This window comes from Necator americanus, chromosome II (genome assembly GCF_031761385.1).
Source record: "Necator americanus strain Aroian chromosome II, whole genome shotgun sequence".
NCBI lineage: Eukaryota > Metazoa > Nematoda > Chromadorea > Rhabditida > Ancylostomatidae > Necator > Necator americanus.
Window position 1 is genome coordinate 40,164,251 of NC_087372.1, and position 144,179 is coordinate 40,308,429.

Here is a 144,179-nt window from a genome sequence, read left to right on the forward strand (position 1 = left end):
AGTTATTCTAAAAAAAAAATTATTCTAAAAAGAAAATAAAGAATTTTTTCAATGGTTTTTAGTACTAAGTCGAATAGTCGCAGTGAGAGAATAATATTTTTCTCCAAGAAAATGTTCAATTGTCTTTTCACATAAATTATGAGGAAAATACGACTGTAAAAGTGTTCATTTCCAAAGATTTCTTCACTTAAAAAATATTGGAAAGTAAGAGATTCGATTTGTATGCTTTTGAAAGAAGATTTTGAACTTTTGCTTTTGAAAATTCTGGAAATGTACAGCAGGACTTATGTTGACCTAAGTAACCGCTTTGCATAAGCTGTAACTCGCACATTTTCTACATGTCATACAAGAGAAACAAATAAATAAAAAATAAATATGAATGAATTTAAAAAATAAAAATTAAATAAAAAATAAAAACAAATACTGTAGAAGGGAACAACGAGAGTTAATTGATTTGAGAGTGGAAAATTCCCAAAGAAATCAGTTAGACCGCTGGAAAATTTACCGCAAAGAGAAAGAAAGCGGAGTTTCTTCGACGATCGGTTCGATTGGAAATTCTCCGGAGTTCTTTCAACGCTTCTCCAGAGAATTCCCAATCTCCCAAGCAATACGGCAATAGGCAGTCGTTCGTTTTATAACTTCGGCAATAAACTGTTTGCTGCTGGACATCTGGAGCAATCCGAGCTCTGCAGCGAACACAATGCATATAAAAATTTTTGTTCTTTGGACTTTTGGAGTTTATAAAAAGAAAAAAAAATAGAAATAATGATTGACAATAAAAAAAAACAGGTAAGAGAAGAGTTCTGGTGCTGCTGTAGATGTTTTCATGTGCTGTACAGTACAGTAGCAAGTCAATACGTTTAATTTTTGAGGGAATCCTCCGGAAAAAAAATGTCATGTAAACAAGAATGTGAACAACCAGAAATTCAGGAAGACACACGCGGTGCTCAGCTCAGACAAAATGTACACAGGAAATATGTACGTATGTACGTGCGTACAAAAGCGCCATGGCGCCAACGAAGGGAGTGGGTGAGGCGCGCGCGCGCGAGCGCAAGAACCGGACAGCTTCGTATGTTGGCATGTGGTCGGTCGTTCAAACAGCTTTAGCTGTTGCCACGGGATCGAATCTGATGGAAGCAGCGGATTTTCTCCTTCAATTTCCTGGAAAAAATCGACTAAATGCTTAGTGTGAGGAGAAAATTAGAAGGTAAGAGGGAAATTGACTATAGGATTCCCTAATCTTTTGAAATTAGAAAGAACTATCGGATTCCTTAATCTTTTTTTTCTAATGATGGAAGAAAACAGATCGGAACTTTTCCAGAATATTAGATTGTCCCATAAACTTTTTTCCAAATTTTTTGCTTTCTATTTTTTTTTATTTGAATCAACAATAGTGAAGTGATTAGTCAATAATTATAGAATATTAAGTATTAATTATAGAATAATAATTGATAATAATAAGATAATAAGAATAAGATTAATACTAAACTATAGAATATTAAATAAAAATATTATATATTGATATTGGTAGTTTGTTGATTTTTTTTCCGGATTGGACACCGACCGGTTGCTGTGAATTAAAAGTTTAACGAGCATAGAAAGAAACTTGTGGGACAACCTACTAACTGGATAAGTACTGCACACTTATAAATAAACTTTCATTCGATTATTTCTTTTTGATTTTTTAAAATAAAAGCCATGTAACAGATGTTAGAATAAAAATAATAAAGTTTTATCCAAAATCAAAAGAAAAATTTCGGCATGTCTACATCTGTACAAGTATTTGTATTTAAATTTAATGCAATGTATAAGTGTAATTTAAGGTATATATGTATAAATTCGGTTTTGGTAAGCTCACCATATTAAAGGAATCCTTCACCTACTCGGAGTGAAATATTTCTTTTGTCCTCGGCCGCCCGTGGATTCGATGGATTCGAAGGAGGGTAAACGGCATACAATTTGCAGTAGAAATTCAAAAATCTCAATTTTTCCAGCTTAAAATTAGATGTGGATACTTTCTGAAGGAGTAGTTGAGGAAAAATCCACGATTGCAGCAGGATTTTCCGCAAAAAAGTCCTTGAAAAAAAAGAGCTGTTAATAAAACCAATTTTTTCAAATCGGTTGAGTGACTGTGGCTTTCTAGAGCAAAAAAAGAGTGCAAAAAAAATTTATAACAACTTTGACCTAGCTACTATTTTAATAATATCTAAGGGAATTGAGTTATGCTTCACAGAAATTCTGAGAACAGTAACCTTACAAGTTTATCGTTAGTACAGGTAGCACTTAGCTCTGAAATTGAATTTGAACGAAAGTGATCTTTGATTTTTGAATAGTTGTGGTGGCACGTAGAGAGGATAAATAATCAGAGAACAGAGATAACAGATCAATGCTACATTGATTTAGATCACAGAACTAGAGATGAATATGAGGAAGAGAGGACGAAAAATGAATGAATTTCTTTTTTTTTCCTACATTTTCACATGTTCACCGTCAAATCATCAAGTGCGGTTGCCGAAGCACAGAAAAACAACAAACAAACAAAAGACATTCGGGCAAACAGAAAAAAAAACATTCAGCAAACAGTGGAAATTTTTGAAGGACACATTTTTGACGAATGGCTAACTGTGATTTAGAACTAAAGAGGTCACGGAAGACTGGAAGCAGAGGGAGGCGGGGCGTGCGGAGAAGAAGTCAGAAGTCCACGGGGTCACGTGTTTTCATGGACTCGGGAAAAATCCAAGGGTTGGTGGAGATCTAGAAGAAGAAACCAGCATTCAATTCGTATTAGGACCTTTCAGGTTTCCAGTTACTAGATAAAGCTTATCTTGAGTGTGACAAGAGAAAATAAGAGTACGACATAGGGAATTTAAGACCAAATATTTCAAATTAATTATTTTTTATTTCTTTTTGGATTTTTTGTAATTGATTTTCACTCAGAGATCGCACAAAATTTGAATGCTTTGTGTTCCAATCACTGATATTTCAAAAATAAACGTCATTTCTCAGGTTCTACTTGTGTACGTCAGAAAAAAAACCAAACAAAATTTAATTATATTTGAGGTAACTGAGGTAACAGCACATAGAAATTCATAGAACAAGTTAACCATAAAAGTTAATGGTTAGTTTGTGACGTAGATAATTGCTTGGGTTAGATAATTACATCATTTATTTAGAAAAAAAGCTTTACGTGCCTCTCTTCCACACAATTTTCTGCTAGACAGAAAAAATCATGGAAAATTCAACGGGTGGGCAAGGAAAGCTGCTGAGAAATTACTTTTAACACAATGATAAAAATTATAAAAATGACAGATTAAGTGATAGATTAAATGATAGATTTTATTAAGATGATAGATACTAAAAAATGGGGAGGTTTTCTATGGAAAATATGAGACAGTGTAAAAGAAAACCGAAAAACACATTTTTCTAAGAACGTTCACGACCACCGTAATTTCAGCAGCGGATATTACGATTGCGTGAATGCGATGCGATGCGATCCGATGTTCGCCGATAATCCTACAACTGATGGTTTTCCTTACGTGCGCTGGAGAAGCAGAAAACCTGATCTGATCGTGGAGGAGCGAATCGCGGTTTTCGTGTGAAGTCGTCGCGACGATCGCGGCTGGCTTCCTTGAACAAAGAACAATGTGTCGAACACCACGCTAACAACTATGAATGACGGATCACGGGAAAATTACAGGACATGCGCGTGTGCGGGCGCGCGCGCTGATCCGCGATGACTGACTGACTGATTGAACGTTGGCGATGTGACGAGGCAACATTTCATTCGAATATTCAAACAAATAAGAATGAATGATTGGAAGAAGCGATTAGTAAACAAATAAATTGGTCAAAAAGTCGAAAACAACTCGAAAATTGGAAAAGGAAAAGAACTGAAGGAAAAGTGTGAAGTTTATTTCAGCTCAAATAAAATTATACGTAGCCAAATTCAATTTGGAGAATTTTAAGGACTTCTTCTTTGTGGCACAAAAAATTATGAGGAAAGGAAGTGAAAAAAGAAAACCGGGGAGCTTATTTCAGCTCAAATAAAATTATAGGTAGCCAAATTCAATTTAGTTTTTAATTTAATTTTTAATTTAATTTTAAGGACTTCATCCTTCTTTTGTTACTTTTAGCTGTGGTTTCTGGTTTGATGGAAGGCATTATCAACGATTCCTTTAAAGAAGTCCTGATGAAAAAAACCTCATTGTATCACTATTATTTACCGTATTTTTAGCGAAACTTTATTTTAACTGCTTCTTACAGCACTGCAACACCAAAAGTGGTCCTTAAATGCTGATTTTTGAAAGAAAAAAGGATGATGAGTAAAAAAAGGTAATGCATGAGAAGTTTTTGCTGCAGAAAAATCGTTCTGCTGGATTTTAAGCATTTTTTCGAGCTATGTAATGTTTTTAAGCGAATTATATGCAGAAGTACGGTAGTTTATAAATTGGATTTTATAACAGGATTCTAAGAATTACACATATTACCCAAGTAACATTTGAATTAGCTTAATCTATCTAAGGACGATGAGAAAAATAAGGAACGTGTGCGTTTCTCATATGCTTGATGACCATGAAAAGACAAAAAAAGAGCAGTTTCTGTGAATATAAGCCAACTAATCAAGGAAATACATAAATAGATAGGAAGAAAAACAAATCAGCTGAGATATACAAACGAAACAAATCGAGAAACACAAATGTGAATGTTCTTGTTGAAAAAAAAAACGCTAAGAAAGCGCTGTGAATGATGGATGGATTTCCGCGAATTCTTCCAGTTTTTCATACGAATATTCTGCTTAAGAAACGCTGAAAAAGCTGAAATCCTGCCTCATAAGCGTCTAGTTCTCTTCTATGCACTCGAACGGAAAAAAAAAAATTTCGGACAAGACAAGGCACTCAAACCTGACACTGGCAACCTGGCATTGCACCTATTCAATTTCTCAGAGTTTGCTGTAGAGTGAGCAAAAACTGCCTCAGTTATCGATGAGATCATAGATCCGTAGATCATGATCTTAGCGAACATAACGGAATTAAAAGTCATATTTTATAACAAAGAAAATTTTTCGAAAAAAAAAATCAACAATGAAATCGTACAATGTCGATGCTCTTCCCTTTCTTTAGATTCAGCTTCACCTCGATGAAGCCTCAAGGCTCGAAATTTTTCTCACTTCTTTTTCACTTTCGATTAAAAAAACTCCAGAAACTCCAGAACCATATCCTTAAAAATTTTCTTCGGTTACTGGAAAGGATGATTTATTTATAAACTTTAATAACTATCCTAACTTTAATAACTTTAATAACTCTGTATCCTCGATCGATATTCATTGGATGCGCTCGAAAGAAGGATCAACACTGTTTATGGGTTAGCCTCATAAATACTATAATTTTAACATTGTAATCATGTAATTTTACAAATTATAAAAAAGCTGTAAGAATACTTAAGTTTATTAATTTTATTGTTATTTATTTAAGCTTTTTTGCGGAACTATCCAGAATTTATTCTTATTAGCTCGCTTCCGCTTCGATCCAGTATATGGTAGAGGGATCGCGGCTTCGCTGGAGTTGCTGGATCGGATAAACTCTTATTCGACCAGAAATCTTAAACCATTTTGTCATCCGCTTACGCGCTTTACACATCCTCAAATGTTTATACTTTTTTAATCGCGTGGATCGTTAAAAAAACCGTCTACGACATCTTTAATGTGAAAACACTCCTATAGTGTTTTTGTATTAAAGATGCCGTAGAAAGGTTTTCAACGATTCAGGCGGAGATAAGCGAGTACGAGTTGAAGGCAGAGGAGATTTTAATGGATGGAGAATTATATAGCACTGGTATTTATATGATTTGTTTATGACATAGTTGGTTATTCATCAGAACTTTTCGAGAATTTCCTCGTGACGAATAATTTCACGAGGATTGAAACGTGAATATCACTAAACATTCACCAGTGTTCACGTGAAATAAAAACATTGAAAAAAAAATTGGTGGAAGTTGTAGTCGAGCGTTCGATGATTCGGCGACATTTCAGAATTTTTTTATGGCTCTGAAAAATTCTATCAACTGGCAACGTGACAAAAAAACTTGTAGTAACAACAAACTGATTAGTAAATAAAGCTTAGTACTGGTTAAAATATAACGCCTTAAGAAACTAACCCCTCACTCTAATAGATTCTTAAATGTAATGCTTCATTGATATAAAAAGCACAATTTTACAACCTACTAGAAGACTAAACTAGAAGATTTATAAGCGTTTAAATTTTTCACGCATAAAGAAAAAGATCTTTTAAAATTTGAAATATGTCAAGTTTTTTTGGTTTCACAATAGATCATCGGTCCTAACAGGAAAAATCAGTACCTTTTTCCTTAATCTACATTCTATTCTCTTGGACATCTCAGTTTTCGCAGCGCCAGGACTGATCTTTCTGATAACGGTTTTTTTTTTGGTTAGAATCGTACTGTAACCAAACTCTGTCTTCAAAGAGATGGGCAGAGCTTTTCGCAACCTCAACTTAGTTAATTTGGGCTAACACCACTTCTGAAACAGACGACAGAGTCACTGCAGCTTATGATGGACAAATAAAGTCATCATATGAAAAAAAGTTAAGGAAAGCCTGAAAGTTATGCCTTCTATAGATAGTTATTTGAATTTGATCCTTGTATGATATTTGTTGTTTATATATTTAATTTAGTTGGCGATGACTGGCGGTGCTGAAACGAAATTAAGCACTTAAACTCCTTGGGGTTTCTCTTATATGTAAATCTTGAGCACAACAGTTCAGGAACCTGGCTAAGACAGTGATATATGAGTGAAAAAACGCTTTAAAAAATCAGCAGCTAAAAAGAGCGCAGAGGCCTCGATTGAAAAAAAGACAACGGGAAATGAATACAGCTAGGGGTTCTGTCTTGGATCTATCGCGATCTAGGATGACGTAACGTTTCTCTATCGTGAAGATGTGGTATTAAGAGAAATAGTTAAGAGAAACTACGAAGACTCACATAGAACTAGAATTCAAAACTTCTTTGCTTTTGAAATGCACCTTATTTTGAATTGAGGCATGTGTATAAGATTTTTTTTTCAATTAATTTCCTGGCAAATGGTCCTTAACCAGGTAGCAGAAAAGAATCAGTTCCATTCGTTTTGTTGAATTTTTAATTTGTTTATATACATGCACTCTGTTCCAATCCTTTTCAGCTAAATAATTTATTGTTTCAAGAGAAAAAAAAAGAGCAGAAAGAAAGAACAAAGTGAAATAATCCGAGCAATGCGACAAATTAATCACCATGTTGAATCATCGCCTGTTCATCTGACGAGACCGTCAGTTATCATCAAAGAAATAAAATGGATTTAACATCACGAGTGTTATGATTATTTTTTGAAGTTTTTTTTGTATGTAACAGTAGTATTAACTTTTCAATATTCTCCAAGTCCTCTCTTCTTGAAACCTCGGCATTTGAGAGTATATTTGTGTTACATTAGCGCACGAGAAAGAAATATCTGCTAGGAAAGCATTGGAAGCATTCTGGATTTCCGTCAGGAATCCGTCCATGAATAACAAAAATGAGTGCTTATCAATTACCAATGACTTCTTGCCGTTCGTAACACTCTGTGAGCTATAAGATTGTTAAGATTTATAAGATTGCAGTTCCTTAACGTTATCCAGACACCAGTACTTAAGGATACTGCACAAGGCGTAGATCTCATTCGTCTGGAGTGACAATCTTTGAGAGCGCGATGGTTTACCAGAACCCCGCTAATCGGTGAAACTGGTCAGTTGTTTTCCTTTTGAAGGTCTTGCGTGGTGTACTTGGAACAATATTGGAGGCTTGGCGAGGAGAGAGGAAGAGTTTGATGGGTTTGATGCATAGTATCAAAGACTTCGAACCATTTTCAGGCCTTTGAAAAAGATGAGTTTGTCGAAACGTCAAGCCAATAAAAAAGTTTCACCTAAACCTCGTTGTCATAACAAGAAAACATAAATACACTTCAATATTGGTTTCATTAAAGAACAAAGGGTGAAAGAAACTCAACGTAGAAACAAAAACTACTCCAAAAAACTGTTTTAGGTGGTTTTACACCTCAAGACCTTTTTGTTAAGTTACTCTACGACTTCATTGTAAAGTTTGTGAAGGCGGATTTGTTTAGAATAACGGTCACATTCTCTGATCGGAAAGGATTATGACGGACTGAGGCAAATGTTCGCCGGAAACAAACAACACCGACATAGAACAACGATTGAAAGGAACTGGAGACGTCTAATAAGCGAGTGCAAGAAGATAGTTTACATAAACACATGTGTGGACGTGGAAATATGAAAGAGATTAAGAAAGAAAAGAGGAAGTCTAAAACAAAACTGCATATTTCCAAATTTTCCATCCATCAGCACCAAAAAGAAATCCCTCATAAATGAAGCTGAGAAAACACTTTATTAGTTTTATATTTTATATTTATATATTTAGTTTTATATTTTATAGTAGGCCGTGTATACGAATCTGATTGCTACCTGCACGCGGTGGACCCGCTTTAAAGGCATCACCCCCGGAATCTGAGGTGGTACGGATTTCAGGTGGAGTATTCGTATACGGGATCGTAGATTATGAAGAGGGGGTGATTCCGTCCATTTCCTCCTAATTCCCGCAAAAAACGGCCCGAAATATGCGGCGCGTGCACAGGGCTGGCGCGCTCCAATCGAACTCGTTGTAGAAAATAGCGCGCCGGATCGCTCGAAGCCGTATCGTCTGGGCCGTTTTTTACGGCAATTAGGAAGAACTGGACGGAATCATCCACTTCTCCACAATCTACGATCTCGTATACGAATATTCCACCTGAAATTCGTACCACCTCAGATTCGGGGGTGATGTCTTTAACTAAACGCAATCAGGCGCTCGACTGTGCGCACTGGGAACGTACGAGCTGTATGACCCGCACTGCTATATGGCTAAGGATTCTCATACATAGCAAAAAGGTGTCGTGGCCCGGCACGTCGTCAAAGCCCACAACCTGAAATGTGAACTGTCTGGAGGGGGCATGGAATCTTTGGGAACAACCATTCGTTTCGTCACGCTGAACTGCCGAACACTATCGAGTGAACTCCAAAAAGTCGCTCTATCCAGACTTCCGCGATATCTTTGTGTGTCTTTTGCTGCACTCCAGGAATCATTCGATCATTTTGGTGGCTGTGCCAGTGAGGTTTAGGCAGTTTTTTATTGGAACTTTTCCGCAATTTACAGTTATGGAGGTATTAGATTTGCTCCTACTGCTTTAAAAGTTGGTATTACTAAGCAATCAAATCACAGAACGATCAGAGCCGAACGCAGTTCTCTACAAGTACTTAGCCAGTATATTTGACTTCTGACTCAGTTTGTTTCCGATCTCCTTCATTCTTCATGGCCTCTCCAAACGAAGTGCTCCTATTCCCGTTCACATATATGTAAAGCGAAATTTGTTGAATGTTTATCACTGTCTTTGTTTTTGAGTTTATTTCACATATTTTTATGGAATTCTTTGAAATCCATGATGATATCTGAAAAGTAAGTAAGTCAGTGAGTAACTTCTTCTTTACCTTAATAAATTCTTCTTGAATTCTTTGAAATCCATGAAGATATCTAAAAAGTAAGTAAATAAGTAAATTCTTCTTGAATTCTTTGAAATCCATGAAGATATCTGAAAAGTAAGTAAGTAAATAAAATCATTTGGTATGAGTTACTTCTAAATCTGAATTGTACTGTATGTAGTCTATACATTATACATCTGTATGTCGTCTAGACATTATATTTATGTTCCAGTTCTCAAGGATTTAACTCAAATAGCACTCATGTTTTTGATACTATCACTCATGTCTTCGTCCTTGTTTCTGGATACGATTCTGTATAATTCTAGGCTTCATACTTTATAAATCACCATGAAATTATTATACATCTGCATTCTCCTTTGCTTATTCACGATATGCTCTACTGTATCCCTCCCATCCGCATACGGTGGCGACGAGAACTTGTCTCCAGAAAGGTAAGATATCCATACGGATGGGTCTCACATCCGTATGTTTCCACAACAACAACAAAAAAAAACGCATTTACCAATCATTTACCAGCCATGCAAGAATTCGACACAAAAGACAATTGGTATGGAGACGACGATGGAGATGGTGGAGAGGAGGATACGGAAGACGATGGGGAGGCTACGGTTGGAGACGACTTGGGGGACCTATTATTTGGGGATAAGTCTACGGAACCAATCTTCACTTACACGTGACACTTCGCTTATCCGCGACGAACTGGAAAACTGAAGAAAATTTTAGTTTTTTTGCGATCTATGTGCTTCATGTTGTGAATGAATTATGATTTTTCTGGTCTTCTCGGGCAAGTTTTGGTAACTGCAGTTTTCATTCTATACACTCCACATGATTTCTACCTAAAATGACTACGTTAGGGGAATAAACGCGGCTTTCATGCAGAAATTTTGAAAAATTAATGTTTATGGAACACTCTTATTCCATCACTGGAATGTAACACCATTTTCATTTATTGTTTGTCTGATTTGAAAATAGATTACTATTCAACTATTTTTATTTATTATTTTTTAGATTTTATCCGTAATTTTTAAAAAGCAGTTAGGTCAAACTCAAAACATTCATCATTGCTTGCCTTCGCATTGTCTGATTTGGGAATACCTTACTATTCAACTACTTTTATCTATTATTTTTTAAATTTTATCTGTAATTTTTTAAAAGTAGTCAAGTCAAATTAAAAACATTCATTATTGTTTACCTTCGCATTGTCTGATTCTTGGAATTACCTTACTATTCAATTATTTTTATTTATTACTTTTTAAATTTTAACTGTGATTTTTTAAAAGTAGTTAAGTCAAATTCAAAACATTTATCGTCCATATAGTTCAAAAAAAAATTATGCATAATATTTGCACATACCAATTAATTTTGAATTACACTACTTTATAGGCGTTTTGTGAAAAATAAGTAAATTTCTCTCATTGCAATGTTGAATTATAATACAATTTTGGACAAAATCGCCGATTAGAATCTAAAAATTTATAAACGCTCGTTTTGTAAACGTTCATAAGCGAGATGGCCTTCTAATATTGTATAACTAGCATCCATCACATCCTGAAGATCTCGGCTGCTCATCTCTGCAACAAGAAGAACCACTGTCACGTTCGTATATCCTTATAATTTCAAAATTCTTCTTCCTTCCACAACCATCAGATCCGCATCCGCTTGATGATGATGCATGATATTGATGGTGACTCCTGAAGTCATGTCCTCCACCTCCATCGCATCCTCTTTCTCCACAACCCGTACCTTTATGAGAACCATGCACACTACCCTGAATATACTTCTTGTTAATGGAAAATTCATTTTATATCAAGCGATCACTAGATGAGTTATTTTTTTTCTCTAGATATTTTATAAATATTGAAATATTTATTTTTCTTTATTTTATATTTCTCCTAAGACTAACATGCACTGGCCCCATGCATCCGCTGTGTCCACATCCTCTACCGCGATGTCCATGACGTTTGCTTCGTGGGTAAGAGATTCTGAAAAATCACCAAAAAAAAAAAACACCCTCACGCGGAGCGCGCTGTCTGAATGCAACGCTACTTAAAATACTTGTTCAAATATTGAGATTTCTGCACCGTGTTATGACCACTTAAAATAATCATTTGCCACTCATATGACGGTGCCTTTTCCAGAAAAAATTGCTCAAAGAATTCCTGCATGCACTCCTCTTAAAGAGTGTTTCAGGGTATTACCGTAGCGAGCTAAGATGTGAAGGGATAATTTCTGATTACAGAAATTCATAATGTAATATCGCGCAGAACAATCATGCAGATAGTTGCAAGTGTTTATTCATTTATTTATGCGATCTAGGTGCTTCACAATTAAAGACATCACACCACGAATCTGAGGTGGTACGGATTTCAGGTGTAGTATCCGTATACGGGATAGTAGATTATAGAGAGGGGATTGATTCCGTCCATTTCTTCCTAATTGCCGTAAAAAACGGCCCGGAAGAGGCGGCACGTGCACAAGGCTGGCGCGCTCCATTCGAACTCGTCGTAGAAAGTAACGCTCGAAACCGTGTCCTTCGGGCCGTTTTTTTACGGTAATTAGGAAGAAATGAACGGAATCACACACCTCTCCATAATCTACGATCCCGTATATGAATACTCCACCTGAAACCCGCACCACCCCAGATTCGTTCGGTGATGCTTTTAAGAAAACGTATTTAAAGGAAGCGAAGGAAGATTTTGAGAATTGTGTGCAGAAGCCACAGCGAAAGCGTAGAATTGGAGTGGTAGACACCGAAACCAGCACGGTTCCTCTCATTTTTTCCTAATCGCCACAAAGAAAAAAAAAACGGTGTGTGAACCGCTCTAGTTATTACTGTGTACACTAGAACGGGCCTCTATGTACACCCATGTACCTCTATGTAAATGTTCCTGGATGAAAATGTAGTTGGGGCGTGAGCACTCAATTGCGCTCTCCCTCCCTCCTCCAACTCTCAACTACACTTTACCCCGGTCCTGTCCCCTCAGCATCCTATTCATTGGTTCGCTTGAACAGGCCTGACAAAATTCATAACTGATCTTCGACTGCTTGCACTTGGATGCGGTGCGCATGCAAGAGTGGCGCGTTGCAACTGAAATCGTCGTGGAAAAAAAAAGACGGTTAGTGGAATATGAGCGAAACCACACTATATCCCGCAATCTACACTTAACTCCAACCCAAACTAAGCTTTTACTGTGGGTTCCGCAACACGTAAAAAAATGGTGACACGCCGGTTTTAGGAAGATTCTTCTTGACTGCTAAACTAAATCCACCAAGATCCTGACTAACTTTGTCGTTTCTCCTTTGTTATACGAACTTATGACAAACTCATTAGTAGGAAACATCCATACACAGACCAAAAGGACGATCACGTTCATTTCCTGAAATCATAGTAGATTTGTTGCAATCAAAGAAAAGTAAATACATAAACAAAAGGTGATTATGTTTCAATCGTGATGTGCGTTCGATTTGAGCATGAAAGAAGGTGTGTCATTCACGGGAAGAACAGAATTCACTGCGAACGCGTAGCGGTCGTCCGGACATACATGGCCGGCGACTATAGTAGAGTCAAAACGATATAAAGCACGGTGCAGTTGCGTAAGCGGTGGAACGTCGCGGATAGGACCCCTACTACCACGGTTCATTACTGCAATGGTACTTTCGCGATGGTCCCGCCACGATTCCAAACTTTAGCTCCACCGCGCCGCTTCAAACACAACCGCAACGTACCATGCTTCATGTCGTTTTGACCCGACTATACACATTGGTTGAACTGATTTTTAGTTACAATGAGGAGATAAGCAAGGAGCCATAGAATGTATTGAAGTAATGCATAGTTTAAGGAGGAAATAGCAAACCAACGCATGAAACTGCGCAGATTTTATAAAGTCCCATGATTACAGGTCCGTAAATATTAAAAAAAAACTGTTATTGACGAACTGGTTGCTCAGCTCATAAAGATGCAATTATATTCGATTGGCATAGAAATTGGTGCAACAGATTGGTTACGAAATGAATCAACATCCAGAATAAATGAATATAAATAACTCAGAAGTTTTAAATCTTGTGCTTTAAAAAATATTCGGATTACCTTTCTGCTGGAAGCTTCCACACGAGCATTTATGCCCTGAAGAATCCTGCTTCATCGAACAAACAGTAATATCGTCAAATAAATAATCCATGAATGGAATTCGCTGAGAAGAATTTGCTTTCGGTACCAGTTCTGCTACAAAGAGAATTATGAAATGAAAATTCTTCGAAGTCGGAGATGGTAATCCCTAAGAATAAGGTGTGAGGCATAATGTTATACGTGTGGGCTTAGGCAAACATTATTCAGATACTCACTAAATCAAAAATTGTAGATAGGCGACACTAGAATCGGAACAATATCATTTGTAAACAAAAGAAGAGATGAAATAATATAGAAGATTAAAGGCATCAACCCTCGAATCTGAGGTGGTACGGATTTTAGGTGGAGTATTTGTATGCGGGATCGTAGATTATGGAGAGATCGGTGATTCCGTGCATTTCTTGCTAATTGGCGTAAAAAACGGCCCAGAAAATGCGGCACGTACACACGGCTGGCGCGCTCCAATCGAACTCGTTTTGGAAAGTAGCGCGACGGAACGTTCGAGCGTATCTTCCGGGCCGTTTTTTAAGGCAATTAGGAAGAAATGGAAGGAATCATCCACCTCTCCATAATCTACTATCCCGTATACGAATACTCCACCTGAAATCCGTACCACCTCAGATTCGTGGGGTGATGCCTTTAAGTTGCTAGTGAGTAAGAGTAAGTTACATAATTAATGAAGATGTAATGAGTAAGAGGTTTACAGCCGAGGTAATAGTACGACAAACTTGGCTATAAGCGACCCCTGATGGTGGCTTGGTTGCATGTTTACATGCTTGTTTTTCCAAAATCTCATTTGTTTTTGCCGATGTTGAGATACATAGAAGCGGATCCTCTTGGAGTTCGGGGTCAGGAAACGTACGTGCCGTCCCTCCCTCCAGGTCAACAAATGGTTCGCATGATTATGTACATGCGACAACAAATGATGACAGAAAGTAAATCAAACTATTCCAGAATAAACTTCGGGAAAAAAGGAGGAAAGAAGTCGGATTCACAATCTCGGGTGTGAACTCAGGGCAAAATGAAATTGGGGGTTGGAGGCGGGAGGGACTGAGTGGCGCTCTTATTTCTGGACGCTCTATCTTACTTTTTGTCTAAGTAACTTTAAATTACATGTTATAGATCCTCTAATACTAATGCTTAAGTCTTAGGGCCCGATTGATTTAGCTATTTACTTCCAGAAGTAAGAACGTCACTGAGTGCCCCTCTTCCACCACATTTCGCCCTAAACGTATACGCAAGGAAACAAAGAACACACTGAACAAATAAAAACAACTAACCTTAGTTATTTCTGGAAGAAAGAGATGTAAACTAATTCTAGAAAATATTATTTTGGAGCGTAGCGGTTAGGAGCTTACTGGAACTGTTGCTGGCACCACCCATCGGTGCAGTTTGCGATGGTCCCATCTCGGTTCCAACTGCTTTGGCCTCCAGCGCCTTTTCGAGTGGGTACGCAATTACGTACGTGCTTCATTTTACGTTTTTACCCTACTATAAATACAGTATGGTTGTACAACCGACTAGAAAGTACATCTACTACTTCTGATGTATTGACGTCAAACAAAACGCACAGCCAAGTGCATCGAAAACTCCTCAGCTGCTCACTCGACCGTGACAGCAGCCAATGTCGTCTTCTAGGAGTCAGATGTAGTGACAATGATTAGTCTCGAGAGTGCTTACTCTTGTTTATTTATTTATCTATTTACTTATTCACATACACCAATAGTGCAGAAGAAAAGACGGGTAAAAAATGGAACACATTTTATCTAAGTAAGAATATCTTACGAGAAAAAAAAACTTACTCTTACAAATTTCATTAAAACCGGAGCCCAGATTATTCTCAGAGGAAGTTTATGAGAAATATCCAGTAAAAACTGAGTCATATAGCGCGGTCGCAGGTATTCATAGACGTTGCTCCCGAATGTTTTTTTTTCTTTTCTGCTGACGACATTTACAAATGGTTCGCGTAATCTCATGGAGCTCTTTTCGAACTTTTTTCTTTTCTTTTCGAGCTAGCACTTTCACTGTATCGAAAGAGGACCATATTTTGGTGCTTCTAGGAGACGATATTTGTGGATTTTTCAGTTGGTTCTCAGGCAATGTCTCACTATTCACCATGTTTAATTCATTCTAAGTAGAGTACGCGTTGTTAAAACGTCGAAATCCAATACATGCTTGGAAGATGTTTTTTTTTTCTTTCAAATTAGAGCAAGAATACTACGCCCAACATTTGGAAATTATCGATTACAATATTTCTACATTTCCTACAATTAAATGGCACAACTGGCTGCTACGATTCCGTGTTGTGTCCGTCGGAGAATAGTGTTTTTCGATTGTCCACTTTACATCCTTCACACATCCCAGCGGAACTCTCGTCGCAATCGCATCGCATCGCATCGCGTCGCACTTGCTGCCTGCCATTCACGTGCACCGCCGCAAACCTGGTCCGGTTTTCTTTCCATCGATGTGCTGTTTTTTCAGCGCAAATATTTATTCACTAACCGCTTCTTCTTCGAACAAATACGTTTTTTTCTCGTGAAGCTACAGATCTTTCCACTGATTACCGTCATTACGTTCATACTTTCATACTTGCTAATCATACCAACCTTTTTTTTTTTGTTTTTCATTTCTGATTCCTCCAATACTGGTGTTCGTTGTTTCATAGATTTGTTTTGTCTTCTTCTCCTGAGTTTATTCTTATCTGGGTTCTGTATTTTTCAATGTTTGCTCTTTCCTTTTTATTTCATAAGATTGTGTAGCAATATGTTCGTGATGTAGACTTCACTTGAAATGTGTGGTGCACTTACACACTCAGGGTGTGCGTGTGTGTGTGTGTGTGTGTGTGTTTAAATGACCTTCACCATATCAAGTTTGAATTGATTGACGCGACACACATTCCCCATTTTCAAGTTAAGTTTCTATTTTTTTTTTCTTTGTTTTTTTTTCTTTTTATACGAGTAGGAATTTTTCTCGCAGTTACATTTCGATCTGTTCTTTTAGTTTTTCTTCCTCCCCGCTTAACTCCTTCACTTCTTTCCATTGTTCGTTGAATATTTCTTGTTTGAATCAAATAAAAGGACGAATTCTAATTTCTTATAAAGAAAATATGGGCAATGATCGAATCGCATCCCGAGCGATTAGTTTTTTCTTTGCGTACATTTTTCTCCATGTTTAAAATGGTAAGTGCATATTGAAATAAGAATTGATTCTTTCAAAAACTTTTGGAAAACTGGGACCCAGTTGAAAATGCGATCCGCTTGAAAAAAGTTCGAGTTTTGGGGTGTTAAATTTAAAGCGCAGATTTTAAAGGTTTCGTAAGTTAATAGACTCTGGCTTCTTATGTCTTTATTTACAATTTGTTTATTTAAGGAGTATTATCCATGTACGTTGTTGCCATTCTGGGTTTGTACATATACTTCCAGCAGTGTGCATGTTTTTTTTTTGCCAGGAAAATTATGATGGTGATGATACTTTTTTAGTAATCTAAATCGTCTACTTTTTCTTTGAAGAACAAATAAATATAAATGGAATAAATAACTAATATAAATATGCTTCTCACGTACCACATTCACTACTCGTATAAGTCGCTGTTCCAATCAAATGATATTTCATTTCCGAGTTTGGTTACTGAGCGCTGAATCCTTGGCTTTCCATGGAATTGTCAACAAATTTAATTCATTGGTTTTCTTTTCCCCTCAAACCCAGCTGTTCTCATTATTCGAACGTTGAGAAGAGCGTTGACTACAACAAACAAAAGTTTGGTGGCAACACATATGGGGGGATTTTCTGAGCGCCACGTTTTTATTTCCGCCATTTTGCCCTCATCCATGCGAAAAACAACCATTTTACGAACGCCCACCGGAACTATTATTGATCCTAATGGATTTTCTGAATATTAAGATCTACGTAATCGTAATTCCCCCTATGTTTTTATTCGATGATGCAAAGCAATCGTTTCCATCCAGTTGTTTTCACAGAATGGACAGCCGATCGATCGTCCTCTTTTGTCTGTCGTCGTCAGCTCAGCTCGTTCTCGTATAGCAATTCTTTTTGGAGGAAGTTGAGTTTTTCTTTGTTTGACAGTTGGTCATATTTTGATATTTTCCTTCTTCTTCGAGTACTAAGTGTCTGGGTCAATCTTGAGATTTATGTGATAGCAAATTTTTGAAGTATGCAGGTTTTAATTTCCATTTTAATTTTTTTTCTTGAGACATAAAACGGAAGGACAAGGGTGTCCATAATGTAAAAAACACAAGATAAAATTCTGAGGTAGTGAAGAGGCAAATCGGAGAATAAAGGGCTGGCTATTACTAACGTCTTAAGAGTGGGCCGCTAAGTTCAGCTTCAATTCAAAATTGTAGACGCTTACGGAGGTCATTAGTGAATATCGTATATGGAAAACTCTTTCGTGATCCACTTTGTGAAAAACTAAGGAATTTTCAGGGAAAAAACTAGCTTCCGATCCCCCCTACCGCTCCATCCATTCCCTCTCGATGAGGTATCAGTTGGTTGTTCCCACGTTTAACTTGACACCGTATCCTGCATCGAAGGAAATCGTAAAAGGAATCTTCAATTTGAAAAAGATTCACTTCTCATTATTATTTAATAATTTTTTTTAAAATACCTACACAATAACCTGCAGGTGCCAGCCAATCCACCAAGTCAGTGTCTGTGTATCCTCAAGGAAAAACCCATTTATCGATCCCACAGGGGTGAAATCCCTGGTTGACCTGTCGCCGTTTCGAACCACTGGTTTCGAACTAATCGTGCAGACACTGCGAAACCTCTTATCATTCCTTGCAATTGCAAAACAATAGAGCTCAAGAAAAAATCACGTCATACCGAACACCGATCCGATGCACTACTTTTTTTTCCGACTTTTTTTTTCCTACGATGTTTTTTCTCCTTGGTTTTTTCGAGCTCATTGAAGGTGCTTATATTGAAGGAGTTCTTTTTTTCTCCATTATCCCTGTTTTAAATATGTTTTTATTCCTATTTTTATTCCGAATATTAAAAAACGAAAAAAAAGCGGATCTCTTGAAAGGATGAAAATTTTTGGAACTTAAACTGAGACATCAATTGTGCGTCATTGTCGCGCGCCGTCATGTCGAATGAAAAAATTTGCTTGTTTAACTGCAAAGACATTATGTGTAGTATTTACTTGTGGTTTGGTCCAGAAGAAAAATTACTGCACGTTGTAACATCTTGTATGAAAAATAATGAGAAGAGCTACGGAGCTACGTGTTAAAGTAGCCTCCACAGTCTCGGCTTAAGTGTTATGAATGTCGCCCTGAGGGTTTTTTTTCCTAGGTTTTTTTTTTCCTTTTGTCTTTTTCTTTTCTGTTCCGATTTTTGAACCCTTACCTATCTTTCGATTGGTACAAAGTCTTCTGCACTGATTTTTTTTCCAAAGAACTGTTGGACTTATACTGTTGGAACTTTCCTCGGGGAACATGATCGTAAATTTCCTCCGTTCTAAAAAAAAGAAGCAATTGAAGGGATAAACCTACGAGTGTGTGCCGAAACAATCTTTCCTCACACAGAAATTCGCTTCGAATAAAATTCCGAGCGAAGAGTACATTGTTTAAATTTCGAAGATTCGGTGATACGGAGAGAATTCTTTGTGTTTTTCGAACAAGTCTCGATCGATAGCAGCGCCATGAACTGTTACTGAGTGCCTACGAACGTCGTTACGTTACGTAATTCATGTTACCGGTCAAAAAATACGAATTAGCGTGAGCGTTCTATATTTAGCTTTAGTTTTCAACGTAACAATATTAGCACATAAATTATTCCGGAGTTCTCCTGATCAACTTATTTAGAAGAGCGTAGAATTATCAGTAACAAAGAGCGAATCACGCTCACTGGTTCGAAATATATCGAAATGAACTTTATGCTCATGTACATCCAACTATAATATCTAATTTAGGATTAAACGTTTTTCGTGCATCAGTGGTGCATTGCACCAAAAAAATCGAACCCAGTTTGCTTCTTGTTTTGGGCGGGATTCAGTCTCGCATTACAGTTGACCTTGCAACCAACGTTTTATCTTTTATGACGAAATTTCCGAGGTTTTAATTGAGCGAAGTTACACGTACGAGTCAGTTCTATGTGTGGATAACCCATTTTTAAAAGTGATAACAGTAAAATCCTTGTATTGTTCATCCTTTTGTCACCATTTCATTCACACATTCATTCGAACATTCATTCCTTCTCACGTGAAAGAAATGTCGATTCATGTCGGTGTAAGTCGGCGTTTATGTTTCGACACTCCTCGCTTTGATTAGTTTGCGTTTTTACACACACACATGTTTGCCTTGCTTTCGTGTCATTGTCCCGTTTTCTTGTTTGTTTGATGATTTCGTTCCCTCATTTGTATTTACCGGGCAATAATATGATTTTTGCATGAAATCCATGAAATGAAATGGATCATGACAACAGTTTACCTTTTTAGATGTTCGAGTTAGCATTCATCGCCGTTTGTGTACTGATCTTAGCGTATATCGCTTTAAAAGTTGCTAAGAGTGGATTCTTTAGCAATTTACAGGTGAGTTTTATTTTGTTGAAACTTTTATAGTGAAAATTTCTTGTTGTCGTACGTGATAGAATGTCCACGCTTAATTACATAGTTGTAAATTTTTCTGTACAACTACCGCGACATGACCCAGCTAGTGCTGTACCTTCGTTTTCTCATTCTCCTTTGTTAATGTTGAATGCATGTTTTCTAATCTCGTTGATAGTCATTAAATGGTGAAACCTATTTGGAATTGAAATGAAATGTCTTCAACTTGGTATCGACGACCCTTTTATAGCTGCCCATGCTGTTTCTTTCCTTACACACTCCCTTTTTCCTCAGCTAACTACGGACTGCATAATCCATCAGAATTAAAAGCTTATTTGGTTTATGCGAGACTTTAATTTTATGCGCGTGATGTTTTGGAAGGGCTCGGGTTTTGGAAGCTTCTAGAAATAAGGGCGCGGTTGGGAAAGCGCGCCCTTGTTTCTGTTTCTTTTTTCTATCTTTTTTTTTTCTCTTCGTAACTTTAGCTTACATGTCATAAATCCTTTAATGCTACTGCTACTAATGCTTCGGTTTTAGTGCCCCGACTGTAGTTGTTTACTTCCAGAAATGAGGGCGCGGTTGAGTGCCCTCTCCCCAACTACACTTTACCCCGAAATTACACTTCTCTGCGGTTTATTTTTCTTTTGTTGAGAATTTATTTGTTCTAGTCGTGATCTCCATTGCAATTTCAGCCTGTTGTAACGGAATCCCCTAGGTATCTAGGGAAGTCGCTTACTATTTATTACAAACACCATATTGGAGCATATTCTGGCGTTTGGACGTTGTTTAAGGAGGTTAGCCATAGCTGTTTCTGTTTCTTCTTCGTGTTAATTTTGATTTATTTGTTATTGAATTTAGTTCAATAGTGGTCGCTTTTTCTTTAGGTTCGTGAACTTTTACCAAGTGGTGCAACAACGTTTGGCATTTATTACGATAATCCGAAGGTTGGGGAAATTTGCTACTGTTTCTCCATGTTGAATTTGAATTTTCTTTTTATTATTATCGACCCACTTTCGATCTTACTTTGGTCTTGAGAAAAAAGTGGAGGATTCAGTTACAATCAAAGATTCTGGTTAAGTGATAGAATGGCTCTAGTAAATGGTTGGCAAGAGCGGCTTGAAATATGGAAAAATAGATCTTTGGGTTAACGATGTTTTATTAAAGAGCTAACTAGTGACACCTTGATTGCTTAGGACTTTCACTTTTCTCTTTCAGGAACGCGACGAACACTTGTTGCAGTCGGCTGTAGGTGTTATCTTTGGAGGTAAGTACCATTTTTTAAGATTTCTTTCATCACAAAAGAAGGATGATATTCTCTATTTGCTGTTTCCTTTTCTTCATTATGCGAGATGTAGAACCTCTCTACAAATCCCCTGCGTATCTTTTTTTTTTAGTTCTTTGTTCTCCTTTTGTAATACTCCTATTTCTTTCCGTTAAAAGAATGACCGTGGTCATCAGAATGATAACTTTAGAAGACGACAAATTGCTTTACACGGATAACTATGCCCAACAATTAACACGATGGGGCTACGAGAAGATGGTTTTGCCCAAAGTTTGTAACCTTTTTATTTCCACTGCTTACTTCATTACAGTCGGGTCAAAACGACCTGTCTTGTAGTGTAAATGCGTGATCAGTTGCTCTCGGAGTGATTGGTAGGATTCTCGCTCAGCTCCATTGTCCGATTGCACAATTGCACCGCAATTCAAGTCATTTTAATCACACTGTATTTTCCATGTTGTTCATTTTACACCGCTTTCACTCGTATTTATGTTTTAGATTGAACGTGCCGTAGAAGTCGCTCAGCCATATACAGGATCTCTATCCATTTTCGCTCTTATCTACCGAACGTACGGGATAATTAAACAGTTTATTGAGGTTCGTTTTGTTCATGATAAGAAATGCTTTGTTGTTTTTTTTTCTAATTTAGATAAACCCATTTCTTATTTCGAATCTGTAGTTAGATCTGATGCAGTTATTTTCTTATATGGACTTCAGGACAATCGCTTGGAAACGTCTATAGCTCTTGAATTCTACAGCAACGACGAAATATACGTATCATTTCCTCTTGATCACGTGAAGGAATTCGTTGTTCCAGAAGTAGGATTATTTTTCACTTTAGTTTGTAAAGTTTGGGGTTCTGTAAGTACTTGGCTGCACTTCAAGTATTTGTTTTCATTTGCAGCACTTATCACTGGAAGCTCTTGAATCGAAACTCGCCAGGAAAAAATTCGATTCTGATGAAGAGTCAAGCGAAAGCGAAACGGAGCAGGCGTCAGAACTTGAAATTCCGGAAGAAGGCGAGATCGAGGTTGGAGCAGCTGGTGATAAAAAGGATGATTAGTCGCGATTCTAGTAGTTTTATATGATATGATTCACGTTTTATTTTTGGATGCTAATATCAGACTGACATATAACATTTTTTTTTCAATTGGTTAGTTTGATCACGTGTGCCTTATCTGTTTGTTGTTTTTCCCCTCCTCCTACGTAATCTGCTTTCCATTGTTTTTTTACGGTTCTCAGTGAAGCTTTCCTTTTTCTGCCTACAATTTACTTTTGGATGATCATTGCATTTAAAATCACGTTAGGGGATTACATTTAAAAATATTTAAATTTAAACAATGATGTAAAGATCTAAAAATAGCTTCTGTAGAAACAACTTGTAGTTCTTTGTTTGTTAGTTTACAAAGATTCTGAAGACTTAGATAATGCCTTTAAAAACACTATTTACAACAGAAACACTAACACTTTGAAACTAGCCCTGCAGAACTTTGGGCAAAAAATCCATGGGTCAAATCCACTGCTTGTTCTAAATACTGACCATGATCCATGGAAAATAAAGGTCTATCAAATACATTTGAAGATTTGCTATTTAACAATCTCCATGTCTTGCTTTTCTTATTCAGAAGAAAAAATTTTAAAAAAAAACCTTGGTCTTCTAGAAGCACCTTATCAAATTGGTCGTTGGTCAGCGAACCGTTAAATATATTATACAGCATGAAGAAGAAAAAACCAGTCTGCTGTTGACGTACCTTTTTATGTGTTAGGAGACGAAAATTTCTAATCACTTTCACACAGATGCTGCCTGCATTAATTCCTGTATTTTCAGTAGATGTAATCCTTATGTGATTCCACGACGTTTCTGCTGACATACATTAGTGGTTTTTCAAAAGTAAAGTGGTCAAAACATTACACTATCCTCCTTTTTGAATATAGAGATAACTTTCGGGCCTATTTCCCTCGCAATGGCGCACCTTCTATTACAATCGCCACGTACTGGCACGAATATACAAAAAGTCAAGGAATCATTTATTTCAAAAAAATAAATCAGGTCTTCCCGCGAAAAACGTACACCGAGTTTCTCCCGAAATGTTATTCGGACGGTTATTAATCAGAATCTCTCAAACGTTTTCATAGTTCATTTCCCATAGTTCTTTTCACGACCTTTAAATGTATTTCCGGTCATTGATTGGAAAATCCTAAATTACAGTTTTGACTAGTAGGCAGTTTGTAATTTGGTTCAATAAAAGAAAGTCAAACACCTCAAGAACGAATTTCTCATCTCAAATATGTGTTTTGAAATGACTGAGAATTTTTTTAGCTGGTTTTGAGCCGTTGTCGTCGTGTATTCCCTCCCATGGTGGCTTCTATTACAAAGTTCCATTTCGTTCCCGGGAATTAGTGTTTTGCTTTCGCTTCTTTTCTAAGGAATGAGGTTTAGAATTTTTTCTTTCTTTCCTTCTTCTTTCCTTCTTCGCTTTCTCCTTCTTTTCTTCTTTTCTCTCATTCATTTGCTCACCCGTTTTCGGAGCACTTTGTTGGAAAACTAAGAAATTATTGCTTAGTATCTCCTCATTGAATATATTCTAATGATCTTCTATTTCCTTAAACTGCTTTCTTTCAAATTTTAATTTCTTTGCGCCAAAACTCAAATTGAGAAGCTCAACCTCGCAAAGAACATCTCGATTTTGCCGTAAACTATGTGCACGTGATCAAGAAGAATTAGGTTAAAAAAATGTGAATATTAATACAACAATTAAGTGTACTTAAAGTATATCGATATTAATATTAGTATAAGATAATATAACAAATAAATATACTTACTGATATTAATATTACTATAAGAGAATACTGTAAAAAACGCTATGAAGAATGTTGGATTATTAACTAATTGACAAGGGAATGTAGTAGTAAGGTTCATAAAGGGAGCCATGAAACTAGCGATGTTGGGATCACTTCACGAAAAAATAGGATTAGGGGTGTAGATCACGAGTGTGAGCAGAAATACGTCAATTTTCCTTAATTGTCCCGAAAATCGGCGTGGAAAATGGCTTTAGTGATCGGATTTCCGTACGAGGCACCTAGCAACGCGGTAGGTCTGCGTGCACAAGCGTACTCAGCGCATCAGCCAGCAAGTGGAAGAGGCGGCGTCAGCACCCAAGGCCTCTTCCCAGCCACGTTTTCTAAAGATACTTAGCGGGAATTGAGCGTAATTCAAAATCCACACCTCCTGTAACCTATGTTTTCTCGGAGAAATAGTCAATTTCGTGGTATGTTGGCCTTATAACCCAAATTCTTTTTCTTCTCCGTTGGCCCTTTAGTAGTTGGTCCTTCATAGCGCTCAGAAGTTCCGGGCAGAAGCCACTCGTCCTCAGTACAACGCAGGTAAAAGGACAAGTTTTTCGTAAATTCGTCTTCTCCGTACTTATTACTTATTCTACTCTGTGCTTATTTAAAAGTATTATTTATTATTATTATTTATTTAGAAAATTAAATTAATTAACTTAATAAAATAAAATTAATAAAATTTAATCAAAAATTAAGAATTAAAAATTTATTTTGTTATTTAAAAAAGATCATTAGGACATGGGGGAATATTTTTGAATCGTCGGCAAGTTGTAGAATATCGTAGGTTTCTAGACAAATGTTTCTTTTCAGTAAAAAGTTGAGAACAGCAAGTAAATGTTGCGAGAAAGGCAAAAATTTAAATAAAACAGCAAATAAAGGTATTATTGTGACGAGGTTTGAAAATGATATTATCAATGGCCAGGTGTGATTCTTACAAAATTTTCGTAAAAATGAAGAATTTTTCCCAGTTAGCCATGTGATGTGCCCATTGCAGTCTATTTTTTCCTTCTGTTGTTTTGATTTCCTTAGCTGCTTCTCGTGAAATCTAATAGTCCTTGCGTAAACAATTCGATTCAACTTGAGGAATGAGGCATTCTTCATCTGAATACTCGTTGCCAGGTTCCTGACTTTTTTCTTACTCAGTTTCTCCTGAAGAGTGTTCACAAAATAAATCTATTATGTTTATTTTTCTCAAAATCCTCTAAAAAAGGAAAGAATTTAATTATTTGGACGATGCTGGAGTGATGTACGAAGTATTGGTTATCAGGAAGAAAAATGATGTTCGGCAATTTTCACGGAAAAATCTTGAAAAACCTTTTTTTTGACTCCACCTCCTCCCTACTTGTAGTTCCTTTTGCTATTGTATTTTCTTCAACATCTTATTTACTTCAATTCTGAACGTCGAATGTGTAATCGCCATCCAGAAATTCCGATAATGTTAAATATTTGAGAAAACTATGATTCAGTTGGTGATTTATTCATAATTTAAGGGATCACAAAATTCCAAAATGTTCTTCGGCGCCTCTCTAGCCAGTAGGATTTGTAGTCTGTCAGCAGGCTGCATTATTTTCATTTGCAAGGAGGATGTCTCTGAAAATCGAATTATTTGGCATTATTTTTTTCTTGTTATTTATTTCTTGATATTTGTCATCTCATGGCTTTGAGGTCTGCCTTATTTTTGTTTAGATCCAAAATAATTTACATTGACTTCTGCCTTTTAAATTCATTAAAACATTTATTATTTCGTTTGTTCCTTCAACGCTGTAGCAATCCAAGATTTGATTTCATTGCAATTTTTCTTTATCACTTTGACAGCTTACTTCCGTTTTCGTTCTGGAAACATGAAAACAAAAAAAAAACCTATATACAATAACAACACCACATACAACAAAATAAAGCATTACATAATTTTTTTAACTCAGAAAGTCAGTTTCTGACGTAACTCCGCGTTAAAAGGAAATGAATGACTAAAAGTGTGTGATTTGTGGATACATGTCTGGTTTCTGACAGAATTTTTTGAAACTATTGGCAAGAACTTCGACTAGTCACCGATTGATTGCATTATTAGCTTGAAAATGTCGCAGGAAAATCATTTCTTTTTCAGGAAGATGATGAGAAATCGCGAAAAAAGGAGCTGTTCACTATGACTCAGTGATATTTGTGGAGCACAAACAGATGTTATGATAATGTGTTCGTTTAGAATCCTTAAAATCCATTTACGCTTATCTTTAATGGATGTGAGGGCGTTACGTTATGGAGTGGATATCAACAAACATTTATCGATTTTAAGGATTCGGAACGAACATATTGTCACAACTATGTACTGTGTGTGTTTCATAAACATCACTGAGTCATCATCCAGAGCCTTCTTTTTCCGATTATAATCATTTTTTGGGGGAAAAATGACTTTCTTGGTCATTTTCGAGTTAATGTTATTCGTTGGTGTTTAATTTGAGTTCTTTCCATTCGTTTAAAAAAAAATCGCCATTCACATATATTTATATTTACATGCGTAGACAAATCGAACATTTATTTCCTATAAAGGCATCGCCCCACGAATCTGACGTGATATGGATTTCGGATGGTCAAAGACTATACGGAATCGTAGACTGCAGAATTGGTTGGGATCCCGCTCATTTCTTCCTAATCGCCGTAAAGAACGGCCTGGAAGATGCGGCTTCCGGGGCGCTATTTTCTACAACGAATTCGAATGGAGCGCGCCAGCTTTGTGCACTCGTCGCATCTTCCGACCCGTTTTTTGCGGAAATTAGGAAGAAGTAGACGGAATCACCCTCTTCCCCACAATCTACGAATCTTATAGCCATAACTCACCTGAAATCCGTACCACCTCAGATTCGTGAGGTGATGCTTTTTAGTCATTATTTCGTTTTTCCTCTCCGAAAAACGTGGATTTGTAAAGGGCCCGTACCTGCTTTGTGACTCATTCAAACTCTATCTGACGCGACCTTCCTGCTTCCTAACCACTTCTATTGAACAATTTATTCGGAATCGAAGCTTATTTCCTGCAAAGGTTCCGTTCTACGCCTTGTTTACGTCCGCGAATCTGCGTGTTCCAAGCTTTCAAGTGTGTCCGTCACATCCATTGTCGTCGGGCTATTGTCAGTGTTTCCACGTAGAGTGTAGAAGTAGGAGAGAGCAGCTACGAATATAATTCCCAGACCTCCTCCTATTTACTGAGAACCCGCTACAAGCTTGTTTTTAGAGTAAAAAAAAATTATTTTTCTTGCTTCGGGACAAATCATTGGCTCGTGTGGTCGGTAACGAGGTGGAGTCGCTCGTATTTTATCCTCCATAATAGATAATCCTCCATAATTCCCGAAAACTTCTTTAAGCTCTTTTCCTAACTCTCTCGCTCATGTTTCACTCACTCATTTCTCTTTCGTTTTCTCTCTTTCATTTTATTTCACTCATACGATGAAATCCAAGAGGAATATTGCTGAATTCGTCTTCTATCCTAAGAAAATCCATTACCCTGTGAGGGTTTGATCGATTTTTCCGTTAAAAGAATAACAGAACTGATTAGTAGCTACATTTGTATGGACGTTTTCTAATCAGTTTAGAAAGTTCCAGCCTTGAAAAACTGTTTTTTTTTTAAATTGACTCATTCAGATCTATTATTTAATCAATATCAATCATAAAAACCTATAACTGGATTAGTCATTCAAGTATTTGTACTGGTGGAATTCTTTGGACTGAACTTTAGCAGGTGCAGCTACAACCTATGATTCACAATGTTGTGCACCTGTTCATTTGGTTGTCAAGTTTTCTAAGTAAATTATCGGAGTCATTATTTATTTTTCATCTGCGGCGTTGTTGATTACTTTTTCTCGTTCTCTGTTCTTTGTTCTTTAAACTGTAATTGCAAATTACTAATTCTGTGGACCTCTACAACGGTTTCTCGCTCCAAAATGGTCCCAAAGTCGCTCGCAAAGTCACCTCCACCCTTCACAGTGGCGTGGAGTATGACTCTGAACGTCCTCCTTCAGGATCTCCCAAGCTGAAAAGGAGTTCGACACATCCGAATTTGCGACTTCTCGGAATCGGAAGCCTGGCTAAGAGTAAATCATTGCTAAGATTCACCACCGTCTGAGCAAGATATCGCAAGGTGGATTCCTGATCCATATATAGGTTCGGGGACGGTCTGTGGTGGAAGCTATGGATGTGAGACTCACTATCGTTTTTTTAAATCTCTTACTTACTTACTTATTTTGAAGCAACTCTCTTCGATTTATTTCTAAAAATATCCAGATTGTCGAAATTCATTTCCAAAAAACGATATATAACAGCAAAGAACCATTTGGATTCCGGCCTCATTTGTGGCTTTGGGGGCGGACTTACACCCGAACTAAAAAAAGGTTAAGAAATAGCTGGAAATCCACTCTTTTCCAATGGATAACATGTAAAATAGATAAAACTAAGTTATTTTTATTATTTTGTACAGCATTGTGATTATGATGAGTGTAAAAAATGCAAAGTGTAAAAATTAAAATTCTAGTTTTGTAAGATATCATAGTTATGATGAGATGGTAGGGAAACTTGTTCTTTCTCATTTTATATTATTTCTTAGATCTTTCACTAGATTTATTCTTATTTCACCGGATCAATTGTGGAATCTTTTCTTGGATGTGATGAAGGGATATATAATTAAGGCCGAATGCAAATATAAATGTTTTTTTTTTTTTGGAGAATGAATTTTGAATATGGCGTGTCATGAAATTAATGATGTTGGGATCTCTCCAGGAAAAGGATTAGTTTTTCTAGCGAACATTTAAAATGTTTTTAAATATTCATTTAAAATAGGGGTAATGGATAGCCTGCTGAGAGAATCAGAGCGTGTACGAAGATGGCCAGGCTTTTTCAGGACGACCAGGCTTTTATAAGGAGGTTTTACAGGCTCCTAACCCACACCTCGAACCTGATATTGACCATGCTAGGACCCAATAACGTCAAATTCATGGTATCTGCTGCCTTTAATCAGGGATTTTTTTTTTATGGAAGAAAGATCGATAGGGTTATCTAGTAGTAGTTTTCTTTCTCCAGATCGTCATAGTTTAAGAAATTAAGGAAGAAGAGAAAAATTCAGGAAAAGGTACGATGTGCGGGACATCTGCGAGCATACCATCGTTTTTACAAAGTTTATGCGTGCAGTAACTCTGTTCCTCAAAAAGCTAATGTCAGGTTGCCACCACATAATTTCGAGAAGATTTCCACTTTTTGATATTTTTATATTTTTCAAAATTCAACATCAAAGGTATTCCAATCAATATGTACTCTGATCACCAAAATCACAATCGATTATATTCGTCTATCGATTAATTGAGTAGATTCTTGACTAGACCTCCTTCTTTAGACCTGAATTTAAGAGCGGCGTGTTGAAAAAAAAACACCTAAAAATAGTCCAGCAGTAAAAGTGCCCTCGAGGCATGTCTTACCTTACCAACGGCGCAGTTGGCGTGAGGTTCCCAGTTTTTTTTTCCCCTGGCGCGGCTACACGGTCGATGGTGCGAAACTGCGCTAGTTCCGACAAAGCCTTCTATCCCTTCAGGACCGAAAATTGGTATCAGACTTCCGACTTGTCTGGAAGGCCCTTTACTGGATGCTTTGTCAATCTCTCGCAAATCGTTGTGTAGGCTAGACATGCGTTCTTGAATCCCAAACAATTCCGAACTAAAGTGGACGGATTGACGCATTCCGAGCAGATTGATTAACGCCAAACACTTTATCCTTTATCCTTTTATTTCGTTGAGAAGGTCCATGCTGTTTTTCTTCGGAGATTTTTTGGGATTACCATAGAATTTTTCCAGATATATTTCTGAGGCCCCTATGTTGATTCAGAATTAATTATAAGATTATTCATTGCGCCTTCTATTTTGTCTAAATTTATAGCTGTTTTCCATTTGGCTTTCTCTTGGTATATAGACAAGGCTTTAGGCAGACAAGCTTTTATTCCAGAAAATGCTTGGAAAGCTTCCTATTTGATTCTCCTTAAGACTTGATGCCGGACTGCTTAAATATCGCTGAAATAAAGGAAATTAAGAAGAAGACTAATGAATTTAACTTCCTGAAGTTGTTTGTCTTGAGGGTCTGGAAGGTTTCACCCCTGCGTTTTGTTCAGCTGAGGAATGAGAGGGAGGCCGCAATTTTGATCCATACCCTGAAAAAATTCAGCGAAGGAAGATTGCTGAAGTAGCTATCTACCGTAAGTCGCAACTAGCTAGCAATTTTCAATTTATTTAAGATTTTATTTTTCATGTATATTTTTTCTCAAACTCTTCAAATGCACGACAAAATTCCTGACTTTTCTCTTTTTTTTCTTTTTCCTTTTTGTTTTTTTTTTCAAAACCTAAATTCATTGCATAGTTATGGACTTGTGGGAAAAAAAAACGGAGCAGACTAACTGATTGCCAACCATCATACATTGATCGCCTTAATTTTTCGTTGCTGTTGTTTTTTCTGAACCTTGATGTAGGATTTATTAAAGAAATCGACCATTTTTTTTCCAAAGAATTCATTTTACTAGTACTCCTACTTTTTTTGTGCTCTAGATGGTCTTCTTTTTTGCGGATGTAGATTTTCTTTTTGTGGAAGTGGATTTTCTGTGAATATTTGTGTCTGCCAATGGCATCCCCATGGACTTTCTACTGCTATAGCTTCGCCATCCTTATTTTTTTAAATAAAAAATCATTAAAAGGTGCTATGAAAATTCTTCTTGTTAATATTAAATATAGATATTCTATTTGATAATTAAATATAGATATTCTATTTGATTGAACATTTTCGTTTTGCAATTAAGTATGGATAAAGTAAAGAGTCTTCAATTCGAACTAGGCACTATCGGCTTGTGATGACTTTTAGCAATTTTTCGATATAAAATTGTCATTGTATACAATAGTTTCGTTAGCTAAAAAATCCTTTTTTTATTTTTTTTAATTTAAAATTTTTTTCCGACCAGAACAGCCCTGTGTTCGTCTCCTTTTCTGGTTTTACTCTCTCGACATCTTTGCACTAGTGCTCTGAATAAGATTTTTTTTTTTGCTTTTTTTATGTGATCCATCGACTAGGACTAGAAAAGCTCCACATACGAATTTTGGATTATAAGCTCGGATGCGCCAGACATCTGAATACTATGATCAGAACGAACTGAAATCTGCGGCAGTTCTATAATTCAAAATGGTGCCGTGAAGCAAACGGTTGTGATTGGGGCGGGACCCTCATTTGCTGCCATCGCAGGTGAAATCCAATCGCGGTCCCAATCGCTCGCTGGTTCACTACAGTACATCGGACGCGGCTCGCTTACGGAACTGCACCAAATTGTTTTGATCGAACCACAGAAGCGTGTTTCGCCGCAAAATCCACAATTTTCCATGTGATTTTCAACGAGAACACCTGGTATCGTTTTGTGATGTAATTTCCAGTTACGTCTTCATAAAACTAACATCTCATGGAGTTTATACCTTTCGTTTTATGACTCTGGCTCTGAAACCAAAAAAAAAATATTGGCAAAAATTCTGGCTGTGAACATTTCGAACGATGTATGGAGGATTTTTCGAATTCCCTAATTTCTCTACGTCTCCGTCATAAATGTTCAGTGGCCGTTTTCGGACGCGTAAAATCCTGGTCATTTCACCTGGAACAAAGGCGATTTTTCAAATTTCACTTTTTGAAACTTTTGAATTCGCGCAATTCTCTACACTATGCGCACCAAAAAAGCAAATAATCTTGAAAATTCCCGATATTCACGAGCTGGTGAGTGGTGCTTTTTGCTAATTTTTTTTTACAGCTTTACCGTTATTCTTAGATAATTTAGTATTTTTTTTTGTGGAGGTGTAGAGAAATTAAAATGGGGTGATTTTGACATCTAGATTATTCATTACTTTGACATTATTACTCGTAATTCCGTCTAAAAACTAATTTCGAAGTAAACGTTTATCTCAAAAGTTTTATTTTATGAAAAAAAAAACAAGCTGCAAAATTTCCTCCCCCCTCCCCTTTTCCAAAGACCAGCTTCAGTTGTTCAGGAGAAAATTTGTTTTGATTGCTACGTTCTCTCATGATGAAGTGCTCCGCGTCAGCGCACAAACGTCAGAGATATTGCTTCGAAAATGGACCCAACGTCCAGAAATTACACGTTTCCAGTACTTTTGTGCAATCTGCTTGGTTTTGGTGGATTTTTACGAATTAAGGCGATGTAATGTGTTGTTGATGTGATCGCTTCCTCTTTTTAGTAGATATAGTGAAGTAATGCAGAATTTTTTTGAGATCCATAAAGAAGAGATTAGGATTTTCTAGTCACCAAAGTTCACATTTCCTTCTAATGCTCTTTTTTCTGTGACTTATACATCACAACCATAAAAAATCTGTGGAAAATGCCAAATATGATCCTACGGTAATAGGCTGGTATTATTCGAGAAGAAAATCTCAAATATAATCTTACGGTAAGAGCCTGGTATTATTGAATCTCACATTTCCGTCTAATCCTTTTTTTCTGTGACTTGTACATCACAACCGTAAGAAAACCATTAAAAACGCCGAACATAATCCTACTGTAAGAGCCTGGTATTATTCGAAGAACGCTAATAATTTTGTTTTAATTTAAAGTGCACATGCCTGGAATAGAATATTTAATAAATGCCTCCGATGACATTATTTCGCTGACAGAATCCTATCCTATATTTTGGCGAATTTTCCCGAATCGTGTTCACACGTAATTGCTCTTCATTTTCTCGGAGATTTTTGTCTCGGAGCTCAGAAATCTGGCTTTTGGTTCATTAGCACGGCACCACATACCTCCAATGTGTGGAGTCTTACAGCGACAAATTACAGGATGTTGATGATGAATTCTTCTTACCACTGGCTGAATCAAAACAATCTGAAAGAGAAAAGAAAATGGAACAAAAAATTCTAGTCAGTTGATACTTGTGTGTGATTTATTTAACACTTAAAATTTTTACAATAAAATAAAAGTAATAGAATACTAGAATAATAGTAGTAAAATTAAAATAGTAATAATAATAAAATTAAAATAATAATAATAGAATTAAAATAATAATAATAAATTCAAAATTAATAAAGTTAATAATAAATTACACGCAGTTGCTATTTAATTAGGCCAGAATGTTTATAATACTCATACTGAATCACAATTTCTATAAGAAACTTCTCTTATGAACTTTTTAACCAATTTTGAATTTTCTAAACCATAAAAATTTTTTGAAGTTTTTTTCCTTTCTCAACTAAGAAATACTGTATTTTTTAATGGAACTAGACGCTGCTTTCTTCTACAAAGTATCACCCAGCTCCATTGAGAAAGCCAGAATTTAAATAATTTTATTTAAAAAATTATTAGAACAAGGGCAAAGTAGTGTTAGAGGTAAAATTAAGATGAAAAAATCCCAAAAGGCAGAAATAACGAATATTTTGCCGCCGTGTGTTTCGCCTCAATCCGATCTGTCTGTAACTCTAAGCGAATCCATGGAGAACTAAGAAGGAGATTCATGCGATTTTGCTCTATTCCTCATAAAAATGAAGAGTTAAAGAAGCAAGCAAAAGCGCAAAAAAAGATCTATTAAAAGAAAATGAAGCGAGTGAGAGGAATTTACAAAATATTCGTTGGGGGCACACTTCTAACCGCTTTAGTCGGAAATGAATGTTCAGCAAATAGAAAACGAGAAATTAATGAAGTATTAAAAATATAATGTTTTGATCTATTTTTAATAATTTTTTATATTTAATAATTTGATTGGGGAATATCTATTAGATTGAATGTGAATTGATAGCTGAAAATCTGCATCCTCGATTCCTTTCTGGCATCCCTACGTCGAAAATGAATGTTCACCAAATACTTCTATAAATAAAATAAGTAATAATCGAGTATTTCTGTTTTTCTTTGCAAATATTTTCTAAATATTTGGAATTAGCCGTTCAATTTCAAGTTGACTTTTGTTCACACTGTTTGTAGAAGCCATAACTACTGTTTCTTTTTCTGCCCCTTTTTCTCTTTTTCCTTTCCTTCATTTTTCCTACTTTTCTTTCTTATTTCTGAGAAAATTTTCCTCTCATTACTGTGTGTATATGAATCATTTCCTAGGAATTCATTATGTCCATAAACGTTAGTATTAATCCAAACCGTTATTTGCTAACCGAGCTCGCTTACCCTTATCGTTCCAGGAGTAACAGTGAACTCATATTAATGCAAGTTTCCATTATTAAACTCGAAAAGTACAAGGTATATGAGTGAATTCTGGGATGAGAGTAATTTTATTTGTTATTTGCGCGTGACTACTCAGAAAATGCCATCTTTCGCTACAACGTTATTCGCCTAAATACAATTTATCCCCTCAGTAAGCGGGTGCGAAAAAAAAAAAACCAATGCACTTCTACCTCCTCATCACAAAGCAGCAGTCGCTACTATTCAGCGTGTTCGTTTAATTTTTTTCTACTAAACATTTTCTTTAAGAAATATGTTTAAAAAACTTCTAGAAAAAGGATATGGGCAGCCACAAGTTTTTGAAAAGAAGAAAAACGTAGCGGAGGTACATTTTCCTTTAAAATCCTAGATTTTTCTCTCCAAAAATAAACTTTTGACTAATCCACAACATCTTCGAGGAAGTGAACACCATAACAGTGGAGAAATATGAAAAAATAGAAATGAATAAGAATATATAAGAAATGTACATATGTATGCAAATACCAAAATAAATAGAATTATCCACATCCAGAATAAACACAATGATGAATATGACGGCGAATATCGTCTGGCGTCGGGAAAAATTTCATTAATTTCATTTCATTTCATTCTCATTAATTTCATTCATTCATTTCCTCACTACAAAAGCTGTCGTTACCGTAAGCCTAATTCTTTTCCGGACATATAATGAAACTTTTTCGATTAACTTGTAAATGAGATCGGTACAAAAATTATAACTCATTTCTTTGGTCGTTCAATAATGAAGTAATATTTCTAACTGAAGTATTTAGCCGGAAATGAGAGCTGTCAATTTCCTCTACGAAAAAAAGATTCCTCGAATAATACCTTTCATATTTCATTTATCCACTACCCCCGTGTCTGCACTTGCCCTTATGAATAAAAATATCCGAAATGTTTGATGGTTACGCAAAGTCCTAACTATAAAGAATTTTAGTGAAGTTTTCAGTCAGATATTTTAAACAGAATAATAAAAAAAAGTAACAGAATAATTTGAAATATTTAATCTGGAAGTTCTGCATGAGTCACTGGGGCTGCTTGGATCAGTGACAGCTAGGATTTCACAGTATTTTGTGTGGGTTTGTCCTCTTGCTTTCAAATTAATCAAAACAAATATATGGATAAGAAATTACCAAAGGATAAAGCTTCATAATGCAGGATAAGAAGAGATAAGGCAGGTATCCATGTATAAGCCCGCCTTCAAATCTTCCTTCAGTTCACTTTCGAATCTTGAAGAGTTGTATCTAGGCGAAATTAGTACGCTAACGCTGACATTTACACTACGGTAAGGCTCCTACAATTCTTAGGACCTTGACTTTCCAGGAAACGAAAGGAGGTAAGAGATTGCCTGAGTTCTTCTCGTTTCTTGTACGAATAGTTTCGTTTTGACAGTCCAAATTACTGTTCGTCTACATACGTGCAGAATTAATCTGTAGGGGATCCACTAGCAATCATAATCTATGCTAATTAGTCTGTTAGGCTGGTTTATAGCTTTGTTGTCGCTCTCAATGGGCCCCTATGGGACCATTTGCAATAAAAATATGTCGATGAAATCTTTAAACTCAATTTCTTTTTTTCCTTTTTTCTTTTTTTCTTATTTTTTGCTTTGATAGAAGGTGACGACTATTTTTTTGTCTTCCGCCTTTCATTAGGTTCTGACTCTCCCTTGTTTTCGTTCCATTGTTCTTGAAGGAGTAGGATCCAGCTTCTTGTTCCAGATTTGAAAAAAAAAACCAAGAAAATAGTTAGATACCCTACCGTATGTCCTTTATTGATTGAAGATAGTTCTTTGAAGTCAAAATGTCTTTATTTTACCTTTGAAAATATGTTCACATTTCGTCTGAAATTCTAGAAGGATCTATTTCAAAATAGGGTGCTTCTTTGGTCAAGTACTCTTGTTAAAATCGCCTGGAGGAGCTTGTGAAGGCAGAGTGGCGGTCGAAACTTGAAGTGAGGCGGAGATTTTTCTGGATTCCCAGTGGGAAAAAAACTTTGAAGAACGAAAGCTCATTCGCTAATGCTTCTCTATTATAATAGACATGTATTTATGCTAGGATTTATGCCTTATGGATTAGCGACTTTTTTATTTGTCTTCCTTCATTTTCCCAAAGTAGCTAAATATTCATTTAATTAGGTTTTTATTTTTGGAGACGCTAAGCCTTTCTCATAAGCTTAAGATGGATTTCGCGACAAGATTAATTTGCATGGATGCACCTCCTTGTTGCAACTTTCTCACATAAATTTTCTACCTTTCTATGAATTTTTGATTTTATTTCGTTATTCTCCTGAAAAAGTTCGTCCGTCCAAGCGTAAAATTCTGCTCATTTTCATGTGATTCTGGATGATTTTTTTTTCAAAAATATTTTCACGATGAACGATGAGAATTTTTGAGTTTTCAATATCTTTGCCTTCATCTCCTGTCTTTGCTATGGGTAAGCTCAATTTTCGAACATTTTACGGGAACAAATGCGATGCGGGGTTTCTATTCGAAATTCTATAGCCATTCTTAATGGTTGTCCCTGGTAATGGATTTTCACGGACAATTATTGCACTTTCGAAACCTTCGAAAAGCGCTGTTATGTGGGATTTTTTCCGGATTTGATGGGAATCTAACGTTATTCGTTAGTGCTAGGGCAGTGTTAGCACGGCTTTAAGTTTGTTTTTTTTTCTTTGTTGTTCGATTCGCATTTCTTGGGTTCGAGGCTCTGGATATCAACATTCACAGGATTGCCTTGGATTCTCCATTATTATTCTGCCACAACCCTGGATTTCTCCGTTACCCTACTAGAAAAAACAAACTTGTGGCCAGTTGACAAGAGAAACTTCAAGAATCAACACTTTCAAGGATTCAGAAGTGGCTACTGGCTCGTTATCTTTTCTCCATGCCTCAAACATCAATTTCTCTGAAGTAATTTTCTATAATTTTCACTTTTTCGAAAAAATTCTGTGCTTTGGAAACTCTAAACACGAGTAATTTTTCTATGGTTTCTTTTTTTTGGAAAAAAAATTTTATTTTTATTTTTTTTTATTTTTCCTTCTCTTTCTCATCCTGCTAATGAAATAATAATAATAGCTTTGGAAACTCAAACACGAATTTTAATCAAGTCATTTTTTAAAAATAATAAATAAAATAATTTTTTTAAATTCTATGCTTCGGAATCGAAAACCTGGTAACACTTAACGATTCCTTAATTTTTCTTTTCTTTTTCTTTTCTTTTTCTTTTCATTCTCACCCCGGTGATGAAATAATATCCTACCACATTCTGAAGAAATCCATACTTTCTGGTTAATGAACTCCATGAAGTGGGCGGTTTTTACCCGTAGGGCTTCATTGGTGCTTCTTGGAGTACATCGGCTAATGATATAGCACAAATATCTATGCGGCGCCTGTGTTTGGTGGTTCGCTTCTATTTTAAGGATTTTTTCTTTTCACCCTAACAATAGAATGGTCAAAATTAATTGGAGAATTAATTAATTAAGGGAAAAGTGCCTTTTTCCTGCCTTCAACTACAGTAATTGATGATTACTTTTTAGTTTTTAGTTTTTATTTTAGTTTTCATTTTACTTTTATATTTACTTATCTTTCCTTTTATTTCATCCTTCTGCGAATCCTTCTGCAAGCGATTTTATCTCATCCGAGGTGCATTCCTCTCTTCCCTCCAAAAAAAAGAGCTAATTGAATAATTTATTTCTTCGATATCTAATTTCTAAATTCCTTCGGGATTTGCACGTTAAAAATTCAGTACATTTCCACCACAATCTGCTTAGGTGCCTTCTACATAGGTCCCTCTGCGCTCATCCTGTTTTCTTCTTGCTGAACGTTCGATCATTCCATCCATCCTTGCATTATTAATAGTGGGAATTTGTGGGATGTTTTTAGGATCCAAGCATTTGCAGGAGTGCATTTATATTCTGCAAGGGGGAAAAGCCTTGGAAAAGTGCATTTTTTCAAGAAATGAAGTGTGGGATCAAGAATGTCGCAGAAGTGAGATTTTCTGCCATGAACTCTTGCGCAGGACTTGAAAAATGGCCTCCCTGCAAACTTCAGACTTATAGAGGTAGCAAGTTTTCCATTTACATCCGACATGATGTAAGAAAACCTTTCGAAAGAAAATGTGAGAAGTAAAGGTAAGTAAGAGGTGAGAATCACTCAAAGAACAATAATATACAAAGGATAAAATCACTGGCGTATCAATCCAGTCGGGATGCGCCGACTCGTTTTCCTGGAATTCGTAATCGTTGCGGTTTTGGAACGTGTGTTGGCCTATACAATGACTTCCGGGGGTCAACCGATGGTCAAGCTAGTGTTTTTATCCTCCCAGACCAGTCTGGTACCAATTTATCGGCCCCGGAGGGATGAAGGGCTTGATTTGCGCTAGGGTGGTTTCGAACCCTCGACTGTGTGTGGCTACAACGGACCTCTAACCGACTGCGCCACACCCGCCCTGCAATAATAGAGAATACTGTAAAATTGCTTTTTTGAATCGAAAATCACTACTTTTTTGAGCTTCCTTTCCAAAGATCCGAGTAGCCTGTGAATATCTTGATAGGCTTAGTATAAATATATATTTTCTACATCAACAACTATGTAATCATATTTTTCGCAACAGCTCATTTGACAGTTTATGACAGAGTGAACCGCTACGTATTCAAAAAGAACTAAAGGGTTACTGTAACAAAAAATTTACAAAAATTTCCCAAAAGACCATCAAAAACCGATTAAAAATCAAGAAGTTGATACGTTTTTTTAATGTTTAATCGCTTTTTAATGTTTTGCTTTTGAAGGAAATAAATGCATGACCGCTCGACAGAAATTTTGACGGTTACCGTGATTTTGCAGTAAGGTCCAGAGTTTGTAGAATTCATTTAGTCATAATGTGGGAGTAGAAAATCAAAAAAAAACAATTTCTCACCTTTCGTGAGAAAAAAATATTTATAAAGGTGTAAAATATTACAGTTTATCGACAATGTATCGTTCTCAGAATCATTTAGTTTTTCCTTCACGATAAATTTAAAAAAAATAAATAAAAAATCAAGTAAAATAAACTGATGCCTTGATCTATTCCATCACCATTGTTTTGAGCATGTCCTCAATCATTTGGTTCTGATTCTTTAGAATTTTCCGACGAGTTTTTGTCAAAAACATCTCTATATGGAATAAAGGAAATAACCATTTTAATGGGGACCACGGTTTTTTTGTACTTAATGGTTTGACACTACTTATTATTACTATTATTACAATTACTATTATTATTACAATTATTATTACTATTATTATATTACCTTTTATTTTCCAATAAGAAAGCCAAGTGTTGTGATTGTGCTGGATATGAGATTGACTCGCTTCGTTTCGTTTTTATTAGCGCACATAACGAGTCCAGATAAAATGTCAGATCCTTGATTATTATCCCAATGATTATTTCCATACTTTGACCAACGGCACCTTAAGTTGCTCTGCAATCAGATCGCATTGCGTTCGATGAAGAAAGTAAACACTGCGACTAGAAAGTAAACACTAATGAGTTACATATACTATCCAGTTTCTGGATGTTGAATTCTCCTGTGAGTGTTCTCAATTCCGTTTGACTTCGACTTTGAGCCACAAGAACCATGATTTTATTGTCAATTTTAGAGTTCTCCCTTTCTTTTTCTTGAACGTAAAGTTTTTTTTTTTATCAACGTAAAGTGTTCATCTGTAGATTTTTATGTTTCTGTCTTTTATTTCATAGTTTCCAACTTTACGATCACATAAAACGCAAGCGCACACATTTTTATTTTTATTTTTGTAAGATTCTTCTGGAACCAGGAGCGGATTGTTTCATCTTTGAGTAACGTGATGGATGAAGTATGTCAGATATTTTTATTTTTATTTTTTACTATTATTATTTTTTATTATTAATTTCCTTTCGGATAGAATAGTTCTATTTAATGGACGCCTATGTATAAGAGATAGACAATGATTTGCGCGTGGTTAATCGCTGTGTGCTACGACTTGATTTTTCCCAGGTCCTGGTAGGAAAAATGCTGCGCTATGGTATTGAAAAATTTTGGTTACATCTGCTTTCAAAAAAAAAAGGAGGACATATGGATTCCATCGAGGAGGTGAAAATTTTTCGACTTTCATCGGATTTCAGCTTATTTCTTCGTTTGGAAATACATCTTGGGGATTGTGTGAATTTTGCTTAGAACTTAGCCAATTAATAGTTTATTTGGGGACGCATTATTGCCAAAATTCCCCGTATGGGTAAATTTATCCTTCAAAAGATTGCTAAGAATTCCAGAAACGCTTGATTTTGTGGATTTGTTTGTAAACGACACGACATTAATGTATTTCTCTTGAAAGTGTAGTTGTTGATGTCATCCTATTATTCTTTCTACTTTTCATGGTGGGGAAATTTTCCACTAGTTTGCCGTTTTTTGTTTTTTTTTCGGATTTTCTGCCACTTTTTTTTACTTATCGCTCTAAAAGTCATGTTTTTTTTGTTGTTGTTGTAAAAATGTCAAGCAGTTTACCTATATGTGCTCTAAAGCCTAGATAAACTGTTTCTAGCTTAAGAAAATTAGGTAAACTGTTGGCAAAGTTCTGGAATTTTTTATTTTATTATATTGTAATATTTTAGAAATTCAATAATAAAGTAATATCGAAAATTTCAAATTTCGTCAAGTTCGTGGTTCTGGTCAATTCTTTCCAGAAACTTAGCCAAACTGGTAGAATCTTGGAAAAAGATATTGTTTAATAGCTTTCAGGAATACTTCAGAAATTCTCTATGATTTTCTTCAGAGTTTGAGAATTGAAATAGCCCCGAACAACTTGTTGCGGTGTATTTAGTTGCCGTTGAAGAATATTAATGGAATTTGCTTTGGACAACGAATGATTAACCGCTCTACTTCAAAAAAAATTTCTTTGCGATCTCAAGAAAACTTTATTCCTTTTTTACTTGGTAATTTACAGTAAACAACAACCTATCGAACACACCATGGATTTTCTCTCACGAATGTTGTTAATTGGAGGCTGCACCGAATATATTTCAATTTCCAACGATTTTTTTTCCCAACGATTCCATTCTTCTCTCATTTGCATGTGTCGGGCTGTGTCCTTCAAGTACACATCCCCATTTCTCACAGCTTTCGTTCAACAAAAATTACCATGGAATTATTCCAACACGCTCAACGCTCATGTTTCTCTAATTATTTTAATACCGAAGAACTCCGAACTTTTTTTCCGGCTTTTATAATTTATTCACTGGTGAATTACAATGTCAAAATCGAAATGGAAATATCGAAATTTGAAAAATATATCGAAATATGAAGTAAAAAAACAATAATAAAATAATTATAAATGAATAATTGTATCGACAAATAAAATAATAAATAACATTAAAATAATAATAAGTCAATAATTTATAAGAAATGTAAATAATACAAACATTTTTACAATTTATAATAAATACAAATAATCTGAAAAATATATCGATAATGATGTGTCCAAGAGTCGATTCCATGCAAACGTTTTTTTTCCCTGCGAACCGGTTCAGGCATGATACCTTCATCGAATGATAACACACCTGACAATGCCCCGGGAAATTTTCCCATTTGTCCCGTTTCCATTTCTCTCAGGGGTTACCTCAATGGCTTCTTTACTCGTGAGAGCCAGGAAAAACGACATACTTTCTTTTTTGAAGGATTTTTTTTCCGCTGACCATGGGTCTGCTCCAATGACTCTCATCACGTGTGTGTCATTTATTTATTATTATTATAATATTATTATATTTATTTGTTTATTTTATTTTATTCTAACTAACATATGTGGTTGAGTCTGCTATTTTCCTATTTTCTCTCCTTTTTTCGATCGTTGACACCTGGGACACCTAGAACTTTGGATGCCCTCTTTCCAGTTGCGTGTAACCGGATAGCATCGAGTTTTTGAGAGAACATTCATGTGACAGGTTTTAGACTTTTAATATTGTTGGAATATGCGACCTACGGGGTGATTATTTCAATTTTATTCAGGATAACCTTGTTATTTTCGAATGCGCTTCTCTTCACCACAGTGCCACCCGCTTAACTCTGCCCGGGAGCTGGATGCCAAGCATTTACTGCGTTTTCATTTCTTTAGGCTACCAGTCATTTTTGAACGTTTTTCACGGAACGATCCATGCGATTCTGCACGAAAACGTTCCCCCGGTGGCGCGCTAAAGCCTTGCGGTTGCGCGATCGATGCGAGTCCTTCGGCATCGGGCCGCAGCCGCATGAGGGTCCCACCTCGGACGCAACCGCTACTGACCGTTCGCGCAGCTTCTAACGCAGTCGTCCCGGCACAACTGAATCAGGTTTCGGATCGTTATGGCCCAGCAATTTGTTTACGGATGTTATTACGTCAATATGTGAACATCTCTAATATTTCTTATTTCTTATTTTTATTTAATTTTAATTTTATTCTCTTATTTTTTCTAATTTCTGAAGAGTCCCGCAAAGAAATCGATCCCTGTGTCAACAATTTTCTTCCAATTAATCTAATTTCTTAGATTAATTGGAAGAAAATGGACTCTGCAATACCATCTTAGGGTAATTATGACAGGAATCCTAATATATTTTTTTTTTATATTTTATATTATTTATTTTATTATTACTTATTTTCCTCAGCTTTCCTTAGTGAACTCAACGCCGCTTCATAGCAACCATCCTTTGTTCTGCAATACCATCTCATAAATTACCACCACTGGACTCACGCGTTCTTTGGTACCTCATTTATCGCCGCTAATACGTAAAGCTAACAGATTGGTGATATTTATCCAATGCAGCGAAATTTTTGTAGGATTATTCTTCTTGCATACTCCTCGAGTCAATTTCCTCTTTCTCAGCTACATACGCAGCCCAATCACAGAGATAGTGAGGGTCCCATCTGCGAAGAAAGCGCAGCCGTTGGCACAGCTTGAGTTACACAGATCAAATCGTTGTTGTAACCTGACTGTACCATACTAACTTTGTTCTGGGTCCCGTATCCGTTTGTGTCCGCGAATATTTTCACGTTTGTCACTCGTTCTCCTTGATTACCTACTGTTTCCATGATTTTCCTTATAATTCAGATGTTTTTCGAGTATGTGCGGGTAAATGCGTCTGTTATTGACGGGTTCGATGATCGTATAAACTATCATATCGTGAATACTGTACTCGGTGTAGCTTGTACGGTAATTAATTTCGTACTACTAGCGATATTTGTCGGATATCGACCATTTCGGACTCGTTATGTGGTATGTGATCATTGTTATGTATTTAGAATAATTCGAATAGTTCTGAAGAATATTCTGGAAATACTTCCTTAATTTTTAGGATTTTCAATAACGATATTTTTAGCTGTTGATTCAACTATGCGTCGGCGATTTGATCTACTCCGCAGCCGTTGTCCTCACCGGATTCCAACGTATTCGTCTCTATTCGGCAGCAACGCATACCTTAACACTTCCAGTTAGGACCACAGCTGATTGTGCTTCGGAAATGTGGTTGCAACTGAAATTAATAGGTACCGATGCAAAACACTACAAATACAAATAAAAATAAAACTATAACTACAAAAAAAATAAATAAAATAATAATAAAATAATAGAAAATAAAAAATAAATAACTATTAGTAGTAATGAAAGTAAAAGTAGAATAATAATATATAATATAATATATAAAGTAATATAATATATAATATGTAATACATAATATAAAACATACATAATAGATACATAATATAATATATAGTAATACATAATATAATGTATAATATGATAAAATAATAATAGTAATAGGATAAAAATAATAATAGAAAATGAAAAAAGTAAATTATTTCCCTAGGTGACTTACTGATTCCTGTCACGATATTCTGGATGGGCGTCGAAAGATTCACAGCCATTTCATTCCCACTCTTCTATAGAATGAATGTGGATGGAAAACCATTGAAGTATGTGGATTTTTCTCTTCGAGAAAAAATTTCCCTTTTCTTTCTTTTTCTCTGAAAATTTCTCTTTTCTTTCTTTTTTTTTTGTTTATGGCAGTTTACGCATCACTGTTTATACTCAAAGTATGAACTGAGTGGGTCATGGAAAGGACAGAGTAGAAAAATCAAGTACCGCAATCAATCGTCTAATGGAATGATGCCATAAATACACGCTCATCTACATCTAATTTCCTAGCTTTTTCCGGATATAGCCAGCGCTGTGAGCAAATGTAGAGAGCAAAGGAACATTTCCCAACAATTTCTCATAAATCCCCTTTTCAGATGTTTTGTGGTCCCGTTGCTTAGTGGGATTTTTGTCCTCGCATCGGTTGTATTCGCTTTATTTACTGCTAAATACTATAGTCATCGAACTTATTATCATTGCGGCAGAAAAGCAACATTTGGTGAAGGATTCTCCACGTTTCTCTATATTTCTAATATATTCTGCAATGTTTTCTCAACAACTCTTAATGCTGCCGCATACATCAAAGCAAGAACTATGACAAAAAATGTGTAAGCTATTTTTTTCCTAACTGTTTCCATGGTGAAGAGATTTTGTAAAGATTAGGATTTTCTCCAAGATGTTTTCTCTGGACTCTTTTTTTAAAATTTCCCACTAATGTCAAACATTTTTTTATACGTTTGTTTTTCCAGACATCGAGCACAACGACATGTGGATATTATACGGTATTATCTGCTTATATCAGTCTTGTCTACTGTACTAGTATCTTTGCCGAATACGATCGCGTTGTTCCAGGTTTACGTGAAATCGGTGAGTGGAAACAAAAAGTACATAAAAGATTCTGCATATTTCAGGCAATATTTTTCCCAGATTTTTTTCCTGCTTCAAAATATTGAAGTACTTTTCGCTTGCTGCTCTTTCTTTTTCATCGATGAGTGTAATGTTTCCCGAAAAAAGAAGTCTTCCTAAAAAAAATGGTTTTTGAAGAAGTGTCTTCTATGTAATATTTTCCTCAACGAGAAAAAGAAGGAAATCTTCCTGAAAGATTGGTTTCAAAGAAGCGCCTTCTATTGAGCTCCAAGCTTCCAGTAGAGTTTTGCAAGGAATTCCCGCAGAAACTGCTGTTTTTAGTCTCCAAGGACTGGGATCAAGTTTAAAAATCCTCTAGAAGATTTTGTGAAGAAAAAGTGCATTAAAAGGAATATAAAATAGTATGGATAAATAATAATAAATAGTAGAGCGGGTATAGCGCAGTCGGTTAGAGGTTCCGCTTGTTACACGATCCACCCGAGGTTCGAATCCTCCCCGATGCTCGCCAAGCCTTTCATCCCCTGAGGTCGATAAATTGACCCGTTTTTTTTTTGAAGGTTAAAGGATTATAGCCTCATTTACACCTTTGTTTCCCTCATTCGGCCGGTCTGGTGCAATCCAATATTTTCTTTGAAAAAATTTAAAAAAAAACAAAAATGAGCATACCTTACAGAAACACTGTTTCAATTAGATCCTTCATAATAATTTTGTTGATGATTTTTCAATTCTGTTAAGTGTTCCCAGATCAGCAGTTCTGTGGTGAAAATAGGATAAAAATAAAGACTAAAGAAAAAGAGAAGGAATAGAAAAAATAGAAAAGAAAAGTGGAATTTGACGGCCATTCCTTTTAAATCCTTGTTTTCTCGGGGATTTCTTGAACCGTTTTTTTTCTCTAACTCCCGTGGGGTCATCATAGTCCTCAGAGATTCTTAGCCTTCTATCATTACCTTACGACGATGTTTTACTCGGATTTGAAAGACTCAGAAACCGTTTCTTTCAGGTTAGCGATGCTATATCCAAGCCATCTGTATGGATGCAAACTATCAATTCTGGGATTCACTTTTTTGTCTACTTGGCCTTGAACAGAGAGTTTCGTAGACGTGCATTTCATCTTCTTCGACCAAACAGTGGGAAAATGGAGAACTCAATCAGTAAGATTTTTACGGATTTTTACTCCAGAAGAGCTGTGTATCCATCATCGTTTTTTTTTTGACGCTGTATGATTTTAAATATTTCTTCAATGCAAATAACATCAGCTGACTTCATTCAGAATACCCTGAATCACATCTGGATGGAGCTGACTCAACACTCATCCATAACGGAAAAGCTGTAGCTATGGACGTAATTAGTTATCCAAAAAGTTGAAAATCTCTACATAATCTGCTGCAGGATACGGGTTTTTTTTCGTGAGGGATGTTTCTGGCATAAATTGCAACATTATTATTATTATTACTATTATTATTATTGATATTACTTTTGATATTATTGTATTCGGGTTTCGTTATCAGCATTGTTCTCAAGAAAATATCGTATTTCCTGGCTGGTATTGCTATTTTACAGTGTCCGTTAATGTTGTTATCAATTTTTTTTCCAGAAATAAGGGTTGTCTGTTTTTTTTTCCAGCGAGAAGCGTTTCTTCTTATTGTCAAGAGGTCGTCTTTTGATGAAAATGCTAAAATTATTAGTGTGAAAAGAGATATGAACGGCTTTTTTCCAGACTCATGTTAGGGATTTCGATTATTTCATAAATTTGGGAATTTTATAAATTTTCCCACGATGACTTTTGATGATTTGATGGAGGTCATGAAACGTTGAGCAACCAAGGATTGTATCGTTGTTGATTCATAGGGACACGAACATTCCCTGCGGGTTGTACACGAACTCCATCCCCGCCGAAGCACTCGGCCTGATCTTCCTGAGATCGAAATGCGATGAATGGAACTTGAAAGACATGGGAGTTATTGGTGATGACCGGCAGTTACATCACTTCCCTCCCGTTGATGAGATAAAAGTTCTTATAAGCCGTAGACATCAACGAAGTTAGTGGAACGAATATTGGATAACATCGGAACGGAGCGTGTGAAAGGCGTGTTCACATGCGACTGAACCTTTTAAGGAAAAAAAAAGAATTAAGAAAAAAAGAAACAAGAAAGTCCATGAGAAACGTATGAATCTCCAGTGTCCCATCCATGTACGGCGGAACGACTATGTACAGGATGATCCACATGATGAAAAAAACTATCCACGACATTGCACTGATGAAACCAAGTAGGAAATATTTTTTTTAATTCGGTAGTCAGAAAATTCTACGTAAGTGCTCACACATAACATACAGAATGACCGCCTTTGACTTCAATACAAGCATCCCAACTCTTCCGAAGATTTTTGAGGATGCGCGCGATCAGTTCCCATGCGCCCCCCCCCATGCCTCATCCAAGGCTCTTTTCAGCGAATCCAGTGACTTGTGCTTAAAAGACAGACATTTTGCTCCGAAGAATCGATGAGACAGGAAAATTTGAGATCGGGCAAGATTGACGACCAAACACCTTCGTCCAGAAATCCGGAAGAATGGTCTCAGTGCCTTCATTGTGCCCTGGGCTGGTGCCCAATTTTGCAGGAAGGTCCAGGCAGTGTCCTTACTGGTTTCTTTGGCTCAAGGGGCCACAGCATCTCTGGATTTTCCATAGCCCGTCACACTTCATGCGGACCACCCTATATGTCCGAATGCTGTACGTGTCTGCTTCGGAAGGAACCTAACTTGATATCTGAGCAGGAGGAAGCGAGCTGTTCATATTAGTAGGAACATAAAGTGTAGAAGATTGTTCTAGAAAAGTATTTAGCCTCAGATTTATCGAACAAAACGAAGGATACCAATGAGGTTCGTTAAAGGATAAAGGACAAAGTTTCTGGCGTTAATCAATCCGCTTAGGACCCACCACCACGTTCACTTCAATCCAGAACCTCGCTTGAGGTTCACGAACGTGTAATTGGCCCATACAATGACTTGCGGAGGCTAGCCAATGAGTCAGTTCACTGTTTTTATCCTCCCAGACGAGTCCGGATACCAATTTATCGAACCCGGTGGGATGAGAGGCTTGGTTGGCACTAGGGCGGCTTCGAACCATCGACCGTATGGCTACAACGGACCTCCAACCGTCTGCATGCCACACTTAATTATGAGAGATTATTTTGGTAATTTTGACAATTATTTTGTTCAAATAAGATATTATTTAGCGACATTCTTGTGATTTTCGATGGTGGAGACACGTCGCGTGCGATATTACTTGTTTCAAGGATAATTTGTTCAAATTGCAGCAGTTTAACGACTTAGCGCAATTCGCTGCACGTAGGACATCTTGTATGTTACTACTTTTTTTGTGTCCTACGCTGCTGCTTTGCTCATGATCCTTGAAACGAGGCTCCTTTGTCGAAACGTCAATCTTCAACGCTACAACTAAACCTGTTTTAGTGTGATTTTCTTTCCAAGTAGTTAAGACTTGGTTTCTTTTGAAAATAATCGAAGAGTATTTGTACAGTCTACTTTTTTGATTAACTTTGTAGAAAACGAGATGAGATTTTTTCAGGAATTTTTCGATTTTGTGGTTATTTTCTCTGATACTCGCACATACATACGCATTTTTTCCCACTTTTCGATTCGAATAATTGTTGAAGTGGCCCCAATTTTTTTTTTTTTTAGATTTCCCGCATTTCAGAACTCTGGCCTTGAAAAATGTCTTGGTGATCTCATTTACGGCCTATGCAAATAAATAACACGTCTTTATCATGCCAAGGTCCTTTGAGATTGAAGGTCCTTTGAAATGATGCAAACATTTCTGTGTCGATTTGTTGGTAAAATTACTTTCCACATAATCTGTCTTAACTTCCATCGTTGAATCGAAATCATACCTTTGTGGATAAGCTGAGCAGTAATAAATGTAATAATAATAATAATAATAATAATAATAATAATAATAATAATAATAGTAGTAATAATGGTAATAGTAATAATAATAATAATAATGGTAATAGTAATAATAATAATAATAATAATAATAATAATAATAATAATAATAATAATAATAATAATAATAATAGCAATAATAATAATGATAGAAATTTTTAAGCTGTTGAAAAACGTAAATTCCTTCCATTAAAGGAACTGTGACAACATCGAACATATTTGTGAATCGTGAAGAATTCTGAGGTTTTTCAAGAAAATCCTTGACGAGTCCTCTGCCTACGAATTCCTGTAATGAAAACGATGTCCGCGTTCCAATGGTGGCCGTCACAAAACTCTAGGGATGTCCAAATATTTCTGTGATGACAACTCTTTTATGAATTTGACATAACGGCAGTGCTGAAGTGTATTAAGTCCAAATAATAGTAGGAGGATAGTGGTGGCAGTGTAGCGCAGTCGGTTAGAGGTCCCACTACCTGCACGATCGATCGGAGGTTCGAATCCGCCTCGGTGCTCACCAAGTCTTTCACCCCTGACACCCTGACTTGACTCATTTGCTAGACCCTGCAAGTCATTGTATAGGTCTGGTAAACCTCAAACGATTCCGAATTGAAATGAACGTAGTGGTGGGTCCCAAGCGGATTAATTAACGTGAGACACTTTAGCCGTTATTTTCTAATAGTAGGAGAATCAATGAAAGCGTAATGTATACGTAATGCTATGGATGTTTTCCGAGATACAAAGAAATTCAATTAATTAATCTAAATTTGATTTAAATTTTGATTTAGTAACTTAAATAATTTTTTTAAATATAATGTTGAAGGTGGACACACTTCTCATAAGTAACTCCTCATAGCATGAACGCAGTCAACGCATAAAAAGAAGCCCTACATTGTATTCCTGATATTTTGAGGTTGAAGAACGTCCCTCCTTTAATGTCTGAAATTTTCCGTAGAATAGAATGTGTGTGTGCGTGTCACGTCTACGTGGATTCGGCTACGTACGGACAGGCGGAGCGCTACAGTGAGATTGTTGAAACCCGATTCAAAGACGGGGGGTCACATTTCAATGAGAATTGCAATATATTGTTATGAATGAATGGATCTGTCGCCAATGATTCAAAAGGAACTCGAACCTACGAGAATAGTTCCGTGGCGCTTTTTTCCCGGCCACATTTCAAGCGTCTGCGTCAACCTCCCTCTCTTTCTGTATGCTTGGTAAAGGCGTTGCTCATCGCGCGAGATTCCCAGCTAGTCAGCCAGCTTCCCAGTCCAGGATACTTTACCTGTTGAACTTTCCTTCTTTCCTCATTGATCCGTGATCGTTACAGCTGTAGATTTTACGATATTCTGCTCCGGATTACAAAACTATTTGGCTTAAGGTGGTGGGCAATAAAAAAAAAGAAAAAAAAAGGAAACAAAAAAAAAGAAAAAAAGGAAACTAAGCAGATTTTGCCCGAATCTGCTCCGCTCACTTCCGTTACTGGATACTTCTCACTGTTGTGTTATTTTTTTTTCAATAATGAGGATTCTCATTCAACGCAACCTGACCATTTGTTTCCCTTCACACTCTGTCGTTTCAAACTGATTTCTGGGTTTCTTACGGCTACAAAATATCCAGAAGAAGGCCTGTACATAGCAATAGATCACAGTGGAAATGAATAAAGTCAACGATGAATGCAATAAATTTGAGAATTTCTGTCAGGAAAGGAAAAGACGCCTATTATTTCGTATGGAAAGAGTTTAAAATTTTCGACTACGACTGGAAATCCTTTATTTTTCCTTTGAACTCAATAGATAAGTCGAAATTTTTGTTCCCTCCTAGGTAATCGATCAAAAATCTAAGGATTACGAAATTAAATCAGTGCGTTCTTATTTCCCGAAGTTTTTTTTCCTTCTGATTGAGAATATTTCCAAATAAAACATTAAAAAAGGTGAACAATTAGGTTTTCCCGAAATCCTTCTAATTTATAAAATTACCAATATTATAAATATTCAAATTTTTTAAATTAAATTATCGACTGAATTAAAATTATCAAAAAAGTTAATAATTTAATTTATTTATAAATTTGATGTTGAAGACATGTTGAAAAGTCATAAAAAAATTATTAATTTAAATAATCTTTTAAAACATAATGTTGAAGGCTAACGCACTTCTTATAAGTACCTCGTCGTTGAACGTGCGTAGCAAGCGCATAAAAAGAACCCTCAGATTGTATTCCTGATATTTTCACTTTCTGGTGAAATGATCCGAAACCGGTTAGTGAATGTGAATATATGTTAAGCAGATCAACTAGTTTTCTTCTACGATGAGAAAAAACAACAATCTTTACTTTTTGGCGGTGACAGCGCCGCCGTATTTTCCTTGTACTACCTGCAATTCTCACAGATTACAGTTCTATAGAAGGGCGAAGAAAAAAGAGCATGTTTCACTCTCTCCTCGTCTCCTTTAGCAGCCAAGGACAAGCGCTTGTAATTGCACGGCTATTACTAGTGTTATCCCTCGTTTCCCCTCGTTTTCCCCTCATTTTTCCCCTGAAAAGGTCATTATGGGGAGATGCTGAGATGATGCGTCGTCCACAGTTTCAGTCACCGAAGCGCATTTGATGCGTCGTTGCATTCGTCTGTATTATCATTGTATACAGCTCGCTGACTCTCTCTCGGATGTGGTAACGGTAGGTTCGGCTACGTATAGAAAGGACTTTCATAAATAGAAGAATTCTGGAGAGATTACAAAAATTTCCCAAAAACTATTTTTATAAGGTAGGATCATACAAGATGTTCCGTTTGACTACCGGATAAGCAAAAGTTCAAAGTTTTTTCTTTCTAATGTGTTATTTGCCGACAACATGAATAACGCATGTATATTATTTATATTTATTGTATTACATACTATATTTATATTATATATTATTTCATTTTACTACATTATATATAATATATATCAACAGTAATTTAATAATAGTATTTTTTTCCTTCTAGTGAGTTATTTGCCGACAACATGATGCCGACAATAATGTATATATATATATATATATATTATTTATGTTTATTATATTATATATTGTATTTATCTTATATATTACTTCATTATATCACATTATATATAATATATATTAATCAAGAAAAGTTAATAATAGTAAATTAATGGTTAGTAAATAATGATAGCAAGTTAAGTAAGTTCTAAATTAGAACCTTAAACTTTTCCTCTCACAAATGCCTCAACTAGAACTAAATTATTGAACTTATAGTTTCCTAAATTCAATAGAGCAAACAAAAATATAAAATTTAAAATATAAAATTAAGAAAATAAAAACATAAAATTTGAATAAAATTAACAAAATATAAAATTTAATTTCGTTTAAATTTTACAATCATTGTACTCTTAGTGGCTGTGGACGAGAAAGAGCTCTATGGCAGTGACTAGTACATACTTTTGGACTATTTCTTTGAAAATTCTTCTGTACACGCTAATGTGCCTCTCATTTTATTTTTTTCGATTTTCCGAAAACTTTTTTTCTCGATATCTGCTTTTTTATCTGAGAACAGTTTTGTGGACCACTGATGACCTAAGTGAACTTCCAGATATGGTGGTAACTTGGCCTAAACTGAATACCCGGACCCGTTTCGAATGCTCCGCTCGCCATAAGTGCAGAATGGCAGTTTGAATAGCGATGTAATTAGTGTATATTAGAAAATAAAATTTAGGTAGAGAATCTACAAAACACTAAGCTCAGGAGAAGTCAAAGCGCTGACTGTACATATGGACTATGTACCTCGACGTGACCTCTTGACTTGACGGCCAAGAAATCTGCCAAGTAGAGGAAGTGGCAGAGTTACAGCCGAAGCACCGCGACTGGCTGGCATCTTTTAGGGTCCCAACGATTTTATCAATGAACACATTTCACGAGCAAACCATCTCTAAGCGATTCCAAAGAGAGCAAATCTTGAAAATAACGTTAAGACATCGTTTAACGGATCTCCGGATCAAAACGTGAACATGAAGCACGGTGCAGTTACGTAAGCGGTTGCGCTCGATGCGGACGAGCGACGCGGTGGAGCTAGCGATTCGGACGATCGAGGTCGGATATCGAGGGGAGTTTTGTTAGCGCAACTCATCGTATACAGTTCTCAATTGTTGATGGGACCTTTGCTGGCGCTACTCGTCGCAGCAGTTCGTAACGGTCCCACCTCGACCACAACCACCAGCTCCATCACACCCATCTCTTCAAGCGTTGCCATGGACGCCCCTTCACTGAGCTTCAGTTCTTTTCGCCAGGACTCCAGCATGTATTGCGCCAGGAATACCAACGGATCCATGGAAAATGAAAAAAAATGAGATGAAAAAAATAAATGAAATAAAATAAAAATAAATGAAACGAGCTGGACACTGTGCTTGTGATTTTCAGTGAGAAATCAATATGTATGCTCCAATTAAAGCGGAATTTGTGTAGTTTTAGGTGCACTCACATTCACTTGCAAATGAATTTCCCACGGAGATTGTAGTTCCGTGTAAAATTGTTAGATTGGAATTATTTATATTTGGTGAATTTTGATTTATTTTTAATTGGCGGTGGTGTGTCCTGGACTGGAGGAGAACTGATCGGAAAAAATAATTATAATTAATTTATTATTTATTTCATTTATTTGATTGAATTAATTTATTTATTATTTATTTTATTTAGCTAATTTAATTAATTAATTAATCATAATTATTTAAAAATCACCAAGGACTGTGATGATCATTTTTCTTTTAGCCAAAGAAATGTATAGCGTTTTAGGTGATACTTCCTGCGATGTTTTTTTCTCTTTTTTCCTTTTTTCCTTTTTTCCTCTCTGGGATTCCTCTGTGGAATGGAGAAAATTATTCAGCGGAACGGGCGGAAGCGGTATTTTTCTTGACTCGTAGCGAGAAACTCTTTGTATTTTTCCAGAAAGATCCTCATGATTCGATCGATATAGCTTTCCAGGTGGTATGCTACTCCCGTGTTAGCTTTGATCTGACTATTCCACGAGCGGATATACAGGATTTTTTTTTTGGAAGTTCCCATGGCGGGCGAATTTATGGGCTTATAGCCTTATAACAACAGCAATAAGGGGGATTATTTGCTGCAGATTTCAGACAGAAGATAACAACATGAATGACCTACGGATCGACGAGATTAGCTCGATTTTCTTGTATCTTTCCTGACGGATTTCGTACGCGTTATGTGGATCGTAATCCTTAAGTTCGGCAGTAGTCGTTCAACTAATCCGAATGAAGATAAAGTGAACGTTCTCGTGAGGTTTTTGTACGACCTCTGATTAGTCGTTTTTTCTTAGTTAATGTTTTTAAATCCTCCTCCTCCTCACCACCATCTCTTATTTTGAAATCAATCTATCTGTCTTGTTCGATATTCCGGATCCATTCAAACCAAATCCATTTCTTTGCAAACAGGTTTCATCGTAATCGGAACCTTGGTGTTTTTTAAACGTTATTCAAGCAAGAAAACATAGTTGGATGCGGACGAAATCTTACGAGAAAACAGCTTCGACCTGCTTCAGCTTCACAAAAGAATGAAGTTTTGCATGCGCGCGAGACTATGTGGACCTGTGCTCGTTTTATATGGTAGATGAGTTCTGAATTTTCCCGAGGACACTTTTCACAATGTGCTTTTGCGTCAACTTCAATGAATTTTCGTGAGAATTCTTCCTAAAATCCGATAATTTCTGTCTTGCGCATGAAATTCGTTTAAATCAAGAAACACCAAAGATCATTTCGTGAAAAAGAGGACGGAACGTTAGCTCTCAAAAAAAAATTGTTGAATTTTTTTGCTGTTTTTTGTTGTTGTTTATTAAAATCAGTTATTTAGTTATGAGTCCTTATTCAAAATGCCATTGGATGAATGTTAAAAGTAGCAATTATATTTTTTTTTTCAATATGTACAGGGTACAGTGAAAGTGTGGCGAGGGTGTCGCAGTCGGCAAGAGGTTCGGCTGTGATCCTACGATCCATGGTTCGAAACTGTTCCAGAGTCAACCAAGCCTTTCGCGCTCGCTGGGACGACAAACTGGTTCCAGAATTGGCTGGAAAAATAAAATACTGATCCGATCTATTGACCGAGAAGTTTATCCTTTATCCTTTATCCTTAACCTTTATGCTTCATCCACTTTAAAGAACGAAGTATATGTCAGGTAGAAACGGTATGGAAGCCGCTCTGGGGGCACAGGTGGAGCCGGGCCAAACACAGGGAGCAAAAAATGTTCTATTCTACATTCGCAGAAGGGAGAAAATTTTAAAATTGAAGAAAAAAGAACTTGGAGAACACGACTGTATTTCGAAAGCAGTCTAAACATCAGATAATATTAGAGTAACCTCTTACAGCGGAAGGCGAAGACGATTTTCTTTCTAAATAAAAATTTTCCAATAAAAATTTCTAAATAAAAAAATGTTCGTTATACTTGACTGAATCCGGGAAAATATTTCGGAAAAAAAATCTGAAAATCTTACTATCTTCATTTCTCCTTTATAAGGCATTTATAACTGCTGGAACACACCCCTGCCTGGATTTTCTTATCGGGGATCAGTGGACAAAGCGGAAAACCGTTGAAGAAGACCGTTTCATATTCTGTTTAGGGAATGACACTTCTTTTCCTACGTCCTTTTTTTCCTTCGCAACCATGAATGTTTACATTTTGAATCTACAGTCGACAAATGCAAATTTCACTTGAATGCGTTTCTCTTTAATGGTTCATGTTGAAACGAGTTCTTTTCGAGTGCTTCTTTTTCTTCGTCTGACGTCTTCCTTCCCTCTCCATTATCATTTCAGGGTTTTCCACTGTTAGCAATAGGGCAATTGAAAAAATAAATAAATGCATCAACATTAGCGGGTCCTTTCAAAGATCACCACTTTTTCAGGGATTAGCGTCGACTGGATGAAAACCAGCATTTACAAGGAAAAAACCGTTCAACTCAACTTTTCATTGTGAAAGGAACAGAGAAAAAGCGCTTCAACTTATTCCAGGCTTTCTATGACGTGAAAAGTGAATAGAATAGAATAAAATAGAATAGAAAAATACTCAGTGGTTTCTGCTCCAGAGTTAATAATGCAGCTGAAAATACAAGAGGGTGAGAAAAAATTCTGTCGGAAAAGTAATAGGAGAGCCTAAGAATTGATTAAGTGTGAGAGGGAAAAAATAGGAAAACGGTATGGAATAGGACTACGAAATATTAAGAACTTTAAAAATTTTAGCATATTAAAAAATTTAAAATCGAATTGAATCTATTTTCACGTATGTCTTTCGTGAAACCAACTTCTTCGCTCAATTTTTCCATATTTTTGCTTATATTCATATCAATTTTTTTTTGTTAACAAATACTTTTCACTCAAAAGAAAAGAAAAGAAATAAGAAAATAAGATTAAGAATAAATAAAAAATAAGAGAAGAAAATGCGTTTAAGGCTCCCTTTCCACAGAACCACAAAAAAAAACGTTGTATGGTTAAAACACAAAAGTGAGAGTTCTATTTTTATTTTTTATTTTAAATTTTATTTTTCGACTTTTACTCACCTGCATATGTATCTTCACGTAGCCCCGGCTATTCGTTCAATTGTTAACCTTGAGTCAAAACCCTTTACTTTTTCCCTATTCTTCCAGACCACATAAGCAGAATATTGTCCAGAAAAGCCTGCTTTAGCAGCTTCGGCTTCTCCGCTCCGTTTTTTTTCGAGCGCTATTTTCGATCATTATCTCCAACGACTCTCGACGAAATCTCGACGCTTCATCGTGTTTCTTGACACCGTCTCACATCCCCAGAACAGATGTAATCTCCTCGTTCTCTCCGGGACTCCCTCTCCTTCCACTAAAATTTCCCTCAACGATAATTAGTGGAGCAGTTGTGTGCCCCTGCCACAAGAATGGACCGCGGAAAAATTTCCTTGGACCTTTTATTGACTGTAACTGTGCAGAATAAACTGGTTGTGGAAAACTTTCGGGTATAATTATTGAAAATGAAAATTGCGCTTTTTCTAAAACTTACTGGTAGATTGATTGTACTTTTAACTCCGAAATTCTTTGCAGTATCGACATTTTTCCGTCTATGGCGAAAATTTCTTATGATTAACAGTTCCAGTTCAACCACGTTTCAGTCTCGGAAATGGTAATTTTGCAAGGGTTGTCCTTATTGGAAATTTTCAGGAAAAAATCGATTGCTGCACCAAATCACAAGTTACATACATACATTTAACCTTTTACATATTATTTTACAATATAATTATTATATTATATTACATTAAGGTATATTATTATATTATTATAATATTTTTCACATTTTATTTAACAATACTATTACCTATAATTTATACTGTATTCGGGCAAAAACAAATTCTTCGCTATGATGGAAATTGAAGAAAAGAGAGAGAGCGTTCTTCTTATTTCCAGGTTCCAGAAATTTCTAGAACGTTCCTCTATGAGTTAGTCCGAACATTTATGGATAGCTCTCATAATTTCTGTTGTGTTGCGATCCAAGCGAATTTACATGGATCCTCTTTTACCCGCAAGTCATTTAATTGCAGTGACGGGTAAAGACCAGCACTTTTTATTCCATCTATTTGTAGACAAGACTTTTTTCAAAAAGAAAAAAAAACAGGAAAGAAAACAAAAAAAAGGAACGGCTTGTCCGAAAACTATTTTACATATTCTATTAACTTTTGTAATTGTCCTTTTTTTCGTAGATTCTTCCCATCTACTAGCTTTTCAACGCTACTTCGACAGAAATATGTAGATGATGTTGATTTTAAATTTTATGATTTTGAATTCAAATAAGTTCCCCTGCGCCCTCTGTTTTCCAAAATTGAGCGCTTCAATTCTTTTGAACGGCGCAATTGTCTCGTTTCAAATTGAAGAAAATAAACGAAAAATTGATAATGATCATTGTTGTCAATTTGTTTCCTTTTTATCTGAAACGTGACTACAATTACGATCTGTGAATGGACGAGAGCTTAGACCTAGAGGAGGCTTCCCTGAACAACTTCTGATAATCTTTTCAAAAATTAACAAATAATAAAATTTTACCTGAAAAGAATGGAACGGCATTATTTTCCTGGTTATTGTTATTCAGCGAAGTTGTTCCAATTTTTTTCAGCAGAAAAATTTAATAAGTGATTTTTGTATTTATGTGGCTTTGATTTAATTACTCAACAATTTTTTATACCGTTGAAACGCTTTTAATTGTATGTTATTTGCTTGTACAGCGTTCAATATAAAGTTAATCGTTTTTAATCGTTTAAATTATAAAATAATTAATTAATTTAATTAGAAATTAGTCGCTATTTGAAAACAAAAGTGAAAATGGGACGTCAATAATATGTCACACGTGTTTTTAAAATGAGAAGAAGCAATGGAGCTTTGGAGTTTGGAAGGAATTCGAAAGAAAATTCATCGGCAGCCAAGAAATCATATGAATCGTGGTTTAAACTTCGACCGTATACAATTCTTTAATAATTTATTCATATTCTACACATTCTAACTCACTTATCACTTAATTAATTAATTAGTAAATTAATTCATGCATACATTCTCCACTTTTCTTGAGTCTGTGCTCAACCACCCCCGCACAGATCTGTTTCTGACTCGTTCATTCGTCGCTCTTCTCTCTCATTTTATAATGTTATCCGCGGATATATCTTGTTATGTGTAGATCATTTAATAACGATAGAATCTCAACAAACATCTTGTCGTCGCCGCGTTGTTGCGCTAAATCTTCTAGTTCTGGATCTATGACTCAAGGAAGCTATCACTGCTCGAATTCTCGTTCTAGGACTCTCTAGGATTTGGCCGTCGCGCCGGCGGCGACGGTCACAATCGCAGGGCTGTCTACTAGTAGTCTTGTTATTTTATATCTTATAGTTCGTAAAATTGTTCCTGAGAGTTGAAATAAACACACAAATCGAGAGGAAATTTGTTTTCATTTTTTTTGAATTCACTACAATTAGCTTTTGTACCAAATTAGTGCTTTTATTAGGGAAAGTTTTCCGAATACCTGTTTCCATTACTTTCTTCATCTACTAATTCTCTCTAATTCTAACTTCTAATTATTTTCTGACTCTAATTTGTCTTAACGTGGTATTTTCAAATATTAAACATTATATTTAAATCTGAATGATAACATAATAATAATTCAAATATATTTCAATTTCAAGTATTATTATAATTTATCATTATTCAAATTCAAACATAATGTTATATTATTTACACTATTACTGCTCGTAGAATTTTTACTCGTTGTTTGTTTTATTTTCTATTTTTTATTGTTCATTTTAATTAATTTAATGCGATTAGTTACTCGCTATATTACTAGTTAACATCTTTGCAAAGATCTGATACGGTAAAGTAGGATAAGTCCTACTAATCTTACTATGATTAATTGTTTAGTAGGACTATTTGCTTCCTACTAAACAATTAATCAATTTATATCTAAGCAATGCACGCCATAAATCAAAGGAAGGAAATATCAATGAAATTGCAAAACCGCATTCCTGCTTTGATTTCTGGAGAAAGAATGAGTTTACTCAAATAGTTTCTCACGAGTGACTCTTCTGCGTTATTCCATTGCAGCAGGAAGTTAAAAATCTCCAAGAAAACTTTTCGAAAATCCAGAAGTAATAAAATAAAATAAAATAAAATAAAATAAAATAAAATAAAATAAAATAAATAATAAGTGGATGAAATGATGTAACAGATTGCCACATTATTTCTCTTTTCACTGATTAAGGACTCCTTTGGATATTTTCGGGCAGAATAAATTGAGGATGAGCTAATACAACTTCAAGCTAAGTGACCTTCATTTAAAATATTCTCGAACCTTCTCAGCTGGATTTGTAGCGTTAGACCTCCCTCGAAAAATGTCCTATAGGTGGAGAACGAATTTTTTTTTAGCTTTCTTGCCATTGATGAGCGATGTATAGTAAAATGCTGGTTATCCGAGAAATTCGCTCGGCAAAACTCGCTTGTCCTTGACTGTGCGTTTTCTGCGAAGACTTTATTTCACGTATCTTAAGCTGCAGTAATTTCTTACTACATTCACTACCAGTAACTAACTGGTCGTCGTTATGTACAAAACCTAACAGGATGCTATTAATTCACTCTCAGAAACTGTTGAAGCTGGATTAGCTGGGGGACAAAACTGTACTGAGATTAAGGAGTCCATGCTAAGCTGCTGATTACGGTAGTTCGGTCTGCTAACGTGTGATTTCATCGAATTAATGGTTATAGGCTTCTAAATGATTAACTGCATTACAACCGACACACAAGTTTCGCGAGTTTTTCGGTCCGATTTTGGTTAGACGATTCACTGAGAAACTACATAAATTCATGGCAATTTTTTTTCCAGAAATCTGATTCCAGAAAAGGTTTAGAATGTGTTGAGAGTTCGTTGACATTTTTACGCGATACGTGTATTTTGTATTATCAGCGTTAACGGACTCTATTGTCTAAGATACAATTCTGATGATACGATGGGAAGTTAGAAAATAACTCACAGTATATGTTCCTTTTAGGACCCACTTTTTCGGACGAATTTTTCCCACTTGGTCACTCGAAAACCACGACTAGCTGTGCTTCGGGATACTCGTTTCTTTACAGGAGAAAGGAGGTTCCTGTAAAGAAAGGAGTACCGAATCGTTCAGACATAAGCGACCTAAGCGACCTAAGCGACTTAGGCGAGACTTAAGCGCTCATTGTAGCCCATTGACGTTGTTCAAAGATCGGAACAAATTACAAAATACAGCAAAGCTGTTAGTTTGACATTGAGAAAACAAAATATTTACAATTAGTAATTACAAAATCACAATAGAATTACAAAATATTTATTAGAAACTAACTATTTGAACTATAGCTGAGAACAAATTGTTCACGTGGAAAACTCCTGAGCAGATTTTTCACAGCTAGGAAAGGAATCTATACCTTCCAGACCTTCAATTCTAGACCTTCAGTGCGGGACTTTCGTCTTGTTTTGAAAAAAAAAATGAAATTTCAAATCCACATAAATGTAGGGTGCCAAAATACTCCAAATATCCTCCTGATCATGAATATAGTAAAGATTTTGTCTGTTTTCGGGAAATTAGCCCAATAATCAGATGAACACTTCTTTTTTTCTACGGAAAAATATCCACGGGATATGCCGATGCGGATGTTTCTAGGATTCCGGTGGTGTGAAAGTAATTAGTGGAGGATGGGGATTTTTATTTATTTATTCGTTTTCATTTTTACTTATCATGTTTTTGTGTTATTTTTTCAATGCTGTGGCCGTATTCTAGGAACATTTAAGGACTAAACACTTAAGCAATTTGTTTAACTGGAACACTCTTTTTGCGAGTAAACCAAATAAGGAGATTCTTTTTAATATTCAAAAAAAATCCTGGAACAGTTCAGGAGAAACAACCTAAAAGATTTGACAGAAACTAATCTGAAAGAAGAATAAAAAATTAAGCTGATTTTGACCTAATTACATCTAAATACAAAGGTTATTATGCTGAATTCCATTTTTTTCATTTTATTTCAGTGAGTTTCTTAATTTTGATATGTATAGGAATGTTTGATCCCATATCTTTAATATCGAACAGATTAATTTTTATTTAATGGAGTTCTTCCTGGATGTGTGTGTGTGCGTGTTTCTGTGGTTCTTACGCAGTCCACAAGCGTTAGAGTCGTGTTCTGCACCTCGTTTCTCTTCAAGAAATGTGAGGCCGTATGGTATAATTTTATAATAAATCTTTAGCGAAATATTACTAAAATCAGGAAAAAATGACCGTTCGTCAAGGACGTCGGACGGCGGCCGACTGCCATGCCCGACGCTGGAACGACGTTCGATGCCCGTCACCGACGGACGATCGTCGGATTCGGTTCGGTTCGGTGTGATCGCTACGCGTGCTAGCCACAACGTTGCTGGCGTAACAGTAGCTCGTCGTTCGCTTCACTCTCGTGTTCGTAAGAAGATACGTATCTTCGGCGCGCGAAGGAGCGTAGCGGACGGATCTGATCCGTTCCTCTACATCACTGCGTGCTTCTTCTCTCGCTGAACATCAGAGACTCATCTAACCGAACAGCTGTATAGCCGTCGTTTTTCTGGAATTTTCTCTCTTTTTTTTGAGTTTTCTAATAGCTTTCTTTCCAATTTTGTTCACATTATCAAAATTTAAATCCTCTATTGTTCCAATATAATCACAGTAAAATCCTTAGAACCTTAGCAGCTCTACGTTTGTTTTTCCTGAGCAGAGTCGTCAGTCAGATAATCCAGAATTAATTCCTGGCGCTCCGACTCGAAAAATTCAGAGAAAGAGGGAATTTCCAAGCTTGGGATCTCTTCTAAGAATGCTAGAATTCTAAGAATTTTCAGAATTTTGCTAACGGCAAAGCACTAACATCACAACCATGGTTATATGGTTACCACAGTTTTTTTTTATTCCAGAAAGAACCACCGTTCATGGGAAAAAATTCTTACTTTTCATTCATTTACTCTTTCAAGTGATTTCTTTATAGTTTCTGTTTTCTTCCATTGTCTTTTATGATACTGGTTACTTAAAAGGTTTCACACAGAACTATAAATTCTGGAAGTTTTCAAGTTTTCAGCATAACTTGTTCTCGAGTTCCCTCCGCTCATCCTAACTAACACTTATCCTACACCAATAGCATCGTACACCACTAGTGTCCATTTATACCCGTCTGTGTTCGCTTCACGACCGGTTAACCATATCGAGTACTCCCGTATGCCTATGTGCTTGTTTATTACAAATTAAATTACTTTTTATTAATTTTAAGAGTCATTGTAATACGTAATAATAAGTAATCATTGTAATTTAAGAGTACAATACAACACATGTATAATATAGTTCCACAAGAATTCAGTTTTCTAGAAAAAAAAAAAACCTTACAATTTCATGTAGTTTTGACATTTTAAAATTATTGTGTTAAATCCAAGCAAATAATTCTCCTAATGAGGGTCTTATCCACAAAAAAAAACCACCGGTTTGATAAGATTTAGAGAGTCTTCTCAAAGGATTTCGCCCGTTAAAATTGTTTTTTGGTGGATTTCCAGTTTCTCATCTCAGAAGGGAATTTGTCTTTGCCCGAACTTGCTGCAACGGAAACCGTAATGTGAAAGATGAGATCTTCCAGAGACGCGATGAGTACGAATGAAGAAAAAAAAAACCGCTTCATCATCGCGTTTCACATCCTTTCCCGGAGGGTCTTCGTTTTTTCTTTTTCTCCCTTGTCGCCAAATCAAAAGAGATTTGGATTTATCTTGCTTTCTTTTATCGCTTATCTTTTAATAGCTATTTTTCTCAAGGGAAAAAATTTGACGTTTCCTAGTGAAGAAACGAGGGTTTGATTTTTAAATGATTTTCTGACGATGAGTTCATCTCGGATCGGAACGCGAAACATTTAGTTTCTTCACATCAGAAACGTATCTCAGCTGTTAAATAATCATTTTTCACGAAATTTCTTCAGTAGAATCCATCAAAACTTGGTTTTTTTCAACTAATCAATTTTTCTTTTTCTTTTTATAAATATACAAGTGCTTAGTGTCAAAATAATATTACTATTAGATATATCTGAGACGTCATCTGGAACTTTTTCACTCTATTAAACGAGCTAATGGATATGTTCATTAACTCGGCGTCAGGAATTCGATAGGAAATTGGAAATCCAGGAAAAAGAAAAACAACCTTTGATAGGTTAAAAAAAATGGCAAAAGAGTTCTATTTACCAGGGAGTTCTGAGGAAAAAGAAAAGGTTAACCTCAGCTACAAATGCCCTAAGACCTAAAATATCCTCAAAGTTTGGTCACAAATTTTATCTTTTTTTCTACAACTTTTTTTGAATTTACTGAATTTTTCTTGTCACTCTTTTTGGAAATTGCTATTCTTAAGATTTAAAGGTTTAGTACTAAAATAATTTATTTAAATGTCAATTTCTGCAGTGAATTGCAGTCTCTTCCCGGTTATCAAGTTTTCTATGTATTATCTCGATAAATCATGAGCATAGTGTGAGACTTTAAAAAAATTACAAATAAAAATTACCTATAAATTACAAAAGTCTTTTTTCTTCAAGATTTGTCTGCAGGATTTGCAAGCACATAAAAAACTGCATATTAGATTCTTAGCGCAACTTGTCCGAGAACAATGAAACTTTTATTCATAAGGCACTTAAAAACTGCGATACTTCTCTCCTTGGAGGACCGGTTTTGTTTGCAGGAGATTTTTATGATCTTGCCGTTTATACATGATTTACTTTTCTTCCTTATGAGGGAATTTCCTCTCGAACAAAGTCGTAGTCAGGTGTTAGTTTTACCTTTAAAATCTCAAAGCTGCATGAAATTGTAAGGTTTTTCTAGAAAACTTAATTCTTCCTGATTTTTTTTACTGCTATTACTTTAAAAAAAAACAATAATTGAGGAAAACCAATTGGGCAAGTACAATGGAAAACCAGTGAGGGTGATGTTAATGTTAATGAGAGCTCCTCCATCGTATTTTCAATCAAACGTGGATTGAATTCTATAATTCAAAAAGGAAAATTCTCCTTTTTATTCTTAACCCTTTTATTTCTTCTTCTTCCTTTCACTTGAATTACATTTTACAGAGAAAAAAAGAGAGAGAAATTAAAGAGAAAGAAAATAGAGAAAATTGTGAAAATATTTGCTATTCCTAATTTTTTTCCACTTCTCTCTTCCCGATCAAAAAATCCTTACGCCTTACATACTTTCAGAGCGAAGAGGATGGTTGGTGAGATTATTTTGCCTATGGTTACGATGCTCGAAGGGTGTTTCTACTTCCCGGGTACTATTTGTCTTTTTGTTCTTCCTTTTCTTTTTGTTTTCTACAGTACAATCTGCATCAACACGACCTAACCGTACATTTGGAAATGGATAAAAACAGAACTGAAATTCTCTGTTTAAGTAGGTCTCGTTACGGTAGTCCTTAGAGCATCGTAAGTGCGTTCTGTCTATTCTTCTTTAGGGGCACTATTACCTTTGAAGTTCTATTCAAGAAGTTTACAGAATAAGAAACGTGCTAATGAGTTCTCTCTAAGAACCTAACCTATTAATGAGTTTAAATTTAAAAAAAGTGGCAGTCTTTGTTATGCACAGAGGCTGTTAAGGGTATGAGTACCAGTTGGGAACAAAAGAAATCATACCATGAATAGAAACTTTTTTCAAAAAAAATATTACCACCTCTTCATTTGAATAAAACGATAAACAAGCCGAAAAAGCAGAAATGCAGCAAAACACAAACATGAAACATTCATGCATTGCTATGTACTGTATATATAGTACGGTATTTGTATGACATGTTCAATGAAGCTACCCACTAACATTCCCTGGCCTTTGCCGAAGGAAGTACTGGAGTCAACGACCGGTTCTGCGGGAAGAATCCCGAAAATTCCTATAGAATGTCAATCATTTATGCGTGTAACGAAAAAAACCAGCAAAACTGTTAAGAAACAGTTTAACTTCTGTTATTTTTCACTCTGTTACTGTAGGAAAATTTACGATCTCATTTACTGTTTAATCCTGTTTCCGTTAGCCTTATAAACTCTTAACCAGACCCTACATCAACCAAAAAAAAGTTGCTAAATCGTTCAAATGAAAGTAAAAAGGCGATGACTTCAGAAGTTTTTTTTTATTTATCTACGTATTTGCTATTTATTAAAAATTTTTCGCTAATTATCTCTTTACAATTTTTTTGAAATGTTTTCTTGTTGTGTGAGCAATGTTTTGTTAAAACTATAATAGTTAGTTACTTAACGTTTTGACAACATTGTAAATATCGAAATTCCGGAAATGTTCTGAGGTTTTTAATGCTATGCATATCCACCATCAAGCTCCTCCTCTCTCCTTCCCAAGCCCCCAGTATTGTTCTAAATCCACCACGCAAGAACTACAAACAGGAAAACAAACCCCTCCATCCTTGCCATGGAATCCATGAAAAACAGGGGCGGATGAACCATCGTGTTCTTGCAGAATTATCACTCAACTTGAATGACGTCTGTGCACTATTCTTATTTATTTGTATGAATACACTTGCCCTATTTATTCTTAAAACCATTTTTTTTTATTTATTTTCTTAAAACCTTTCCCTCTCTCCTTCCAAATTTGGGAAAAATAAAAATAAAAATTAAACGAATAACTGCAAAAAAATTTCCCCTTAAATCGCTGTTCATAAAATCACCAATAAATATCCTTTGTATCACATTACCATAGTTATACTATCCTCTTTCCATTTCCTGTTATCCAACATTTCTCCCGATCGCTTTTTTTCTCGCACAGCTGCGAATACTCGTAGAATCCATGAAAAACAAATGTTCTCCGCTTACATTTCTTCTCGTATCGATAGAAGTCGGACCGTTCGTGATCGTATAGTCCCATCAAAGATGATGATTCCAGTTCTTTTCCATATAGTGGCGACAACTTTTACGAGTTGTGTGATGCTTACTTTTAGGATCTATCCATCTGTTAACGGATTCTTGTGCTTAACCACTAATTGCACACTAGAATAGATCGTAATAAGAATAAACTTTTGCCTCCTTTAAGTTTTTCTTTCAGTTCTTCTTTGGGTTCAGTTCTTCTTCTTAAGTTCAAATAGGTTTATTCTTCGCCAACGATAAAGAACCATACAAATTCGTCCCTCCTTTGGAATTCCGACAGAAGCTTTCCTGAAAGGCTGAACTGGCCCTATAGGGGCGGTGTCACGCAGTCGGTAAGAGGTTCCGCTGTGTCTGCACGATCGATCAAAGGTTCGAATCCGTCCCGGTGCTTACCAAGCCTTTCATCCTTCCGGACTTCCGAAAATTGGTACCAGACTTGTCTGGGAGGATAAAAACACTGACTTGACACATCGGATAGCCACCGGAAGTCATTGTATAGACCAGTTCCACGTTCCTAAACCTCTAACGATCCTGAATTGAAGTGAACGTGGTGGTGGGTCCCAAGCGGATTAATTAACACCGGGCAATTTATCCTTCATCGTTTATCTCTTCCTACTTAAAGCAGTTTTTCAACGCCCACAGTGGATTCGTTCTACATTAATTTCGTAGAAAAAGATAAAGTCACTCGCCTAACAATCAATCCACTTGGGATGCGCAAACGCGTTTTACTGCAATTCGTAATCGTTCAGGTTTTGGAACACATCCTACCCTCTGCAACGACTTGCGGAGGCCACCAGCCGTTCATCAAGTAAGTGTTTATATCCTCCCAGACAAGTCTGACACCAATTTATCAACGCCGGATGAATGAAGGAGGCTTGACCGGCACAACAGCGGTTTCGAACCATCGACCATGCGCCGCCACAGCGGACCTCTTACCGACTGCGCTACACCCGGCCTACAGTTTCAGATAGCTGAAATCAGAATAATCCTATAAGTCGTAGAGCATGAATCTCTGGAAATATCCAAAAAATGACCCTAAAAAATCGTGTAAAACTGAAATATACTCTCTACTTCACACTAATCCGTTTAGTTTTAGTGTTTTTCCTTTATTTCTCGCAGGACATCTACTTGAAAAATTACTTCACACCGTGTTGGACTAATTTTGACGGGACTTCAATTTTTTATGGTACTTCTATTGCTTTACTATCCTCTACTATCCTCTTCACTCAGTGCAAACTTCTTCTATGTCTCCTCGATTGTTTCCAGCTTGGAAAATTTGCAGAAAGATTCCAGAACAAGGATGTGATCACCATTTTTGTACCATTGTGCATCTGCTGATTTTCTCGCTATTTTGCAAACACGTTAACGATCTTCTTATTTTTCTCAAATAATCTATCCTAACATATTTAATTAGTCAAATATGTTTGTTTTTAATTGATAATTTAAGAAAAGAACTCATAGCAGGGTCTGTATCTATTGATAATTTGTGATTTATTTAATTCTCTTTGAAAATGTTATCTTGTTGTACACATTTTCTATGCGTATAAGTAGAGCACAGATTTTTTTAAAATCTTTTTTTTTTGCTCACCCGAATCTTTGACCATGGAATTTTTGTGAAAATATGTGAATCTTCTAGTGGAGAATCTTCCAGCTTGCAACTCTCTCTTTTTCTCCTTTTCTTCTGCTGTCTCTCTATTTTTTCTCTTAGTCGAAAAGCATTCCGAAGGGCCAGTTTATTCTATTTTGCAGTAAAATTTTCAATTTTCTCGAATTGTGTTCGTTTCCGTCAAAGCCATTTAATTCTGATTTAATTGCTTAAATTTTATTTCTTGTTTTTTTTTTGCAGCATGGGTTGGAAACTAGGTCTGCTGTTGTTCTCTGTTGCCAGCTCTTATGCAGGTTTGATCCCTTCCAGAATTATGATATGAGATATGTTCTAATATCAAAAAAAAAAACTTTTCAGACCTACCAGTGGAACAAACATTATTGGTGGAAGACGTGAGTTAACCTTGCAAAATGATGTTTTTTGAAAAAAAAAAGGAGTAAACTGCAAAATAATGCTTAAAAAATAACTAGAAGAAAGGGAAGATAAAAATAAAAATAATAAAAATGGGATCCTGGAAATGTTAATAGAAAATTTGCTAGAAAATCAAACCACCTAAAATATCGAACACTCAAGTAATTAAAAAGAATTTAAAACCCGAAGAATTAAAAAATCACCTCGTCAGAAAAAAATCTGCTCCATTTGAAGAGCTGCTATCAGAACGTTAGCTATACTATGTAACTTAGACTGGATTTCCTCCAAGCGAAGAGAAAAACATTCGTAGCATTGGGAAAAAAATAAGAATATACTAAAACAACTTTCAGTTAACAAATTTAGAGTAAAACTAGAGTAGTAATTCTATTTTTTTTTTCTTGAGAAGAATAACAATGATTCAGAACGACCCAACGATCCAGGATCAAAGTGGTCAAGGCGAGATCAACGGTCAAGTGAATCCGCTAAAAGTACGGCCAATATTTATAAGTCAGAGTAAAGGTCAGTCCCTAGTAACGACTTAATCTTGAATAACTTAAAAAAAAACCTTAACAATTTTAAAGAGTGACGTAAAAAGGAAGAAGACATGCAGAACTTCTTCTTTACGATACATGATTACAAATAATAAAAATTAAATTTAAAAAAATAAAAATTAATGTAACATAATAAACACTTTTCTAATGTAGAGCACTATTTACAAACTACCATGTTCGCCTTTGCATATAATTTTCTGTTCGTTAAAACATAATCTATTTATTTTTATGTTATCTGACTTTAAAACTAAAATAAAATTATACTAATAGGAGATACTAAAAGATAACTTTAGAACTGAATTTAAAATTGGCAGCACTTTTACAATTGTTCTCTGGAAATTTCTCAGCGCTTTGCTACTTTTTCGCTTTGGAGCGGCTTTGGAAAATTCAATGGAATTTCTTTTTTTTTCCTATGGAAAATTTTCCTCATCGACTAAAAATAGCACCTCAGTGACATTTTTTTTCCTCGTCCACTAAAGAATGATACCTCAGTGACTTTTTTTTTCTTTTCTATGTCATTCCGTAACGTGATGAAATTCTTCTCAAATCTCAACCAGAAACGTTCCAGCAATACCGACATTCGGTTCAGTATTACCGCCGAATCCAGATTTAATTGTGAATCTTCCTCCACTTGGTGGGATCAGGCTTTCACATTTTCTTTATGTAAGCGTGAACATCATTACATTTTAATTATCATTGTTTACAGATCCGATCGTTGCTACAGCAGCCGATGAACGTGGAGAAAAACGGGCCGAACTGGATCTATTAAAAAAGAGCAGCAAGTTTCGTAACGTAGCGCTTGGATCGACTGTTATCGGAGTGCAGAACGATGAAGATTCAGAGATTCAAAACACAGGTGACATGATTGTGTTTCAACGTTCAAAGTGATCTTCGAGGGAGTGTTTTGGGAAATATCCACAAAAAATTATTCTGGACGACATTTATTTTATGCCTGGATTGTTCACAAATTGTTTTTAACGGAGATACGAACAATTTTAAGAGCGTATTAAACTCGTGTGTTTTCTTCTAAAATAATGAGGCCAGGAAAAATTAAGAAATTCTTTAAAATTTCCCATCAATTATAAAATCACCTCATCAGGGATTTTTCTTTGTTCTTGAGGTTCTCTTTCCAATATCTCTACGTTTTTTAGGTAAATTTTCTGATTTTTTTCTGCAATTTTTTTCCTAATTACCAAAGCAAAATTATCCAATTCAAATGAATTCCAGACGGAACAAATCCTCGCCTTCCACCATTCGCTTTCAGTGGTGACGATGTTGACGCCGGGTTGAAATCGGCTCGTGAAGTAAGCGATTAGAAAACTCTACTACATGAAGCCATGATCGTAGGAGATATCGATTGATTTTTGATTGGTGCAGATCAAAGAACCCGACCAGATTCCGCCAAACACCACACCGATCACCCAATCCACGCTATTCGAAAATGCACGGCTCGTCGACACATTATCGGAAATCGATAGCACAAGACTTGCTGAGGTGGGTTGTTGAGGTGGGAAAAAAAGAAGGAGACCTGTATTTTTCCATTATCTTCCGGAATATTCGGTTAAAAAAACTACATGTTAACAAAAACCAAAAAATTTAAAGCACCACATATCAATATTAAATACAATGAAAAAATTTTAAAATTAAAAATACCATATAATAATTGAATAAGATTAAAATAATATTATTATAATAAAATTTCTAAATTTTAGGAAGATCGAACCAGACAATTGCCGAAGGATCGCGCTACACCGTTGACTATCAAGCCTATTCCTCCATTTATCGAATCTATAGATACGGTAAACTAATTAAGGAAATACATAAAAATTAATTTGATACCCTCTAAATAAATCAATCGTGTTCAGGTTGAAGAGTTAAGCACAACCACGTCGTCTGCGACCACAACCGCATCGGATTCTGAGCTGCTCGATCCAATTGCCGAATACAATCGAAAAATTGTCGAGGTACATATGGATTCTCAATGGGGATAAGGCGCAATTACGCAAAATTGCACAATTTTTTTTTCTAAATACATTACATAAAACAAGAACTTTTATCCTTGAGCAAAAACCCCTCACAATAGGTGGAAAATTTTTAAAAAAGAAAAATATCTTTGCAAAATTGATTGGCGATATACTGCATGCATCTGTAGATATTCCAATTAATTTTATTATTCCAATTCATTAATTCAAATTCCTTCCTAACTACAGCATGCAGTGAGGAAGGTGTTTCCTTCAGAACTCTACTTAAACAGATTTAAAACCAATAAAACTGGTTTCACAAAAAAATTAGTTAAAAATTAAAAATTTAAGTTAAAAATTAAAAATTAAAGTTAAAAATTTATAAAGAGGATAAGAGTTTAGTAGTGCGATAATGTCGACTTACTACTTTATACGTTAATGAAAAAGAACTGGATGGAATATCTGGAAGCTACGAGGTCCTGTAGGAGGCAGCACAGTGGTCGACGTTGTTCGATATGTGCATGAGGTGGCTATGACATCTCATCTCATCCGTGATCAGCCGACTTTGATCTAATGTGATCAATCGATGAGAACAGATATCCTTATGAGCTCAGTGCCGACAAATTCCATCGCCTTGTCACCTGAACCAACAATGCCTTACAATAACTACCGAGGGAGTTGTTCTACAGGAATTAGGAAGTCTGGCTTGTTCAAAGCATCAGTGGCGGAGCGGTTCAGTACTTTGTAGTAGGATTATGTCCTACTGCAAGTAATTCAGAGACAGTATGGAGTTAACTTTTGGAATATAGGATACAATTTTTTTTTTGAGATTTTTGGGATATAAGATAGGATACGCGTATAGGATTTTGGAAAAGATATGTCTATGATTATCAGATAATATAGCTACAAAAAATTATTTTAAAGAGAAAAAACGCCAACTCAAAATTCGCATCTTCTCCGTTGTGTGTTGCTCATCTAATCAGAATACACGTTTTCCATTGTTTTCTTACTATCCTGTAGTGCTACTAACGAAATAGTGGGCAGATGGTAGAAGGCAGAAGCCGGAACATGCGGGCATGGGTTAGTTATCCAACTTACAGTTGATGCTCTTGTCTAGATATCTAGGACGTTCTATGAATTAATAACAATAATAATAATAATAATAATAATAATAATAATAATAATAATAATAATAATAATAATAATAATAATAATAATAATAATAATAATAATAATAATAATAAGGCAATAAGGTAACAATAGTAGGTAATAAGGTAATAAGAGAAAAGAACTAATCAGAATACATGTTGTTTTTCGTTTTCTTACTATTTTATAGTGCTACCAATGAAATAGTGGGTGGATTATAAAGGCAGAAGGCGAAACTTGCGGGCATAGGTGAATTATGCAACCTACAGTCGATGCGCTTGTCTAAATACCTCGGACGTTCTATGAATATCAAAAACGACTTGAAGGAAGAACTGAATAGAAGGATGAGAGCAGCGTGGGCAGCATTCGCACCCGTCAGCTAGGAAGCTACGGAACAATTGAGGCGCCGAGATCTTCATGACCATCTGTTCGACTCGACAGCTCTTCCAGCGCTCTGTTACGCAGCGAAGACGTGCGCAGACATCGCTGGCACGTCCACAAAGCTGATCACTACCCACAGAGACCTTAAGAGATGTTTTCTCAACTTTAACCAGCGCACACTACACCTTGCCGGTCTTCGTAGCTCCGAGTAACGAGAAATATTTCGTTTTCGTGACCCAGCAGAATCTATATTGAAAATCGAAAGCAAAGCATTGACGGCCCAGTCGCACTATGAAAAGAATCGACTATGGTTGGTCATAATGAACGCTAGAGTGGATCCTAAGAGATGCTAAACGCCCTCGGGGGGGGGGGAGGGAGGGAGGGAGGGATAGCCAACAAGATGGGGTGATGTGATGGTCCCTACACGGATGGAGCAGCTGAGAGCTCAGTCGGATACGGCTCAAAGACCTCGTCAACGTCACTCACGAAACTTAAGAACATCTTGGATGACAATGGCGAAGGCACGATACGAGTGGAAAAGATGCTGGGGCCCGCATGTGAGGATGGGTCTCCTAAGTAAGTAAGTACAGTTGATGGTTACTTCACCCACGCACATAAAATTAATTATTCATCTCTTCTTTTTAATTCTCTTCTTCCTTAAGATTACTAATTTCAGCTGGCAAAAAAACGTAGACAGCTCAAGGAACAAGGTTACCAGAAATACAAGCAGATAATGTTCAAGGTCGGGGATTCGTAATTTCAAGTCGTAATTGCTTATTTCTTTAAAAAGTGGTAATTTAAATGGGAGATTAATGTGGATGTTTACAGAGCGGCCGTAACATCGTACCGGTTCGACTGTTTTTCGATACAGATGCTGGTCTATCGTTCGATCAAACAGAAGATTCAATTAAACGCTCTATTCCAGAGCCTAGAACTAGCGTTAAGGATGACACAGACCTTAGCGATAATAAGAACTTCGTGGATGCAACCGTAGCTGAAGGAAAGAAACATCGACCACATAAGGCGGTGGTAGCTAAAGAAAATAAGCTTACGGAATTGAGAACGAGGCCTGTGATCGACTCCGAATCGATTGCCGCAGCCGACGTAACCGAAACTACCACCATGCTAAGCGCAGATCAAATTCTACTCGGCGGTCAAATAGAAACCATTCCGGAAGACGTAGACGGTAGCGGTATGCCGGAGCCGACGACTTTGGAAAGCGCCAGCGTGTTTCAGGAAGAGCTCCTGTCTCACAGAACACCACCGCATGTGCCTGAGTTCACTGCGATTAAGGGTACCTCTATCACTATGAGTCCAACGGACGCATTTTCTGAGGATATCACAAGATTCGATAAGATGGTTAGGGTGAAACCTGCACGAGTGTCTACAATTACAACCACCAGCACCGAGCAGCCTTCGGAGGTGACTAGTGGGTCCAGGCACGAGCAATGTAAGTGTATTTTTACATGTTTTTTATTTTTTATATTTTTTTGAACGAAATAGTTGCTAATACAAAAAAATCCATTATTTTTGGTCCAATGTTATACCTAAAAACCCATATCCTTTAAACCACTGTGGACTTACTTACACATTAATTATGTATTCCTTCAAAAACGAGAAAAAATTCAACGGCGAACTTCTGAGCACAGTTATTAGTAGCGCTTTGTTATTTATCGGAGCCGAAAAATTTAGAAGGAAAATTAATTTTACAAATTTTATTCAGGACACTAGTTACTTTCACCTGAACCATAAAGGTAAAAATACTTTTGCACTTTTATTTTTTTTCTTGTTTATAGACTTTTTCCGTTACATAAAGTTTGCAGAAGTTTTCCAAATTTACAGCTTCCACTTATCAAAAATTCCCAATTTTTGGCGAATTACACTTTTAAAAATTATTTTAAACAAATTTCATTATTTATCATAAGCTAGCTAGGCTTCATGCACGGGCATACCGTTGGAGCGTAAAGTCCTGTAATTTCGAAAAACTACGATAAGAAAGGTTGCCCTTAAAAAAAGAAAAAAGGAGAAAAAAGGAAAAAGAAGGAAAAAAGAGAGGAAATGGAAGAAGAAGGAAGAAAAAAAGCCTCCTTTGTTCTCTCAAACTTTAAGTCTTTTAAATTTTAACTTCTCGAAAAATAATTACCACATTAGCCTGATTTTTTTGGGAATTTGTGGACAGAAGTTGAGCAGCGTGTAGTAGTTGAGTGAGGATATGTTATAGACATTGCCTCCTAAACGTTTTCCTTTCAGCCACAGAAAAATCGATAACGGAGATCACCACTGAGATTCTTGACATGCTCGGCGAAAGCACAACGGCGATCCTCCCCACGACATCAACAGAAAGATCCGGGGGCCCATCCGTAATCGTTCCAATTCCACCTGATGAGACATCCGCCCCGGTCACACCAGTGAATGCGTCAAGAACTCTGCCTCCATTACTGTCGATGCCAGCACTCTCCGCCCTGTCCTCATTCTCATCCCTAAGCACACCCGTAAAAATCGCCACACAACCAAGAAAACCAAAAAAAGCCTCGGTAGAAAATCGTGTTGACGATAGAAAAAAATCATCCGGGATTCTTGGACCCAAAAATTTGCTTCCTTCACGGAAGCTAAGACGAAAGCTGGTGAAGAATCGCACAAAGTCCCCAACAGTTAACATTGTGGATTCAGACGGACAGAGAGTAGTAACATCTTCTCGCACGCGTCCAGTAGGGGTTCTGGAACGACAACGTTTTATCAAACAAAGAACTATGTGAGTTTATGAGTTTAAACAAATATTTTTCTTTTTTTGGTAGTAGACAGCGAATTTTTTATTCTAAGTTTTCTAACTTTTGAAAAACCAAGCTCCGTGTCCGGCAAAATTCCGGTGGACCGTAACCGTTCGATGATATTTATTTAGTTATTTATTCATGTATACACCAATGGTGCAACCAATGGTGCACCAAAGAAAATAAAAGTTTCGGATAAAATCCCAATGAAACGGGTGTATTTACGCGCAGTTCAAAGGTATCTGCGGAAATTTCGCTTAATGAGTTTCGAATGATTCCTCAGTGCGTCAGATTATACATGCATTGTTTCCATTCCCGAAATTTATCTGGGTATCACCGAGCAAAATTCCATAAAAGTAATGTAAATGGTTAGATGATAGCTCTTTTTTTTCTAAAATAATCAAATAGGATCTTATTTAGTGCGACTCCATCGTTTACAAAGACTACGCGTTCGGGACTTCCGAGAACTCGTACCACTCGACTGCCCACAACGTACCCTGGAAGGGGAATCGGACAGCCAAGCAATACAGCTGTTATCACTAAAAAATATCCTGGACAGCGAATTTATGAGCGGACTTTCAGAGTGGGATTTTTCAGCCAAATTTGCTCTTTTTTGAATGATTCTAAGCTTTATATCTTAGGTGGATCAACCCAGAAGAACCCGTATTCGCACGAAGCTGCAGCGTCGTACAACGACCCCGCGGTTCCCTACACAACAAGGATCAGCAACGGATCGTCGTTCAGGCTTCGACGCCTCAAGAAATAAACTCCAAATCCCGTTACAAACGCAGCACATCGCTGCTCCGCCGAATTCCGCTTGGCCAATTCAAACGATGTTCACACAGTTGAGCGTACGACCTCATGGAGTGAATCGTCAACCAACCTTCGGACCATCTCATCAACAAATTCCCACCGTGCAACTGTCAATGGTTAGAGATCGATCACCAATGGTTTCTGTGACTCGTGGACCACAAATGCCACTGCCACAATCCACAATTACGAGGACGTTGGTACCACCGGTTAATTCTGCTGCCGAAGTGAAAATCGTTAAGCCACAGACAAATAAGTAAGTTTTGACGGATCACGGCATTCTGAACTGTTCTCATCTTTTTTAATTACAGCTTCGCCCGTGTCTCCCGATTAAGCGAGTGGGACCGTATTCGGGCCGAATTTCTAAGGATCAAACGACAGCAAAACAAACTTCGCCATCGAAAAGCACGCACACGAGCAGTGTCCGGAGTGAAAACATTGTCGTCGGAACAGACTCAATCGGTCACCGACGTGGAGGTACTGTAGCTAAGATTCTGAACGCACTGTGAGAAGGAAGGGAAAACCAAAGGAGAGTTGCTCCCATAATGTGGTCTTAACCTGAAGGTGTCTCGAAATTCTCTGGTCTCTGTTCTCAAATTTTCTCCCATAGAGAGATCATTAATTTCTATTAGACTGGATGAAACCATATATTTAATGACAAGTAGATAGGTGCAGTTTCTTTTAAGCCTTATCTTAAACACGCCCAATAGGAAATGAATCACATGCGTATTGAGATAGTCCACGGATCTCCCTCACAAGAGGGATCCCAACGAGGCTACGTGGTGTGTCCCCATGTGACGAATAGGGTGCTAATCGCTGAAGAAAAAAACGACCTAGTGGTTGCACTGAGACACAGGCGGATTCAGGGGGCAAGCTTGGAGAATGAGCACGACCGTGTTGTTGTATAAGAAGGGAGATCCACATGAAATCAGCAACTATTGACCATTCTGCTTACTGTCTGTCATCTACAAGCACTCTACTGGGGTGATCCGTAAGAGGATTGAAAAGTGTTTGATGAAGGACACCCATACGAGCAAGCAGAGTTTCGATAAGGGTTTAGCGCGATTGACCACATTCACGCTGTTTCGAAACTCATCGAGGTATTGCGAGAGCTCAAGGCGCCGCTATGTCTCACCTCCATCGACTTAAAGGCATCACCCCACGAATCTGGAGTGGGACGGGTTTTAGGAGGGTTATGCTTTAAGGGGTCATAGACTGTGGCGAAGAGAGTGGTTCCGTCCATTTCTTCCTAATTCCCGTAAAAAAACAGTTCGGAGGATGCGGCGCGTGCACAAGGCCGGCGCGCTCCAATCGAACGCGTTGTAGAAAGTAGCGCGCCGGGACGCTCGAAGCCGTATCTTCCGGGCCGTTTTTCACGGCAATTAGGAAGAACTGGATGGAATGACCCTCTTCCCCACAATCTACGACTCTGTATATGCATAACCCACCTTTAACCCGTGCCACCCCAGATTCGTGGGGTAATGACTCTGAAGAAGGCTTTTGACTCAGTTGAAACGGAAGCGGTCATGGAGACTTGGATAACCAAGGCGTCCCCCCTTAGTATATTCGAAGAAAATTCGAGAGTTGTAACTTAAGAGTAACTTCACGACCGAAATTTCGTTTTTCTTGTGTTTCTTGTTGTTTCACTTTTTCTCACGTTTTCGACGTTATCATTTAATAAAGAACCCTTGTTATTTTGAATTCTCACGTACATTTACTAGTTCCAGCGTCATCCACAAAATCCGCACAATGGTGAAATCGCCCGCGGAGTTGTTGTGAGTTTCTACTTGAGGATCACTCTCAAAATCAAAATAGGGATTTCCCCAAAAAATCGTACCTTTTCCAGTGGCGAGAAGCTCTGCCAAGCAACGAAATGAAAGCACTTCGAGTGGATATTGATCGCTCGCGACATACTATCGATCGGGACGTTATAATGCAAAATTCATAGTGCCATCATATATCTATTGATTTGATTTAAATTGTAATATTATTATATTGGCGTATCACACTGGTTACTGTGACATATTTGCATTTGCTCTTAGCTTGTTACACAGACTAAGATCGTTTGAATTGTTACGGATGAAATTAAATACATATAAGCCGTTACTGCTTCTACTAATCGTGCTGGGACCGACCTCGTTTCTCTCCTGCTCGCTTCTCATCCAAAAAATTCTCGAAATTTTGAAGCGATGGGTTCCATTCCTATCAGAAAACTTGACGTTTGTCATATTTTGATAAAGTTTATCATGATACCATAATCAGAGACCGCTTGCAACTGATCTGCATTGGATACTATGTTTGATAGAGATCCTAGGCCGCCAATGCTCGCTGCTTCTTTTAAAAATGAATCCAGACCAAAAAGTAGATCATAAACCTTTAAGTTTACAAAAATTAAAAATTCTATGCTGTAAGCAACTACATAATGTTTTGAAACCATAGCTGTAAGCAACTAATATTTTGAAATCACAAAGATCTAACTGATCTGATGAATAATCTGAATAAATGCAAATATCACGGCGACTAGGCGGCATAAGGTAAGTACAACTGTTTGTCCCATTTAGTTCGGGATGAGGCACTCGTATGGGATTTTAGTAGGTAGAAAGTTTAAGAGGTTACGTCACAAATGATTTCGTATCCAGGCACTGACGAAGGCTGCAACGCCGTAACAGAACAGACAAATTGAAACGTAAATAATCTTGAGTCTTACTTCACTTGCACTATAGAGAGGCGGAAAAGTCATGCCAAGATTCAAGGATGTTCGAATTTTAACGGTTTTGGAACACTTTAGAAATACTTCGCGCCATTTTTGCTTTTTTCCCTTGTAATTGAGATGGAATAAAATGGTACTGATTTTATTTATTATTCAACATAACATGTTGTTTGCGATGATGTGATGCCATTGTACATAAATGTATAGGAACAATAGAATGAAGAAACAACAAATGAAGAATATTTTGTCAATGGTTCGTCCATACTTTTCACGCCGAAAATTCCACAGGAAGAAGGAAAATCCCCGTCGAAAGTTGGTCTTAGTTCTCTCGTTCTCGATCTGAAAGTTTTAGGCGAAAACAAAGATCTTGCATGAGAAGTTCGTTTGGTAATGCTTTTTCCAACGCCCACGCTTAACAATATGTAGCTGATGTGCAGTTGGTTTCAACCGGTATATTTCAAAAGTAGTAAATCCAGACGTTAGCTTAACTGTGCAAATCTGCCATAAATATTAAAGGAAGCGGATCACTGAATTGACGATCCATGGATATCTCCACTAGTAAATAAGAGTGGAGAGGATAAAAAGTTGTGAAACAGCCTTGGTTGCACGTTTGCACCTAACGACGCAACTTATTACGGGCAGTAGAAGAATCACAATCCGCAATGTAACTACAATTGTGCAGTTGGAGCACGTTCTGACAGACTAGCAGAAAACATGACACTGCTCCTGGATTACTAGAAGAAAGAGACCGGGATGACGGACGCAGTCGTCCACGGCCCCATCTATTTGTAGAAAGGTAAAAACAGTGTTAATTTCCTATAATGTTGCCTTTAAGCCTTCTACACATTGGGGAAATACGGCAAGAGCTGTGTTTCTTTAGTAGAATTTTAAGGATATTTATCCGAAGTCGAGAATAAGTAAAAAGACATTTGAACTTTCTCGATCTACGTATAGTAGCGGTCAAAAATCGATTGAAAAACGGTTTTTCTAGAGGATTTCTCTTCTGGATCTTCTGAGTCACTGAATCGAACATAAACATACGCCAGATCTGTGATTTGCTATTAGAAACTCATTCTGAGAAAGGTTTACTTTAGTTTTTTTTTAATATCATTTGCAAAAAAAAACCTAAAAATTCCCTTTTTTTGACTGGTTTAATTTCTAGTTTATCTTGTGTATTTTTTGTTTTTTTTTTCTGAGAGTTTTTTTTATTTTACGCCTCCCACTCATGTTTACAACAAAGAAAATTACTAAAAAAAAATATCAGAAGTTAAGTCTACTTACATATTAGAAAAATAACATTGTCATTGGAGCAAACCTAGGCGTTAGATAGACATCATATAGAAGTTGCTGCGACTCGGGTTGTCGGTGGGTGACCCGCTCCCCGCCTTGGGGCGCTGTGGCGCCTGTTGTGCACTGGCGCTTGTTTTTATTTTTTGGCGAACTGTTCTTGGGGGAATTGGCTCTACTGTGGGGGATTGTGTGGCTGTGGGGCGGCGCGGCCCCGGCGTTCGCGACGGCGTGGCCTGCCGTTGTGGTTTTTTTAGTGTTTTTGCGTGCTTGCGGGATCCTTAACACGACCACTGCAACGGCGCGGGCGGCGTCCTTTAACCAAAGGCGGGACACGGGCTGGCCGGCTTTGTGGGTGGGGCGCCGCCGATAGAAGTAAATGAAGAGAATGAATGTGAAAAAGAAATAAATTGCGGAATAGTGATGATGGACGGGCAAAAAAAGTCCGTTAGTACCCGCTGAACATATAATCCTCAGGCTAGCCTTGGACGTCCCTTATTTCTTCCGCGTAGAGTGATTCTATTCGACTCAACCATGAGGAGAGAAATATTATTTTCCTCGCTACTTCACCACCTCAATAATTCCATCAGATGACAGTGATGGAATCAGTAAAATCGGAAAAGTCCTATAAGAGAATGCACTTGTGGCTGGAAAATTTCCCGGAGAATTAAATACATATGCAAAATTCTGCCATGAAATGCTCTTGATTTCTCGTCTGATCAAATTCTCTTCCTAGAGATCATTTTTTCCATAGTTCTCAAGTTTAGCGGTTATTTTTACCAATAGGGACATTATTATTTTGATAATGACATTTCGACAAAGGTGACAATACTGTATTGAAATTTATTTATTTATTTATTTATTTGGAAACATCTAGAGGTGTGTCACTGGTAAACCAAGAAAAGATAAAACAGAGCTCACTGGAATTTCGCCTAACTTCTCCACAAAAAGACTGGCGCTTCAAAGCATGAGGAGTTAGCAGGTCATTCCCCCTACAGTTATGTACAGAAGGTGGGAAATCCTCAAGTAATATCCTTTTCCCGGATCCAGAACGCTACAGTAGATAAACGAAATACCAAGGCTCGAGTGACTAGCTTAACTCCCAAACCTCCCAAACGGGACAACTCGTCAGGGAACCTTGGGCGAGTGGGTGGGGGGACCTTAAGTGGATGGGTTCACTGACTTGCTATCCTTGAACGGGTAACCATCACCAGGAGAGAATAAGGATCAATTGTGGGGACAAATTTGAAAAAGAACATATTAAGGCAGAATTCCAACTAGCCAGTGTTAAATTATTAATTTTAAGAATTATTAAATAATTTTATTAATTTATTATTAATTTACTATTATTATAAATATTACATCAATATATCTTTTATAAACTAAAACTCTGAACTAAGAACATGGATCAATCCAATGTTTTTTTACGGTCACTTTCCAAATTTCTGATCAAAAAATCTTCATTTTGATGAATTTCGACAGTTAAAATTCATTCATCCGGCCAATTTCCCCAAGTTATCCAGAACAAATAAGAAATATGAACATTTTTGTGGCGAAAAATGGGGTATCGTTGCTTTTTTTGTCAACACTCGCCGCCGGAAGCCGAAGCCTCCGTCTCACCGCTGCTGTCTTTCTCGGTTGCGGTTCCAAAATAGCGATAGCGATCATCGTAGCCATCCTCCTGGAAAAACGGTACTATTGAGTTGAGTTTCTAAGTACCGTGATCACACACATCCATCGCTCATACTCCATACTCACAGATTTTTCTCACTCTTCTCATCTTAGCATTCGTACATATACGTTCGCGCGTAATCCAGACATCCATCGAAACTAAATCACAACCACTCACTCACATTTCCACTAGAAACACAAAAACATCAGTATAAACGTGCCGATCGCTGAACGAACAAGCCAGTAGAAGGCGTGTGTCCGTCATTTGTTCGGATTTGCGCTCTTCTGTTCCAATTCCAACTTTGGAAAAATAGCGTCCCATTTACGTAAAGGCTTTATTTCTTCCAGGAGAAGCAAACTCTTCGCCTTTCCTTCCAAATCCTTCGATCCCACTTCTCTTCTGTAGGCGTTTTCATCCTTAAATTTGCGCTGATTCCTCGTTTTTGATTTTTTTTTCTTTTTTTTTTCTCCTGCAAAAATCTATTTCATATAATTTCAGCATGCTTCGGTTACACGGTATGATGTTCTTGTTGCTGTCGATTAGGTCCCATGCAGGTAAAATGTGGCTAATACGTTTGTGGTTTCTTTAGAGGTTATTTTTATAAGAAAAGTTCGAGAACTGATCATTTTCAGCAATACCAGCCGAGGATACTGTGTTTTTTGATGTGAGTTCAATTTTAAAATTCCCTTGAAAATAATTAAAAAATTTTCTACAAAAATTGAGAAAAGGAAAAAATCGATAAACTATATAAATTGACTGTGAAAAACATATGCGATGGTTGATTCATTAAATATTGGTTAGGATAATATAATTTTTATATTTTTACGATTTTCTATTTTTATTATGATTATTATCGATTATTTTATTAAGCACTTATATTATTATAACTATTTATTATTTATATTTCTTTATTAATTGCATCCATAGAAGTATCACTGTTTTAAACAGACAGAATCTTTGTAATTAATCAATGGTATTCCTGCAAAACGTATATTTTTGTGCCAATAATTTCCACCTCACCTTGGAATTCTCTGTTAGCTCCTGGAATGTGTCCAGAAAAAATTAAGTTTTTTTCGCAACTAAAATAGTAGTTTTAGAAATACATTCAAATAATGAATCATCTGAAATTTATGTGATTCTGGAAAAATTCTTTTCAGGCTGATACCGAAGATATCACTGCTGAAGATGAGGACGGAGTCAATAGAACAGAAATTTATCCTGAAACAACTCCTAGTAGCCAGGGTTAGTTTGACAAATCTTCACAAAGTTTTTTCTTTCTTTCTTTTTTAAGTGGTGCGTCATTAATAAATGAAAAAAAAGAAAATCGAAAAAATAAAGATAAAAAATGAAGTCGTCTTTAAACTGAACAAACGCAAAAACAGCAGATCAAACGTAAATCCTTTTTTCCTCTGCAACATACAAGAAATTCATTTGAACAATTGAATTCAACTGAACAATTTGAACATTTCGTTGCGAAAAAAAAATTAAAATAGGTCTAAATTGAACAATGAGATCAGGTTGTTTGATTGTTTCCTTTAAAAAGATGGTGGATTTAGCAGGTAGCAGCTTTTCGGTGGAGAGCAAAAAAACATGTTCGGCGAGTAGATTAGTGCTAGTTTCACAAGTTTTTCCCTCCCCGTTTCGTTTCCATTCAAAAGTACCATGCAAAATTGAGGACAATGAGTGTGTATTACGTAGCCAGCCGTACACAAAATTGGGAAAGGGGAGAATTAATGGTTAGCTATGATTTTCTATATTAACTATCTGATTTTCTCTTAACCACGGCCTAAGATCAAGCGAGATTTTGTCCTTTTTTTTTGCTCTACGAGAAGTTTCTGTCCTCTCCGTGGCTACGCCGAGGACACCTAGCGTTACGATTTCACAGATGTATCGCTCCAGTCAAACTTCCGGCTTGACATTGCCTTCATGGCAATGCCGCAAGGTGGTTTTAGCTAATAAATAAATAAAATAAAAGTTTCTGGCGTTAATCAATCTTGGCAACCTCTAAAGATTTTAGCGAAAGAGTTTTCATGAGACAAGTTTCTAAAAGTCCTGAAACTGATAGCTTTATATTCCTCTTCCATTATTCTATTCATACTATTACATTTATCTACATTTATTATTTATAAAAGAATAATGACTAAAGTTTCTGGCGTTAATCAATCCCCTTGGGACCCATCACCACGTTCACTTCAAATTCAGAATCGTTTGAGGATCACGGATGTGTAACTGGCTTATACAATGACTTCCGGAAGTCAAGTCAGTGTTTTTATCCTCCCAGACATGTCTGGTACCAATTTAGCGGCTCCTGGAAAGACGAAAGGCTTGGTTGGCACTAGGGCGGATGCGAACCTCCGATCGATCGTGCAGACATGGAGAAATCTCTTACCAATTGCGCTACACCTGCTCAGTTTTGGTTAATACAAACAAAAAAGAATAGGAAAGGAAAAGTTGAAATTCAATCCTCTTCTCACTGAGTAATTGAAGGAATCGATAAAATAAATTTTCTAAATAGATTTTTTTTCTTTTCCTCGCACTTCAAGCAAACTACTAGTCGATTTTCTTATTATCTACAAATTTATGCAATCATCGAATTAGCCCGGATTAAGACATCCTTGTTCTACCGTAATTTCTAACTTCCTAAATATAATGCTTCTGTCTCGCTGATGTATTCATTTCATTGATAGAGTTGTCAAATCCGGAAATTCTAATCCAATGACTTTTCTTATTTATTACACTTGTCTCGAAAACAAAAATAATCATGCACCATATTGGATTTGATGCAAATTAATTTGAGTTTCTTTGATAAAGTCTGGTTGATGGAATATTTATTATTATTATTATTTATAGTATTATTTATTTCGATTTTATTCACCATAATTGGTTCCTTTCTTCGTTTCTTCCCAACTGTGACTTTGTCAGCGTCAATTGATTGCTGGAAAGGTTTTTTCCCCGAAAAAAAAACTTTCTTTCCAGAATTCCAAGGATATCTTTATGAAATTGGTGATCATCTATAATGACATACGTTCGGAAAATTTTCACCGTGTTTTTTTCTGTCATTTTTCTTTTTTCTTTTTCTTTTTTTCCGTCATGTCCGTGAATAATTTTTTAGGCGACACGCTTTCCCAGCTTCATTTTTCTGCAGTTATCGATGACGACACAACGACAACAGCAGGATTTCTCCAGGAAGTGAAGGTTCCACATTACATCTTTTGTTCGAAACGATCAGAAAAAAAAACATAGCTACTGCAAATCGTCGATTAATAGCATCAGTCGTCCACGGGAATACCCAAGACCATGGAATTACTCTGGACATACATTTAGAATAAAAACAAACACGAATAAGGTAGAATAGGATCACATCAAACTTTTAACCTCACAGCTAATCAGAAATAAATAAGTAAATAATAAATATAATAATAAATATATCCGAAGTTTAAAGACATTCACGTTACATCAGAGACAATCAATGAATGTTCACGTATCCTGAAACTCGTGATGTATAGAACCCAATAAATTCTATTTTATCGCTTTTCTTTTTTTATTATTATTTTTGTTTCTATTTTTCATTATTCATTCAAGGGACTTACTCAATTGCTTATTTTAAAATTTTTATTACATACATATTTTATTCTGATTTTTATTACACTTTATTATATTTATTACCATTATTATTTTTTATTATTATTACCATTATTTATTTTTTATTATTATTTTTATTTTTACCATTATTTTTATTCAATTATTCTACCTAACTCTTCTAACTTCTATTAAGTATCCGGAAAACCACTAAACATTCTTTCAAAAAGAAAAAAAAATTAGGAATTCAGGATTTGGATTCGTCCACTCAATCAGCTGCGACAGATAGCGGGACTACGGCTGAAGACGTTCAATCAACGGAACGTCCTACGAGTTCCTCGGATACGGTAAGTACTCCGAGAAACACATATAGGCATAATTAATTGGTGGTGTTTTTTGTATTTCTTCAGTTTTACGAGGGAAAAATTCAGGATACAACGTCGGAGGTGACCGTCACCGATCCGGTCACAGCTACATCTACTTCAAGTCCTGCGGATGATTTTTATAAAAAGATTTCGGAGGTAGCTGGTCATTTTTATCTTTATTTAATTTTTCTAGTCATTTTTATCTCTACTTAATTTTTTCTTCGTTTTTACACCTAATTCACTACTCAAAAATAAGGTCAGTAATTAATTTTTGTTTTTTTAATATCAAACTATTTATTATTTGTTATTTTCCTAAATATTACTTCCATGTCATCTTCTCTAGCAACTCGACAATTTCCCTCGTAAACATCTACCAAAGGTATCCAGGCATATCTACCGTACTTCTGGTGAACACAAATTAGCATGAGCATCTTTATTGAAAGAAAATAACTGATCAGTGCTTGATATTCTTCCGATGCTTCCTGAGATTTTTACGCATGCGAGCCGCTCTCATAGCAGCAAGTTTACGAGCACGAGCTCGAGCACGTGCACGTGCACGTGCTCGACGAAGTGGAATGCTGAGTGAGACGTCAGTGAGTTGTCCGCTTTCTTCAAAAAAATATTTTTCGGAAGTTAACCATTACAAATCATATCACGTAGACGTATAATACAACTCCTCACCTCTGCTGTACGCCCCCACAAGGTTACGAAGACTCGAATGAGGGCGATAGTACTGAAAAACGTTCAGAAACTCTTTCAATATCAGATATGGTACTGAACTGAATTTTTTCCTACACAGCAGGACAACGAGTCCCCTCTAAATGCACAGTCTTTACTACCATACTGCCATAAGCATAAGCATACAGTACCCTCGCTAACTTTTTTTTAAAGAAAAAAATGCTTTGAGTTCTAAATTAAACCTTTTTGCTTCCCTAAAATTCCTTAACTAAGATCCAAAAAACTGAATTTTATAGCGATAATTTTGTAACTTTGAGCGGTTTGACCCTCAATCCACAATAAAAGAAAAAAAAAGTCAAGATCTAAAAAACTTACCATACCAAGCGGTACAAGAATATTTTGAACGGTGGGTGACACGCCCATGGTTGGTGCAGATTGCATGGTGGATGGTGGTGAACCGATCAGTGTTGGGAACTGTTCAGTACCATCATTTGAGTAACCGTTAAGCTCTGAGTTCTCGTCTAAACATGGCCACGCTAGTCTTTTAGAATAATAATTTTACAGAAACTTCACTTTTTTAATTTGATTTACATTTTTAATTTCAATTTTTTAAATTTTCTAATTTTTAATTTAATTTTTCCAATGGAATTTGTTCAACCAAGGTGTTGAAGTTTTTGATCTGAAGTAGAATATGAAACAAAATTCCTGCTTTTACGGTAAGCATTTTTACTCACTTTAATTTTCTACAAACTCTTATGGTCTTAAGTTCTTAAAGTTTTTTGTACTATTTGTCAGCTTATACCTCAATCCTTAATATTTTTGAAAAAGCACTGATTAACTATACTTGTATGCTACCTTATCTACATTTTCTGCGAATGACAATTCCTTATTCGTTTTAAAACTACTCAGCAAAAGTGGGAAGGAATACTGTAGTTCTACTCAGGACCCACTAATATGTATCTTTTCAGATTTAATCTGTCTTGATCTTGATCTTTTTAGTATCATTTAGTCCTCGGCTTTTTTGATAGGTCAGTTCAATTTCATGGAGCTCTGCATCCGTAGATCAAAGAGATTGCTCAGAAATTAGGATGTTCGAGGATTATTCTGCTGTGCTATTTCTGTTATTCCTAGTAATTTTTCCCTTTCCATTTTTTTTTAAACAGAGGAATAGGAAAAAACGTTGAGAGCTGGAAACAAACCTTGCTGGTAGCCATTAGGTGGATAGCTCGCGAGAGACCTAAATTTCCAAGAATCAGTAGCGATTTTCCGGTTTAACGGATTCTGTTATATGGAAATTTACGAAAAGTGGGTCCCAATAAATAATGTCAAAGGTGCTTGTGAAACTCTTCTCCTTTGCACCCTAATATTTGCTTTGTTTAGTGGTGTATGTCAAAAAAAGGAATTAATTAGTAACAAGGTCCAGAAATTACGTCGTTAGAAAAAACTTCGAGAAATTTCGAATCCCTTCAATGATTGAACGTTATGTCAAAATAATGTTTGTTTCCTGAAATGAAGTCAAATAAGGGACGTTGGTCGAAAAATTTTAATTTCTCCTCAAATCTGAGAAAAATTTCTAATTAATAATTTCGTGAAATTGTAGAGAAACTGTGTAAATCTTACCTTTGAATGATGGCAAAGAATCCGAGAAGGACACAAAAGAAATGCATCGCTTCAAATTTTGTTCTACGACTTCACTTAACGAAAATCTCGCCTTTATATTTAGCCATGAACATTTTTGAACGTCAATTGAAAAGCATTCTTGAGAGTTTGGTAAGTGGTTTTAGAAGAATAGTGAGAGAAAGAGTAAAACTTACCTAAAAAGTTATCTAGGACAATGTCGGAAGACACAAGACAAGGTAGGAGACATAGAGAGATGCGAAGTTGTCGCCGTCACCGTTTTTACCGATATTCGCTTCAACGCTGTTTTTTTTTTCACATTTCAAGTGGAAAATCTAGAAAACCTGTTTGATTTCTGTGCAGCCACGCAGGAAAGTACGTTGATTTTCGGATTTTGAAGTGATTTTTATGGGTCCCACGTTCTCTCCATGCATGACTCCCACCAACTTACACAGATTTTCTCTCCTTTGCAGCACAGTGCTTACAGGGCAAACTTAATAAAATTTATTCTAATAATATTTTATTTTTATTTTTATTTTCAGTTTTATTTTATTCTGATACTGCTCTACTTTTATTTTGTTTTTATTTTTCTATTTAATTTATTTTTAGTTTTATTTTATTCTAATATTATTTTCCGCTAATATTATTTTTAATAAGCATTGGAGAACTCTCAACTCAACGTTTCCACACCAAAAGAAAAACTCTAGGAATATCCCAAGAATATACTGTGATATGCTGTGATATGGAAGTCTGCATTTTTTAAAAAATATATGTATTTTTTTAAATAAAGTCTTAAACAAAAATCCCTATTTTTTCTGGAATTTATTTTGGATTTACCTTGACCTGATTATGCCGATCGAATGTTGGGACCTTCATCGGAGTGGTCCTTGAACATATCCGAATCCGTTCAGCTCGATCTTCAACTATATTTAGTAAAGAATCTATCCTTCCGTCGAATATTCTAGTAATCCATAATCGAAATAATAAATCCATAATCCATTCTCAAGAATAAACCCATAACTCATTCCTAAAAATAATAGAAACCTCTTTAAAAAAAATTATAAAAATAAGAAAAACCTTTAAAAACTCTGCTAGAGATTACGTCTCGATTGAACCGCCTATCCAAGCCAAATATCCTGAGATTTTCTTTTATAACCTCCTCGAAATCATAAAAACTCCTCGAGATCTTAAAGCTAGTACTTTCTCAGTTTGAACTTGGCAGCATCCTTTTTCTAGAATAATCCAATTAATCTTTGCATTATTTGAAGAATTACTAGGAGTTTCTGGCCTCATCAAAACGCCTTTGCCGGCGAAAAAAAGAAGGACATTTTACGGATTTTTCCATCGTTCATACCTAACGAGAATTTTTCTTTCAGATCATAAAACAATCGCTATTTGTCCAGCTATCTCAGTTATTCTTTTTTTCACTTATCCACTACATTTTTCTACTCATTTTATCTCTAAACATAAGAATCCTTTCACAATTTTCAAATTTTTCTATTCCGCTTAACATTTCCAGATAGCCGTGAAACGAAAACTACTCATGGAACGGGGTTACGAGAAATATAAAAGTATAGTATTTAAGGTGAGAATTCCATGAATTTGATTTTTAAGGCAAAAATATTGTTTTCAACTGTTTTCAGAAAAAAAATACGAAAAGATATTGGTACAAATTTTTTTTTAGAGCGGTCGAAACTTAGTACCATCATGGTTGTTTTTTGGTGATGCTCCTGACGTCGGGTCATCAGAATCCAATACTACATCAGTTACTGAGGGTCCCAACGTCGAAATCAATAATTCCAATAGCGATCACGGATCATTTCCTACCAATGAAACCGATGGAGAAGTGACCCACCGGGTGAACGTCCGGGAAGAATCCTCGGTTGAAGAGAACGGGAGCGGCCTAACACCATTGACGATAACTGAGTCGACCACTCAAGCGATGGACGAGTTACCCTTCTCCTCCTCCTTCTCCTTCTCAAATCCACTAAATCATTCTGATGGGATTCCAAGTGAGGACAGTGACACCACAAAACCAAGTCCGAGCCCCACAACAATGTTTCCGGAAAGTTCCACTACAGAAACTGAAAACTCGAGCACAATGCTGTTGTTTACGACGACGCAAGCGACGACGCAAGCGGCGACGCAAACGACCACTGCACAGACCTCGGACGAGACCACTCAGGCTGCGGTTCAGGAAAGTGAGTTAATCTTTCCACTTCAGTTTTTTTAAATTATGTTTTTATCTTATTTTTTATACATTTTCATCCTTTTTATTTTTTATTTATGCAAAATAAGCACGTAACAGGCTTTAGAAGAAGGCTTTTTTTCTCTTTCTCTTCTTTTTTTCTTTTTTCTCTTCTTTAGAACCTCTAACTTAACATGGTTATCGACATATTATCCTTGAATTAAATCCTTTAAAGGCAGTCTACACTTCGGTACCACAAATATGCGTAAATTTTTCCCATTTACTTTATTTTGAAATAATTTTAATTAAAATTTGCTAATAACCGTTAAGAATAAAGTAACACTTCCAAAAATTGAATTCTTTTTAACAAATCAGGGTCCTTATTCTTTTATAGCAGAAAATTATTATTATTACTATTATTCTTGTTGTTATTATTATTATTATTATTATTATTATTATTATTATTATTATTATTAGAATGGGAATCTGCCCAGAAAAAAGTCCAAATATCATTTTTACCGTATACCGTTCAAACCATTCCTATCTTTTAAGCATCTCTTCCTAGATTTTTTCAGATTCAGAAGAATCAACAACAACCGGAACCACATTCACTGCTATTTCGGAGATTTCCGTGGAAAACAGCACAACCGCTACCGTACCGACGCACTCGTCCAGTACCACAGCACCCACCACAACGCTGGAGCAAATATCTACTAGCGTTGAACCGATCAACTCCTCACATGCCCCAGAAATTCTACCACCGCTCCTATCAATTCCACCACTCTCGGATTTATCCTCATTTTCTTCTCTGAACACTCCATTGGATGACACAAGTCGTCCGCCTACACCAGTGGAGGAGAATTCAGAGAGACGTGGTGTTGAGAAGAAGAAATCGTTCGGTGTTATTGGTTACAGGAATTCAATTCGTCTTAGGAAATTGCAAAAGAAATTTATAAACAGTGGAAAAACTCTCACTCATTTTAATGTTGCCGAATCAGACGGACGAAGAGTGTTCAGACTATGGCGAAACGCACCACTAAGCCATGTGGAGAAGCATCGCTTTGTGATGCGAAGAGCGAGGTGGGTCATGGAACTAGTTGAGCGCTTTTAATATTATTATTATTTTAATATTGCTATTGATTATTATCTTTTTTTTTCTTCATTCTCATCGTTTCGATTTGCGGGACCCTTGAACAAAATAATTCAGTGATCAAAATTAATGATGCATTTGAATTGCCATGAACAAACAACAACAACAATAGTTTTATTGTAGTTTATGGCATTTAATCTCTAATGTCAGGTCAGTGTAGTGCAGTCGGTACGAGGTTCCGCTGTCTTCACGATCGATCGGTGGTTCGAATTCGCCCTACTGCCGACTAAGCCTTTCATCCCTCCCGGGTCGATAAATTGGTGCCAGACTTGTCTGGGAGGAGAAAAACACTGACTTGACGACAGATCGGCACGAAAGACTGTAAATTTTCCCGTTGCTCTGACTTGGTCTAGCTCAATGCAATAGAAGAGAATCACACACATTTGTTGGATTATTATTCTTTTCTAGGACTACTTTCCTTACTTTACTTTTTACTTTAAAAGATACGGAAAAATTCAAAAAAAATATTGATGTTGTTATTTCTAATATTTTTATCCCACGGCTGAAAAACAAAAAAAAATCTAACATCCAAAAAACATCTGAAGTAAGCACTTCTGGTACGGTCCGGAGACCTTGACGTGACGTTGAACTCGCTGCCGTTTGAATGGAGTTGACAATGAATAGAATTTCAGAAAAAGAGAATTCGCTGCACGCCGTTCTACTTCAGGAACGTCCCTGAATGCAAAAAAAAGCGAATTAAACGTTCAAGGATTATTGGAGGTCTTTTCTCGCCATATTTATGTAGCTATAAATCAACCCCGTCTATGGAAGGCAAATGGATCCAGTTGCCTAAAAATAATCCACAATTATCATAGAAAAAACATAGATAAAAAAATAAAAATAAAGATAGACAGAATAGAGATAGATGAGTACATAAAAAGCATGGTATTTGTAAGGAGTTTTGTCGGATTCGCAAAAAAAGGAACTATTGAAATATCATAGCAAAGGACACCTGACATTACATGAAATGATAATAAGAGAGAGGAAAGGAGGAACGAAGGAAGAAGGAAGGACGAAGGAAGGAAGGAAGGAAAGTTATAGTATGTAGTATAGAGGACAGCGGACTTCGTGACAAGCGCTATGTTTTAGTTCGAGATTCCTTGGTTGACCCCTAACGGATCTCTGGAAGAACACATGACTTTTTTCCTTTGAACGAATTTTCTCTTCCTTGAGTTCTGACCCCATGGATCGTAGCCTGCGATGGGACTCCTAAGCAATCGATTTCATACTCAGAAATTAAATGACTCAAAGTTGGAGGTGTAGTGGAATTTTAGCAACAATTTGTGGTCTTAGTGGTCCCAATAAGATGGGCATGGACGATCCTGCACGTCCCCTATTTCCCGATAACAGGTTGTTTTTTTAGAAATTATTTATTTATTTTTATTATTTTATTTTATTTATTATTTCAGTAATTTATTAATTATTAATAGATTTAATTTATATCTTTTTTTAATTTCAGTAACAGTGCTCTCGGAGTCATTTACAGTACAGTACAGTTATTTCCTTAACACTTCCTCTATTTCCATTTTTCCTCAAAAATTCAGGAGAATTCACAAAGAAAAAGCACAAAGATATTAAAATCTTTGCTATATTTCTGTTCATTACCAGGATTTATCTCAGCTTCTCGCATCGAAACTCAAATCTTTCAGACAATCGCAGAAAAACTCCACACATCCATGGAAACGTAACGAAATTTATACAGCAAATCGACGAGTTCTCATTGTGCCATCAGAAAAAGCTGAACTTCTCACAAAATGTCTTCACAGCAGTCAGAAATCGTTGAAGCATGGCATAAAAGTGAGGTTTTTTTCCTTTTTTCAGGCTCTGTCATTTCCTCAACGTTCATTCGTATTTCCTTTAGGATTTTATCTTTATAAATGATTTTTCCTTTATTTCATTTATTTATTTAATTTTAGAAAGACGGGCATCCGAAGCAAAACGGGATCAGCACAAAAATACAGGAAAATTCCAGAAAAAGACGTTCAACGAGAAAACTTCGATATGGTTACGTTCCAGCAAAACAAAAGCTACTGCAGTTTTTCATTCATTTCCGACCGACGTAACTAACCAGATTTTTCTTAGCGTGTTGAGTGTTGTTTAGCCGAAGCAGAGACATAGAGGACAGAACCAAATTACTACATATCCTCATCCCTGTATAACGTTGGGATTCCCAACAATATATCCCAGGGTTTCCAATGAGAATAATGAGAAATGTTTCTTTTTTGTCTATAGAATACGTGGATTGCAATGACACAACAATTAAAAGAATCTACTTTTTCTCTAGAATTCAATTATTTCTACATTTTTGTACAAGTACATAGGTAGAGCCTCATTTTATTCAAAAAATGAACCAGAAAAAACACTTAAATCTGCTCAAAGTAACTCTATAAATGTTTGGAAGGAAATATCTGAGGGTTAATCGATTTGATTTACTTCTACACATTTCTTTATTTGATTTTTTTTTGCCGAATTCATCTTTACTACTCCATTGTATCTGTGTTCTGGTGATATTTCAGCTCTTCTAGCCCTTTTTTTCTTTTGTTTTCCTGGAAAATCTTGTTATGTGTGCTCTCGCAAAAATATCCTGGTGTCGTTAGTAAATCATCTTGGATGACAGTTTTGCTTCGACACACTATGTACTGCTGCAACAAATAAATAATTGTGATTAATTATTGTAAATTGTTTAGTTTTTTCCACGTCTTTATAGTGGTAACATTGCCAACGTTGCTAAAAAGAAGTTGAGTACTATAAAATTCTGCAAATAATAATTTATTGCTAAATATTACTAAATTTGAGGCGAGTGTAGCGTAGACGGCAAGAGGTTCCACTGTAGCTGCACGGTCGATCAGAGGTTCGATTCCGTCCAGGTGCTCACCAAGTCCTTCATCGCTCCGGGGTCGATAAATTGGTAACAGACTACCAGAATTCCATACCAATCTATACAGCACTCGATTATTCCCTGACGAATATTGAACATTTTACGGAGGATAATAGTATTATCGTGTCCGAAAAACTGTACGACCGAAGATTTTTGCCGCCGTCAAGAGTGGTAGTTTCCTCTGCCTCCTACAGTCCTCTTGAGGTACAATCTTATATACAGCACAAGAAGTCGTTTAGAAATTTCGGCAGCGCGGAATGTCAGCCCTTCCTCGCAACCAAGAGATTAGATTCCTGGTGAAATGTCAACAAAACCTACAGATGGAAAAAATCTTATCCTGACCATTTGAGGTTGGAGTTATTGCTTTTTCGTTGTCGTCAACGATGTAAATAAATCAATGAATAGAAGTGTGTGATGTGTGATCTGACAAATTCAAATGGCAGAAAAAGAATCTCTTTTTTGTGCCTGAAAATTGGTTGTATTTTTTAAATCTTCTGTGTACAAAGGAAAAGTGTGTGGCACTGATTAATCCGTTTATGACATGCGTAAACTTTAGGCTTCAATAAGAAATCCTCTAAGGTTTAGGAATTCGTGTGCTGCCTATATATTAATTTGCAGGGCAGACGAATCTGTCAGATATCAGTAAGTGTTTTCATCCTCTCAGACGAATCTAGCACTAATTTTCCGACCCTAAGGGATGGAAAATTCGGCTGGCTTTAGGGAGATTTCGAACAGTCGGTCGTATAGTTGCAGCCGAACCTCTTACCGACCGTGCAAAACCCGCACTATTCGGTCTCGAGAAAGAGGATTCCATTTGTTGGAGGAGGAAAAGCAAGCAGTCCAAATCTGATTAAAACTTCCTCGTCCCTGTGTTTACATTCCGTCAATGTGTAGGTGTTTCGAAATGTTTCGAAAATGAAAAAAAATGAAAATAAACTGAAAGAAGAAAATAAAAATGAATCGCAGCCATCTGCACCGCAGGATATTCACTTCGCTCCGCATTCGATCTCGCATTCAAGCCCAGAGTACGTATTGAATGTAATTTTCTTAAGGAGGATAAATACGAAAGGAATCTAGAACCACCATCGGTGGCCTCCCTTTTTCCCGCCGTGGAATCCAATATTATGTGGTTGATTTGCTGACGCAAACTTGGTACACGCATGCAATGGCATTTCGTTGTGGAACCTAGCCGTTTGTTGGATGGACATTTCCGATCCCATGCTATACGGCGCGTGACATATATTTTCGCAGCTTGATGGATCTATCCACAGAAAAAGAATTTATTGAATACCATTTTAGACCACGCATACTTTTATTTGTTTCTATTCAACCGAGTAAGCGATACGTGTATAGTGAGTGCTGGAGACTTATGGTTTTTAACATCCTATTTGAACAGATGGGGACGGTGCCATTTGCGCTTTGCTGATGGCATCGTACTGATAACACCTAGCATCAGCCAAGCGGAACGAATGCTGACCGAATCCGACGAAACATGTGGATGCATCGGTCTTCAGCTGAATCTACAAAAGACAATGTTTATGCGGAACGTATGGGTCTCGGATGCCCCATTCACGCTCAACGGAACGAATATATCCGAATGCACCAGCTACGTTTACCTGGGTCCAGAATTGAACATGATGAACGACCTGACCTCCGAGCTGGGCAGGAGGAGACGAGCGGCTTAGTGAGCGTACAAGAGCACCGAGGATGTAGTGAAGAACAGACCGAGACCTGGTGGTTCACTGGAGTTATTTTTTATAAAGCAGGCAGAAAACGGTGCAATCAAAGTGGACGTCTAAAAGATTGAGCAGAGTGTTGTCTGCCGCACTTGTGGACGGTACAAGTAGCTGTACCGTAACAAATAACCGTAACAGCGAGGCACATTTAATACCACGCCCCTTTTCGGTTCATCGGGGTCGATGATAACTAGGCATGAGCTCTTAGATGGCCCATAACTTGGCACTCGGTAAAACGAACATTGTACATGACGGTCTATGCAACACTACACTGTAGGTGAAAAATTTTGACCTAATTCTAGATAGCAATGGTGAAAAGAAAACACATTCCCTTCGCAGCGTACCTATATGTGGTATGTGGTGCGATAAGAACGCAAGGTTCTAGAAAAAATCACAAGTGTCGTAATAAAAATGAAGTAAACACCGGTTAGACGTTTGCCATTAAACTTATTTAAGCAATTCCCTCTTTCTATTCTAGTTTCTTATGAGTTACTTGACTTGAAGTCATCACCCCACGAATCTGAGGTGGCACGGGTTTCAGGCGGGTAGTCCCTATACGGGGTCGTGGATTGTGGTAAAGAGGGTGATTCCGTTCATCTCTTCCTGTATCAGTGTAAACGGACGACCACAGAACTGTCTCCTACGACGGCTCCAGTGGCAATGCGCAACCCATGCGCCCTGCCCCCGCCTGCGATCCGTACGAATTGGTTCTCGGCAAATCACAGGAGGGGCGGGGCGCAACGGTTGCGCATTGCAACAGAAGCCGTCGTAAGAGACAACGTTCCGGAGTCGTCCGTTTACACTGATCCAGGGAAAGATGCATGGAATCACCCTCTTCCTCACAATCTACAACCCTGTCTAGAGATTACGAACCTGAAACCCGTACCGTCCCAATTTCGTGGGGTGATACTTTTAATACACGGGCTGATGTCATCGCCTGACGTGATTACCCACATCTTTGCCAAGGTGTACCGTCCTTGAGCATAGCTCTGTCCAATCTTTTTGATCTTCCGCGAAAGCTTCCACAGGATCAATCGATTCATCGCTATTTATATATTCTTTTTATGTATTCTAATATAAATAAAGGATAAAGTGTCTGGCGTTAATCAATCCGCTTGGGATGCGTCCCTACGTTCACTTCAATTCAGAATCGTTTGAGATTCACGTGTAACTGTAAACGTGTAACTGGGGCTAGCCGATGTGTCAAGTCACTGTTTTTATCCTCCCTGACAACTCTGGTACCAATTTATCGACCCCGGAGGGATGAAAGGCTTGGTGAGCACTAGGGCGGATTCGAACCTCCTATCGATCGTGCAAGAGGCGGAACCTCTAACCGCTACACTGCACCCACCCTTGTATTTTAATATAATAATGTTTTATAAAAATTTTACAAATATGTTCTACATATTTATTTTTTATATATTCTTCTACTGCATGCACTTCAAAGGACAAAACATGAACATCTTTATTCATTAGACAGAGATATGTGATCACAGCTTGACAGTTTTGCGTTGTTTCAAGGCAGCTCTTTTACGGGCGGCTCTCAAAGCTGCGAGTCTACGAGCACGAGCGCGCAGTGGAATGCGGAGTGTGGTGTCAGTGACGTGTCCGATTTCTAGAATTCGGAAAAAAATATAATTGGCAATTAATTTTTAAGAGAGAAAACTGTCAATAAAAACAAGTCACCTTTCGAGTAAGCGCTCACCCGGTTACGTAACTGGGATTGAGGACGATGATACTGGAGAATAGTTCAATTAGTTGAAAGTTGTGCAAATTCGAAGAATTTTTTTTCCAAAGAAGAGAGAAAAAACGTTAAATGCTGAACATTGTCCTAGAAAATATCCGCGCAGTAGTCCTACTGTTCCAAAAACGCATTTGAAGCTGAGCGAAATTTGAAAAACGAAAAGTATTTTGCTACGAAAACTGATCCTTCAAAACATCCTGACTCTTCCGAAAAAAAACTCACCGTTCCAATGGGTACAAGTACTGCTTGAATCGGTACTGCATTGATGGTCGGAGCCGAATAGGCGACGTATGGACTGATCAGGACGGGAGTTTTTTCGCTGGGCTGACGGGTTTCCTCTAAAGAACGCTGTATTTTATTTTTTTTTGAGTAAAATGTAAGAAAACAGTTCCCGCTCTTTAAGTATTTAAAACATTTGAATTTTCAAGATGTGAAATAAAAAGGACACAATATTTCACAGAAGGAGTACAGTAAGCCGAGGGCTCAAATAATTTCCGGCTAATCCGGCTATCGTCACAAAATACTAGCGAAAAAATTTAGCTACTTTTTTTAAAGAGAATAGTAATAGAATTAATGAATAGAGCAAAATACAACCGTAGCTGATCAGCTGCAACATTTTAGGCCAGCAAATTTCTCACTCTAATTTTTTAGATTTCTTCTAATAGTGTGCATTCGAGGGTTTTATTTCTCTAGATTGAGCTTTTATTTTGTTTTTATTTTCAGATTGAACGTCAGGCAAACGAAAGTTCCATCTAAAAAAAAACTTGTAGCAGAATATGCTGAAGTTTTAAGACAGGAGAACGTTCGATCCTCACTCTACATAGACTCCTTATTTTATGTCCTAAAGAGAGTAGAGAAAAGTGAAAATATGACCTACACGTACCTTCCACGTTTCCATGCACGTAGCTGGCAGAAGTCCTGAAATCTCACTGCTGGATAACAAAACTCATCTCAGAAACATTTTTATATTAAATTATTATTATATAACCACCATTTTTGTATTTCTTTTGCTATTTTCTATTTATTTTCGTGTACAACTTATTTATTTTTCAACATTAAACAGTTTTTGACGCTATCTTCCTCCAGAACTTCTTACTATTCTCCCGTCTCCGCTAAACTTCATAGTTCTTATTTATTTATTATTTAATTAATCTATTCTTCTTGCTGTATTTATATTTGTATTTTGAACGTATTTCCCTAATGAAACGAATGATTTAAGGATTTAAGGAAGATAAATCTTTTCCAAGTGGAAATTATCCAGCTCAGATGAGTGAATTTTTTCCGAATGCACCGTTCTCGACGTGTTTTCGAACTTCTACATCGCTAAAAAATTAAGTTAAATACAATTAAACAATAATTAAATATATGCAATAGTAAGTAATTAAATACAAGTGCAATTAAATTAAGCTTAAGAGGTAAAATAAAAGACGATTCTCGGATTTATCCGGTCTAAACCGCACATTTGAGCGATGAAGAGCAGAAGAATTGAAGTGAAGCAGTGAAGTAGGTGCATTGTTCTCTGTTGCTGCACACTCCGTAACCGTAAGGGCATTTATACTCCACCAACATCTTCAGCATTTTTAAATTTTCTCTCAAAAACCTAAAAGGAATCGGAAATGTTCAGCATGAAGTGGTTCCACCTAAGCTACATTCTGAAAAATAAACAGTGAACAAAATTTGCTCAAAAAAGGAACGAAACATTATTCAAGTTAAAGAAACATTTATTTATTTCTTGTTCGCGCTGGATTTTCACAAAATTTCACCATATTTTATTTCGATGAAAAGTTCACCGAACCTGTTTCACTTTTTTATTGGTTGGTGCGTACTTCAATGAGTTTCAGGCTATAGTCCGGAAAAATCGAGACGATTTCCCTCGAGACGATCTTCGAAATAATAATAAAAAGAAAACTGAGACGATAATGACGTCTCTGGGACAACTTTAGAGCAAAAATTCTTTAAAAAATTTAAATCTTAGTTTTAGAGAAAATCCATTACATATCTTCATAAGACACCATAATTATTTTCATTCACATCCATAATTTCTTCTCCATTTTCATATTTCTATGTTTATTTTTTATTTCTGTCATGTTAATATTTATCTCTATTACTTTTATTTATTCCTCTATTGAACTGTTCATGTTCGGTAGAATTAAAATACAGGAATTATCATCTTTGCAAAACTCAAACTTACCAAAAAAAAAGTAAAACAATTGAAATGTCTCCCTTGTGGTTTGGGCAGATCTGGAAGGTTTTTTATCCATCAAAAAATAAAAAAAAAATAAAACTAAAATATGACCGTGGATTTTTCCACACTGTAAAATTTGTCAAAACAACAAATTATGTGCCCAGTAAGTGCCGATAGCAAATACGAAGAAAAAACTCGAAAAATAAAAAAGATAATGAAAAAACGAAAAAGACATGGACCTTCCACTTGACCTTCTAGTGACGCTGTTATGGTCTAGCTTAGCTTACCAAGAAAAGGCAAAGGCCCATGTATTTTCCGTTTTTTCACGGAATTCCTTATTTCTTCAGCTTTTTATCTCTGGCTTGGATTTTTTTTAATCTCTTGCTGAGCAGTTCCCTCTAGACTTAATCGCTTTCCCTGATCCTGAGTCTATTTATTAAGGATTGACTTAAAATCAATAGCAGTGATTTAAGCAGGGCTTCACAACATGGTGTGCATGCTGCACAAAATATTAAACTCTAGGGATCTATTGGAGTTTTTAACAACAGACAGCTTTGAACTAACACATTAACCAAAATGATTGTCGTGGAAAAAAGGGCGTGAAAGATGCCGTTTTTACGACGACTTCACTCGCAACTCGTCACGCTTGTGCACGCGCCGCATCCTCGAGCGAGCGGTCGAAAATCGATTATGTCTTCTCACCAACCTGTTCAGGCGAAACCAATGAACACACTGCTGAGGGAACCGGAATGTTTGCATAGAGAAGCGTTCTAAGGTACCTCGTAGGAGCTAAAGCGGTTCCCATGCCGTTTTTCACAACGATTAGGGAAAGATGATCGGACGAATGTAATCTACAATCCCATCTCTAGCTTCTCGCTTAGATTCTCTCACCACGTCAGATTCGTGGTACGCTGCCTTTGAGGGGCGCTTTTGGGCGAACTACCTAGGATAGGGCTCCTCGCGGGACCCCATTGACCTCTCCTGCATGCTGAAGGTGAGGGAGATTTGAATCGGGCTAATCTAACCAAGACTTCTAACACCAAGCCTGTCTAGTCAGTCAGGATCTGCTATACCGTTCTTTTGCCAGCTTCCAGTACAACAGTATTGGTTTGAACGTGCGTAGAACTAAGATATTGGGAGATCAAATGTTGATCAATTCGCATGGATCACTGCGATCAATTTGTTGTCGGAGAAATTGCTGCATTGCGCCCGAGCCAACGGCTGGTACTTTTACTTTTTTCTTCCATGTTTGATAGTTTTCCTTAAATTCTCTAATGAATTCTGTGGATTTTCAGTGGTTATCGGAGAACTTGCTAACTGATTTTGTTTATATGCTTCTATCCGTATAAATTGGATTTTAAAAAAGATCAAAATCAATTTTTTATCCATACTATTCCTTTTCACAGCACAGTCGAATGATCACAAATCAGAAAATGGTTAAAAATCATGTTCACTTCATCTACCAACGTTCTGGATTGAGAAATTCATTTTTTCGAAATTTTTGATGTTGTCTTCGACTCATTTATGCATGCATTCTCATTTCAGTGCGCTTTTTACTTCGTTTCCCTGTAATTCAAGACCTTTCTTCAAAAATTTCATTCACATCATTCCACTTTTTTTCATTTTGTTTTTGTTTAGTAGCTAGTTGTTCTCTCCACTGTATTCTCTTTTCTGACGAGTTCATCTTTTCTAAGACCACTCTGAGTTTTTCTCCGTGAGTTTTTCCTGCTTTTCCTTCCTCGCTCCGGCTAAGTTGACATCCGTCGTCCATAACTCATAATTGTTGTTCTGAAAAGTAAAAGTTCTCTGGCGGGGTACGGTAACTTTCTTGACAAACACGAAATGAGAACTCAAAAATGTTTTTGTAATGCATTTGTTTTCGCGCTAGTGCTAACCCCTCACTCATATGAATTTCTTCTCAAAAACTTGCTCAGGGCACAAGAAAAATTCAATTCTCTATGGGTTAGAAATGAATTCGTAGGGTGACGTCAAGCCAACGACGTCCATGTATTTGACATATGAGCTTGGACTACATAGACGGACGGAAAAAAAAGTGCAAGTCATAATTTTTTCGGCAACAGAATTATCCTAGCGTCCATATATGTATCCATAGTAGACTCTTTGTTCAAAGAATGTTAATTGTTTATTTGTTTGTATTTTATTTTATTTTATTTTATTTTATTTTATTTTATTTGTATCCATTTGTATTGTATTTTTTGTATTAGTTCTATTATTTGTTATCTGAACGTCCGGCTAAATCCGGACTTCATGCTACATATTTTGCTGTTCGCTTCGCTTGCCTTCACAAATTACAATTGCCTTTTTCTATCAACGCTTTCTTCAATTTTTTCACCCGAAAATTTAAGCATAAATGAAAGATTTTATGGTTTTTTTTTCTAAGCGCATCAGTTCTACATTTGAAGAACAATCAAACTTGATTTTACATCTATGTTTCTCTCAAATCTCAGTAATTTGGAAGCATTATTCAGAGTATGAATCTCCTCCGTTTCCAAATAATAGAAAAGAATGATGTGCTAGCATGAAATGATGTAAATATCACTATCGTAGTGATAAAAATAACGTTCTACGTCAGATTGCGTAGACCGTTGGCTACTATGTATTGTATTTAAGCAGCCGCTCGCATGTGTGTTTCCTCCTTTTGAAAAAAAAATGTTAGCAGCGTTAGGGAGCCAGAATTAGAATTTGCTGGGAATTAGATATGAGAAGGAACCATAGAAACCCATTCTACTGTGTTGGGGCTTTCGCGCACGAATCCGACGCAGTCTGGAAACCGTCTCTCCCCACTTTGTAGCTATCTGGTCCCGCGCACCATCCCGACTCCATAAGACCCATCGCACCCCATTTTACAGCTGTCTGCCTTCGGGGCACAAATTCGACGCTGTAGGACCCGTCTCACCCAATTTCACCGGGCTGGGGCCGCGAAGCGCACCAAACCGACGCAATGGTATTCGTCTCCCTCTCTTTTTGGGATTTCTTGACTGAGACACACACATACACAGACGCACGCACGTGACAGAATAAGCTCGTTATTATACAGCAGCATGATAGTTTGCAAATTTGGGAGCATAAATTCACATAAAAGTTTATTTACCCTCACTAACATATGAGAGAAACTAACTTGCCTTATCAAAGCCAACATACATGTGTACATAGCTTTGCACAATGGTTAAAAGGTAGAGTGCTCGCTCAACAGGTGCATGGCCATGGTTCGGCACCCCACCGGTGCAAAGTTTTGCATCACTATGGAGTACTTTCGTGACACACAGATAAACACAAACACACAAACATGCACACACGGACTAAGCGCGTTATTATATAGCATGATATTTGTTAATATCATAAGTGACATATACGGTGAAAGTGAGTCTTCTGTGTAATTTTTTTTCTAATTTTGTTCTCTTTTTTTCACTTTTTCTTCTTTCTTTCCCTAACTTTACTCTTATTTTTTATTCGCTAAATACGGTAGATAGAAAAGAGGGAGAGAAGATGGAAAAAAAGAGAGAAGACATGGATCTTTTCAAGAAATGAAAGCTGAGAACAACTGTGGAATCGAATTGTGGCCCACTTGTCAACATCAACATCTCGTTTAATATTTGATATATTTATATTTAGTAAATAACAATATTTAATTTAAATTTATCGTTAATATCGTTGATTTTTTCCCGATATTCTTTGTTTTCCGAAAAGTCATCTGTTTAAGTTGCTTAGGTCTTTTTCTTGTGGAAAAAAAAACGATGGGCACATACATAAAATCTTTTTTTAATCTAAGACAAAGACAAAGACAAACACCCGAAAAATAACTCAAAACTTGAAGTTCTCCGGGGAAATTCAAGAAATTGCTGTCATAAATTTGAATTTTTATTCGTCAGTTGACTGCAGATCTTGTCAGTCAGCTTCTTGGGAAATAAAAGAAAGAATTTTCTTGATTGTTTTTAATCAAAAAGAAACCACTTAAGTTTCAAAGTTTTTTCCCAAATTATCTGCATTTTAAGATTTTTTTTGGCATTTTTTTGACGATTTTTTTTTGGGATCCTATTTGGCTATTAGCGATTTTCGAGACGTTTTCAAAAATTTTACAAAATTTTGCTTTGCTCTTTATTACCTTCGCAATTTCCTTAAAATGTAAAAGAAAAATTTGCAACAAAAAATAAGGGAGGTAAAGAATAAAATTAGAATCACTATTGCTCTTTTTATTCTGATCATCATTACAACGGTGGGGTCACGGTGTGAAAAAGTAAACATTTTGTAAACATTAGTAAATTAGCAGTAACAATTAGTATTAGTAAATTATTAGCAGATTATTAACCACAACATTATTAGTAAACAATTTGTGTATACGAAAGATGCGTCCGAAAATCGAAAAAAAATTTCCGAGTCCGGAATTCTACAATTTTTTGAGAAATCGTCCACCACACCTCACCTTCATGACGTCAACGCGCCATAAATATGTTTCTGATTTATGACCTACAAGGTCCCAAAGCTGCATATTCCATTATCTCAGAAGAAAAACAAATTACTGTTGTTGTGCGTGTGTGTGTGTGTTCCTTTTAAAACATATTGACGAGAAGAAGAAGAAAAAAAAACACTGTCCCGAGACTTTGTTTTGATTCTCGGACTCGGAGCTCTGGAAAAGATTTTCGGCCATCAATTGCGACAATGACATTTGCAGGCGCACGCACATACATACGTCATTCGTGAGCTCTAAACAAAAAAATATCTTTGGGGAACATGCTCCAGGAATCCTTCATCTTCTTTTTTTTCGAATTTTTTACTGCAGCTATTTTCTCGCGAATTTATCACACCACTATCCTTCAATTAAGATTCATTCTTTCCGGACAGATGCTCCTTTTCACCAGGATTTTTCTGAAATTAATCAACTAATTCGGGATTTCTGCGCAGTCAGCCATCAGTGCTCAACCACAAGCTTCTTCCTATTTTTTTGAAGGGAAATAGAAGAATTGAGGTCAACCAAAGTCCTGAAAAATCCTTGTGGCCCCCTTATTTCCGCCTACACAACAAATCTGACTGAAAATTTTTAAGTGAGGATAAGTGTGTGAACCTACGGCCTCCCAATCCTCTTGTTTTCTATATCCTCCACCACTTTATGAGCTCGTCCGCTCATTTTTTCCGCGAAAAAAAAGATGTTTTCCACGCGGATGGACCTTCGCCGCTCAATTACGTATTCGGTTCGAGACTGCTGGATGAATCATTAGAAGTGGTTGCAATGGCAGAAATATTTTTTTTAAATTTGAAAATAATTTTTTTTTAATTTTTAAAAATAAAATAACACCAACTCCTATTTACACATTAATGATTTAATTTGAAAAACTAGCTCAACGAAAAAAAAGTGAAAAAAAACTGAAGAAAATAATCTAAAGAAACAAAACCAATGATAACTATTTCATTGTTCGAACTGTTCGTAGCAAGCGCTATTAATCATAAATTTGTGGAATAAATTAAAATAATTATTATCGTTATTTTATTGTTATTAATATAAATATATATTTATTATCATTTTATTATGATTGCAAAGTAGAAATATTATTTTTTTGCTTCATTTATACTCCCTTCGCTTCGAAATTTATCACCACTTCAAAAATTTTACCCTATTCTTAGATTATAATTTTTTATTTTGATTCCAAAATAAAAACATTATTTCTGGTTCATTTGTACCTCCTTTGTTCGGAAATTTATTTTTACCTCAAAAGTTTCATGTTATTTTTAGAATACGAATGAATGGAAGTTCTTTTATACACAATCCTAGGCAAAAATCCTCTTTCCTTAGTTTCCAACTAAAAAGTTACTACTTTTGTGTTTAAAAATTTTTCAGCTTATAAATGACCCAGGCACCTTGTTTCGATCCGAGCGAGATTTAAAACTTGTTTTTTAAACCCCGTTTACAGCTGATTTTTTATCTCTCGGCTCAACGCTATCCTCAAAAATTTGAAAGTCCTTAAAAAGAGAAAAAGAAATTTTTCGTCGCCATCATTCAGATAGCTCCCCAACCAAAGAAAAGCACAGAGCATCGCATTATACCCTGTCACTCTCGGACTCGGATGAGTCTTGTTCGAACCTCATTGAAGAAATGAAATCCATAGCGAAACTAGATTTCCGGGGACTTCGTCGTTGTTAACGGAGGCTACGGTAGCAACAAAATCTATAGGTTCATGGAAACCAGATTTATTGTGAAAAAAAGGACGCGTACCTCGAGGGAACGGTTAACTAGCCAATAATTTGTTCATAAAAAAATCAGGAATAGAAAATATTCATGGAAAATCCAAGAAGAAATCCAAACAAAAATATTCATAGGAAATGCCACAATGTACGTAGTTTAAAGATATGATAATGTAATAATAATGTAAAATTTTAATCTTGAACCGTAAATGATGTCTGTGTACTTGATAAATGTTTATTTGTTTACACATTTGTGTCTGTGGTAAGCCAAAATGTGCTACTAGCATAAAAAAAAGAAAAAAAAAGAGAAACCACGAATAATTTAGAATTCTGGATATTCTGCTTTCATAAAGAAAGTTTGTCTCTACACATTTTTTGGCTGAAATGTCGAATTACCTCGAATTATCTTCACCAGGAATATCTTCACCATATCCAGGAATTAATGGTAGGACACTTGAACCACTCCTTCGATGATTAAATTAATCCATAGGAAATGAATTGATCAAGAACCTTGTGACTTTTCTTTCAGGACCACCTTGTGGGGAGGTGGAGGCCCTGAAAGAAAGGAGGACTCCTCGACTTTTGTGATTTTTAAATCTCGAATTTTTTGTTGTTTTTTTCTTCCCCGCTCCTCCCATTTCACATCAACAGAGTCCACAAATGTCCCGCCCTCAACAAACGAGGAATTAAAGCACGAACGCACGAAGATGTTGCTGTGGTCTGCGATTTCGCTTCACTTTTTGAGTTAATTAACTTAACGAGGAGACTTTTTAAGAATTCCTTCCTGTTCCCGATCGTTTTCACGTTGAGTTACATCAGCCACACCGAAACATCTGCTCCCCAAACACTCATAGATGTGATTTTTTCCGGGAACATTTCTTATATACGTATGTGCATACTTTCTCGTCTACGATTTTTCTTCTCTCATAGATTTGAAATTCACTCTACAAGATTTCTACGTCAACAATTTTGGATTTTCATGAAATTTCCAACGTTTTTTAGATGTTTCCTACTATTATTTTACTAAATTTAGAAATTAAAATTAGGAAATTTAGAAAATGTGCTAGTAGCATTTAAAAAATGAACAGAAAGAAATCACGAATAAATTGGAATTCTGTATATTATGCTAGAAATTTTAGGAAATGCAGGAATTTTCATTATTTTACTAATCACATATGCTCTGTATCCGTTATTTCTATTTATAGAACCTTCATTGTTTTTAGAATATAAACTATAATAATTAAATTTGGGGAGTTAGTGGATTGTTCCCTTGTTCTCACTTTTTCTTATATTTTTTATATCTTCAAAGTGGTCAGAATGAAGTGGTCAAAATTTTGAAAAAAGAAAAGCACAGATGGGACATGAAATCCGAGCGTAATTTCGGGATAAGAGATTTCTTGAACTTTTATAATTAAATTTTATATTTTTCTGTTATAGTTTGTGGTTCGAGTTGACTCAAACCATGCCAAAGCATCGCATATTTTTCACAAAGTAGTAAAATATGTAAAATGCGCATGAGACTTCACTAGAACACCTTCCGAACCTCCTTCAATCGTCCGAGATGGAAAGAACATTAATTTATTTAAGTGTTTTGACGTAATTCAAAATTAGAATTCAAACCAAACCACACTGACGTCGCATTTCGTTCCAAATACCATCATTTTCTTCAGCCAATGCCCCTATCCACATTTCATGGATTTCATGTCGTTATTTCCCCAATAATGACCATAAACCTACTGTAAAATCCTAGAAATCGTGCTTAACTCTGCATCTACTGCTTATAATTCTATCCTACTCGTGCATATTTTCAAAAGAAAATCTCTGAACTATTCTTCGTAGTAGGGATTTGCCTCTTAGCACTTACCACGCAATATTTTCCTCCTTCTTCTATTTTTATTGAATTCTTTTATGGTGCGATTCTGTTTTAAAGGTCTTTTTTTTACTATAAATTTGTTTTGTTTGTTTCAAAAAAAATCCATTTTGTTGCTTTTCGTTCTTTTCGAACTCAACGCTTCATCTTAGTCATAGAAAGTGGCATGTTTATGGGTTTTCAGCCGTTGCTCACAGCCATTCTTTCCGGGGAGGATGATATAGGGGGATTCTCATGCTTTTTTTCTCTCCTTCATTTCTTTTCCTCCTTTTATTTTACAAGTTTTACTCATTTCTGATTAGGTTTCCTGGTGGCAATTTCATCTCCAGATTAGAAGAAATTCTTTAAATTGCAAAAATGGGGCTAATTTTTTAGGTGCTTAGGTAACTAAGGTTATTTTTCCTTCTATATAATGTGCATTGTATTACGATACGGTAATTTACGTTAGCATAAGAATCTGAAAATTTTCTTATTCATTTTTAAGGAATCGATAAGGTAAATCACTTCTAAGAACTGTTTTTTTTATGTATCTGAGATTTTCACCTATTCTGAACACTTAAATGGAGTTGATTCCCTTCGTTTCCGTTCAAAAATCCTAGGAAAAATTCATGGAAGAACGTTTTCCGTAATGTTATCTGTACGAGTTCCCGCAAAAATCCTTGGATTGTGCCTTTCCGGCATCCATCGTCGTACCATCGATCGAAAATTTTGAAACAACCGACAGTCATCCACCCCAATGCGAGAATCCCATAAATATTCAAAATTTGAGCTCCGAAAAGTATGATTTTCGTTATTTTCAGGTTTTCGCACTTCTACACATTAATCAATATATTCTAAAGATTTCTTCTCTGCACAAAAAAAAAAAAAATTCCAAAATGTATAGGAAGGCATGAAGCGAATGCAGATGATTTTGAAATGAAAAGACGAATAAAAATATAAATAATATTGTACTTCTGTTTACTGTGTTTCCTGTTTAACTGATGTGTTTACGATGGTCACAAATTAATTTACATGTCATTCATGTTTACTTTTTTACGCTGCTCATTGAGAAAAGGGTATGGAAAGTTTTGGAATGCGATTAACTTGTTTAGTTAGAAATAAAAAGTTAGAAGTAAAGTTAGAAATAATTAAATAATATTAGTTAATAACTTAGAAATAATTAATTAATAATTTAGAAATATTTAATTAAGAAAGAAAAATAAGGATAAACAGCTTTAAATTTTAGAATAAATTTTATAGAGGTGTCATTTCGCTATCCACGCTCCTTGTAGATACAGTACTCGGATAAGCTGAGGTCAAGATAGGATAAAATGATACGAAAACTGGATCAGATCATCTCCGATCCCATTGCAGTCCTTCTCTAATCAAAATTTCGGCTCTTTTCCTCGTTTTTTTTTTCCTTAAAAATTCGCTTTTTTTCTGCTGAGACCGATATGAACTCGTGGTCCCACGTGTTCAAGGTTTTAGGATTTTCTTTTTTTTTTAAACCTGAATTTCCACCAAAATTGTGGATACGAGTGCTTTACAAACGAGTTACGACCTTTTTACCACCAATAAATAAGTAAAGCATTCACGTGAGTCGTCCTTAAGGTGACTTAGGTAATTAAGGTCATTTCTACTTCTATAATGTGTACTGTATTGCATTACGGTAGCGCACGTTCGCATAAAAATCTGAAATTTTCAAAACCTCAATATTACAATTGGTATTAGTGCTGTAAAATCCCCTTCAAACTTTATATTTTCCCATGGAAATATTCTCAAGAAATTTTGCCCTGCACCATTTAGCATTCTTATATACACTTTTATTCAATTTTCTTCCTTGTGGAAACGGTAACCGCGTATGTAACGTGAATCAAATTTGGTTTTTCCTTCCTAAAAGCTTCATAGTTTATTCCATTTTCCAAAACCAATACAAGTGCAAGAAACTTGTCTTGCAGTGTAGAAAAAAAAGAATTTTCGGAGTTAACGTCTTTTTCCAGAACTGTATGTATGGATATAGTTCTAGAATTTGCTCTGCTACTCGTTTATACTCACATCACATTTAAATAACCATAACTTTGTTTTTAAAAGAAACTCAGCTAGTTTTCCAAATAAGTTTCCTCTGATTCCCAACAGTTTTCGTTTCTTTAGAATGGATTCTCCTTGTATTTTTTAATAAAATTTTTTAGAATATGATTTTCCAAGGGAGAATAGAGGAAATATGTTGCAATCTTCATTATACCCCATCAAATATACGATAATATATATATATATTTAAATTAAACATAAAATTATAACTAAATAAATTAAATAAATAATATCAATATTTACAAAAAATAAATATAATGCAAGTATTTGGCACCAAAAATCATATTGAATGTTTTTGAAGTCAAATCAAAACCATCCCCTGCTACCGTAGTTCCGGATAATCACAAAAATATCAAGAAAATTTCCTTTTAGCTGCTTGAACCCTCTCTGGTTTTCTTTAATAAGACACAAATGTAGGGATTTTTGTGGGTGGGTTTCGTTTTAGGGTGAAGATCACGAGATTCGAACAGTTTTTCCATGCAGGTTAAAAAAATCCCGCATTAAACTTTCTTTCGAGGAAATCCATGTTTTATTGTCCTTATTCACGAATGATTTTCTGACCAGTGTAGCAGGAATTTTTCGAGAACCTCCACAAAATTTGTAGGTCCCTACGTCCCATCAACCTATTTATTTGCTACTAATTAATAATCTATCACTAACAGGAAAAGAATTCATTAGCAGAAATTCTTTTTTTCATGGATATCTGCATGCTAAACCACCCTACGCGCTACGAATGACATAGGAAATTGGATTTTTCCTTTCATTAATTCTTATTTAATGTATTGCAAACAAAAGAAAAATATTGGAGGAAAAAAATACTAATCTACTTCACTCGAGGGACTAATTTTTTTCCACCCCTTTCCAAAAAACGACCGATTTTCGCAGAAAACATGAACAAAAAGGGATTTCAACGTTGCTAAGAGGAAAAAAATTTCAAAATGTTAAATTTAGAAAAAAAAAAAGAAATGGAAATGGAAAATTTTGGTATATCGTCAATTCTAACTAAATTCTAACATGTTGTCATGTACAACTGAGCTTTATTTTTATGTCTTTTTCCATTTGAAATTTGAAACGAATAAAGGTGAAATATAGCTAAAAAATAATTAATTTAATTTAAATTTAAAAAATTCGTTATCTGAAAATAACCGATTTAATTGCAAATAATTCAATTCCATCACTACAGATTGTGTATTTTCTGCCCTGTTTAGGTAAAATTGTGAAAATTGTGCCTGCCTTCCTTCAGAAATTTGTTGTGTCGTTTATTTAAATTAGAATTTATTCCTACAGTATACCTCAATACGTCACATTTTGGAAGATTTACTTCGCATTCGTTTTTCACGTAAGGATTGAATTTATTCTTGCCCTCTTCTGCATGATTTTATTATTCCTACTATTTTACTAACATATATATAATATTACATAAAATATTCATATGCATACTCTATGCACTCTTCTATTATACATATTATTATTATTATATTATTTTACTAAATTATTCTTTTTTTCTTTAGAAGCACACTGTAGGGAATTTTCATTGATTGAAGTCAAAAACATCCCTGAAATTTTGCATCTGCTCATTGTTTCGTGCTGCAATTCATGTTTCTGGATCTTAAATTATGTTCCTCTTACAATTTTCCAAAAATACAAATGGAAGCTGAGATTTTTTGCCCGACTTTCTCTGTTTTTTTGCTTGAGTCTTCGTAATTCAGCTTTTTCACCGGCAAAGATTAGGGAATTTTAGACCATGCGGTTCATTTCGCTCTTGGACCAACTCCTAATTATTCCGAAGCGCTTTCTTATTATGCAGCTTTATTGTCCTCAATCAATCTTTTATGAGAACATCCCGCTCGTGTTCCTGAATCCCATCGTAAAAAGAAAAAAGTAAGCATCGATCGCCATGTCAATACTTTTTGTGGATCCTACTATGGAAAAAATATTATCATTCTAGAAATTTCAAAAAGAAAAGCGTTCATATTCTAGCTTTTTTTTATTTTGATACTAAAAATAAACAAAAAGTGAATAATAAAATAAAATATTTTTGGAAACTAAAAATGAATAATAAAATAAGGTTTTTTTAGGCACTAAAAATAAACTAAAAATAAAAAATAAAAAATAATAATTTTGGCACCAAAGATAAACTAAGAAATAAAGATAAAATAAGTAATACAAAAAATAAAAATAAAATAGGTAATAAAATAATTTTTTGGTACCAAAAATGAAATAAAAACAATAAAATAAAATAAATAAATAATATGAAAAAATAAACTAGTTTTTAAGTGATGTTACAAGTTGGTAACTGGTGTTAGACAAGTGCAACAATCGATCAATTTCGTTTATTTTTTTTTAAAATTATTTTATATTATTTGAAGTTCTGATACAACTATGGGATAAAAATATGCGCATATGGTTTTGTGTAGCACTAAATGAGTCAAGTTCTTGGATTTTCTTGAAGTTCTTGGATTTTTACCGAGAAAAAAATTTTAAAAGCATAAATACATATATTACTCTCGTAAGTCTATCTTTTTTGTTATCCTTGTTATTTCTGCGGTCTCCTGGCGGAGATGGTTATGTTTCCACATTACCAGCTCCAGACATCTGGTACATTTACATCTGCCAGATCTCTGTTTTCACATGTGAAAAAGAAAATAACTTTCATATGTGTTTTGTTGATTAACATACGGGGAAAAGGCCTTTGAAGAACAGTAGAAATAAGAGTGAATTCAGGGAAAAACAAGGATTTAAATTGAAAATCCAGGGATTTATATGCAGAAAAAAGGAGTAGTATAATATCATTTGGTCTCCATGTCAAAAACCAAGCGCAAAACTTCGCTAAGTTTTCCTAGTCATTTTTGGTTTTTTTTTTCTTTTTAATAAGGGAAAAAACATTGTATTTGTAAATACATGTTGTATTTCATAAACTCAAGAAAGAATATATCAATATATGCTCAGTATTTTTTTTATTTTGGTCCTTGACATAGGTGCTTCCCTTACGAGAATTCATAGTATTATTTGGTCCCTATCAAAAACCAAATATAAGACTTCGCTACGTTTCTGTTTAGTCATTTTTCATCTTCATTTTTTCGTTTTTTAGTCATTTTTGCTTTTTAATGAGAAAAAGCTGAAAAGAAATTAAGATGGACTCGACATTTTATTTGGAGCCTTTTATTTGGATGTGGATGCCTCCCTTTTCGAAAACTTAAGGTCTCATTTGGTCAGGTTCTATTAAAAATTATAGGAGATTAGTTAGGAATAGCAACTCAATCGTAGTTAGGAACACTTCGTCGACTTGGATTTACTATGCTAGAAATAAAACAGCGGTATCGATGTCTCACTTCATTGCTCTGACATCTCTACGACAATGTCATGGAATTTCCAGGATCACGCGAAAAAATCAGCCATTTTTATTCCACAATATACATACATCTACGCATCGTATTTTCAAAATTATCCAAACAAAAAAAACCTTATTAACCAAGGAAATTTCACATAAACTAATTAACTAACTAACTACTACTTATCACAGTAGTCCTGTAATTTCTAACGGTATCGAGTACTCAGCCATTAAATGTTCTTTTTCTTTCCTTTTCCTCGCGTGAAGAGCGGTACTCGATAAGATGTCGGAACAATACAACCTAAAAAAATTTTCGATATTACGTCATCGATGTAGTTTGTATTTCATAAATTTTATTTTCTAAAAATAAAAGACTACATTCAGTCTGAATGTACTTTATCACAGAACGTATTGAATTGTCGCGGAAAGTTATGTCCTCATCACATGCATTGCCCGCTTGCACCAATCAATACGTCTATAATCGATAAGGTGGTGTTGCCGCTATGCTTTTCGAAACTGTTTTTTTTCATTATTTTTTTCTTGTAGTTTTCCATATTTTTGCACAATCGTGTTACTGCTGGTCGCTGTTGGAACAAAATTCATTCCCGCACCACCGCCCTATCGATTATCGCCTCATCGATTGGCAAAAGTCGCGCGAAGAGCACGCGTTTCCTCCTAATACGTAAAGCCCAAGACCGACAAACGCATTCGGAATAATTTTAATTTCATTTAAAAAAAATAAAATTTAATAATTTGCAAATAATTCTGATCTGTAAACGTTTACGGACTAATTTAAAAGACTCAGCTGAGCCTAAGCGGAGCCAAGAAATATTCCCAGAATTTTTTTTTACAATTAGATGCTTGCTTAGAAATTATTTCATAGGTATAGATGTAAAAATTTGATGTAAAATTTAAAAATTACATACCTTTTTTGTTTCATGTAGTAACTTAAGGCGACAATGTAGCATACACAAAGGGCAGTAGATAAATGAAACAGCAGAGTGATGAAGATGAAATATTCAGCGTCTGAAAGAGAATAAACATAAATATAACAAACAAGTAAATAAATAGACTTTTTCTGTAAAAAAAACTAGAATAAAATACTTTATTGTTGTCATAGAGCCTGATAATAAAAAAAAAAACTCTTTATGAGATCTCTAGCATTTGAGATCATCTGTAAAATTGTTCTCTCCGGTAAAATACTTATTATTCATTATTATTTATTATTATTTATTATCATCATTTATTATAATTATTTGAGTTCCAGTTTAATTTTAGGTAATATTATGCGAACAAAACTGCTGTTGTGTTACTATGACCTTAAGGAGAGCCCCTAAGGCTAATTGACCTCGCGCAGTAGTGACCTAGATTTTTACGTAATCCACCGATTGTAGTAGGAGGGAGTAATCTTCCCCTGGGACCTTTGCTACCCACATCCATGCCTCCTGATATTTCAAATTCCCATATCCGAAGATCCACAGAGTCCGGATGCTAATTTCAGGGACGAGAAGTATTTTCGGAAGGGCAAAATCTCCTCATTTTTAGCGTGTGCAAATTTAGATAAAAACATTAGAAATTTATCACTTACCGGCTTTTATAATCCCATCGTATACCTTCCTAACGTTTATCGCAAACAGCACCATGTTACCGTAAGTTGCCAACATCTGCAGCGAAAAAAAAATCTGTGCTATAGAACTCTGAAGCGACCCTCCACAAACATTAAATCATTAATTTGTTTTAAAGTTAATTTTTTAATTCAATTTTCTCCTATTTTTTTAAAATCAATTGTTTAGAACCTCTAGAAATTCCCTCTAATTTCTAGAAACAAGACTCGTAATGCCTCGAAAAGTATTTCTACTTCTTTAAAAATACTATTTAAATCAGCTAAACTTTTAAATTTTATATATAATATAAATTAAATCCTTTTTTAAGATGCTATTAAATGCATTAGAAATAGGCAAACTACAAACCGATAGAAAAATATGCATCGGTTGTGGAATCGAACGTTCCAGAGCGATTCCTACGGCGAATATAGCGAATATTAGTATCCATTGCATGACTACTGTGTATAGCAGTGCTTCTTCTCCTAAAATGGAAGTAATTACAATGTAAAATTTCAAAAAAACTTAATTTAAAATAATTTAAAAAAATTTTATTAAAAAGTACTTGTTTATGTTTGTATTTGAATGCAATAAGCCTTACAACAGCAGAGCGTACAAAGTAATTCATTCCAACAAAAAATCTATAGAAGGATCTAATATAATATATTTAATATAGCAATAAATAATAAATATAATAATAAAACAATAAAATTAAACAAATAAATATATATTACATAGTGATAAATAATAGAAGAAGCTTTATATCGATGACTATCTTCCCATCTCTATTTCTCTTCACAGAAGTCAATAAAATCTTTCCGGAGAAGTAAAAAGTAAGGTAGAAAAGCCCTAAAGTAATAAAAATAAACAAATAAAAATAAAAAATTCCCAAAAAAAAAATTATGATAAGTCTTGAAATATATTGTAATAATTTCGAAAACTACATTCCAGCGATATTTTTAAAGCGATACATATGAGGAGAACTTTTTTAATATGAAATTTCGTTCAAATTTTCACTTTTCGTGTACTGTAGGGGAAAAAACTATTCACATCTAATGTTTCTCGCAAGCAAAAGAAGATAAAAAAAAAGGAGTAAGAGAAAAAACACAGATATTCCTGCGAACATACCGAACATATCGTCGAGGATTCCAACCTTCTGCAAAGGCATTCGTCCGAAATTGTGCACAAAGCAGGTCCCATTGTAGATCAGGGAAATTATCGCCACAATCGCGTAGGTTATAGCATTCGCCTGAAAATTCTTTCAGTTGTTTACAGCCTGTTGCCAATGAACTAGATTAGATAATTATTAAAAAATTTTGTATTATTATTGTATTATTACATATTATTTTCATTTTATTATTTAAAATAAAAGATTTTCGACGTGTTTGTTGTTCGATGTTGAAAAAATAAAAAAATTTCGTTGAAAATTACTTTGACCTCGCTAATGGTTGTCTCTGACCTTCACTGGATTGGGTTCTGTATCATTTTGCAAACGTTTTCAAAAAATTTTTAAGATTTTAAGGTATTAGTAGAGTTTTTTTGCTTATATTTAGCAAGAAAAAGAAAAAATATTTAAATATTTGTATTTAAGTATATATAATGTATATTTTAAAAAGCAGAAAAGAAAGAAAGCCAGAAAAAAAGAAAAAAGTAGAACTAACTCTCGTATAAGGAATCCATTCCAGTTTTATATCGTTTGATTTCAGTGATCGAGCGTTGATCCGTTTCGGGGACTGGAAATACGAGAAAAATAAAAAATGATAATTAAAAATAAATAAATAAACAATGAGAATATACAAGTTTTATGTGGAACAAATAGAGCTAAAACCTCCCATTCAAACGAATATTCAGATAAATAAATTAAACGAATAAAGGATTTTTGGCCTCAAAAATTACATAATATTTCCGGAAATTTTCCCCCAATTTCCTTACCTCCATAACAGAAACCGTATAAACAGGTGGAGGGCGGTCTATTTTTTGGGGAGACGTGTTGTAGAACATTTTATCCGCTACTTTCCCGGACGCTAACCTTTTATACTGAGCCGAGCTCTGCCACTGGCATCTCACCTCGTTATCACCGATCCCTTAATCACCCTACGCGTACCGCCTTTGAGGTTAGCGAGCCGCCGTAACCTCGTTACCGGTCGTAGTTAACTCTCCGTAAACTGACAACTAATCACCAGAGAGTCATCAATGATCAAATAGTGCTTATGGGGTTTCTGGAGTTGTTTGAGGTTACCTTGTGTATTCTATCTATGGACACAAACAATACACGGATCTCAGGGTGGTACAGTAATGAAGATAGTTCGGTAAAGTTAGAGAGCGTAGACGATTTTCACTTTTTTTATTATACTATTGTTATATTTTCTTACATTATTATTTTAACTATATTATTTTTTTATTTCTAAAGTTGTTTTATTTAATTTTATTCTTTAATTTTTAGTTTATTTTTGGCACCAAAATTATTTTGTTTTATTATTTTTATTTTTCAGTTTATTTTTGGTACCAAAAAGTGTCTGGCGGTAATCAATCCCCTCGGGACCCACCTCCACGTTCACTTCACAATTCAGGATCGTTTGAGGTTTTTCAGGAACGTGTAATTGGCCTAAATTTATCTAAATATCTATCTAAATAATATTTTATTACTATTTTATTATTATTAGTATTATTATAGTATTTTTGTTTTAATTATTTATTTATTATCATAGTATTAGTATTATTATTACTTATTCTATTACTTTTTTTCTATTTTCAAGACTCCGACAACATTTCAAATGTGTTTCACTCTACTTTGGCGGAATTGGTTCCACCGTAGTACGAAAATAACACAAGCAGCATTTCCTAGGTTTTTTTTCTTCTTCTTCTTCTTTCTTCTTTTTTCTGTAAGAAGTAGTTCGGTTTTTTTTTTGTAAGAAGAACTTTGAACCAACCTTTGTTTGTAGCTGCTACAGAATTTCACACGTAACGGCGAATTTCTTTCAAAAAAAAAAGAATTAAAAATAATTAAATGTGTAGTCATTTGGCTTGAAAGTACTTTCAAGGAAATATAGAAAAATAAAAAATAAAAATAACTATAGAAACATAAAATAAATATAGAAAAATAAAAAGAAAAAATTCAGAATAATTAAATGTGCAGTCACTTGGCATGAAATCACTTTCTAGGTAATATAGCGTTGTTCTAAATTTCACACCTCATCGTTATCTTCTGTTTGCTTCTCGAACTTTAAAAAAAGGCAGAGAAAACAGTAACCTTTTAGGTTTGAAAAAAAAGAATAATTAATCAGATACACATACATTTATGTGCAAATGCATATATTTTTTATATGTATATAGAAAATTATATCCACTTGATATTTTATGTCTATGCTGTATGTTTTAAAAATTATTTTATATTTATGTTTTATACATGTATTTATACGTATGTATATATTTATTTGTAAGAATATTTTTATTTTTATCTATTTTTTTTTCTTGATTCTACTCCATAACCCAGTAGCGATTGTAGCGCAGTCGGTAAGAGCTTCCGCTCTGTCTGCACAATCGATCGAATAGGTTCGAATCCGCTCCTGTGCTCACCAAGCCTTTTATCCCTTCGGAGTCGATAAATTGGTATCAGACATGTCTGAGAGGATAAAACACTGACTTGACCCTTTGGCTAGCCCCTGGAAGTCACTGTACAGGCCAATTACACATTCGTAAACCTCCAACAATTCTAAATTGAAGTGAACGTGGTGGTGGTGGGTCCCAAGCGGATTGATTAACGTCAAGCACACTTTATCCGTTATCCTTTATACTGTAACTCAATCTGTGGAATTTTAGCAGCATGATAGATGTGTATGTGAACTTGCAAACACGGTGTACACAATAAAAACATATAGATTCTAGAATTTCGCATAGTTTTCGTGCTTGTTTCGTTCGTTGCAGGATTGATGTTCTTCTTCCTGAAAAAAAAGAAGAAGAAATCTTAAGTCACAGTTTAAACTTATGTATGTACATGTAATCGGATACGAATGTGATCCTGTGCGATTGCGAAAAAAGCTTTTGCTAACTATTTAAAACTAACTACACTTATTTATTTATTTATTTATTTATTTATTCATGTAACTTATTCTCACGAAGATTTCCGGATCTGACTATGATGTGAAAATTTCCGAGAATTAATCATTTTCGTCCAGTAAATGTTCCTGTGAAGGGAATATTTCATAGGATATTTCATTCTGACCAATATGTAAATAACTTCTTTTTTGCGAGTTCAAATCAACTACAGCTGTTCACAGGAGAAAAAAAGTAAACATGTGATCCTTTCGAATTCATGGATGCGGCGACCATCCAGATTGTTTTGTTTTCTCTGTTCAGATGAATTAAAAAATAATTTCATTGTTTTTCAAAGGGATTGAAGTAATCCTTACTTATTAAGATATTTGTGACTGTACTTTTCCTTACAAAGAACAGATATTTCATCTCCTTCCTTCCTGAAAAAAAAATGGAATTAGTGATTCAAAAAAATGAATCAATAATCAATGAACAGAGTCAAATCCTACGTTCCACACAGCTTTAAATTTTCGGATATCTGACTAGCCACTGATTTCCAAGGAACCTCTTTCCTTCGCTCTCTCTCGCTCGTTCCGGGCAAATCTTTTCTTGTTCCCTTCCCCGGTACTCCTTTTGTGCGTAATAATTTCTGCTGTCCCGACAAAACCAGATAACTATTTATTTATTTATTTTTCTTTTTTTTGCTTTCTCCAGCAGACCGCATACGCATTTACAAACCTTAAATGATTTTGAATTGAAGTCGAACGCGTTAAGGCATCTTAAGGGGATTGGTTAAGGCTGGCACTGCATCCTATATCAATTACGTTCCCAGAATACTTATAATTCTATGTTTTAATTAAAATTTTTAATTACTGCTCTTTTGAGTGTAACAAAAAAGAAATTTTGGTGCTACTAAGACACGAAAGCAGGCCATCCCGAGGAGGAAAAAATCACCAGTTTAAAAAATGTTTAAAATTCCATGCTGTGATAAAATTGTTGCTTCTGGAAGCGCGTATACCGTTTTATGCTTCATAATGTTTCTGTTTTTTTTTCTCACAAGCATACTTTGTAGATGCCGTTAGATTCTGAACTATTTATGTATTATATATCTTCATTTTTTATTTTTTTTTATTTTATAACTTTTCTGTATGTATCACAAGGATTCGTCTCGTCCCATGCGGATCCATCTTCCATCTTTCTTGCCATGAGAGCGGTTAAAATTGAATGAAATAAACTGATTATTGGTAAATTAGTGGTCGAAGCATCTTCAATAGAAATATAAAATCGTAGAAATAATTTTTTATCCAGTTCCAGGAAAATTTCTGAAAATTGTTCTTTAGTCTGATATCCCCATTCCTATCTTCTAGGAAGAGTGTTTTTTCAAGCGGAGGTTATCTGTTTCTGCCTCACGGAGAATCCTTACCCTCATTCTGCCCGACTAATTAAATCATGCTTCTCTTCCATTTGATCGACCTCATCCACCTACTACGAGGGAGAAACAGCTCTTTTTCTCGATCAATTATGTACACAACCTCATTTCGATGCCTACATACTGTCTTTTTAGCCATATCCAGTTAGCTTTTCTTCAGAAATGAAGATAAATTTCTCTTCTTCTCGGGTAACAACAGATTCTACTCCAGAATAAAATCTATCCAGAAAAATTCACCATCTATAAAAATTCGTTCTTCCAATAGATGAGGTGATGTTGGGGTGATGACTATGTTTTCGAAAGAATTTTCCAGGAGAGTTTCTAAGACCAGTTTTTCATTCTTCTGGAGACATTGTATGTATATTAATTTGTGTTCTTTATTTCTCTATTTCTCAGGCAAAATATCTTTAAAAAATAAAAATAAATAGAAAAAATCTTTTCTTGTCATTATTCCCTAAAGATATGAAAAAAAAACAACTAATTGGAGTATTAATATTAAAAATATACCATTAAAACTACAAACTGGAAGATTTCAGTTTCCCATTAAACTCATTTTTTCTGAATTTGCATATTTTAACACCACGATTAGAAAAAAGAAACATTTTTATTGTTACGGTTTCCTACAATTTCTTATCTCTAAAAATTTCTCTTTGATATTTTTTTGGGGAGGAGGGGAGGGGCAGAGGGGAGGAGACTAAGCACTATGCTCTTCCAAAGAATCTACAGAGATTATTTGCTGCAGGCATCTCTGCAGTAAGTATCCATGAGCCCATTTCGTTGGTTCCCAGTGATGTTGCCCAGTTTCTTATGTAAGTATTATATTTTTTATGTATTATATAATGTATTATATAATGTATTATATATATTATATGTATTATATTACATTTATATATTATGCATTTCTTATGTAGTATTTAAGTCAGTTCTACAGGGGAAGTTACTGCAAAGCACCAACACTTACACATACTTATAAACTTGCCTGTGTACTGTACTGTACATATAGTGTACTGTATAGCTCCCAGATTCCAGAGTTTTGCGTAATTTTCACGGGTTCAGTCACATTTAATGAAATATTCGTCAAATTGTAGAATTACAAAATTACAATTACTGTAGAATTACATTACGAGAATTACACATAATTCAACACTTCTCCCCAGGAGGTGTCCCTCCCTCCGCCCTCATATCCTCTCAAGCCGAATTTCGAACAAAAATGACGCAATGAGCTCACATTCGATGGTCATTTCAAGCGGAAATGTGCTCTTCCCCCCACCAAGAAAATTTGCTGTGCCGCCAACCGACGATTTTACTAACGTAAATGTAGGCGAATATTGGACCTATTGATTTTTTATCCAGGAAATTTTTCAAGTATATCTCAGCATTTTCGCATGTTTTCCAGTTATTAGCTTTCCATTCTTAAAAATTTGGCTGAGTTGGGAGAAAAATATCGAAAAAAAAGTTAGGAGGGAATTTAAACAGATTATGAGGATTAGCGAGATATTAATAAGTTAAAAACTCGTCGATACTGTGTCGGACGAGTTTTCCCGCAAGCTGAAACTTTTCTGTTTATTTTCCGAAAACCTTCGAATAGAACCTCAATGACGACATAGCTGAGCCCGCTAACTCATCTGTTATCCGCTGAATCTGTTCCATGTCAATTTAAAGACTTTCAGGATAGCTCAGCTATTAGAAAGTACCTTTCCTTAATTATTTTGAGCTAAAATTTTTCCCGAATCGATTCAATTTATTTCCGGAAAGCAAACGAGAATCGTTGATGTCTCAATGTTTTGTTTTCTCGACAATTTCCTTTCCAATAGTGAATTTGTTCAACAGATTTCTTCTTTTTCTTTTCTTTCTTTTTGGGGGGAGGGGGATGAATATGAAGTAACCACGATGACGTAGACTTATTTTCAGTCTAGACACTTTCATGGAAAATTGATTTATTGGAGAAAAAAAAATGACGTTTTCATACCACGTTTATTTGATTTGCATTGAAATCAACGTGAAGCGTTACATTCGATGGTGAACGTCTACAGCAAAAACTTCCCGCTCTTCCCAGGATTTCAGGATGTTGGTGCTGTTGAAAGTTGATGTTTGATATAAGGAACGAATTCATCGATGATGCTTGAAAACATCATGCAATGCAGGTTTTTTTCCCCTTGAAAATCGGAGGAATATGTATGTTCGCGTAGGGAGTTTCCGTGCACGTGAACGATCAGCTGATTTTTTTAAGGATTACTATCTCCGCGCCACCTTAAAAAGTTCTCAATTCCTAAAAAAAAAACTGTGCGTTACTCGAGTAAAATCGCAAAGAGTTTCTTTCCGCCGGATTTTCGACTGTTCTTAAAGCACCGCCGAAAATTTATGACACCCATCATTTTCTGGAAAAAAAAGAACCCCAAATACCTATGGATTTGAGGTAGAAATGCTCTCAAAGGTTTCCGTAGTCTAAAGTAATCCCTAGTGGTTTGCTTAAAACGCAACGTTATTCTAACCTAAATTGCTGGAAAATTTTTTTTCTAAATTTCTGGATTTGGGCGAGGCACTTTTTCGAAATAAAATTCTGGAAGAGTGGGAAACTGAGGGCACTATGGCAAAACAACCAGTCCTTCGTATACAATTTTGAGGAAATTCTCATTGCTGAATTACTTTATGTGATCGGACAATTATATAATTACCGTGTATTTTTAGTTTTATTTGTTATTACTTTATTTTTGTTTTTATCTATTTTTTATTCATTATTTTTTTTAAAATTTGTTATCGTCTATAATTATTTTTACTTTATTTTTATTTTCACTAGAATTTTTCACAAAAGAAAAAAATCACATAGTTGTCGTGTAGTTTTAGTTCTATTTATTATTATTTTATATTTATTTTTTATTCTAATTTTAATTTTTATTTGTTTTTATTTATCACTTTATTTGCGTACAATTTTTTTATTATTTATTTTTATTTTCAGTTGATTTTTTCACAAAAGGCAAATCGTTCGCGTCCGTGTTCTAACGTGGACGTAAAAAAAGGTGCCTGGAGGAATATTTGAGAAAAAAAATTATTTGACTAATTTTCTCCACTTCTTTTCTTTCTTTTTTTTTTCCCAAACATTTTCTTCCTTGTAAAACGTTGCTGCTCTTACAGAATTCGTTTTCATTTTTCATCTATTAATTTAAATTTTATAGTCTTTACTTTGTATGGAACTCTGCAGTTTCGTTCGGTTTTTGTTCACATTCATAGAAAATCATAAAATTATTTTATTACATTTATATGTATTTGCACGTATTTTTTTGTTTATGTATTTATTTGTATTTTTGTTTATTTGTATTTTTCTGACCATTCACATATATTAATGTTTTAGAAATTCGATTTTCCTTAAAAAAAATAAGATATTCGAATAGTGCACATGATTATGTATGCAGGGTCGTACCACTACGTCTTTGCTCATGTTATATGATACCATGAGTCCTTAACGAACGTAACCTTACCTATTAGAGCCAGCTACGTACATACATATTTGTATGTAGGTGGGATCTCACTGCTTTCTTTTCACTCACCCATTTTTCATTTTCACTTTTCTTTTCACTTTGATCTCACTCAGCGCATCCTCCGTTAGAATTTCTCATTTTTTTTTTTTGGCCTTTTTTCGTGAATTTTCAAAATTAATTAAGTGAAAGGTTTTAGAAGTTTTAGAAGTTTTATTAATTAAAAGTTAAGAAGTTTTCGTTTTAGCTAAGCTGTAAATTCTAAATGAACTACATTTTACCTGAAAGTAAATAGTAAATAAGTAAAATAGTAAAAAGTAAATAGTAGAAAGAATAAAGAAGTAAATAGTAGATAGAATAAGTAAATAAGTAAATAGTAAATAAGTAAATTACAAATTATCGTCTATAAATTATCCATAATTATTTGTTAGCAAATTATCCACACATTTTCTTTTCTGAAAGGCGATGAAAGCCTCAATTCGGAGGAAAGAATCTATTCTAAATGAAGCTGTCATGCCTTAAAAATTCACAAAGCATTCGTTAAGCATTTTTTTCTTTTATTTCTATTATCCACAAGAATATATGGGGTGAATAGTGGTGAATATTAGTGTTCCTTGGATTGAACAATGGTCTCTTACCTGTATTTGTGTATGTATTTAGGATCCCACAACTTTGTTTTCATCTTCGGATCTCACTTAGCACATCCTTCATTAGGACTTCCTATATTTTTGACCCTTTTTTTTCGTAGTTATGGTGTAAATTTTTAATTAACTGCAATTTACTTGAAAGTAAGTTACAAACTATCGTCTATAAATTATCCATAATTATTTGTTAGCAAATTATCTACTGTTATCATTATCTGTTCTGTAAGGGAATGAAACCCTCAATGGGGGAGAGGAGGATGGGGGAAGAGAGGGACTATCTTTTCTGAGGGAAGGTTTTTTTCCTTTAAGATTGACAGAGTATTCCTTGACTTCTTTTATTTTTTCCTTCTTTTATTTTTATTATCCACAAGAAGATATGAGGTGGATAGCCGATCGATTATCCTATATTGATGATGCTTGGATTGAACGATGATCAAATAAGGATCGAAGATTTGGTTGCGAGTCAGTCAAACAGTCAGTCAGTTATATTTGTTCCACTGAAATCCTTAGATTTGTTTATTTATTTTAGATTTATTTATTTTAGATTCATATTATTATTTAATTATTTTAGATCCTTAGAAAGATTGAACGATGATCAAATTAGGATTGAAGATTTGGTTACGAGTCAGTCAGTCGGTAATATTTGTTCCACATACTTAGATTTCGTGAATTTTTAGCTTTTTAGCATTTTTAGCTCATCGCTACTTCAGCTGAGAAAAGATTTCCCCTATAATTAGTGTTATTGTCAAAATATTTTCGATGTTTATTTCAAGAAAACGCTATGATCTACCGCAAAATATCCAATTTGTGATCGTTGATGGGTCGCTGAAATCGTGTCCGAGCGCAGAGGGCGATCTTTTGATCCAAGCCTCCGCTCCAAGTCCATTTTTTCGCGTTTTACTCGTTTTTCTCTCATCGTCAAATCATTCCGAGCCTCCATCCAGGAATCCTCCGTTGCTTTTCCTTTTAGTCACTCACATTTGCATAATGCTCCTAAACTACCATTAAGGCTCTGGTACAGATTTTCATTTGATGTCATTCGGGGAATCAGAAAGCAAAAGATCCTGAGTCAGCCCACTCAGCCCACTCAGCCCACTCCAAGCGCCCAATCCGTAATCAATTAGCGGGATTTCTGCAAGATTTATAAATTCATTCATTTCATTAAATTCATTTCACAAGATTTAGATATTCATTTAATAAATTAAATATTTATTAATTAAATATTCATTAGTTCAAATAATTAAATATTCATTTAATAGATTAAAGTAAACGATAGGCTGTTGTTTATATTTTGAAAGATCACCGAAATATGTTACAATTAATGGAAATAATTTTTATTACTGCGATATATTTTTAATTTTTTTTTTGCTCACCCTACGTACATTTTCAGAATTCCTCAGGTCTTAATACCCACTGTGTTGGGTTTATGCTTTTAATTACTAAATCGTCCGGAACGTGCCGGAGCCGTTCACGTGACTAATCCTTGCTCATTCTATTCTACATACACTTGATTGTTGGTGGATTTTCTGATGTTTATGTTTATTTATATTCATATTATACTTACTTATATTCATCCTTGGGCTGTATATATGCTTTTTTATTTATATCTGTCCTTGCGCTCATCCTTTCGACACTCTCCTAAGCCTAATAAATAAACAAATAATAAATAAATAAATATTCCTGGCATGACTTCGACGTATTTGCTAATAATTGATGATAATTTATGACACGAATCTCAGGCACACCAATTCACAGCGGAAAAAGCTCTACCTAATATTCTAAGTCTTAGCATTTTCAAGAACCATCAATAAAATTGTTTATTTACCTCAAGAAGATTCGAAATGCATAAAATACAGAGATCAACTTGACGAGAGAATAATTTTCAACAAAAACTGGTCCCTGGTTTGAAAAATGTAGGAAAATGTGAAGTGATTAATCAAGCTTAGAAATGTTTTGCAGCCTTTTTTCAATCCACGGAAGTGGAATTTGCTGATCCGAAAAATTTCTAGAATAATTACAAAAAGTGAAAAATGCACAAAATGATGAAGGCACTGCTTGTTAACTTGGTGAGCGCAATGGACGTTTAAAAAAAACGGATTTTTAAATGTAAATAATATAAAATTCTAATATTTGAAGAATGTGGCGCACGAATACAAGAAGGGCTTTTATGGTTTCCTGATCGATTATCGCATCTTTTCCCGATAACTTTGCTCTGCATAGATTCCTTCAGTATTCTTTTACAAAAACTCGCATCCATCGTTCTCAGGAGCATTTTTTTCTGACTGAGCTGTAGGCGTTTAATTAAGTTCTGGAATTCATTGAGCCGCAGGAGGAGACAGGATCTTCGCAATGAAGCGTACTTTTAAGCGCTCACGAGAAGCCAGTAGGTCTTCGTTGTAAAATTCCAGGATTTAGCGACTACTACGGGATTACTGTATATGGAACCAAGTAGTAGGAGAAAGACTCTTTTTTTTTGACCTCATTAGACTCTTTTCTTAAAATTTTCTAAGAGCAGTAGATAACAAAAGTTCTGGTTAATTTTTGAAAAAAAAACTACCACTCTGAAGTTGTTAGTTTTTAATTTTGTTTTTTTTTTCAGTTTTTGTTAATTAGTTTTTTTTAGTTCTTTTTTTCATCATAAACGACAAAACACTATGAATTCGTAGAAAAAATTCGTAAAAAAATTCTTCATAAAAAAATCCTGACTTTTTGTTTTGCAGATTTGTTTCAAAAATCCCTCTTCTAGGAAAAAAACGTTGTGTTGTTGTTTGTGTAAAAAATGCCATGTGAGGATTTCTCATTTCCCATAAAAATTGAAAAGAATGCCCTAACGGTTCACTAGAAAATACGTTATCTTTGTGTTTGCCGGTTAAAAGGTAAAAATGGTGGACTCCGATGCACAACTGTGACCTGCAAGGCAGTAATCGATAATAATCGATTGTGGATAGTCTCGTATTCTCTTGTACGCAAAGAATGTGAGAACGAAGGTACAATAATAAAAGGTAAGATGATCCAAATTAAATAGTGCCTTTCCTAGCCAGCTTCCTGATTTCTGATCCTTAATTTTGGCATGTATGGTGTTTTTTCGTGTTTCGTTCTTCATTTTTTTCCTCTTCTGAATGTTTTTTTTGAACTTTTTTTTACTCTTCAACTACTTTTTTCTTTTCTGAACTTGTCCTGCGTCTGAGAATCTTTCGAACCGCACTGAATAATTGAAGAGAGTCATCGGGGACAGCGCTACAGTATCCACTTTTTGATCTCATTCCCGGAAGAAGATCTTTACGGATGCAGGCATCGCTGTCGAGGTATGTAAAACTCCGCTGGCTTGGGGTCTTTTCTTCCCTCCCTGCTTGAGTTATTCTTTTAGCGTGGAGTCTCTTTTCTTTTCACTTTTTCTCTTTCTTTTGAATAATTCCCCAGTCCGGGCCCGGCTACGTTTGCATCAATGGTTTTTTTTCCCGTCTGTTTTTGAGATATCCATTAAAATTTCGAAGAGAAAAGGCTAACATAGATTCCAGGATTATCTCAAGAACGAGGACTCTGCTCTGGAATTTTTTTTACTTTTTTTTACTCCTGGAAAACTTTTCTAGTCAAGAGTCAAACAATTCTAGTATTATATTCACATATGTATATTACATATTTATTATTATTCGTTTATTTATATTATTCTATTATTGTTTTTTTACACTATTTTACATATTATATATTCAGTATTGTTATTATATTCACAAAAATTCATATTTCTTAGACTCCTCTTAGAATAAATATTCTCAGCCATATTTTATCTTTATATTTAAATATTTTGTGCCTTTAAATCTTCAACGTTCCCGCACCGAATCGCTTCCATTTGTGTGCTGATGTTTCCCCCATATATTTCTTCCATGGGTGACGAAGATTAATTAGGATTCTGATATTCTGGACAATTTTATTTCTGTCACCTTTTGAAGCTACATTGCACGTCTCGATTCTTGACCGTTCATTATTTCTTGGAATGTAATTCTTATTCAGGAACTTAAAAAAAAACTTTGATTAACTTTAACTCTAAACTCTAACTAATAAAACTATTTTTATGGTCATATCCATATTTTTTTCTGGGTGCAGCTCTTATTTTTACAGTGGTCATTTAAGATTTCCCATACATCAACACTGGATCGGTTTCCGCTTTGTATTGATAAGCAGAGATCAACGAGGGGAGAACAAGGACCCAAGTCCGATGCTCCTAATCGGCATCCCTGGATCTGTCGCAATTATTCCTTCGAGGAGATTTCCACTCTTCTCGTTCTCTACGATTGATTTTTCGATTTCATTAAGAATGGACGGTGCATTTAAGCAGAAAAGAAAAAAAATTAAGGGATGTGTTCTAGAAATTTCCAATAATTCTCCTTCTCTGCACGCTTGACCGGCCAGATCGAATGTTATGCCGTGTTTTCGATGTGGTTCATCAGCAGTGAAGCGTTTGATCCCCCCCCCCTCCTCCGAATTCCCTCAGAAAAATATTCAGTGGTTTAATTTAACGTTTCTAGTGTTTTCTTCATATGATCCATGAAAAAAAATTCCTGGAATTAACTAAAATGTCAAACTTATGCAGTGAATATAGTTAACCAGCATCTAGAACCATACCACCGTTAAATTTTACAGAATTACAGTAATTATTTACGATATCGAAAAAAACAACACGCTTATTATGCTCCAAGTTCTTTTTTTATGTATTTTCTACCTTAGTTAAGTTAGGTGTCGGACCTTCTCCTCTTCGATTTTACCGTGTGCTATTCTTAATGGAATTTCTCACGTTTCCGCTGTGATTTTTTTTAGTTCCGATGGTTGCTTCCGTATAATCCTCGGTATTATTCCGTGAGAAAACCCAACTCAGATGCATAGCCTTTTTTCCAAAGAAATTTTTCTGAGCTAAACATTTTTTTTCGTTTTTTCGTTAGAAATGGTGTATCTATTTTTATATTCGAGTAGTATTTGTGTGCGTTAAGATGTAAACATGTTTACAAATATATTAATACTCCGAATTAACAACTATGGTCATTTGTATGTTCCTGAAATCCTGAAATCAAGCATAGGTTAACAACTGCGTTAGTGCAATCAACCACGTGTCCTCGGTAGTATAGTGGTGAGTATCCGCGTCTGTCACATGCGAGACCCGGGTTCAATTCCCGGCCGGGGAGAAGTTTTGCAGCGCGTATTCGGATGTGTACAAGAAAAGAATCCTAAGCGAAAATCAGCAAGCATTAGTAGCAGTATTTTTCAGCTCATACATATTAAAGAAAGTTACGAACGTTAGTTACGAAGTTTACGAAGTTCGATTTGGTCCCGGAATTACAAATCCTTGGTTTTCATTGCAATCTTAACGTACGACTATGGGTTTAAAAAATTCTAATCTGTTTTCCTCGAATTGTCTGCGATCCCAAAAAGGAATGTGTTAAATAATGATAATAATAATAATAATAATAATAATAATAATAATAATAATAATAATAATAATAATAACAATAATAATAATAATAATAATAATAATAATAATAATAATAATAATAATAATGTTTAGTAATTATATCTAATAATAATTATTAAATAATAATGATAAATATTAAATGATGATTAAATAATAAAATTTAGAGGAAATTCTAATTAAGTCTATACTAATTTTCAGCTGTTCCTATGATATTCGTATACACCATAGAATACCCTCATCATCCGAGAAGGGGAAAAATTCCATTCATTTATTATTATTCATTTAAAAATGTCTATTAAGTTGTCCAGTTATTTCGAAGTTTTCACCCTAATTTTAATCCAAATAATAATAATAATAATAATAATAATGTCACGAATTAGTTTTTGAGACAACGGGTCTACGAGAGGTTGCAATGGTATTTTCTTTGAATTTATATATTTTTATTTATTACGCTCATAGGGCTGAATATACGAATTTCCCGTGAACGTCTACCTGAAAATTCCCCCCTTCCCCCATCCTCCAAAGCAAAGTTCTATTAGTAATTTGTGTGTGTGTTTGACGTTAATCAACATGGGATTTGGAACCTCTTTTTCAGGATAAAAAAATGAGAGTGAAACAATAGAAGAGTGAATAGGATTAACATTTAATAGCTACGTATAGAAAGTTCGAGTACATTAAAATCTTAGTACAATTAGGATTTCTCGAAACAATCCGATTAAAAATCCTTTCAGCTCTGTAATTTTCCAAAAATTGAGAAATTTCGTAGCGAATTCTTACGAGGGTTTTTCCTTATTGAGACCACCCGATCTACACTTCTAAAACACCTAGAAACATTGAGATCTCAGTACAATGAGGATTTCTCGAAAAAAAAAATCCGAGTAAAATTCGTTTTAGCCTTATAACGTTTCTAAAATTAAGAGATTTCTTAACGAATCCGTATCGGAGATTTCTCCTCATTGAGTCTCACCCGATAAACATTTCTGAAAGCCGTAAAGATTTAAGAATCTCAGTACAATTCGAATATCTTGAAATAATCCAGTAAAAATCCTTCCAACTCCATAACTTTCATAAAATAAAGAAATTCCCCAACGACACCAAAGCGGAGAAATTTCCTCATCGAATTCCAATCGATCTACATTTCTAAAGGCTCCAGGGGCGTTAAAATCTCAGTACCATCAGGATATCCCGAAGCAATCCGATTAAAAACCATTTCAGCTCTGTAATTTTTAGAAAATTAAGAAATTTCTTAACGAAACCGAATCGGAGATTTTTCCTCATTGAATCCCAACCGATCCACATTTCTTAAAGCCCTAGAGAAATTCCCTAAAGTGCTTGTACATCAATGATGAGTTTTGGATGTGTTAGAAGGGGCTCGGTGAATGAGTGCACTTGTCGTTTTCTGGAGAGAGTTTTTTCCGGTTCGATGAACAGCACGAAGAGCTTGTTAGCTTCGTTCCGAAGAGCAGATAAAGTTGTTCCAACGCCACACGTGTGTGCTGCTGAAGCTGCTGCCATTTTATGGATGCCATTTCGTTCATCCACAATTATGTAGGAAATTTCCATTGTCTGGTCGGTGGAAAAACAAATCCATGGGAAGGAACAAAGGGAGATTTCACTGAATAATCTAACTGCATAATAAACATACACATAATAATAAAAAAAATAATAATGGCATAATCTCTTAGATCATTGAGTTGAAAAATAAACAACCTAAATTGGACCAGATGGATATATTTGTAATTAGGAAAAATAAACATTCTAAAATGAACCAGAATGGATATATTTGTAATTAGTAGAAATATTAGCTTGTCTTATGCATACAGATTTCCCTAACTATCGATCGAACACGGGCAATTTCTTTTCATTCGTTCGTCGCGCAAGCGGTCACATATGGAATTATGGATCACAAATTAGCGTTAGATTAAAAATTAATGGGAGATAGCCTATATTAGACTGGATGTCTTCATTAGTGTTCCATTCGAAAATAATAAATTTTCGGAAAATAAACGGAAAAAGTTTCCACCTGGGGGAAAACTCGTCCGACATAGTTTCGACGAGTTTATAACTTATTAACACCTCGCTAATCTTCGTGATCTGTATAAACCCGCTCCTGATTTTTTATCGAATTTTTTTCCCTCACGTCAGCTAAGTTCTTAAGAATGGAAAATAGCTGGAAAACGTTAGAAAATATTAGATTATATTGGAAAAATTACTTGGATTCAAAAAATCTGCACCAAATAATCTCTTTAGATTCTATTAAATAGTATATGTAGAGCTCAATCCCCAGAAAATATCAAATAGAAATTTTTTAGAAATAAGATATTGTAGGAAACCGTAACAATAAATATGATTTTTTTTTGGTCATTGTGGTGTTAAAATAAATTTAAATAAATAAAATAAATAAATAAATCTTTAAAATAAAAAAATAAAATGAAATAATAATAAAATAAAATAATATTTTAAAAATAAACAATTAAATAAACTTTTAATATTAATACTGAAAAATATTTGTTTTCTAAAATAGCTTAGGAAATAATTGCAAGCAAACAGTAATTTTGTAACGCGTAGCTGGCCCACACAATGACTTGCGGTGGCTCGCCGATGAGTCAAGTCAGTGTTTTTATCCTCTCAGAGGAGTTTGATACCAATTTATCGACCCCAGAGGGATGAAAGACTCGGTGAGCACACAGACGGATTCGAACCTCCGATCGATCGTGCAGCGAAAGCGGAAACTCTAACCGGCTGCGCTACGACCACTGAGGAGTTACAGAATAGATTCAACAAAAAATAAATAAAAATGAAATATTTTATAAATAAATATATACATACATATTAATACATATATAAAACATACATATAAAACAATTTTAATAATAATAATAAAACATACACATAAAATATCAAATGCATATGATTTTCTATATATATAAAAAAACCCGCTCCCGTCTGTGTTAAATAGATAAATTAGTTTAGGTAGAAAAATTAAATAGATTCTCTAATTCTGTCTAATTTTTCTTAAGTCTTTAATTAACTTTTTTAAGTTATGTATATTATTTATTGTTTATTATTATATTATTTACTTGTATTATTTATTATTATTTTATATTTCTTATTAAGTCGAAATCAATTGGCACAAAATTAGTAGCGTTTTCCAGTGCTGTGTGTTGTTGGTGGGTCAGTATAACTCAATTGATAAGAGGCTCCGAAATATGTAAACATAGCTGAAGAGAATTCTTTCATCCCTCCGGAGACAATAAATTTTTATCCTTTCTGACTCGTCTGAAAGGATAAAAACATTGTTTTGAAACATCGCTTGGCAAAGTCATCGTGACACTTGTCATTCACGCATTCAAACAAAAAAAAATGATTTTGACTTGAAGTCAGGGCACTTCAAAAAGAGATTGATCGCCGCAGTGCACTTTATTCTTTTGTCCTTTATGATTTTCTTTTTTTTTCAAAGCTTTGACTGGCTATGAAAGCAGAATTTTGCAGCGTTTTTATCCGGGAATTTCTAGGCACAAGAAATGGGAATGTGAAGAAATGAAGCTAATGAAAATGAGGCTGAGAGGTTAATGGAGCGTAGGTTTTCTTCATTCTTTGCAAAGAGTTCGAGTGAACTCGTATAAGGGAAGGGATAAGGGAACTCTCAGCTACATATTCTCATACATATTCATATATATGTACTCACATGAGGTGATGAATTTCGAGAAAAACGTATGGAAGAATATTTCCGTTTTTTTTTTTCGTAATGATCTCGATAAGAGCTGGTCACTATTCGTAAAATAATCCGCTGGATTTACATGTTATTAGCTTATTAGCTTATTTTGATGAGATTTCTAGGTCTGAAACTGAGGAAATCTGAGGAAATCTCAATAATTCTGCCTAAGAAAAGCTTTGAATAACAATAATAATTACTCTATAATTACCCTATAATTATTACATTACGCTACTAATTACCTTATAATTATTACAGCTAACAGGTTTTTGGAAACACTTTTTGGGACTTTTAATTCCAATTTAATTTAGTTATTTTTTAAATTTTTCTGAGAACAATTTAAAAAAAAACACTTTCTAAACAATCTATATTCTATAGATCTATTTGCTTTAAGAAGAAATTAGTAAAGATGACTGCAAGAGTCCCAAAGAGATTCATTGGGGTCCCAGCTTCCAGCGATTTTCTGAGTTATTTTGCAACGAATTCAGGTTAAATGTGATATTTTTTGAGTTGCAAACTCTTACTTTCAAACTTACTTGCGCTCTGGAAATAAAACTGTGTATTTTTTCTAAATTTCCTTACAATTTCAATGGAAATTCCATATTTCTATGCTCAAACCATTTTACAAGACCACTTGGAGATTTATAGAGAGTAAGATCACCTTTCACCTAAGTTCTTTTTAATTTTTTTAAATTTTTTTTTTAAATCTGGTTAGGCTAACCAAGAACTATCCTTGCTCTGGACCAGATATTCTTCTCAAGCGCTCTGATATTCCAATCACCTCTCATTCGTGAGGACGGGGATTTCAGTCGGCTCCTCGCCTCGGTACTTTTTGAGCACGAAAGAAAAATGATGTGGGCTGTCCGCTATAAGCTATATAATTTCACATTTTCAACATTTCGCCATCTAATGATATTTGATCTTTTTCGCTCATTTTTCAAAATCCCAGCGCTCATCTCGTGTTCTCTTGCGGATATTCGGCTTAGCGGCTGCAATTAAGTGCACAACGCTCACGCAAATCTCATCTAATGAGCTCCGATATGCTGGATATGTGGGAAAAATTACTGGATTAATTATATGAGACTCGGTGTTGAGATAATTTGTTGGGATTTGTTTGCAAAGAAATTATTTGGAACGAGAAAAAGGAGGCAAAAAGGCGTTTGTGATTGGATAACGAGCGGTTCTTCGGTAAATTTACTTCATAAGCGCTCAGTTTCAGTCCGGAGGATCCTGTAACTTTTGTATACAAAAATACAAACTCAAGGAGAGAAATTCTTATTCTGAAAATCATAAATATAATGGCACATAGTTCTTTTCCATATCTTTTCTGTATGCGCCACAGTAATTGGAGATTTCTTTACATGTGAGAACTGATCCCCAACTATCATCTTAGCGCTAAAATAACTTGTTAAGAGGAAATATCTAGCAAGTTTCTAGAAGCATGAGCATAATTATCATGATCCCTGTGTTTCGGGAAATTTTCTATGTCCTTGATATATCGTTCAGATCGTGCTACATTGTCCGGACGTAATTTTTACTCTTTTTCTGTTTCCTTTTCTGGATTTCAGCAGCACAGTATCACATTCAACAGGACATTTTCGTTACAGTAATCAACCGTGTGTTCCTTGTTTTGCATTTTTATGCGGTTGCAATTTCTGCAGCATTTCTTCTTCTCAAAAAAAAAATGAAAAAAGGAATTCTTCCTCATAAACTCTAAATATTTACCTAATTTATAACGATTTTAAGTTGGAAAATTTTCGTGACTCCATAGATACGTCGGTCTGATTTTCTGAGTGATTTTAAGGAAAGTTTTGGCAAAAATTACCATTATTTGGTCCGGAACGGTTCGACTGACGCTAATCCACACTTTAGTGCCGAATTCCATCACGCGCTTCTCTTCACATTACAATCCTTTAATTAATATCGCAGAAAGATAGAGATTTAATGCATTTTCTTTTTTTTTCGTACCAATATTTCAATTTTCCTAACTTCAATTAAATAGATAAATTTAAGTGCGTCCTCTTTATCGTGTAAGCCTTACATCCACGTATTCGGCTGGATATTTTTTTAATAATGATTCGTAAAGAAATTCTCATATCATCTTATTTCTTGTCATCTTACCCTCTCCGAACCCTTCCTGGATATGATGAACTTGGTTTTTTTTTCAAATAAAAAATTCTAAAAATACATGCTATATGCGTATGTATTTTTTCCTAGGAAGAGGAAATTGGCTATGTTCACGTATATTTTTTGTATTGGGAGGAAAAAATTTATTACAATTATTTTATGTTATTTTTATTATTAATTTATACCTTTTCAATCTCTTCTCTATCTGTTTAGCACATTTTTCCCGAAATTTACCACCATCTACTCCTTCTTTTTGTCCGTAATGTTTTCTTTTGGTTAGTGGCCACTTTGTTATATTCCCAATTTTTCACCCTTTTTTTATTTTTCTTTACTTTTTTTGTGCACTCTATCAATGCGGAAAACTGTCATAGAATATCCATGAGATGACATGGATAACCTAAAAAATAGTTTTTTTAAGCGATTCTGTGGGAAAACAATAGTCTTTACGAATTTTCATAGATCAAATAAATAAGTAAGATAAATATTTAAATTGTAAGTATTTAAATAAAATAAAGAAAGTCAAAAATTTTGTTCGAGAGTCGTTCTCTGCATATTTGGAGAAAAACAACTATCACTAGCCCCCACAACTTGCCCTATGACGTGCTCTCAGCCGATTTATCTGAATACAGCCCTGTAATGGAAGGCAAAAGAATAAATGAGAGAATCCTTGATTTATTTTTGATCTGTTCCTTTCTCATTTCCTTCTCTCTTAAACGCTTCTCGATATCTATTGGATTAAAAGAAAAAAGAACGAAGCATTTTTCAGCCGACACCGGAACTGTTTTTTGTTCTCCGGGGACTTTTCCTACGCTTCCTCGTTGGCTTCTCGTGATCGGCGCAGAATCGTTTTTTTTTTTCTGTTAACTTGAAAAAAACTAAATCCAAACTCAGCGTTTTTTACGGACGTTTTTGCTGATTTTTTTTTTGTTGTTCAACGGGCTGTTTTATATTATGCTATGTATTATGTTTTATATCATGTTTTATTATGTTTTATAAGCAAATAAGAAGGTTGAAAAAATGCAAATAAATAAAAATAAAATCTAAAAAGGAAACCTAAAATCAAAAGAATAAGAACAAGCCCAAAAAGCGAAAAGTAGTACAGTAAGAAAATGTGTAAGAATCGACTAAACTATGACTAACAGCTTGAACAAATCAACTGAAGTACCGTACCACTGTACCTCTTCAGAAGAAACATCTTACCGTAACACATTTGATCGCAATAATTAGCTGAGTATCATTTTTAGAGCGTGTTTGGGGTGTGTAGGAGGTGTAGCGCAGTCGGTAAGAGGTTCCGCTGTGTCTGCACCGTCGATCGGAGGTTCGAATCCGCGGAACCAAATAAAATGATACCAGGATTGTCTGGAAGAATAAAAACACTGACCGGGGACAAAGGCTAACCCCCGCAAGTCACTGTATGGGCCAGTTACACGTTGGTGAGCGATACAAACGATTCTGAATCGAAGTGAACGGGGTGGTGGGTCCCATTGGCGGATTGATTAACGCCAGACACGCTTTATCCTTTTTATTTATCAATTTTTTTCGATGTACACTTACTAAAATTTCTTATCTCATTACTATCAGAAAATTTTTAAAATAGAAATTTAATAATAAAATATGTAATATATTAAAGAGTATAAGTTATAGGTAAGGAAAGTTTTAAAAGTTAAAAAAAAAAAAAAAATTACAATAAAAGTTTAATTAAAAGAAGTTAAAAAATAAAAAAAAGAGTTGTAGTGTAGTAATCTTTAGTTTATAGTTTTTAAAATAGACTGATAAAAAAATTAAAAGAAAAGTAAAATGTTAATAAAAAGTACTAAATAAAGGTGAAAAATATAATAAACAAGAATTTAAAAGTAAAATTGTTGAGAAATAAGAGAGATAAAAAAAAGAAAAAAAGAAAGAGAAATAATATGCGAAAGTAAAATTAAACTTAAAGAAAAAAAAGTAAGTAGATAAATAATTATATGAATAAAATAAAAATAGTAAATAAAATAATAATAATAAAAAAAAAATATAAAAAAAAAAAAAAAAAGAAAAAAGAAAAAAAAATTAAAAAAAAAAAAAAAAAAAAAAAAAAAAAAATTACTATCAGACATACTCCTCTATTTATTTGTTTCCTCCTCAATTTTGCTTCCTTTAGTCTTGTTTTTCTATTTTAGTCGCGTGAAAGAAATTGTAGTTTGATGTCCGGAGCTATAGCCATCCAAACTCCGCCCACGCACTCGTGTTTGTTTCTTACATCAGGGCTTACTTAATTGAATCTACTCGGCAAAAAATACCTAAGCTCTACTTCCTGTGATCGTCCAACACTTCACACGGCTGGATTTCATGGAATTGTCTTTCTGTCTTCTTTTAGATGATAGAAAATATTCTAGGAGAAAAATCAGTCTGATCGTTTTCCTGAGAAATTTCTATCAAGCCGAAGATCCTTAAGGATGCACTCGTTCGCATTGAATCAATGCGAATAATTTTTCCATATTTTTAATTTCTTTATATTTACCCCTCGATTTCATGAGAGCAAACTTAGAGAGAGTCACCTATCACTCAGAACTCCTCCAGACACGAGAGTGTATGGAGCTTTTTCTTTTTGAGGATATCTGCTTACAGTAGTTGGATTTCGGAAGGAAATTTTCCGCTTGTCTGCGGGTGAAAAAAAATTAAGTGAAACCAATGCTTTTAGTGTAACTGGAGCACAAATTTTCTTCTTTTTCTTCTTCTTTCTATCATATCAATTGATTTCTATGTTTACTAAATAATTTTTATTTATTTAGCTCTTTGGGGATCTGCTATCCCTCGTTTTCGAACGGCATAAAATTTGGACTTGGGTTGGATGTACGCTTAAGATCTGATCTTGGGACTTAAGAAAAGTCTCTGAGAATTAAGCAAAATATCTTTATTCTTTTTTCTTATTTTTTATACTTTTATTTTTCAGTTAAAAATGATTTGAATAACCACTGGCTAGTTAGAGGTTGAGAAAAAATTCAGGCTTTGAAACAAAATTTTCCTGCAAGCGCAGTGTTTTGCGATTATTTTAATTTTGTACATGAAATTCGAAAATTCTGTAACGATTCTTCAGGATTATACCAATGAACTTCGATCAGGATGAGTTGCTGCCAAATATTTATGGCCACAGATTAGGCGAATATTTGCATCGCTGCTTTGTTTTGCTCTAATATTGGATTTTTCCCGGCTTAGAATCTTCCAGAAACCACAGATATTAATTTTCTGTATTAAAAAATGGACGCAGTAGAGCGGAAATGATCAAACTATGAGAGATTGCTCGTCCGTGAACACTCATTCTATACTCTTCTCCGAAAAAAAAATGTAATTTTTTCGCAATTTTTGGTCAAATTTTTGATTTTTTTCACTTTCTTGTAACTATTGAAATAAGCGCACTTTTCATTTTTTTTTTCAAATTTAGCAAAATGATTTAATTAATTTTGATTTTGACAAAATGATAATAATTTTTCGGAATTTTTGGGGAAATTTTTTATTTTTGTTTTATTCCCTGGAAACTATTAAAATAAGAGCACATCACATTTTTTTTCAAATTCAAAAAAGGATAATAAAGGAATGAGAATGAAAAGGAAGGAATGATTAAGAAGTATGCTCTCTTTCTCTCCTCCGTAACTTCTTCTAAGAATCATCTTCCATTCCAGGAATCCTTTGTTCTGCGTACCAGTGTGTATCATATTGTTATTACTATTATTATTATAGTTCCGTGTGTTAAATCTGTTTTTTTTTTGTTTCAAATTTTTATTCAAATTTTTCCCTTCACTCAGAATCATATGCCTGGGATTTTCAGCTCGAAATAATCCACGTCTGGGATCTCATATGTATGCTGCAACATGTTATAGGTATCCTATACATCCATGCGTTTTCCCGATGGATGGCGGAAAAAAAAACACCTGGATTTCACTGACAGCATATGCTATCCGTGGAAAATACATATATCGTAGACATTTTGTTTGTTCTCACTACTTTTTTGTTACTCGCTTTTTTTATAAGGAATTCTTGTCTTTCGAAGGAGTTTTCTGTTCACGTTTTCAGTATTTTCCTAGATTTATTCTTATCCAGAAAATCGCCCATGTTGACCGTCGAGAACAAATTTCTCGTGACTCCAGCAAAGATTTTTTTAAGAACCTCCAGAAAAGATTAAAATGAATGTTCATACATTCTTTTTAAACATTTCCAATTTCAAAAATAATGAAGAACGAAAAAAAAAAACTTTCTAAATGTAACACTTGAGATTTTTCTCTTCCTTTAATTAATATTTTGTCCGCGTGTGACTGTTTCGCTGGTTGGCTATGCTTAATCTGTAGGAAATTAGAAAAAAAAAACTATTTTCGCTGTAAATCTCAGCAAATTTTTAACGCCTATTCACATTTTTTAGTTGAGAAAAAATTCACATTTTTTTCTAGAAAAGATCAAAGAACGCGCCTTCAAATGTATATGCATCCTTTTTAAACTTTTCCAGCATTTTTCAACAATGGATCAGTCTTCACTGTTGGTGTAACACTTTTCCATGCCCGTCACCCCACACAAATAATAGTTGAAAAGTAAAAAAATCAAAAATTTCTCCAAAAAAAATGCGGAAAAAAATTACATGTTCTCTTGCGGCGGGATGCAACCACCATTCCATTGGTCGTTACCATCAACGTGCCGCCGCCACCGCAAATCCTCGTTTGTTTTTCCGGCACCAACACCTACGGATATGGAAATTATATTTGCGTCTAAAAACCAGCGGCGTGCACAACGCGCGCGGAAAACGATAATTGGACGTTCAGTAGCCTGTGTGTGTGTGTGTTGCCATAGCCTAAGGCTATGCATTCCTCCATTTTCTACCATGACTCGTAGAATATTTTTTTTTCCAGGAAAATAGTCTTGGATAAGCTTTGAATGATGGCTACAGAAAAAAAAACAATACCGTTGGAAACAAAATTACTCAATTAAACAAGGGTATATTCATTGAAATTTTTAAATATTTTTTTTTCAAACTTTTTCCTTCCTGGATCTAGATGACATACCGTCCTGTCCTATTTTTTTAATGGGATTTACTGTAGAATTAAATGTTTTTTGACGATTACTGTAGAATTGCTTTGTCGTTTAGAGATCATAAAGCGCGATTTTCGGGATCTCCTCAACAGAATTTGTGTAAAACCACATATAGACCCATTAGCTTAAGAGATGTTGGGAATTTAAATAGATTTGAATTAAATTTTGACTTAAATAATGATAATAATAATAAATGCAAGAATATATAAATAAATTTGTGTTCAATTTTTAACTTCAATAAAGATTACTGTATAAACTCACAATTTTATAGTGGATGTATCAGTGGAAATTCTTAGATTCACCACACAACCCTTTAACCAGTACTCATTTATTTATTATTTGGCATTATTTATTTATTTTATTTATTTATTTTTGCTATCCCAAACAAATAGAGATCCGGTGAGGAGGCCCTACCGCCGTCATCCGAGATAACGAACGGATTAGAAAATTCTAGGAGAATTTCGGAAACCGATTAGAAGATTCCGAGAAGATTCCGCCGTCATCCGAGATAACGAACGGATTAGAAAATTCTAGGAGAATTTCGGAAACCGATTTGTATTCGTTGTCGTTTTTAGGTCTTCTGGTTTACTAACTATATTATATATAAATATTATATATGCATTTATTTATTTTTATTTATAAGTTCCTTCAACTATATTATATATAAATACTTATTTCATATTTATTTTACATGTATGTTTTATATTTTATCAATCAAAAATTTTCGATATACTCTGCTTCTGATTTTTTGATTACGCTTCAGATTTTTCTTCCTCCCTTCCTCAACAAAACTCTTCTTCGATATTCACTTCATTGAGCTCAAAATTTAGTCGGCAACGATAATTTCTCAGAATTCCTCCTCAGAATTTGTCAAAAATGACTTTAAAAAGAAAAAAAAAGGAAAAAATGACTGAAGAAGAAAAGAAGTGGAGGAAGGAAAAAGAATTAAAGAAATGACTCTTTTATTTCTCACTACCTCCTCAATTTATCCTCTCTATCCGTGAATAAGCTCTGAATTCTAACTTTGCGTGGACAAAGGCCGCGTAAATTCTGGTCAATATCGCCTATATTGCATCGTCGCAAATATGGCATCTTTCCTCGGGATGACATTAATTCCGTTCTTTTCTTCGGAACGGAGTCGAAGCTTTCATCTCTTTCCTTTCTTTTTTTTCCCTTTTTTCCTTCCTTTTGAAATTTCCTCTATGGCTTTTTTTTCTCTTTTCTATTTATTCCTATTCAGAAAATTCCACTAGCTGTTGACTGTCGAGAACAAACTTCTCGCGAATCGAGCTGTGATTTTTTACTAGGTATTTTTTAGAGCCTCCAGAAAAACTCCAAGGATTATCTTCTGAAAACATGGATCTTTTTTTAGGCATTTCCAAATCACTTTCCAACGACAGACGTTATTATTGTTGTAACACTTTTCTACATTATTTTCCAATATAAAAAATTTTAAGAATAATGAAAAACGAAAAAAGAAACTTTCTCGATGCACAACACATGGATTTTTTTCCATAATTTTTTTCTTCTGAACTTTCAGGAAAGAGTCCATGGTAATCCATCTTTTCTATCAAATCTACCCCCACAGTTGGTTGTGTCTGGTGTTACTTGATTAGTACTACTTGAGAATGATATTTTCTCTATAGTTTTTCTTTATCAGAACACCAATCTGTTAGAATAGGATATTTTTTCACGTAAATTATGCTACATTAAATAAAATACGGATTTCCGGGCAAAAAATCAATGAGGAACATTTTAACATTTTCAACAAGTATTTATACCTACTCCTCCCCTATTTTTTCCGAATCTACTAACGAGGTTTGAGGGGCTCTTTTCTGGATATAAGCCATATCCTTTCTCATACATCTATGTAGAAATCTTGAGCTTTTGAGCATTTCCGAATCACTTTTTGACGAAGGCAGTTTTTATTATTGTTTAGATTCGTATTCTATTTTATTTCGTATTTTTATTATTGTTTTGTTTCGCATCTGATAGTATTGGATCAAATCTCAGGAATCAGGATCTCAGGTATGTGTTGGATGGTCATTAGCATCGTAGTCCCAGATCCAGCTGTTCTGGAGGTCTACCACTTCCTGAAGATTAGGAAGAATTTTTCTTCTAGGTCTCTAAGTGTTCATTGGTCCTAGAAATATGATTTCCGTGGATCAACACACTGGGATTCGTGGACGTAGAGCTCTGATAGTGTTGGATCATCTATCCATCCTACATATCTCTATCCGCAGTCCAGTCCAATAAATTTTCATGGCACGATGCTCCCGTGAAGAAAAGAAAAGTGAATGTTAATTCAATTTTTATTCAAATTTATTTATCCACTTCAACCTTGTTAACCTCTCAAATGAAGTGGGCGTGTGCAAAAAAAATGTCCCAGAAAATTCCATGACGTGTGTGAACGTCATAGAGCGGCCCTTAAGGGGATTGAAGTCAATTTCTATTTCAAATAAGTAAATGGATTCCCCTTCCCTTCCCGTTCTAACATCGAATCATACTAAACTAAGGAAATTGACCGGCAGCGTTGTGGCTACCGGGATCTGTCGGAAAGCGCCAAGGAACAGCCGGATGTTTGGTGCCGTCGTCACGCTTTCACGGATTCACGGTTTGTTGTTGTTTGAACTTCTTAGCACTACGCTACCATTCCTTTGGAATTAAAGTAGTGTTTCAGGAAGGGAGGGAGGGTGGGGGGATTTAGGTGGGAAAAAACCGAAAACAACACAAGTGATGTCTTACGAGTGGGTGGTGCCTTCCCAGGTTCGTTGTGGAGCTCATAAATTCTGGAAGAAATCACAGAATACAATAGAGCATTCCATTTAAGCAATCTATTTACTATGACGTCACCTATGACGTCAAATAGTTGGGTTATATGCAAATTCACTAAGGGTAAAGTAACGGCTAGCGTTCCGGGGGGAAATTCTCCATATAGAATTTTTTGAATACGGAAGATAAGGATCCGGAAGTGATGTTTTGTAAGAAAGAAAAGAAAAAAATAAGAAATCAAATAAAATAAAAACTTTATAA

General features: G+C 35.4%; 11 protein-coding genes across 19 annotated transcripts; 5 read left to right on the forward strand and 6 right to left on the reverse strand.

Moving 5' to 3' along the window:
• Positions 1-570: 570 nt before the first annotated feature.
• Positions 571-3,784, reverse strand: RB195_020886 (uncharacterized protein; the record flags this gene model as incomplete). The annotated part of the gene is made up of 4 exons (XM_064189408.1): positions 571-686; positions 1,059-1,161; positions 3,537-3,627; positions 3,747-3,784. The coding sequence occupies 4 exons, from the start codon at positions 3,782-3,784 to the stop codon at positions 571-573; spliced, it is 348 nt and encodes a 115-aa protein (XP_064045289.1).
• Positions 3,785-9,943: 6,159 nt separating this feature from the next.
• On the forward strand, positions 9,944-10,283 carry RB195_020887 (uncharacterized protein; the record flags this gene model as incomplete). Its single annotated transcript, XM_013440707.2, has 2 exons — positions 9,944-10,003; positions 10,089-10,283. The coding sequence occupies 2 exons, from the start codon at positions 9,944-9,946 to the stop codon at positions 10,281-10,283; spliced, it is 255 nt and encodes an 84-aa protein (XP_013296161.2).
• Positions 10,284-11,045: 762 nt separating this feature from the next.
• On the reverse strand, positions 11,046-16,119 carry RB195_020888 (uncharacterized protein; the record flags this gene model as incomplete). Of its 2 annotated transcripts, XM_064189410.1 has the most annotated exons (6): positions 11,046-11,143; positions 11,214-11,340; positions 11,476-11,554; positions 12,858-12,949; positions 13,660-13,695; positions 16,045-16,119. In XM_064189410.1, 6 exons carry the CDS (start codon positions 16,117-16,119, stop codon positions 11,046-11,048), a joined length of 507 nt encoding a protein of 168 aa, XP_064045290.1. The 2 variants fall into 2 exon arrangements, with proteins under 2 accessions (XP_064045290.1, XP_064045291.1); XM_064189409.1 differs by lacking the exons at positions 13,660-13,695; positions 16,045-16,119 and having other exon boundaries at positions 11,104-11,340; positions 12,858-12,946.
• A 4,033-nt stretch (positions 16,120-20,152) lies between these two features.
• RB195_020889 (uncharacterized protein) lies at positions 20,153-46,730 on the forward strand (the record flags this gene model as incomplete). 5 transcript variants are annotated; one of them, XM_064189414.1, is made up of 18 exons in its annotated part: positions 20,153-20,245; positions 20,953-21,054; positions 21,145-21,204; positions 21,476-21,524; positions 21,733-21,812; positions 22,038-22,136; positions 22,257-22,358; positions 22,444-22,569; positions 33,231-33,311; positions 43,698-43,862; positions 43,966-44,131; positions 44,452-44,557; positions 44,806-44,813; positions 44,876-44,921; positions 44,984-45,106; positions 45,248-45,365; positions 46,366-46,516; positions 46,636-46,730. In XM_064189414.1, 18 exons carry the CDS (start codon positions 20,153-20,155, stop codon positions 46,728-46,730), a joined length of 1,770 nt encoding a protein of 589 aa, XP_064045292.1. The 5 variants fall into 5 exon arrangements, with proteins under 5 accessions (XP_064045292.1, XP_064045293.1, XP_064045294.1 ...); XM_064189412.1 differs by lacking the exon at positions 44,806-44,813 and having other exon boundaries at positions 44,876-45,106; XM_064189413.1 differs by lacking the exons at positions 33,231-33,311; positions 43,698-43,862; positions 43,966-44,131; ... (5 more) ...; positions 46,366-46,516; positions 46,636-46,730 and adding an exon at positions 23,860-23,940.
• Positions 46,731-47,166: 436 nt separating this feature from the next.
• Positions 47,167-53,642, reverse strand: RB195_020890 (uncharacterized protein; the record flags this gene model as incomplete). Its single annotated transcript, XM_064189415.1, has 2 exons — positions 47,167-47,280; positions 53,514-53,642. 2 exons carry the CDS (start codon positions 53,640-53,642, stop codon positions 47,167-47,169), a joined length of 243 nt encoding a protein of 80 aa, XP_064045296.1.
• Positions 53,643-68,570: 14,928 nt separating this feature from the next.
• Positions 68,571-78,305, forward strand: RB195_020891 (uncharacterized protein; the record flags this gene model as incomplete). Of its 2 annotated transcripts, XM_064189417.1 has the most annotated exons (17): positions 68,571-68,622; positions 68,687-68,721; positions 69,163-69,259; positions 69,860-69,925; positions 69,998-70,147; positions 70,519-70,595; positions 70,669-70,785; positions 71,004-71,090; positions 71,157-71,255; positions 73,456-73,521; positions 73,608-74,229; positions 75,030-75,531; positions 75,968-76,130; positions 76,189-76,613; positions 76,669-76,834; positions 78,085-78,132; positions 78,204-78,305. In XM_064189417.1, 17 exons carry the CDS (start codon positions 68,571-68,573, stop codon positions 78,303-78,305), a joined length of 2,874 nt encoding a protein of 957 aa, XP_064045297.1. The 2 variants fall into 2 exon arrangements, with proteins under 2 accessions (XP_064045297.1, XP_064045298.1); XM_064189416.1 differs by lacking the exon at positions 69,860-69,925.
• A 4,220-nt stretch (positions 78,306-82,525) lies between these two features.
• RB195_020892 (uncharacterized protein) lies at positions 82,526-86,397 on the forward strand (the record flags this gene model as incomplete). Its single annotated transcript, XM_064189418.1, has 7 exons — positions 82,526-82,580; positions 82,659-82,690; positions 83,184-83,268; positions 85,139-85,221; positions 85,857-85,952; positions 86,016-86,126; positions 86,314-86,397. The coding sequence occupies 7 exons, from the start codon at positions 82,526-82,528 to the stop codon at positions 86,395-86,397; spliced, it is 546 nt and encodes a 181-aa protein (XP_064045299.1).
• Positions 86,398-86,424: 27 nt separating this feature from the next.
• Positions 86,425-88,315, reverse strand: RB195_020893 (uncharacterized protein; the record flags this gene model as incomplete). Of its 2 annotated transcripts, XM_064189419.1 has the most annotated exons (5): positions 86,425-86,579; positions 86,652-86,703; positions 87,024-87,169; positions 87,848-87,885; positions 88,269-88,315. In XM_064189419.1, the coding sequence occupies 5 exons, from the start codon at positions 88,313-88,315 to the stop codon at positions 86,425-86,427; spliced, it is 438 nt and encodes a 145-aa protein (XP_064045300.1). The 2 variants fall into 2 exon arrangements, with proteins under 2 accessions (XP_064045300.1, XP_064045301.1); XM_064189420.1 differs by lacking the exons at positions 87,848-87,885; positions 88,269-88,315 and adding an exon at positions 87,599-87,653.
• Positions 86,468-96,166, forward strand: RB195_020894 (uncharacterized protein; the record flags this gene model as incomplete). Of its 2 annotated transcripts, XM_064189421.1 has the most annotated exons (6): positions 88,374-88,418; positions 89,785-89,850; positions 89,950-90,466; positions 91,029-91,533; positions 93,253-93,400; positions 93,520-93,666. In XM_064189421.1, the coding sequence occupies 6 exons, from the start codon at positions 88,374-88,376 to the stop codon at positions 93,664-93,666; spliced, it is 1,428 nt and encodes a 475-aa protein (XP_064045303.1). The 2 variants fall into 2 exon arrangements, with proteins under 2 accessions (XP_064045302.1, XP_064045303.1); XM_064189422.1 differs by lacking the exons at positions 88,374-88,418; positions 89,785-89,850; positions 93,253-93,400; positions 93,520-93,666 and adding exons at positions 86,468-86,563; positions 95,878-96,166.
• On the reverse strand, positions 95,858-101,133 carry RB195_020895 (uncharacterized protein; the record flags this gene model as incomplete). Its single annotated transcript, XM_064189423.1, has 4 exons — positions 95,858-96,001; positions 98,184-98,309; positions 100,853-100,997; positions 101,090-101,133. 4 exons carry the CDS (start codon positions 101,131-101,133, stop codon positions 95,858-95,860), a joined length of 459 nt encoding a protein of 152 aa, XP_064045304.1.
• A 12,662-nt stretch (positions 101,134-113,795) lies between these two features.
• On the reverse strand, positions 113,796-117,211 carry RB195_020896 (uncharacterized protein; the record flags this gene model as incomplete). Its single annotated transcript, XM_064189424.1, has 7 exons — positions 113,796-113,910; positions 114,536-114,635; positions 115,198-115,273; positions 115,580-115,695; positions 116,339-116,459; positions 116,872-116,943; positions 117,143-117,211. The coding sequence occupies 7 exons, from the start codon at positions 117,209-117,211 to the stop codon at positions 113,796-113,798; spliced, it is 669 nt and encodes a 222-aa protein (XP_064045305.1).
• Positions 117,212-144,179: the final 26,968 nt, after the last annotated feature.